Below are 144,179 nucleotides of genomic sequence, written 5' to 3'. Positions count from 1 at the left end.
CAACTTCAATTCTTTCCTTATCCATGACAATGATCTTCTCAACTAAAAAGTGATATTCTTACATAGAAATGGTGAATATTACTTTTTGTATTAGTAAATTTTTGTTTTGGAGTTGTGGTTGTGATTTATTGTTAACTATCTCGTTCTTGTGATTGGGGATCATAAGATACAAAAACAAAAAAAAATGCAATCTCTAATGGAATAAAATTTTTCAACAATGATCTTATCAGCATTTCCACACAAAACAATTTAGCAACTAACCGATGGAATTGTCAACTGCAAATTCTATCAGGAGACTAAAAAATGGCATAATCGCTAATGAAATTTTCCAACAAAAATTTACACTCATTTTTAATGGCTATGGAGTTGCAATGAAAAATAAATCCTTGACAATATACTTTTTTTATGAAGGTTTTCTATCTATAATTCCGTCAACATTGTAAATGCCAACAAAATTTTACCTTAACATCGACAAAATCTTCCATCAGTGTTTTCTAATTTCTAGTAGTATCTTGTGAGGATTTAGAATGTTTATGTGTCTAGAACTGATTTTACCTTACCTAGTGACTCATGAGTGATTTTATATCCATGAACAAAACACCTATGAACCACATCAACCTATATGAAGAATATGAAATTTATATGACCTAGTTTAGGGACAAATAGTTTGCAGTATACTATTAAAAGAGAAAAGATGATGCTAGTTGGTTCATGCAATGGGCATGGACACCTTAATGCCATTATATGGATTTAGTTATGATAAAAATGTCAAATTAACATCTATTGTTGATTACCAAATACAAAGATAACATGAGAGGATTTATGGCCCTTTAAATTTTGGGCTAGTAAGTGTCATGAGGCAATTCGTGCCCTATTCCAAGACTTAGTGAAGATAGGTGTGAGTCTTATAATCCTAGACTCAATGCTAGTACAATTAATTTGGGCTTACATGTAAAGGTGTTAGTCATGGACTGTCAATAAACCATTCAGTTAAAGTTTATCTTAGCTCACATGATCAACATGGATCAAGACTGTACATCTAACAACTAAAGCACTTTTATCATATAGTCAGCTTCACATATAAGTTTTATTATTTTAAGGGGATATCAAGAATTGAATGAGATTATGATTCTTTATCTCCCTCAAATGTCTTTAAATTTATATAAAAAATTAATTAAAACTTTAAATTTATAAAATAATATGGCTAAAGAAGACAATATATTGAGCTTTGATTATTAACAAAAAAAAAAACCTAGTAGCCCTATGTAATTCATTGTGGGTTGTGAGGCAAAACACTATGGATTTGCACAGTGTTTCGCTTTTTTTTTTTCCACTTTGATCATCCAATTTTTTTTTTTATCAATTTCAAAATTTTATGTTAGGTTCATTGGGATTTGGAGTTGATGATTTGTTTTTATTTTCCTTTTATATCATTATAAAAGTCTAAAAAAAAATATTTTGGTATCGGGTCAGTGCTCGATTTTATAAAATAAAATTTAAATTTTATTGTTTTTTTTAAATAAGATAAGAGGACCCAAATTGAAGCAAAGAAATAACGGTAGGCCTTATGTTTTGTTCATTGGGATTTGGGGTTGATATTTTTTTATCTATTTTTATGTGGTAATATAGGTATCGAAAAAACATCTCGGTATCGTTTTGGTGCTTGATTTCATGAAAAAAGATTTGATTTTATTGTTTGAGAAAGAATAAAAGTGAGAGGACCAAAATTAAACTAAAAAAAAAAGGGAGGCCTTTTGGTTTTTTTTAAAAAAAATATGCAACACCTTTTTGCCTATTTAAAAAAAATCCTTTTTGGTCCCTTTAGTTTGAAAGTGCAACTATTTTGTCCAATAGTTTATTTTGCTCATATTTTAGTCCCTGGACTTGAGAGAGAGAGGAGAGATAGTCGCTGGATTACGATAAAAGAGAGAGAAAGTTAACAAATATCCATTTTTATATGGAAAGACTCACTGTTCTTGGTGTCAATGTATTTCATTTGATGATGATAGTTTCATTTAGATCTTTCCTCCTTTTTCTTGCCTAAAAAAATAGATTAGGCCTTGCTTTGTTTTTTTTCCTTTGAGATTGATTTTTATTTTTTCTAATAAATTAAATGCTACTTTAATACTAGATGAGATTTCTAAGGTTTCTAGAATGTTTTTTAGGAGTTTTTGCCTGAAAAAATAGGTGGAAACGAGTTTTCAACCTATAGTGGTCATAATCTAGAAAAAGCAAGCAATGTGCGCCTGCTTTTTTTTTAGAGAGGGTTAAGACGGACGACATGTCGTCTGTCCTATAAAAAGAAAAAAAAATATAGTAAGGCCCAAGTTTGTGGACTTTCTAAGTCCGCACACTTAGGCATTTTCAAAAGCCTAGTCGTGTTGGGTCAATAAGGCTTGCAGATGGCCTTTTTTGCCTCTTTTTTCTTCCTAATTTCATCATATTTTTATTTTGTTTTTATTTTGTGTTTCTTTTGTAAAGACTATTTTTATTATTGATTTTTCTTGCTAAATTTTTTTCCAATTACATATTTAAATATTTGGTTTTTCTTTCTTTCTATAAGATTATTGTTATTTAAATAGATGTCATAGTATTAAGTTAGTGCTCTTTTTTGCAAGTATATTGGTTTTTTTAACTCAGTGGAGTCAATTACTTAGGTTGTTAGCTTGAGTTGGTGCTTGATTTTACATGCAAATATTTTTTTAACATATAATTATATAAAAATAATTTAATAAATAATTATAAAATTCAGTGGAGTTCATAAACTAGTTTGTGGATTTGGCCAGTTATATCTCGAGACCTAGGTTGACCCAGATTGATCCAATATTTCATCATCTTAATACTAAAAACAAATAATGTCATATTCAAATCTATCTAGTTATAGAAAATATTAAATGATGTGGTGTTTTTACTGTACATGCATTGTTCACTTTGTCACATTTTACTGTGGACTCATTGTTCAACTTTTTTTAATTTTTTTTCATTTTGATCCTCAAACTTTTGTTTTGCACGATTCCATTCTTTTTGGACCAAATCAAAGAATAATTGAGTCAAATTTGTTGAATAAGGATAAAATCAAAAGATGGGGAATCAAAGTGGAAAAAGCGCCGCAAATAGATGATGGTTTCAAAGTTCTTGTAAGAAATTCACTTTAGTCCTCAAAGTTCATACATTATACCTATCCGGTCCCTTAATATTTTTTTTAATTTAATTTCGGTACAAAAGCTTATTTTTGTTATTTCTTAATCCATGGTTTAAGAAAGAAGAGAGAGATATCACTGGATTACGACCGTAAAGAGAGAAAAATATTGTTGGCAACGATTCCGACTACCAAAATTATCGATCTTTATGTCAAATGATTCCAGTTGATGAGATGAGTTCAACTTAGTTGTTTTTTTACCTTGAAAGTGTCTAAAAACCACATTTGACTTCGAGAATATTTTTTTTATTTCGGTTGATTTCGGGTTTGGGGATGGTTTTTTGGGTTTTATAGGTCATGGATAGATTTATCAAGGTTTCTATGGTGTTTTCTAGGTGTTTTAGATTAGCAATGAGTTGAGAATGAGTTTTTAGGTAAAAAAAGTTCAGCCTTGATTTTTCGGCCATCACAGTTGCCAGAATTTGTGCAAAATCAGGTGAAGCGTTGTTTGATTTTGTTTCTTTTTCAAAACAAATTGGGACGAACAACATGTTATCTGCCCTAATTATATTTTATATATGTTTTTTTAAATAATATTTTTAATTTATATTTAAATTAATACCCCTTATCTTTAATTTTTTTTATTTTTTTTATTTGGTTTTTTTTTTAAAATAGTGGTTATATTTTAAGTATTTTGTTTGCATTTAATTTTAAAGACATTTTCTAATTGATCTATAATTTTCTTATGTTTTATATAGTTGAAATTTATTTTTAAAAAAAATATTTATTTTTGGATAATATAAGTACAACCTTGTGAGATATTTTTTTTCTTTTTATTTTATTCATTCAATTTTATATGTTTTTATTTTTACTATTATTTGATTAAATAAAAAATAATTTTAATACACAGATTCATTGAATACAATAGGGTAAATGAATCGTGTTATAAGATTAAATATTTTGTTTTACATCCACTTCTTAATTAACTTTTCTAAATACGTATTTGGTTATTGTTATTGATTTTTTTTTATATTTTGACACAGATTATTCTTGATTTATTTAATTAGATATTTTCATAAATATTTTAATTTAAACTTGATATTTCTTACGTAAAAAAACATGTAAAAAAAAAGAGTTCAATTATTCTATTCAAACCTATGGAAATTAATCAAAGTAACACGAGGTAGGAAAAGAAAAAGTCAAAATTCTTGACAAAGAAAATGATATTTGGAGAAATTATAAAAGGAGACTCAAGCATCCAATTGATCACTCCTTTCTATCACGTTGATCATGTAGCTAAGAATGCATAGGACTAATTAGAAAGAAACACGGAAATGTTATTTCAAAGAATAAAACATAATGTATTTTACTCCATATTTTATTTTAACATACATGTTTTTTTTTTTTGAATAAAAATAAATCATATATTCTATTTGGACTAATTATTCACATAATTTGGTTGAAAGATGTATCAAACACTTCAATTTTATTAGAAAATAATATAAAAATATTTATTAAACTTGATTTAATAAATGAATATTTAAAATTGAGATAATTCTTTAAGAAAATCAGTGAGAAATTCAATGTAGTACTTTTCAACCAATAATTACTTTGAAAACGCGTTTTTATTGAGTTGTAGATACAAGTTTTTATTTTTAAAATCTTCTAAATAAATACTGTTGATTTATATATAAATTAATTCGAATATATCTTTTATCATTAATAAAACAAATAAGTAATCAAGGATTAGATAAGGGAAAAAGGTTCTCATTAGACAAGTGGGTAACTGAACCATGTGCGATCATGTGGTGGTTGGCCCCTTGTGGGTCCACTAACCCACTTCTCCAACCCTATCCCTCCTTGACAGGGAATTTTTCTACTCTTTTTCCTTAAAAATAATTATTAATAATAATTTTTTTTAATAAATAAAAAAACAGCTAGCTAGCTAGCTAGGTTGCTTGCCTGCTTTCTTTCTTTAGTATTGCATTCATGGCGCGTGCACCCTCAACTCTTGTTTCTTACAGGCGTAAGAACAAGGCCTGTCTTCTTCTCGGTTCAACACAGTGGGGGCTCCCTGCTGAATTTCGTTTCCAGTAATAAAGCAACAGCCGCAGCATAATCTTTTCATGGCTTTTAGCACACAGTGGAGATGGCGTGAAGCCCACGCCCCTTTATGGAAATTGACATATGGCACACTTCTATCATGAACAAAGATAAACATGCTTAAGGAAATTCCTTAGCTTAGTTGATATATATGTTTTGGTTCGTGTATTTCCATGAAGGTTCAAATCATAGGTAAAGTTAGTGTTTTGAGGGGCAAAAAAAAAAAAAACAAAGATAGCGAGACAGAGAAGCCATGTTTATTTGTATTTTATATCTTGAATGTATGTATTTGAAGGTATAGAAATAGATTTATTTTATATTTATGATGTTTTTAACCAAACAATTTATGTCTATTTTGTTTGTGTTATTTCTATACCGAAATATTATCTAAACATGATTTCAGATAATGATAGAAAAATAATATTTTATGATTACATTAATAGATTGTTTGTTTTTGTATCTGAAACCGTATGTGTTTGGATGCAATTTTAAAATGCATTTGATTTGAAAAGGAATTAAATTCATGTTTTTTTAATGTTTTTTCAATGGTTTTAATATGTCGATATAAAAATAAAAAAATAATACACCATGTGAAGAAAAAAGTTATCCCAAGAGTACTCCTTTTGTTGTCAAGAGCTAGAAGAAAATAATTAATAAAAACCCTTTAGGTTGGGAAAACATAAAGGCTAAAATTCTCTCTAGCCGTCCAAATTCAATCCCTTCCACTCCCCATCTAATATTCCTTCCCTATTAGCTTTATCTCTCTCTCTCTCTCTCTCTCTATCAATCTCATAATTAGCTCTCCATGTCCATGGAAGAAAACCTCCTCTCTCTTTCTTAGGCTTTTTAGAACATTAAGAGCAGATTTGTGTGTCAGGGATGGAAATTTGGCTTTTGTCCTAGCAAGCAAGAGGCCCCGTTTGTGTCAGAAGAAAATCCTAACTTCCAATCTCAAATGCTCATTTGTCCCTCTTTCATCCCCTCCATAAAGTGACTTGTGTCAGAGCTAGTTAGTTAGTACTAGGATTTTACTTATGATTCATGCTATACTACTCCTACTGCTATAGTTTTGAAACAAATTCCCACTACAAAACCCTAATATTCACTTCACAGCTTTCTCTCTTTTATCTTTTCTTGGAACTTGCAACCATGACTTCAAAGCATGTAATAGCTACAAGACACACAAAGTCCATCAAGACCAGGTTTGCCAGTAGATTTCTCAGATCCCTTTTGAGAATGAAAAGGAGTGATAGATTTGGTGGTTCCCAATCAAATGAAGGAGTCAGGAAAAGGAGTACTCATAGAATAAAGATTGCTGCTTATGCATCGATGGCTCGTGCAGTTGGTCCAAGCAGAACTTGGAGCCGAGCCCTTCTTTTCAAGCTTAGAAACCGAGCCAGAATCCAGGGAGTCTTGAGAAAGAGATGCTTCGTTTCAAAGAAGAATAAGAAGAAGAGGGTTATAAGAAATAAGGTGATAATCTCAAGAGAACCAAGTCGTACTGATACTCTTCGAAAGCTTGTTCCTGGAGGAGGTTCCATGGATATTTGCTGTTTGTTGGAAGAAACTGCTCATTACATAAAATGCCTTGCCACTCAGGTTAAGGTGATGCAAAGTATAGCCGATCAATCACTACTCTAAGTGATGATCAGATGAAGAATTGCATGCATGGTGATTAATATTTATTGTTCTTATATACATCAAGATTAAGTAAATATAAAGAATAAAACTACCATGTCATGTATGCACAAGGAAAGGATCCAGTTGCTCAGTTTGTAAAAAGGTTAATTTTCTAGATCTTATGAACATCACAAACATATATAAACATATGAAGATCATTAATATTTATCTGCATCTTGAGGGAAATTGCATGTCAGATCAGGGATTTATAACTCATACCAAATGGTTTTTGTTTGTTGTACATAAATACCTTCTATGTTTGTTTATATACTTTCCTCTCTTCCTCTCTACAATCACTCACAAGCACACACTGCATCTTCACTTCTTTTGATTTCTGTAATAATCTTCTACGGCTTGCGCATCAATGATTATATATAGGTTGATTCCATATAATGTTGCAGGTGAGAACATAATAAGGGTAACCCTGGATATGGGATTAACTTATCAATTCACACCTTCCATTAGAGAATCTGATGAGTGAAAGTTTTAATTCCAGAAGGGTTTTTTTTTTTTAAAAAAAAAAAGGGCAAAGATAACAATACAAATTCCTAAGTGGAAATATGTTCAAAGAGAGTGATTAGGTAATTGCAAGAATTCATGGTGGACACAATTTTTTTCCTTTTTATGTAAACATTTTCAACTATAAATTTTTTTTTTTACAAATGCTGATGGACAAATAACAACAATAACTATATTTCAATACAAAATAGGTTATTTTATTGTAGTTAGGTGCATATATTTAGTCTAAGTACATGTTTAATATCGTGTTACAAATGTTTTTAAATTGTTTTTTATTTAAAATATATATATATATATATATATATATTAGTACATATAAATCATAAAAAAAATAAAAAATATATAAATTTAATATTTTTTTAAAATAAATACATTTTTATAAACACTAAAAACAAAAACCACCGCAATTAAAAGGAAGATCACATCATGTCATGTCCACCAGATGGTTCGAACTACTGGGCCAAAACTAGATTCTTTTATTAATGTGCGAGCAAGGAGCTTGTCCACAGTCCTTGAATTTACTAGCAAGGGATTCCTCATCATCCAAAAAGAGTAATAATCATTAAAGAAACTAAAAAGGAAACATATGGACTCATCAAGTAGTGCGTCGTCAGCGTTACAGATCTAGTCTGTAGTATTTTCAGCTTCTAGCTCATTTGATTATCTTCTTGGTACATAGTAAACAGAGATAATCGGTACAAATATAACATGTTTTTTAATGTATAATGTTCATTAAAAGTATAGAAATTTATGTTGTCTTTGTTTTTTTAACTAAATATATCTTTATTTTTTTTAATATTTACTTCTTCTGTTTAATTTGCAACACTAGTAACCAAACACAGTAAAAAGTGACACGGGGAGATGGGATTTAAAGATGGAAGAGGAGACTCCTTCTCGAAGAACAAAATAAATTTCTAGCTTGTAAATTACTTGGAATATAACTAGAGAATTATACAAGAAAGAGAGTTGTGGTTTTAAACTGTTTTGGTTGTACCAGTTCTCCAAATTTCATTTAATAGATAGATAAGGAGCTTCTTTCATCGGTTATGAAGATTTAAACTCCATGCCAACCACCAATCATGCACTAGGAATACATCATTCTTATGATGAATTTTCGTGTGCCGACATGGATTTTAGTGCTATACTTTCTAGATATATACCGTCCAATATTAAAATATAAAATCCCAAAAAAAAAAAAGGCATGCACGACATGCAACTAGCTATAGCTAGGATTAATTGTGAAGTTTGTCACTCTCGTGATCCATGTCCAAAACCAAACTAATCTTTCTTGTCGACGTTCTAGTTACACAAGCATTATAAACATACAAGTAATGCTAGCTAGAAGCTTAGCAACTATTTACATACATTCATCATGCAGAAGCAATTTTTTAAAATCACGGTGATGTATGTATATATATATATATATATATATATATATATATATGGTTTAATTTATCATTTTCACTTGAGAAGACAATATCTCATTTCCCCTTTTTATATTATATAATCAAACCAAGAAAGGTGGGAGTTTTCTTACATTAAATCGTACGCCCTCGTCCGTGTGAAAAAAATATATCCTTTTCTGATGATCAACATCTTGTTTGTATTAATTCCCTTGCTTACGAAGATTAAACTTGAACATCACATAAAAAGAATGTGGTCCTACAATTTGGCAATGATATTTATTTATTTATGTAATTTGACATCTATTTAAATAATTAACGGATGGAAAAATAGTAAATATTACTTGTTTAAATTTAATTTTTCCATGATTCATATAAAAGAATCTAATATATCTCAAGATCATTATAGTGTTTTTTTTATAATAATCATGAGTATTAATCAAAAGGTAGTCATAAAGATAACCCCTGAAAAGTTGAATGATCATTTATTGGAAAATAAAATGATCGTGCTACAAATAAGATAAGAGAAAATATAAAAAAACATAATAGGTGTCGCATGTATGTAGCGTCGCGGTGAAAACATCCACTCTCATATGGTATTTATTAGGCAAATATGGGGAGACAAGGAATTCTTATCTTTTATTAGTGGAAAAATAGAATGTGAGTCGCCACCTAGTATTTTAGTCACTAGAAACCCTAACTGATCTCAGAGATCGGGTACAAGGACTGGTTACGTAAAGGAAAGGTATTAGAACCCCAAATACGTCTTACCTAAGGTAAACTGCATTGTTTTATTGTCCGATAAAAAACTAAGATCTTGTGCTTTCTAATTGTTGGTCAGTCTAGGGTTGAAAAAAAGTTCTCCTCGGTAAGAAGATTCTTGTCTCATCGGGTAAAGCCTAATCATTCTAACATTAATAAAAAAAACTATTTTTAATATCAAGACTACGCCTTACATATAAGCACGTAATCCTTAATATTAAAAGAAAAAAAATGATTTTTTGAATGTTTTAAAATATTGGCCTAATCCCTATGACTTTAACAAACTAGTTATTAAAGTCAATAATGCATGCTAAAACATGTTTTTTTTGAAAAAAATTTTGTTTGAAAATACGATGTGATTTTTTTTGTTTGAGAGACTTGGCCATATGTATGAAAACAAAATATTTTTTTATATTTTTTAATGTTTCGATGAAAATCGGGTATAAAAATACCAACCAATATTGATCAAAATGCAGTAAAAAATTTGCAGAAAATCACAGATTTTTTAAAATAATTTTTGAAGAAAATTTTCTTTTTTTCTTTTTTTTTCGAACTGGGCCCAGCGCGGCCCATATAGCTGGGCTAAACCCGGCCTGGTCAGTGCGAAGGTAATTAAATAATCTTCGCACTGTTCATGCTCGTTTTGCAGATAGCAAAAACGAGCCCCTGGTTATTAACAAAGTGCAGAATGACGATTCTTTAGCTTTCTTGTGTTTTTTTTTTTTTTTATGGACTAACATGTATCATTTTTAGAGACTAAGAATGGAAATGAACATACCTGGTTTTGGAGAGATGAAGACGATGGTGGTGCTGACCTCCTCTGCTTCGCCGTTCAGTTTGTTTATGTTCCTTTGCTCTTCTGTTCCTATCTCTTTATTAGGCCTGCTTTGCGTCTCCTTCTGTGTTATCTCCTCTCCTTCATCTTCTCTCCCTTATGCTTTCTCACTGTTCTTGTTGAAAGTTAAGCTGGTTACTTGTCTTTAAAGCTTCAGAAGTAAATCCTGAAGTTATAACGAGAAGAATGAAGAATGAAGTAATGGAAGAAGTTTCTGTTAAAAGCAGTTACAGCAGTTAAAGAAAACAGTTATAGCAGTTATAGCAGTTTTTTCTGTTAATTTCTGTTACAAACCGATTCTTACATGTGTAAGAATCGTAGCCCTCAATTGATGAAAGGTTGAGATGAATTGATTCCTAAAATCTAGGATTCTGTTATTAATTACATGTAATGTGTATAAAAGCAGGATTCCTGCATTGGAAAATTAAAAAAGAGAAAAAGAACTACAAGAATTTCTTCTCATCTTCTCTGCAAAACTCTTCTACAAACTCTTCTTTAGAAATCTGAAAATCAAACATGGTATCAGAGCATGTTGAAAACTGATTCCTAAGAGGGGCGTAAACTGTGAAAACAGCTTGATTAAACTGTTGCTTACTCAAAATGGTAGGATCAAGCTCTGCTGGAGGAGATCTAAGAACTCCACAGTTCAATGGCACAAATTATGATTTTTGGGCTGTAAAAATGGAGACAATCCTCATAGCATTTGATCTATGGGACGTAATAGAAGATGGAATACAATCTAAACAATCACCTGAGGTTGCAGATGGATCAGGCAATGAAGAGAGTGAAGCTGAGCAAACTACTTTGCAAACATCCACTACCTCCAGAGAAAACAAAATTAAGAATGCAAAGGCATTAAGCCTCATACAAGGAGCATTAACATATGACCTTTTCCCACGTATAAGAAACGAGAAGACTGCAAAAGGAGCTTGGGACATTTTGAGCAGAGAATTCAGAGGAGATAAAAAGGTTAGAGCTGTGAAACTTCAAGCAATTAGAGCAGATTTTGAATACATGAGAATGTCAGAAGGTGAAAGTTTAGATGGTTATCTAGCAAAATTCTTTGCAACTGTGAATAATCTGAAATCATTAGGAGAAGATGTATCAGAAACCAGAATTGAGCAAAAATTGCTGATGAGTTTAAGTAGAAGATATAAGTCCATCATGTCTATCATTGAAGAGACACGAGACCTTGATGTTCTAAGAGCAGAAGAGGTCATTGCGTCTGTCAAAGTCTATGATAAGAGGGAGGATTTGCATGATGAAAGGGACAAGTTAACAGGAACAGAAAAAGCCTTTAGCAGTTTAAAGGTTGGAAGCAATCAAGTCTACAGCTCACATAAGGGCTTTCAAGGCAGATCTACTCAAAAATGGCAATCACAAGACAGGAGGGGATCAAATTGGACTCCAAACAGAAACCTGAACAGCTATAACAATACAAGCTGGAATAACACTACTGGGGGGAGCAGTCAAACAGGTGTGAAACCACAGTGTCAGGTATGCCAGAAGCATCATTTTGGATTGTGCAGGCACAAAGGAAAACCAAGATGTGGAAGATGCAATCGATTTGGCCATATTGCAAAGGACTATGATAGTCACAGTCACAAACAATTAGCCAACTATGCAAAGGAAGAAGGAGTAACCACAGGAACCATGTTCTATGCTTGTCATTCTGCAAGTCTGCAAGACAGAAATATATGGTTTGTGGACAGTGCCTGCAGCAACCATATGACATCTCAAGAATCTGAACTAATCAACATTGATAGAACTGTAACCTGCAAAGTAAAGATGGGCTCTAGAGACCTTGTGCAAGCAACTGGAAAAGGCACACTTGTGGTGAAGACTCAGCATGGAAAGAGATACATACAAGAGGTGCTGCTTGTTCCAGGATTGGATGAAAACTTATTGAGTGTAGGCCAGATGATGGAGCATGGTTATTATATCTTGTTTGGAGGTAACAAAGCAGTGATATTTGATGATGAAAGCCTCAACAATATTGTAGCAATAGTAACCATGGGAGGAAATCGTTGCTTTCCCCTTTCACTTGAGTCTATGACACCTGCAGCAAGGAAAGCATCAGTGATTGAAGATTCCTGGATATGGCATAGAAGACTGGGACACTTGAACTTTGCTAGCATGAAAAAGATGCAGCAGAAGGAGATGGTATGTGGACTTCCTGTATTGACAGAAGTGGAAGATGTGTGTGCAGGCTGTGCTTCAGGAAAACATCACAGGGAGAAATTTAACAAAGAACAAACGTGGAGAGCAAGCTATCCACTGGAGCTAATACACACAGACTTGTGTGGACCAATGCAGAACGAATCAGTTGGGGGGAACAAATACTTCATCACATTCATTGACGACTACTCAAGAATGTGCTGGGTATACTTCCTCCGAAATAAATCTGAGACACTTAATGTGTTCAAGAAATTTAAAGCTCTTGTTGAACTGCAAAGTGGGTATAAATTGAAGAAGTTGAGGAGTGACAGAGGTGGTGAATATACCTCAAATGAGTTTCAAGAATACTGTGTAAAACAAGGAATGGAGAGGCAGCTGACAATTGCATACTCTCCTCAACAGAATGGAGTTGCAGAGAGGAGAAACAGGATAATCTGTGAGATGGCAAGGTCCATGTTAATAGAGAAAGAAATGCCAGTGAGATTCTGGGCAGAAGCTGTGAGTACAGCCGTTTATCTTCAAAACAGATGTTATACAACATCAGTTATGGAAAAAACACCATTTGAAGCCTTCACAGGAAGAAAGCCAGGAGTCAAGCACCTGAAAGTGTTCGAGTGTTTATGCTACACACATATCCCATCATCCCTAAGGCAGAAATGGGATAGCAAAACTGGAAAAGGAGTCTTTGTTGGATATGGCAGTTGTGAAAAGGGATATAGAGTGTATGATCTGAAATTTGAGAAGATTGTACTCTCAAGAAGTGTGATTTTCAGTGAGGACAAGTCATGGAATTGGGGAAAAAATCAAATGAATCAAATGCAAATGCCTCTCAACCTTGAAGGAGATGAAGCTGAAGGTGAAAATCCTGAAGAACATTCTGCTGCAATTCAACCCGATAATGTTGAATGTTCTTATCCAAACTCTACAGTTGAAGAGTTAGTTGAGAATACTGACAGTGATAACAGTCAACAATCAACACCTAGCTCTACTCCAGTAAAGTTAAAATCCTTGGAAGATATATATGCTAGGTGCCACATGTGCATCATAGAACCTGAGAACTATCAAGAAGCAGCTGGAGATAAAGCCTGGCAGGAGGCTATGAAGGAAGAACTGGAAATGATAGAGAAGAACAACACTTGGGAATTGGTGGAGAGACCGACTGACAAACCTGTTATAGGAGTGAAATGGGTGTACAAAACCAAACTTCATCTTGATGGAACAATACAGAAACACAAGGCTCGACTTGTAGCAAAAGGATATGCACAGAAATCTGGAATTGATTACAATGAAACCTTTGCACCAGTAGCAAGGTTAGACACAATTCGAACTCTTATTGCACTTGCAGCACAAAAGGGGTGGAAGCTGTACCAGTTGGATGTTAAGTCAGCATTCTTAAATGGTGTGCTTGAAGAAGATGTGTATGTAGAGCAGCCTGAGGGGTTTGAAGTAAAGAATGCTGGACACAAAATCTACAAACTCAGGAAGGCTTTATATGGATTAAAGCAGGCACCAAGGGCATGGTACAGTGAGATTGATGCGTACCTCTCCATGTGCAAATTCAAAAGGAGCACAAGTGAAGCTACTTTGTATACAAGGTCTGATCGTGAAGGTAATTTGATCATTGTCTCAATTTATGTTGATGACATTGTATACATTGGTAGTAGTGAGAGGATGCTGAGTGAGTTCAAAAGAGAAATGATGCAGAGATATGAGATGACTGATCTTGGACTTCTTCACCATTTTCTTGGCATGGGAATACTGCAAACCGATCAAGGAGTATTCATTCATCAAAGCAAGTATGCCAAATCCTTGCTTAGCAAGTTTGGACTTGAAGACTGCAAACCAGTCTCTATCCCTTTGGCCACTGGTGAGAAATTAAAGAAGGTGGATGGGAGTGAGTTGGCTGATGAAGGTCTTTACAGAAAAATAGTAGGAAGTTTACTATATTTGACAGCAACAAGACCTGATCTGATGTATGCTACCAGTTTGCTGTCACGGTTCATGAATGGACCTACAAAAATTCATATGGGAGCTGCAAAAAGGGTTCTAAGATATGTGCAAGGAACTCTCAGCTATGGCATTGAATATGTGAGAAACCAGTCAACAACTCTTATTGGATTTTGTGATGCAGATTGGGCAGGAAGTGAAGATGACAGCAGGAGCACCTCTGGTTATGCATTCAGTTTTGGAAGTGGAGCATTCTCTTGGGCTTCTGTGAAACAGAACACAGTAGCATTATCAACTGCAGAAGCTGAGTATGTCTCAGCATCTGAAGCAACAGCTCAGGCAATTTGGCTAAGATTTGTTCTTGATGATTTTGGTGAAATGCAAGCTGAAGCAACACCTTTGTTCTGTGATAACATGTCAGCAATTTCAATGGCCAAGAATCCTGTTTTTCATCAAAGAACAAGACACATAAATAGGAAGTATCATTTCATAAGAGAAGCTCTGCAAGAGGGAGTGATAAATATGAAATTCTGCAGAAGTGAAGAGCAACTTGCAGACATCTTCACGAAAGCATTGCCCAAAGACAGATTCAAGCAACTAAGATTCAAACTTGGAGTTAAACCAGTAAGCAGCTTAGGAGAGGCTGTTGAAAGTTAAGCTGGTTACTTGTCTTTAAAGCTTCAGAAGTAAATCCTGAAGTTATAACGAGAAGAATGAAGAATGAAGTAATGGAAGAAGTTTCTGTTAAAAGCAGTTACAGCAGTTAAAGAAAACAGTTAAAGCAGTTATAGCAGTTTTTTCTGTTAATTTCTATTACAAACCGATTCTTACATGTGTAAGAATTTTAGCCCTCAATTGATGAAAGGTTGAGATGAATTGATTCCTAAAATCTAAGATTCTGTTATTAATTACATGTAATGTGTATAAAAGCAGGATTCCTGCATTGGAAAATTAAAAAAGAGAAAAAGAACTACAAGAATTTCTTCTCATCTTCTCTGCAAAACTCTTCTACAAACTCTTCTTTAGAAATCTGAAAATCAAACAATTCTCACTCTATCTGTTTTTTCTCTCTTACGCTCTCCCTCCCTGCCTTTTTTTTTCTCTTTTCTTTTCCCTCTCATGTTCTCTGTGTTTCCCTTTCCTGTTCCCCCTCTGTTTTTTTCTTTCCCACCCTGTGTTTTCCTTTTTCTTCAGCTCTCTCCTCCTCCCAGTTTGCTCCTTTCTCTGGCTTTTATAGCTAGAGGATACAGACGTTATGGCAGGAACATAGTAACGGCCAGCGTGCATCATGGTGGTGAGGAATATCCGCCGCGAGACATGCCTCCCCTTGATTGCAGCTCCATTGTCTTTGCTGCTAACGCCTCCCCCGTCTTCATTGCCAGCTGTTTGTTTGAAGAAGAAAATGAATAGTTTCAGGGAAACGACACCGTTTTAAATTTCAAATGGATATTTCTGATTTGGTCATTGGATGTTTTTACAATTTTGAAATCAAGCCCCTCGAAAAAATTATAATTGGATCCCTTGATTTTAGCGCCTTTTCCACTTTGGTCCTTAGTTTCAGATTGTTTCAATCAAGTCTCTAATTGGCTATCAAACTTCAATAATTATGCAAGGAAGCCCCTGATTTGACCAAATCAACTCTTCAAAATTATAATTGGACACCAGAACTTTAATTTCTTTCAATAAAAGCCTAAATTGACTTAAAAATCAATTTTTCTTGCAATCAAACCCTCTATAAATTCAATCAAACCTTAGATAAAATTTAATTGAGTCCATAAACATCTGATTTTGGACTTTTCTTCCTCAAATTGAATTTTTCTTGTCAACAGGGCTCTCACCAGTTAAAAATATATTGTCAAATTTTAATTTTTGTATTTTTGAACCTCCTCAACCAATTCCTAGTCATTTTATAGGTGTTTCAGCATCCTTTTCTCGCTCTTATTATTTTTTGGATTCATTCCGAATATTTATTTTTATATGTATTTTTTGTGTGGGAACCCAAAAATGAGTAACAACAATAGTGAAGAGCAATCAAATTAGTTATATATATTTTTTCACATCTGAATATTGTCTTCACTGCGAATGAGATCGTTACCAAAATAGTTGAAATTAGATTCACTATATTTTAGTCAAACTGATAGTTTATGCAAGATTGAAGAGAAATTGGAATCCTAATCCAACTACACCTTGTTAAAAAAAAAACCTATTATTTCTTATGAGTCAAACACTTCATATGATGCTGAAACAAAAGGAGATTCTACGCTCGAGTCTGAAATCTGCCTTTCACTAATGAAGGCTACTGGCAAATCAATAAATCCACAGTTTAAGGGATGTACTAGGATACTCCCCACCATTGTAAGAGTTTTTCCCATAATTGTCAACTACTAGAACAATGGAATAACAAATGATCCAAAGTCTCTTGCTTTACTATACAAAATGGACATTTAGGTTGCTCTACTAGTTATAATCGGCGTCCGAGAAGAAAGTCACTTGTAGAATATTAATTTTGGACTGTCGACCACATAAATGTCTATATTTTGGGTGGAGCCATTTTAAACCATTCATTAGATTTGAAATGTCTATAACCTTTAAAAACATTCTTGTCAATAAAAGAACTACATAATTTGAGTGAGTAGTTGTTATCCTTGTCTAAGCTCTAAATCTTTTGATCCAGTTTATTATGTGGAAGGTGCAATCCTTCTATAATAACATGTAAATGTTTTGCATGTTCCTACTAAAAAATGAATAATTCTTGACGCTAATAAAGCTTCCATGTCCATATCCCAATTAACCACAAGCCCATATCACTTACCTTTCCTTCTTCTTCGCTAGTTAACTTATATAGACACAGGAATTGTAATTTTAAAAGCCTATCTTCCACCAAAAATTTCTCATAAAAGGATGTAGTCTTACCATTTTCCACCTTGAACCTAACATAATTTGTAATTGCATATGATATTTTTTTCCCCCTGTTTAATTACTGACATTATTCCTCTCCATATTTCCAAGAGGTTATTATCAAAGAATGGCAATCCATTCATAGTAATAATTCCTTTCATCTAGAGTTTTCTATATATTAAGCTTAATCGCCATATCCATTTGTAAAGCATTGATTTGTTCTTACCTAACAAAGAACAAATACCCAGACCATCTTTATCCTTCTCTCTAACTATGATACTACTCCATTTAACCTTGTAAATTTTCCCTTGTTTAGAGACACCTATCGATAAAAATCTTCTCTAAATGTTGGTAAGTATCCATGCGACAACTTTTAGCATTAGGAAAACATATATATAATATAATTGAAGGGAATTTAAGACACTCTTGATAAAGCATATTCTTTCAACCATACTAAGCTCTCCATATTGAAAACTTTTTTTTTTTCTGAATATCAAAATAAGTGGTTTCCAAGTAGAGATCCTTTTAGGATTACATCCTATAAGCATCACCAGGTAAGTGAAAGGCAATAAGTCATTACTACAATAAATTGACTCAGATCATTATAGTATAGTTCCCATTCCAAAATGATTAGTTAGGCTTATATGTATTTATATGGCTTTCTCCTTTAATTTTATCTACATGGTCATTAGTGACAAGATAATACAAGAGAAATTCTGAAATGTTTTCTGTATTTTTCACTAAGAGAGTTACAATATATATATACATCAAGAAGTATCAAATCCTTTAATTCTGGGATCTAATCATCATAATCAGATCCTTTTAGTCCTAGGCCTAGACAATAATTGAGGTCTTTAGAGAGAATCAAGGGATATACAGCTATGACAGAAATTTAATAAGAAAAGAAGAATATACTGACAGCTACAAAAGAAAAGAAGAATATACTAACAGCTACAAAAGAAAGACTGACAGCTATTAAAGAAATGCAAGAAGGAAAGGAGATAAAGGAGATATTGACATCCCCCCTCAAATTGATGCGGGTAGGTCTAACAACATCAATTTGCTGCTGAGAAACTGATGGCGTTGGCGTGTTAAGGCTTTTGTAAAGGCATCAGCTATTTGAAGAGCAGTATTGAGATGAGGAAGAGTGATAACACCCCGAGTAAAGGTCTCCCTAATATAATGACAGTCCACCTCTATGTGCTTAGTGCGTTCATGGTAGACCGGATTCGCAGCTATTTGAATAGCACTAGTATTATCACCATGAAGAGGAGTAGGAGCAGTTGGGGGGAACCCAAGTTCAGAAATAAGACCACGTAACCACACAATTTCAGAACAAGCTGCAGACATGGCGCGATACTCGGCTTCTGTAGAAGATTTAGAGACACAATCCTGCTTCTTACACTTCCAAGAAATCAAGGCATCGCCAAGAAAAATGCACCACCCTGTGATAGACTTCCGAGTATCCGGGCAGCCAGCCCAATCTGCATCACTATAGGAAGTCAAGGTAAGAGGAGAATGTTTAGGAAAAAACAACCCACGAGTAGGGGACCCAATTAAGTATCGAATAAGACGACGAACTGCAGCAAGATGAAGATGGCGAGGTGCCTGCATAAATTTGCTAACGATATGGACAGCATAGGAGATATCAGGCCGTGTAATGGTTAGGTAGATAAGACTACCAACAAGTTGCCTATATAAAAAAGGATCAGGCAAAAGGTCGCCTTCATCTTTTCGGTATTTCACATTCACCTCCATTGGTGTATCAACAGCAGTAGCATCCTTTAAACCAGCTAACTCAATGAGATCCTGAATATATTTATGTTGATTTAAGAACAAACCATGATCTCTAGAGTGAACTTCCAGCCCCAAAAAATATGTGAGATGTCCAAGATCTTTCATTTGAAATGTACTATGCAGCATATGTTGAAGCTTGGTGATCAACCCAATGTCATTACCAGTGAGGATAATATCATCAACATAGACTAAGAGAAATACCATACCAGTGGTGGTCTTGTAAAAGAAAAGTGATGAATCATATTGACTTTGTGTGAAGGAGAAGGTGAGTAGAGTGTTGCGAAACTTCTCAAACCAAGCTCTAGGTGCCTGTTTCAACCCATACAAAGAGCGTCTTAGTTTGCAAACTTCATCAGAAGCCGTTGTGGACATACCAGGTGGAAGTTTCATATAAATCTCTTCCTTAAGATCCCCATGCAAGAAGGCATTTGTCACATCCATCTGATATAAAGGCCAAGCTTGAGAGGCTGCAATAGCAAGAAGTGTTCTCACCGTAGTCATCTTAGCAACGGGTGCAAATGTTTCTTCATAGTCGAAGCCATATTCTTGTTTATTGCCAAGAGCAACCAATCGAGCTTTGTATCTATCCAAAGATCCATCAGACTTGAGTTTCACAGTATAAACCCACTTGCTACCAATGGGCTTGACATGTGGAGGACAAGAAATAATGTCCCAAGTATGATTGGCCTTAAGTGCATGAAGTTCAGCCTTCATTGCTTGTTTCCAGCACTCATGTTCTTTAGCCTGTGTATAACAAGTGGGAATGGAAATAGAAGACAGAGTAGTAGACATAGCCACAGGAGTTGAAAAACCATACCTTTCAGGAGGTTTGTGAGGTCTAGAGCTTCTACGAAGAGGAGGGGGATCATAGGAAATGGGCAGAACAAGATCAGATGTTACAGGAAGATGTGAAGGAACCTCAGTGAGACCTGGAGAAGGATCAGAAGTAGGAGTGCGTCTATGAGAAACATAAACAGGGTTAAACCTTTGTACTGGTGTTGGCGACTCAGGAAAACATGGTAAAACAGATAGAGAAGGAAGTACTGAAGGCTGTTGGGTGCAAAAGAAGGGCTGATTTTCAAAAAATATGACATTCCTAGAGACACGAGTTCGACGGGCATGTGGATCATAACAAAGAAATCCTTTTTGGGTGCCAGCATAGCCTAAGAAAGCACACTTGACAGATTGGGCAGTAAGTTTATTTCTCTCATGTGCAGGAAGGTGAACAAAACAAACACAACCAAAAATATGAAGATTGGAATAATTTGGTGCATGTCCAAACAAACGAACGTAGGGAGAATCATTGTTCAAGTGAGGAGATGGTAATCGATTAATCAAATAAACAGCAGTACACAAAGCTTCACGCCAAAAATGAGAAGGAACACATGACTCAAGGAGAAGGGTTCGAACAACATCAAGAAGATGACGATTCTTTCTTTCAGCCACACCATTTTGTTGTGGGGTGAAAGGACAAGAACGTTGTGATATGATCCCATGACTTTGAAGAAAAAATTGAAATTCATTTGACATATATTCACCACCTGAATCAGATTGCAGAATTTTGATTTTGGCAGAAAATTGTGTCTCAACTAAGGCAAGAAGGGCTTTAAACACAGAGAAGACCTCACTTTTAGATCGAAGAAAATATACCCAAGTAAAACGAGTGAAATCATCTATAAATGTAACAAAGTATTTGTAATGTTCATGAGAAATGACAGGTGCAATACCCCATACATCAGTATGTACGATTTCAAAAGTTTTGGTGGTGCGGGTTTTATGCAATGGAAAAGGAAGTGTTTTGCTTTTACCAAGTTTGCAAGATGCACAATCAACAATATCATTATTAGAAGAAGTCGAATTTTTATTTCCTAGTAAACCAGATTTAAACAAGACTCGAAGTACATGAGAATTGGGATGTCCTAAACGTCTATGCCACACCTGATTATCACATTGAACAGCATTACATGCAACATAATTTGACATAGGAGAGGGAGATAGAAGCAAGGGAAATAGGCGTCCCACTTTAGGTCCCTTCGCGATCATCTTCCCGGACACTTGATCCTGCACAAAACAACCAGATTTGGAAAAATGAACATCACAATTGTTGTCAACCAATTGGCCAACAGATATAAGATTAGTGGACAGCTTAGGAGACACAAAGACAGTATTCAGAAGGGCTGAAATATCACCAACAGCTGTGATAGACAAGGGATTACCATCGGCAGTACGAATATGAAGATTGCCTTTATATTTTTTAACATTATTTAAAGGTAAGGCAGTGTTGGTCATGTGATTGGAAGCAGCAGAATCAAAATACCAAGGCTTAGGAACAGAATTTCGGTTACCTGAAAGGCCTAAAGCAGAAAGGGCAGAAACTATCATTTGTTGGACCATTTCAGGGGTAATAGAGGACTGACCAGGACTAGGAGTATTTGAGGAACCAACCGAGACATTATAGGCAGTTTCAGATTTCTTTGGAGGCCGGATGGAGCAGTCTTTGATGATATGCCCTGTTTTCTTACAATAGTTGCAGAATTTTTTAGTACAAGTAGTGGCAATGTGCCCAAATCCTTTGCAGCTATAGCACTGGACATTTGACATATTTCTACCTCCTTTAGACCTCCCTTGAGCAGTGTATGCAACAGGAATTGGAGTAGAAGTTTGAGCTTTCTGCTCCAAAACAGCCTGTGTAATGATCCGTTGTTCTTCCCTGAGAAGTTCTCCTACACAAATATCCAAGAAAGGAATTGGTTGTCTATTCATCAGGTTGGACCTGATTGCTTCAAATTCCCCCCCTTAACTTCATTAAAAACTGATCACGTTTGCTGGTCTCATGCACACTTTGAATAACAATAAGTCCTTCAGGAGGTACACTTGCATACACAATATCTGTGTACTCAGCCCAAAGATTTACAAAGGAAGAATAAAACTCTTGTATTGACATACTGCCTTGACTGAGTTGACCCAACTCGAGTTCCAATTGGAATCTTCGTGCTGTATTGCTTTGGTTGTAAACTTTCTTCAGGTAATCCCACATCTCTCTAGAGGATTTGTAAGGCTTGAGATTGAGAAGCATGGAGTGTTCCATACTTCCAAGGATCCAAGACATAATCTGAGCATCCTTCACCTCCCATTTCACATATTTCTCTTTCTCCTGCTCACTGTCAGGTGCAGGAACTGTCCCAGCAATATGACCCCATAATTCCTTTCCCTTGACAAAAATCTGAAATTGGAAAGCCCAGGCAGAATAGTTCTTTCCAGTAAATCGAACAAGAAAATGTTCAGATCGTTCCAGAGACATGATTTAACTAGAAACAAGAACCAAGAGATCAAGTTCAAGAAAAACAGAATAGAAGAACCAGACAAGGAACTAGATACAAGATGAATTGATTTCAGAGTTTTGGCTCTGATACCATGACAAGATAATACAAGAGAAATTCTGAAATGTTTTCTGTATTTTTCACTAAGAGAGTTACAATATATATATACATCAAGAAGTATCAAATCCTTTAATTCTGGGATCTAATCATCATAATCAGATCCTTTTAGTCCTAGGCCTAGACAATAATTGAGGTCTTTAGAGAGAATCAAGGGATATACAGCTATGACAGAAATTTAATAAGAAAAGAAGAATATACTGACAGCTACAAAAGAAAAGAAGAATATACTAACAGCTACAAAAGAAAGACTGACAGCTATTAAAGAAATGCAAGAAGGAAAGGAGATAAAGGAGATATTGACAATTAGGTCTTTAGCTTATCACTAAGGCATCGATAAGAAGTCTCGTCTATGCGAGGCTAGATAGCAAGTTCTTTCAACAATAATTTAGGGATAAGCTAAGGCAAGAAAACTATTTCTTCTATTTTCCTATTCTGAAATTCTTAAATTTTGACAAGCATCCAAATAGCAAGTTGCACATGATCATTTCCCCTTATATTTTGTAATAGGAGAATGAACTAGATTTTATCGTATGACATACATGATTTGCTATAGCTAGTTAGGGATTTATAAGAAGAATTTCTTATGATGCTCATTCATAAAAATATCTCTTTCAGTTTTTTGTTTCTCTCTTATATTATAAATATTAATAATTATAACTTGAATATCTTAAAAGTTCTCGATTTAAAAAGGGTTCAAATTTGTGCTATCGAAAGTGAATGTAATTATAATTAAAGAACAAGTTGTAGATGTAGACTAATGGCAAGGCAGATTGATGTGTCCTTGAGTAAAGTTTCTAGCTATGATGAAAGTGTCTTAATAATTAGGTTTTATTCCTTGCGTTAATTATAACTAAATTTGATCAGTTTTTCATTGTGGATTGCACTGTTCAAATCTATAGTGAAAGGCAGATGCCTTTTAGATATAAGTTTTTTTTTCTTGCTTTTTTTTTGTTTTTTTCTTTTTAATTAATCCTTTTTTTTTGTTTAATTTAGTTCGTTAATATTAAAAAAATTATTTAGTTATCATACTCTCATGACACAGATTTCAGGTTTGACGGGTTAACCTAATTGATTCGGATTTTTTTTTTTCTTTTTCTTATTTAATTTTTTTCTTCCAATTAAACTTCATGATTGATAATTAAACTTCATGATTTGTTTTTTTTTACTTTTCATTAGATTATCATGATCTCAATAGGGGATTTTACTGTACCCCTCCTCATAAAGCACTATTCATTGGAATAATGCTTTGCTTTGTTTAGTCCTTTTCAATTAATATTTTTTTTGTTTAATTTTATTTTTTAATATTAAATTTTTTTCTATTTAGTTATCACACTTTCATAACGCGGCCTTGCAGCCAGATCCACATCCAAGGCTCTTGGGTCTGGCGTTGCAGCCAGACCTGTTTAAACTTTGGTCATGCAAGTTTAATATTATTATTTGTATTATAAATATTATTATTTTTATTATAATGAATATTGCTAATATAATAATTAATAAATTTGAAAAAAAAAATTAGTAGTTATTAGTATTTTTTTAGCTTTTTTCTCTTTTTTTTTCTTTTTAATTAATCTTTTGTTTGTTTAATTTAGTTTGTAAATATTAAATTTTTTTTCCATTTAGTTATTACACTCTAGTGACACAGATCTCAGGTTTGACGGGTTCATTTGGTTTGGCAGGTTAACCCAGTTGATTCAGATTTTTTTTCTTTTCCTTAATAAGTTTTTTTTCTTCTAATTTTATCTTTTAATATTGATTTAATTGAGAATTAAACTTCATGATTTGTTTTGTTTACTCTTCATTAGATTATCGTGATCTCATGAGAGGATTTTATTGTACCCCTCCTCATAAAGCATTATTCATTGGAATAGTGGTTTGCTTTTTTTTTCTTTTCAATTAATCTTTTTTTTTGTTTAATTTCATTCTTTAATATTAAATTTTTTTCTATTTAGTTATCACACTTTCATGACACTGCCTTATAGCCAAACCAACATCCAAGGCTCTTGGGTCTGATGTTGCAGCCAGACTCAAGGCTCTTGGACTTGATGTTGTAGTCAGACCCACTTAAACTTGGGTCAAACAAGTTTAATACTATTATTAATATTAAAAATATTATTATTTGTATTATAAATATTATTATTTTTATTATAATGAATATTGCTAATATAATAATTAATAAATTTGAAAAAGATATTATTAATATTGAAAAACAACTATAGATTTGATTTAAATAGTAAAATTAAAAATTATAAGAACTTGGGTTAAGCATGTTTAATATTATTATTAATACTAGAAATATTATTATTGTCATTATTATTAATATTATTAATATAATTATTAATAAATATGAAAAAAAATATTATTACTATTGAAAAAACCATAGATTTGATTTGAATGGTAAAATTAAAAATTGTTGTTGTTATTGTTGTTGTTGTTGTTGTTGTTGTTGTTGTTGTTATCGTCATCGTTGTTGTTGTTATTCTTATTATTATTATGATTATTAGTGTTATTCTTATTCTCAATATTTTTATTATTATTAAATTTGAAAAAAAAATGTTATTACTATTGAAGAAAAATCATAAATTTGATATGAAGAGATGAAAAACTATAAAAACTTGGATCAGACAAGTTTAATAATATTATAAATATTATTACTTCTATTATTATTAGGGGAACCAGACCCCAGAAACTTGGGTTTGGCTAGGGCACCAGCAGTAGAGTTCCTTCTTCTTAATCGTCTACACCAGTATGCAACCATGACCAACAGTCGCAGTTCTTCAGCCACCATAAGCGTGCAAGCCGGAAGCAGCAGCAGGGGGGTACCTTCATCTCAACCATACATCACTCCTCCTTTCCTCCTCACCAAAAACACCAGACGCCTCCATCAGCTACCTCTATGCTCTTCCAGCAGCAACCTTTTCTTCCTAATAGGGGCAGTACTGATTTCAACAACACCACGACGGTCACCACCGAGAAGATCATCCTTCAGCAAGCAGTTTTGCACCAGCCATGAACAGCAGCAAGCTGGAAGCTCCAGCAGGCGACTCTCTCTCCTCACCATGCTCCTCTGGACAACATCCATCAGCTTTTTAGTTGTGAGAAGATCTTTTCCACTGTAGTCAGCTTCCTCTCTTCTCCCAGGGACCACAACTCCAACCATCAACAGTGTCAGGCGAGTCCCTTCACCCATCTTGCATTTTAATTAACCTGTTACCATGTAAGTATGCATGAATTATAATTCACGCATGCTTGCACAGTGCGATAGAAACCGGGTTACTGGCTTGGGCTAGTAACCAAGCTGGGTTGGCTGGATCCAACCCAACCCATATGGCTGGGCTCGATCCAGCCCAAAAAAATAATATATATATATATATAATAGTTTTTCTTTTTTTTAATCCAAATTTTATGGATTTATTCACTAGCGTCAGAGTCAGGAATATCATATTGTTTGGGTTGCGTAATATTTACCAACATTAAAGTTGAAAATATTCATAGGTAAATATTCACTAACGCTAAAGTTAGGAATATCATAGGGTAACCATAAATATGGAATAAAGATAAACTCTTAGCAGTTTAAAACAACACCAGTAATGCAGCCTGTCTCAGGTAGGATGCTTAAGGGTGTGATAGTATTTTCTCTTTCGTGTAACCAGTCTCGTACCATAGAATCTCTGTTAATCAATTAGGATTCCTGGTGACCATAATACTAGGTGACGACTCCTTAAACTAGATATTTTCCCCCAAAGAACAAGATATCAGAAATATGTTATTTTTCCATTGTAAATTTTTAATAGGTCACCGTGATGTCCAGATGTGACAGAATGGTGACTCCACAGGGGATTTTAGGACTAAACTTTGTTGTTTGTCTTTTTATTGTTATCTCGTTTATTATACTTGTTTTATTTATTTGATTATCTTTACTACTTTAACATGCATCCCTGTTTATATTGACATGCATCACTTCAAGAGCACACACCTTGAAACTTAGGATATATAGAGAAGTAACAGTACCCCAATGGTTTTAGCCTAGGTAAGACTCGTGAAACTATCCAACTCTTATTTGATTGTTTACTCAATAGTTGTTGGTATGTCAATCTGATATTACTCAAGGCCTCTATCTTCACACTACTTGCAAGCCTCATATCAACTTTTCAAGAATGATCTCTGAGCATGCGAGAGACCTTTTGAAACTAGATAATAACCTACCCCCGTGATGCACTTAGTGACTAGAAGCGACCTGCTAGGTTATAACCTATGTAATCTTACTATGACTAGCCCTATATATAGCCTCTTGAACTCCAAGACCATTAGGTGGAAAATAGTCGTCATATAGGATACAAGAGTCCGAGTTGTTACAATTGATAAAAGGGGACCGACTTGAATTGAAAGCCAAAAAAATTTTATCAAAAGCTTAAACTTAAGCAAGGTTGGACAAGGATCCCCTAGTTGGCATGATGATAACATCATGTCCTTAAAATCCATGAATAAACGACCATTACCACCCCATGAAGGGCGAGTCCACATTGAATCTGTATTTTCCTCGTTGATAGCATCATCACTTGCGCATGATTGTATAATTTTTATTTAGCAGGTTAAAATATAGGTTCCCCATTAAAACGCACCTATAACACTTGACTATGCAAAAGACTAATGAAAAACGAAGAAAGAGCCCAATTGGAAGCCCAACACTGAAAAGAGTTGGAAGGTCTTAGAGAAGAAGTCACGAGGCTTGCTAGTCTACTCGAACAGGCCTTGGGATCTAAATCCAGGAAGCAAAATTTATAGCTCAGCTTGAACCTTTACTCGCAAATCCATAAAATCTGGGGGCAAATGAGGTGTCATTTGAATCTCAACAAGCTACGTATTCCTAATTTGCTCAACCAGCATATCCCACAAAAATGTCATTTACCATTGACTTTACAATGAAGAAATCTTAAAAGGACAAGATGGTAAAAGAAGATGGTCTGGATAAATTGGCTGCCCTAGAGCAAAAGATAAGGGCATTTGAGGGAACTAGCTTACATGACCATATAAAGGCTGCTGAAATGTGTTTGGTGCCCAACGTGATCATTCCCAAAACTTTAGAGTGCCTAAATTCATCAAATACATAAAAACTCAATGCCCTATAACTCATCTCAAAGCATAATGCAACAAAATGGTTGAGGTGATCTATAACGAGAAACTATTGATTCACTTCTTTCAAGATAGCTTGAGTGACGCTGCCCTCACTTGGTATATATGGTTGGACAATACCAAGATAAAAACATGGAAGGACTTAGTTGATGCCTTCATTAGGCAGTATAAGTTCAATATGGATGTGGGCCCTGATAGGTCAAGCTTACAAGCTATGAAAAAGGACAACAAGGAGTCTATGAGAGAATACACCCAAAGGTGGCGTGAGACACTTGTACAAGTTAATCCTTCTTTGTTGGAAAAAGATATGATCAATTTTTTTTCCAACACTTTCAAGGCCCCGTACTTTGAATATCTGGTTAGAAGCTCTGCACACTATTTTTCTAACCTAGTTGTTATAGTTGTTATAGTTGAGAGATTTGAACAAGTCATCCGGTTAGGAAAGATTGTTTACTTGACTGAGGAGAAAAGTTTCACTAGAAAAAGGAAAGAAACTGAGTTTCATAATATTGAAGGTGGCTACAAAGGCGAGAGGAAGAACTACCAAAAAAAAGACACATAGAGATCAATCGTCCTGAAGATGATGTCATAGTGTCATTAGGCCAAAACTGGTCTATGCGTGACCTCAACTGACTATTGAAAATGTGCTCTTGTTAAGGAATTCATAGAAAAGGGACGGTTGGAAGATTCTAGAAATTCCAATTAATGATTGCTAAGTGTTTAGCCCTTTTATGTGTTACATTGCTAGTAATCATAGTTCAAGATGTTAACATAAAGTCTTTGTTATTGAGCCTTTTTTTCTAAAACTTCAATGAAATAATGAGTTTGTCTTTCAATTGCATTTTTTTTCATTTGATTTATAGCCAAATATCCTGAAAGGGGTTTCCTTTAAGAATTCACACATATACTTTTGAAGCCTCGCGAGATCTCATAGACACGATTCATTTCTTTTACCAAAATCTTTTCCCCAGTGGAATTTTGAAAAATAGAATTTGCATTTTGATTTCAAAAATTATTTGATGTTTATTTAAAAACAATATTTTTGACATTCTACTTGTAGAATGGCATATGAATCAAGCAACTCCTTCACTGAGGTGACTAAACTCTAAATCAAAGTGTACGAATTGAAAATGATTCATCACCCTCACACCATGACTCTTGAGCCAGGTGTTTTTAATGTATGCATAATAGTATGTAGTAGATTCGTTGTTCATGGACTCACAAAATGCATCTCTTTGCAAAATCCAAACCATCACACTAGACGATATCAAAGTATATTGATCTTAACTGCTTGCGCTTGAAATGAAAAAAAGGTCATCTTTGTTATCCTTTTCACGTTCTAAAATGAATATATCCCTTGTGGTCTTTTTTTAGCCTAGATAAATTTTCTTTCATGAAAAATCCCGACTAGGATAACACCCCATACTGGAGAGAAGTGAAAATTTCAATGATAAAAAAAAAAGAGGAAAAAGTCGTGAGAAAGCCAAAAGGCAAAAAAGCCTAAAAAACTCAAATGTTATGAGGCATACCTAAATCACAAGAAAAGGTGATGGTCAAAACAAAGTCAATATGCCCCGGCCAAAACAATTAAAAAAAAAGGCAAATTAAAGAAAAGCGGCAAATGAAAAGATGAAAGACACAAAAAGTCGAACTGCTGATAGTGATCCTCAATCTTTGAAACCTTGAAACACTCTTTGAGCCTTATGAATCCTTTTCTTTCATAGCCAAAAACCACGACCTACATTATGTGCCTATAGAAGTCCCTTCTAATCAAGCAAGCAAGTAACCTGGAATAATAAACAATGCTCTCAAAATACAAAGAGTACTTTTTCATAAGAGTCATGACATCAAAAACAAGCTACTCATTATTATTCGTCTGATAAAATGAGTGTTCAAAAGAGAGAAATTTTTCTCAATCAAAACCTCGAGCTTTTTCTCGAGCCCTTCACTTTGAAACCCAAAAAAAAGCAGAAGTTCATCTCATGTTGTACCTTCACTAATAGTAATATCCCCAACACAATAGCAAATCATCTTTTTTCCAAGAAAAAAAATAACTAAGGAGTTGTAAGATTTCAAAAACAAATTGTTTTAAACTCACATGGAAACAATTTTTGTTTTCAAATGCAAGATCAAGATTTCAGATTCATTCTAGACAAATATTCCTTCACCAAACTGAAAAGGAGAGAAATGAGAGAATGGTTACTCAAAACCATTACTTGTTTGAGTCGCTGACAGAGCACACTTAGGGGCAATGATCAGTACAAAGGGGCAACATTGTGTTTAGAAGGATAATTGATCCCTTCTAGATAACCGTAAAAAAAGGGACATTTCCTACAACGAGACAATGGGGATTTTGGTTTACAAAAGGCAGCTTGATCCTTTTAACAAGTGACATCGAATGTTTTTAGCAGTGAAACGGGAGAGTAATGAATGATCCTCTCAAATTATTCAACGAGACAAAAAATATTTAGCAAGTAAATGGGTAATGATAGGCATCATGAAGGCTGAGTTGTGTAACAATTCTAGGAAAAGACTTACATGGGTCAACTCGAGTGGGCTATAAGCCAAATGACTGAGATGACCTAAATCAGAAATAACAACTCCTTACCAATCAAGCAACAAAAAGATTGATAAGAAATGGGGTTCCTATATTTCAAATTAGGTAAATATGCATGCATATCATCTAAACTTTGAAACATTGAACAATGTGTTTTGCAAATTTCACAAGAGAAATCTCTGATAGGATCTATCAAAAAGGGAGGCCATCTCAAAATGACCAAGAATTGAAAATGCTTTTGAAAAAATTTTACTTTTGAGAAATTTTTGACATGGGCAGACCGCCTATGAGAATTAGACCATCTGAAAAATCTTTGTATTTTTTAATTGAGTAGGTCACCCATTACAATAAGAACCTTTGATTTTTAACCTGGGCAGGCCACCCATGAGAATTAAGCCACTCAAAAAATCTTTATATTTTTCAATTGAGAAAGTCATCCATCATAATAAAAACCTTTGATGTTTTCACCATCAAGCAAGTCGCTTGGAACAATTAGACCACCCGTGAAATTCTTCGCATTCTTCACCATCAGGCAAGTCGCCTGAAACAATTAGACAAGTATAAGATGATAGGGGGAATTTTCTTTATATTTATTTTTAGGAAAAATTACCTTAAGCATCCTATGGTTTACTCCAAGGTCAATAAAAAATTTCAAATCATGTCAAATAACTAAACTAACCCCATATATATTATACACATCAACCCAGCAAACAACAAACACAAACCCATTCTCTCTCTCTCTCTCTCTCTCTCTCTCTCCCTGCTTATTGTTTCTTAACAAAAGCTCTCTAGAATTTGTATAAATCCTGGCTTAATTGAACCTAAAGTTCTACAAAATCAAAGTTTAGAAGCTTCGTAGTTGATTCTCTTTGTATCCAGGTGTTTGTTCACGTCATTAAGTTGTGGAGTTTCTCTTATGTGTTGTTGTTATGAGAATATGTCATCTCACTTATTTTCTTGAATCGAGAAATCAATAATTAAGTTAGTTAATAACTATATCTTCTCTATATACAAGCTAAGCTCTAATGTCTTTTCCATCAAGTTCAACTACAATTTGCACTAATGGATATGTTTCTTTTACTAAGTATTCTTAAAAACTTGATCTTTTTCATAAAAAGAAACAAACTTTGAGGTTTGTCAAGGCTTATGTTTCTATTAAGCAGCAAACCTAGGAAGCTAAAGTAGCTCTAATTGGAATTGGCATCAAAAAGTTTTTCTCATCAAATCTGAATTCTAGGTTTTGGCTTGTTTGGTAATGTTTATCTTTTTTTTGTTTAACTTTTGTGTTTTTTTGTTGTTTGAGTGAAATTGGCTTCTAGGTTCTTAAGAGATTCAAGGTTGCTCTTTTCTTGTCAAAGTGCTTCTATAGACTGCCAAGGTGTTCTGCAAATTAATGATCTTTGTACTGAAAGTCATATTATTGAATTTGTTATTGTTGATTTAGATTTTGTCCTGGTAAAAGGAATTCAATTGTGACTTTGCTCATTAATTCAATCAGAGACATTACTTAACTTGATTTTGACTCAATTTCATCTCCTAAGTAGCTTCAATATGAGAAATGTGGTTTTGATTGTGTCTCAATTATTAAATGTATTATATATTCATGTTTTACTTTTAAATCTTTGTATGTTTTGGTTATAGTGATACTAATTGCATTTTTATTATTTTTATGCATAAGGGGTTGTTCAATCATTAAATAAAAAATAATAGCAAACCTATAAATAATTGAAACTTTTTTGTTGACTTCTTTTTGGCACCATTTAAAGTGTTATAAAGATATAAAGTTTAGGATGCTTTATGCAATTTACGAAAGAATGGTTTTTCTTTTTAATCATGTTTAATTAAGGTTGGTGATTTTTTTTATTTGGTTTGATTTTTTTTTATTTTTTGAGTAATTAAAGGATATTTTAGGGGTTAGAAATAGTGTTATTTTTTGTTGAACTTTCTTTTTCAGATCATGGTAGATTTTTATTTAAAAATATTTTAATATAAAAGACATGTTTTTGCCAAACTAAAAAAAAATGAATAAGAAGGAATTTTGACTAAAGAAATACCTTTTTCTCATGAATTTAAATTATTAAAATTCTTGTGAGTATTTATTTTAGTTACTCTAAGTTTTTATTGAAAAAATCATGTTGTAAATAAAAAGACATGTTTCGTCAAAATAAATAAATAAAATACATAAATAAGAAATGAGGATTTTGACTAAAAAAATATATTTTTCCTCCATAATTTAAATTCTTAAACTCTTTTTAAGCTAGTGTTTTTTCAGTTTTTTTCTTTAGTAATTATTTATTTCTTAAATTTTATCTATATTCTTTAATCGAACCCTGAGTCAATTGAGACCCGGTCAAGGCCCATTCAAGAAGAGAATAAGGGAAGAAAAAAAAAGAGGTGCGTTTTTCAATCAGAGTTAGCACGGTTAGAATTACGGGTTAACACGGGTCAATATAGTGTTCCCATTTTTCCATTTCACTTCTTAGATTTTTTTTTTTATGATTTAATACAATGGCAATATGTTATTTCACATGTAAATTAAGGTCAAGTATGGGCTAAAACAACAATGATGACATTAATTATTTTTTTAAATATATCATTATTTGAACAACAAGACAACTAATTCACCCTTGATTGTTAGGTCGAATAAACCATGCTAATTTTTTATTTATTTATTAAGCATACGATGGTCAATTAACTTTATTTGATATATTGGTTATTTGTTTAATTCTCATATTAAATATATTATCACATGCAACACTTTGGATTTTGACATGGCTAGCAGTTAATCGGGGCCCAATGTCATCTGACTGATTCTTTTTGTACACCATTGCTTACTATCATCGCATGGTAAATAAATAAATAAAAGGGATAAAGCCAAATCAAATCCATGAGCAACCCTAAAATTAAAAAAAATTAAAAAAAGTCCTGGCCGATTGGACGCCTACGAAAGTGTTCAATAAAGAAATTTGGTTCGGCAATTTCAAAGAGAGTAGTCACCATCATGGATGATAGGAGAGAACATGTGTATGTATGTATGAAGAACACACCATGGAACAAAAATGATCAAATTAGCTAACGTCAAAGACATCCATCCTAGTCTTTAAATCTGTACCAGGCAAAAATTGCATTATTCTATCATATGGATAATCCTAGGTTTCCCCTGGTTATCCTGAAAAGTTGCACTGCTGTCTGAATTGATTACATGCATGAAATCCATCCTCCCATCACAAGATAAATCAATTTCGATAGTTGGATTGATTTTGGATATATAATTGTATTTAAATTAATTTTTTATATTTTTATAAATTATAAAACCAACCCATTTCATTTACTTTTGGATCCAAAAAGTTTGGATATATCAAATTGAGATAATTTTTTTATGAATATTATATACATTGACGAGTTAAAAATACACATTTAAAAACAAAACTACAACATAAATCATATAACATGACACCTCTAATATTAAATCTAATTTTCATACATTACACACCATCAAATTCTAGTTACCTTCATCTTTTTTCTAGCACTTCCCACCGACAAAAACTTTGAAGTTAAAATAATTTTAAATAAAATAAAAATAAATACTTAACCCACAAACTATTAAATATAAAAACATAATAAATATATAATATAAAAATTAAATCAAACCGATCAAGATTAAAAAATCCTAACCTATCGCCCGTCTTGTGACATTTATTTTATTATTATTCATTATAAATATTCAAATCAGTTTATACGCATCTCAAACTGATTCCCCGTAACAAATATAAGCCTCAACTTTGACATGTTATATCAGATTATATAATTAGAAAATTACAAACGAGCTAGTTTTTTTTTGTTTTTTTAACACCGCTACTCCACCCCTTCCATTTCTTCCCAAGCACAGCACAACGGTTTGAACATCTTGATGGCTCCAAACGGGAACAAAACACCAGGAAAACAAATTAAACGACGACTTTCTCCATCATACATGTCACAAATATATTATGACTGGCAACAAATGTAGGATCACATACACAAGTATAAGTTACGATGGAATATGCCAAGGAAAAATGCAGTGAGACGTTCAGACACTTGTACTAGTGTATCCATGTCACCATATTAACCTGAGATTGCTATTAACAAGAATTCTATGGAGTCGGCTACTTTATGGCACAATTCAGGTGTTTAAAGTGTAATTTCCCTTGCATTTGGCTTCAGGCCAAGCCAGATGAAGCCCTTGATGAAGCATCTTCAGAGCTATAATTCCAGAGGTCCTTCAGCTCTCCTCGCACTAGACCCAATAGGATACAAAGTCCTGATACCAAAGTGAACAGGAGCAAAGCCTTGCGATGAGCACATAAGAAGGTTATTTTGAAGAGAAAAAACCATGATACCTCTGTCCAGAATGAAAATGCAGTCATCCAATTACCTAGAGTGCAAGGAACAAGGTAGAGGAGCGCAGGTTGACCATGCCCATCCATTAGATATAAGCCCAGGTACGTGAGGAAAAGACCTGAAATAGGAAAATCAGTGTCAAGAAGGAGACATAAATATCTTATCCACCCCAACCACTTGACTTAAATATTAAAAACAAATGACATTATTACAGTATTGTTTACAGGTTTATGGATTTCAGTGGCAATTTCTACAATCAGTTGCAGATACAGAAAACACTCTATATGTCAGTGCTTAAATATCAAAGACTTCGGGTGCTTGGCATTGTTGCAAAGACCTGATTTGGACATAGGACTGAAATCTGAATCTGGATACTCAGCACTCACAGGAAATTTCTAGCGGCAAAATACTGGGGTGTCAATTTTGACGAGCACTATTAAATTGGTAAATTAATACTTTTACACCAAGGTATCAACTAACTTGGCTAACAAGTCACTTGGTGACATCCTAAAACACCTATGATTAAAACCTAATTTGTATTTGGAATAATAAAAAGATGGGACAAAAAACAAAAAGGGGAAAGGTTACCCTGTTGTGTAGTGCTTTCATTGATCAAAATAACAATGTATAGAAAGTGTGCCAAAAATGCAACTGAATTAAGATCAAAAAATATTCTGCAAGAATGCTCACCAACTCCATAGCCAATTGTTAACCAAAGAAAATATCCATTTGCTATACCCTTCTTGTTTGCTTTGTCGTATCTGAGACAACAGAAAAAATATGAAACATAAGAGAGCAAAATCATAAATACCATAGAGAATGTCATAACAAAAAATATTAATACTCTATACATTTTTATTTTATTTTTTGCCGTTACTCTGCATGACACAAGATCTACAAGGCCTCAAATGACAATCATACAATGCCTTATTAAAAATGGTACACCTCTCTGGTCACATATTTTGATAAGGATCCCTGCCAAATTTTTTGTCTTCTAACAAATTGCTGTCCAGATGTCAAAAATCAATCTCTTTCAGCATCAGGAATCAAAGGAATAGAGATATTAGAAGAATTAAATAGAACTTGACACATTCTGTATAGAAGATGAAAAAAAGATTTCCTATAGATGTCTAATAAATCTATCCATATATTTTATGAGAGGATTGCATGCCTTTTCACTACTGTATATTTTGTGCCAATGCACAATTTTGCTTGTTTCCACTCATTGAGGATTGTATCTACAGAAGTAAGCTGATTTGAAGTTAGGACACTACCTGAAAGCAAATGATACAAGCAAGCCAGGAAAAAGAATGTCACCAAATCCAATCATGTCATAACCACCCCACTCATCAGCAAATCGAGGAATTCTTAAAAGCATCGGAATAGTTTCCCCGCCACTGTTGTCACCTCGAGCAACCTAAAGAAAGAGAATATAACTTAATACAAAATTCCATCAGTAATAAATTCTACCAAACCCACACCCATTTATGTCCCATTAGAGTTCCCCAAAAACTTCTACTGTGGAGGCAGATGTATTTGTCAATGTTTAATTTTTTTTTAAATAGAAGACCAAAGAGCAAATGGCACAGAACTGAAATAAAATTTGTAATATTTTTACAGAATCAGAAGTGCTTCTTTAATGACTGTCTTCATGTATCTAGGATGCTGTATTGACAAGTAGCATTTTTACAGAATCAGAAGGGATTCTTCAATGAATGTCTATGGGTATCAAAGATGCTGTATTGACTAGGGGGGTGCTGTATTCACTGGTCTTCATTTCTACTCTCTTAACTTGTCTATAATAAGTCACATTAGATGCTGTACTGACAGGTACGCCCATGGACCTTTCACATGTTATGGACTGAAAAGGCACCAGTATGAGAAATTCAAAAACCTATTAACCAAAAGAAACAGCTGAGCAGGAGAAAATATGAGACACAGGGCAACAGCAGTCTCTCTTACATTCCATAGCATTTAGGCACTGGCAACTCCAAGAAAAAGGAAGCGATGGTAGAAAAATGGATGCAGCGTAAGAATTTTAGACAACTGTGTGAAGAACTTGAAGAAAAGAAGGGAGAGGAATGGAGAATTTCTGCAACTGAGTTCTAAAACAGATGAACAGCAAAAACAGGAAAGGAAAGGAAAAGGAGGGCAAATGTAGGGGTGACAGAAAAGAAAATACAAAGGGTTGTGCTTTCCAAGGGCAGATACCTTAGTAGCAAACATTAGCTTATGAATTCACCAAACAAACTTACCTCATCACCAAGATGTTAATCCGCAAACACACACACAACAACACCTAGCTGCAGTAACTACTTTGAAAGAAACTACACATCAGCCTAATATACCAGTCATAAGAGGCACAGAGAGCACATTTGTTACTAGAGTATTATCAGATCTCTGGAGACTGCATGAAATGGACATTGTTACAATTTGAAGGTGATCAGAATAGTCTCTGGTAAATCATCTAAATATCTGTTAATAATTTTTCACCAAGAAAAAAAAACCATCGGCAGTATACAGGATACATCAATCAACAGAAGAAACAAAAATCTGTAGATCATATTCTTATTTGCTATTCCTTTGCCCAAATCAAAATTTTAATTTCCAATTTCAATTCCAGCTTCTCAAGCATGCTGCTGTTGTTCAAGCCAGTACACTCTTGCTTTTTCAATCTCACAGCTTAAGCAAAATTTGATAGGCAGATTACAATTCCTGTAATTACTTTGATATTGATAGGCCTATCAAGAATGATAATACCAAGATTTTTCTTCTCCACAAAGTACAACTCAACTCAATTCAACTAAAACTCAAATCAACAGGACATTTTATCTCCATTTAGTCATGTTTAAGGTCACATACTTTCTAAGCTAATACAGCATCTAATCAATTTTCACCTTTTCAAGTGAAGTCATTTTACATCTACCTTTTTCCTTCTCTTAAGGACATTTAACTACAATCCAAGCACTCTTCCATGCTATGTTGTAACATGACCAAACCATCTCAAACAGTCCTTCCCCAACTCTTCCTTGACAAGATCAAGGCCACCTCCAATTTTAACAAATGGACTCATTCTTATCTAGTCTTTTCTTTTATCACTTCATATTTTCATCTTAGTGACACCAATTACAAAGACATGGTGATTCTCCACTGCCTAACACTCACTGCTATTAAGCAGGGCAGGCATAGACAGAGTCTCGTAGAACTCATCAGCCTAACAGACTTTAGGCTTCTAGTTCTGTTTCTCAATTCAACCAGACTTTGATTCTATGTGTATCATTTCATCCATATTTTCTCCCTTTCATGTATAACGCAAATAACGGTGGATTAAACGACCACCCTCACACATTGCACCTCTACTTCTAAAAATCTTACGACACTTTTTGTGCCCCTAAACTTTGAATAAGAAATTCACAACTGCTGAACTTTTAAACTCTCCATCTTCTTATGTTGGCTCTACAAACAAAGACTTGCCTGCATCTGGTCTCAACGCTTTACATTTTCATATTTCCATCAAAAATATTTTTAAGCACTATAACCACAACTTATTAGTCTTTTTCAATGATGTAAAGTTTCCATGTTTAACCTAAAAGCAAGCAATGCAGTGCGAGTTTGAACAACAAAAACAAAAGTGTAGAATATGTAACATTAATGCTTACCGCAATCATAACACTCTGATGGAATATTATCGGTGACAGAAAGACCCAAAAGATGTCATAAACAAATGCGCAACAAAGAAGTACTGTAGCAACCTGAGTCACCATAGACATATCAGATAGGGACAAAGATAACATCAGGAATGCATGACAAAATAAGAGCTTACGTACCTTGATATTAGGTAATCGAGCCACCTGCAAGACCGTTATCATCAAGCAAATGCCCTGAAAACAAGAAAGTCATTATTTAGTGAAGAGCAGGAAGGTAGACATGATCCAGACAATGTACAAACAGCTTCAACAGGTCATGTATAGAATATATTGCACCAAACCACTAGATACTAAGCATTAAGTGTATATGGGTTCTTTTATTTTCCTTTCAGCACATTCTGGTAGTAAGATGCCTAACACAGCCCGAAGCCATGAAATACAGTGGCTTCAAGGTTTCTGGGCAAGATCCTGTCTGTTTACAATAATAAAAAAGCAAACAACAACAGATTCTAAATCAACTCTGGTGAAAATTAAGAGTAAGATCTAAACTCCACATCATTTTGTTTACATACTCAGGAAAGAAATATTTAAAATAATAACATAATAAGCATAGTCCTGAACAAAAACTTCTGCACATTCTTTATGCAACGAAAATGGACAGAAATGCTTTCTGGATATTTAATTGTGGATATAAATAATCCACAGTATAGACCAGGTACATCAACCAGATATGCAGCTGCAACTTGCACAACAAGACTTGATAGTCTTTCTAGGAGCTTAGTCAAACTTAACAACTGAAGTTATTTCCATATAATAACAACGGGTCAAAAACTAAACTTGTTTGCATGTATTAATAAATGAAACTTACAAGAATATCTTGTCCAGCCCATGAATATGATGCCTGTCGATTTATAGCCCACACAGTGGCAAATACCACACAGCAGATTAATACAAGAAGTGAGAAAAGAGAAGTTTCTCCAAAAAGAGGTAAATTTAGTTTCTTCCGCCCACAGTTTCTGCATATTCTGCTCAAAATATATAAAAAAAATGAGTTATATGAATATAAAGGATAACATAAAAGCCACTAGTTCACAAGATGGGCAGTGCAAGAAAATAATTGTCAGTATACCTTAAAATCACTGTTGTTATGCAATTATGCATCCCCTGAGGAAAAAGAAAATACTTCAATAAGCACAAAGCAGAATTTGTTGCCACTCGTTAAAGATGCTGTCAAAAATTAAATGTAAAAAAATGTGTAGAGATCATTTTTAATACCCCAAAAAAAAGATATTTTATTAACGAAAGAAGGAAAAGAATAATTAAAAGGTACACCATCCTCCCAGATAGCAAAAAGAAACACCTAGTTTAAAATAATAAAGCACTCCAATCCCATTGCATACCTGCTAAAGAAGTGCCTCATTATGTATCTGCTAAATATGAGTAGAATAAATGGCTTTAAGTGAGTTTGTATGCACTTTATGATTAAGATTAAGTAGGGAAAAGGACTTGGCACCATTTTTCCATTTGTTGTTCTTTTTCCTTTTCGGCCAAGTCAGAACCTAGTTTCATTTCGCTTACTTGCACAGAAAGGCATGGAAACAGATCCTTTACGACTGCATCAGCTCCTTTACGACTGGCTTGCAGACTTGTTAAAGAGCCTAACTAGATATTCAAATGTAAGAGACTGTTTAAGAAGGCCAAAACTCACTCCTAAAGGCACGCCTGATGATGGTTATGAAGGATTATTAACATACAGTTTGTGTTATTAAAATATGATGGTGGCCAAAACCTGTTTTCTTTACAAACTGCCCAATATGCTTATGTAAAGATGTCCCACCATATCTACTTTACCCAATCCAGACAGAAAAAGGCCAAAAACTTAAGAAAGGGGAGTCGACACAAGGTACAGAAAGAAACACTTCAATGGACAGAGCCCACATCACTAATGAGCCTATCAAGCAAAGCACAATACAAATGAAATTCTTGGCTTTAACAAAACTTGGTGAAGATCCTGCTGGGCTATTACAATGCTAAGTTGGTAAGCCTACAGAGTCCATTCTTCTTTCCAGCCACTTTTTTAAATCTAATGTATAAATAATAGGTAACTTAGTTCTGGTAGACAAACCAGGGTTTCTAAAATGAAAAGGTACAAGTTATATGTGTCCATTGCAGTATAACATGCATTGCCCACATGTCAGCTAAGTGTCTAGAATCCCAAAAGAGAAGATATGTACATTTCAAAAAGAAGGTAACAATATAAATGTGCCAAGAAAATGGAAAAAGCAATTGTGTATCTTTAAACCATGGGTGGAGAAGTGGAAGTATGATGCAAGGAGTTAAACTGACCATGTACAGCTTCAGATACACCATATCATGTGTTTATGTCTATTATTCTTTTAAAAAATGTACCACTCCCAAACAATAAGGTAAAAATTACAGCTTCTTGAATTTTTCAGTTAGAGCCCATCAAATATAAGTACTTGTTCAACACTTTAATATTAGAATTCCCCAAACGATAAATTTGTACCTCAATACCACCAATGCAGAAGAGTACAATCAGCAGCCAGACAAACCAGCTTGACATGAAGAAGTAGAGTAGCAACAGAAATGCAGAAGCTGTTATCACAAAAACAATTGCACTCTTCACATTAATATCAATGACCTCTTTCTCAGTGTCATCTTTGAATGCTGAGGCGTTGGAAGTTTCCTAGCCAAAGTAAGGAGGGAATATTCAAATACTGCTCAGCTAAGCATAACTAAACAATAACAGGAGAATTTAAAAAAGAAAACAAAAAGGAATATACATGAAAACATACACCTTACACACATGCATGTGTGTGTGTCCAGACATGTAAAGGAGATCAAGAACATAACAATAACAAAGGGCAAGTAAACTTTCATGAAGATTTTGAAACAGGGGGTGGAAATAACCATCTCTCATTATACTCGTAGGTGAATTGTTACAAGTATCTAAGGTGTTCAGGAAAGTTTTGAGAAGTATGTGTGATACCAGTGCTGTCAACATTTTTGCAATTTGTAGTTGAGCCTTTCAATTTCAATTTATCCTGGTCAAGCATCTAAACTATGTAAAAGTTTATAATCAAATTCGTTGTTCCATAACAACCCTCAGTATCTAATCCAACTGACATGTTAGTGGTTAAAGAATATGTGCAGAATATTGTACTTGGTTGGAAACTTTAAAATAATTCAAATACTGAAAAAGAAAAAAGAAAATTAAAGTTGAAAGACTCAAATAGAAAGTGCAAAAAATTAAATAACTAAAAAAGTCTTATAATTTCATTTCCCAAGCTCTTGACCAGCAATAATGCCAGACTAGAACTGTTTGGGAAACCATTTGCAGCGAAAGCCAGCTAACACTGTGCATAGGGCACAAAAAATGAGTATACTAAGAAAGGAGAACTTAGCTTACACCTGAAAAATAATTTGGTTCGGCAAATAGGGAGATTGAGAAACTTGGTTCCACAGATAAATATGGCATACAGAGAGGCAGGCTGGAAGTGTTCTTCTTTGCATAAGTGGAACAGACTAGATGTGATTGGAAACTAAAATAGGATGTTACATAGAGTGATTCCCATTTCATCCAGTAAAGGTCAATTCAACAACAGAACAATAGGAACTTCTTTTTTTCTTGAAGCATCTCTTATGCTTTCCTTCTTTTTTGGATCCACTGAGTCGAAGTATACTCATTGGGTTGTTGCTGACAAATGATATTTTTTATGGAAGCATATCTGACAAGCATAAATGAAAAGATGAAAGACATCTTGAAAGTCCATTCATTCGACAAATCCTAGTTACTTGTTCAGATGAATTATCCATATGCATTTGAAAGTTAATTTCAATGGGTAAACACTATCTTACAGCTTACAGCTCATTATCAAAGTGTCTCAAAAGAATAAGAAAAACAAATTGATATGTATAAAGTAGTTTGATGTAAAAAATATAAGAAATTCTAGAAATCAAGAATGATTGGCAAATACAACTTCCAAAATGTAATAGCAGGTCCCCCGAAATGTGATTCACAATGCTTAGATTCATCCTGGATGACAGAAGAATTTAACATGAATTGATCTGAATAAAAAAAAAACTCTGGGCGGGAATATATAGTCTCCAAATGTCTATCACAACCATTTATTCTCACCTGATAAACAAAGGCTTTCCGAGTCACACTAGTTACAGGTCGATTAACTGCTATAAGTTATTTTTGTAATGATGTCAATGGAGCTAAAAACTCAACATCACAAAGACAGGAAAAAAAAAAGAGAGAAGAGAAACAAAAAAACAGGAAGAAAAATGCCAGCAACTTGAGGGCATACTTGAAGAAAATAAGAGTGCACATTAACCTTTGGTGACAATTCATTATACCGCTCATTGGTCTCCTCTGAAGCAGCTATCTCAGACCAAACTGAAGCACAGACAACTGTTCCGACAGCCATAATCCACAGAAATATCACTGACAAATCCACTGGAGGACGAACAGGTGCATAGAACAGAAGCTCGACTGAAATATGAAATCCACATAAACAATTAGTATACACATTCTGTCTGTGTTGAGTGTGGGCCTGGTGATGGAGGAAGAGAGAAAGAGAGACTACAAGTTGTTATCCAGATTTGAAGGGTACAAAAAAGCTAAAACTTGTGTACTCTCATGCTTGATTCAATTTATTGATTATGCTTCTCTGCAATCATTGACATTAAATATAGAAGAAATAAACATTATTATAGTACTCGTGCAAGGCCTAAACAAGACCTCCTTTATTCCATCTTTTTCTACCTGATTAGTGATCTTCACCCATCACTTCACTTTCCTATCTAACTCATACCTACATGCAGCACAGAGAATCGTGGCTTCTTCTGAACGTGTAATAGTGAAAGAAAAAGGCATATTTATCACAATCATGGCAAAGAACGACAAAACTGTAAAAAATCAATGCTCACCTTTCTGTCCATTCACAATAGATTTGTTCAGAGATTGACCTCCTGACTTTGGAATCAAAACAACAGGGATTGAAATATCTTGAGCAGAAGTGCCCTTTTCACAACCCATCTCAGCAAGCTCTACAAGAATAAATTCAAATACAGACAGAAAACAAAAATGACAATCACTTCAAAAGGAAGAGGATAAATTACCAACTCCCCAGCATTCCAACAACTTAATAAATTACAACCTTCTTCGTCATTTATCACCAACAGGGCTGCTGCACCTCCAGACTGTGCAACTTCAGCCTTCGTTGTGAAGTCACAACCACCGCGCACTGCCATGGCAATAGAACCAGATAGCTACAGAACACAGAAAAAGAAAATCATACCATCCTTTACAATTTATTGACGAAGATAATTCGACGAAACTATGACAACACACAAACCCCTCATAAGTTCATCATACAAAACCTTGTGACACCAAGTACATTTCCTTGGAATTAGTGAGATAAGATAAGCTCAATCAAAAGCAAGATAAAGGACACATAAGCCAGAGAAAGAGTAGTAAGAACCTTGGAGGAAGAAGGCGAACAGCCATTTAATGGATTAGAGAAAACAGCCGTCAATCTGTAACTATTCTTCTCCTCTTTTGGCAGAAAAACCCCAAATCTAGCAGTTATTCCAGCAAAAGTTTCGCCTTCAACACCATGAGCCCAGTTCTTAACCTTGACCTGCAACATTTCAAAATCTTGGGTAAGAAAAAATAAATTCAACACAGAGAATCGGAAAATGTGAAAGAAAATTGATAATAGGAACCAAATTGTAAGGATGATCGCAGCCGGGAAATTTGGGGGAATCGCCGTCGTGAGAAGCTTCCTCGGCGAATGAGAGACCAATCAGAAACAAGAAGCTAAAGAGGAGGACTGCGTGAAGAGAGCAGCTTCTTCTTCTTCTTCTAGAAGGAAAAGCCATGGCTGTTGGATCGAAATGGAGAGAGATATTGAATCAAGAGAGATGGAGAGGGTAAGAGAGCATTTTCTTTCTTTTTTTTCTCTTTTTTTCCTCCCTTTCTCTCGATTGGCGAAGGAAAAAATAATGTAAGTAGAATGTCAGGCAGTTCGCGTGCACACGACACGAGCAGGTAATTTTTTTAATAAAAAAAAGTATTTTAATGTGATTTTAGAACTTCTAAATATTTAATTGGAAATTAAAAGTAAATTATAATAACACTGTTTAGATGTTATAATAGACATAGATTCTTAGGCAGTGGTATTTTGAGAATGTGGTTTTAATTATTTTTTAAAATATTTTGTATTTAAAAATATATTAAAATAATATTTATTTATTTTTTAAAAATTATTTTTGATATCAGTATATTAAAATAATTAAAAAATACTAAAATATTATTAATTTGAGACAAATAAAAAATATTTAAATTTTTTTAAAAATATTTTAAAAATACAAAAACAACCTAAACAATTAATTTTTATATGGATTATCTAGCAAAGATGTTTATTTGGAAAACTCCACCTCCGGATATTTTTTATTTTCTATTTGCGGATTCTATTGAGAAAACTAGTTTTTTTTTATTATTTTTATTGTACCAAAAAAAGGTGTTGTAAAATTATAAAAACTATTAAAAAAAATTTAAGATTCAAAAACAAAAAACTTATTTCGTGTTTTAAAAAAATATTATAGATATCCTCTTTTGTAGCTGAAATGCCTTAGTTGATTAAAACTTACAAAAAGAATATAAAAATGGATAAAATTGTTGTTTAGTGTACGAATAACGTTAATTTACTATTTAATTTCAGTGATTATGAGAAATTTTTTCAACATTCCTTTTCTATTTTTTTATTTTTTAAAATTTTAATGTTTATTAAATAGTAAATGAGGGCATTAAAGATGGTTCTTGTAAATTATTTTGTGTAGTTTTTATAATTTTATGGTATCTTAGGGGTTATTGTAATTAGAGGTGATCATTTTTTGTTTGGTTCGGTTTTTATCAAAAAAAATAATCAAACTGAAATTTTTAAAAAAAAACCGAAACCAGTTCAAACCGACAGGTTTCGGTTCAGTTTGGTTTTTTAGGACAACCGGTTCAAACCGGTTTTGGCCTCGGTTTTTCGGTTTGGCTCGGTTTTTTGCCGGTTTGGCTCTGTTTTTTTTTGTTTCGGTTCCGTTCCGTTTTTTTGGTTTTAGGTTTATAAAACCAAACCTGCCGGTTTTTTCAAAATTTTAATCGGTTTTTTTTCACTGTTCGGTTTTTTCGGTTATTTTTTTTTTATTTTCTCGATTTTTTGGTTTTTTTGCTCACTCCTAATTATAACTAGTCCAAAATATAATATCAATGTCAATACAAGTTTCTGCATGATTTATCATAAATTTCAAATTTTTCATTTTTTTTATATCACATCATCAATAAGTTATAATCAATTAAATTACATAAGAGTTCAATCTCTAGAAAATATATTTATTAAGAAGGATAACCATGAATCTCGATCGAAACTAGTCTTACTCTTTAAAGGGATATGAGGATACCCGGGTAAGAACCAAAAACAAATTAAATTACATAAGGTATTTAAAAAAAATCACCTGTATGGTATCATGGTGTTATAATTGTATCCAAAAAATCTAAATTCTATCCCTTAAGTTATTTATGTTATTTTTAAAAAAGGAAAATAAAGAAGACAGGGTAAGAAAATTCCACGTAACCCAATTCAATGGCATCCTGCATACCCGCAATAGAATCACTAAGATAAAGTGGATGATCAAAATCATTTATAAGATGTTTTAAATCAATTTTTTACCGTAACTAAATTAAATTATAATATTTAATTTCAATTTAAATGATAAATAAATTAATTTAAAAATTATATTCATTTTACATCTAATGTTTCTAAAAACACGAATATATAAGAGTGAAAGGCAAAATTAGTAAACTGTAGGTAACCGATACATCATGAGCTTCAGATAATGCTATATCATTAACAAAACATAATACAATACTTGTTGTGGCCATCACAATCACAAAATGATATTTATCAAAATAATATTTTTTTAAATATTTTATCATTTAATAATTGTATTTTAGTTTTTTTTCAATAATTTATTCTAATATTAATATTTTTAAAAAATTTTAATTTTTGATATTGAATATGTTTGAAGTGGGACTTCATAGTTTTTTTTAATTGTTTTTTATAAAATTATCTTGATTTCGTGGCTTAAGTTGCAGATTTAATATATTAATACAGGTTAACTCCAGTCGTATTTTTTTACCTGCTTTTTTCAAATAATTTTTTTTTCTCATGATTTCATCTTTAAATATTAGATTGGTTGAAAATTGAACTTCGTAATTTCTTTGATTTGTTTTCGTATTTTTCACTAGAATAATTTTGTTTTTCAATTTTACCCTAGAATAACCCAATCTTCTTCTTTTTTATTTAGTTTGTTTTTTCAATTTCTTCAATATAATGTTCTTTTGAGAATTGTGTTTTGTAATTTTTTTATTTTGTTTTCTTCCAGTCTCATGGAGTTAGTGTTTTTTTTCTTAATTTTAATCTTCGATATTAGATATGTTTGAAATTGAATTTCATATATTTTTTATTTGCTTTGTATGAATTTATTATGATCTCGTGATCTAAATCACGAGTTTAATAGGTTAATTTGGGTTGACTTAGGTTATTTTTGGACTGTTTTTATAATTGATTTTTTTTATTTCATCATTCAACAACTGGTTGGTTGAAAATTAAGCTATATAATGTTTTTCAATTTGTTTTTTACAAGGTTATCCTGATTTCATTATTTGAGTCACGTGTTTGGCAGGTTGATCCAAATTGACTCTATTTTTCTATCATTTTTTAATTAAATATTTTTTAATTGGGTTTAGTATTTTTTCTCGAATTCGGGAGTTATCACAATCTCGTGAATATAGTTTTTTTTCGATTTCAACTTTTAAAATTGGATCTATTGGTAATAGAGTTTCGTGGTATTTTTTATTTTATTTTTTATGAAGCTATCTTAGTCTTGTTAACTAATTTGCGGGATTAACATGTTAGCTCGAGTTGACTTAGGTTTTTTTTCCTACTTTTTTTAATTAATTTTTTTTATTTCATCCTTCAAATTTGATGGAAATTAGGCTCTGTTTTTTTGTTTTTTTTTTCATACTATATTGCTATCATTATCTCATAACCCGAGTTGCGAGTTTAACAAGTTAATTTAAGTTAATTTGGTTAGCTTTTCTTGTCATTTTTTAATTTAATATTTGTTTTGATTTCATTGTACAATATTAAAATGGTTATGATTTGGTTTTTATAATTTATTTTAATTTAATTTCTATAAGGTTATTATTGTCTTATGACCCGTGTTATAAAATTGACAAATTAATTTGAGTTGATCTAATATATCATCGTCTTAATATTTCAGAAAAAAAAAATTTAATATACATTATATTTTGAGTTAATGATTAATTTTTCTACTAAATATTTTTTTTATATTAAAAAAATTGATTCAACCCACAACATAACACATGTTATCAACTATAACTAATAAGAAATAATAAAAAAATGAGTTAAAATGCAATATTCAAGGAGAATTAATAAGTATACAAGGTACATTAGGTATTTATTCCTTCTCCAAGATATAACCTAAAAAATATATTTTTATAATGATTTAAAATAAATATAAATACAAAATTAATTAAAAATACTAGAACAACTCAATTCTCTCACTTTAAAATGAATAATTATCGATTTTTTTTTTAAAAGCTATAGCAACTACAATGGTTAATCTCATCGCTACAAATCTCACATGTCCTCATTCAGAGTGTTTAGAAGTATGATTGCAGTTGTGTTTTCAAAATATTTTTTTCTTGGAAATGCATCAAAATAATATATTTTTTATTTTTTAAAAATTATTTTTGACATCAGTGTATCAAAATTATCTAAAAACACTAAAAAAATATTAATTTGAAGTAAAGAAAAAATAAAAAAATTTATATTTTTTCAAAAATATTTTTGAAATGCAAAAACAAACAGAACCGAAAATCTTGAAAGGTATTCATTTATTAATCTGACATGCCATATTCTTTTCCGTTAAAATAAAAAAACATGATATTTTAATTTTCAACTACATTTTTTAAGTATCTTGAAAATAAAAAAAATAACATTAACTTAAACCTTATATTTATCCAATTAATCGAATGAAATTAATTTTAGCTATTCAAGAATCAAAAGATGCTATTTTACTTTAATAATTGGTTTAAAAATATTTGGTTGTATCCAATTTATCGATTTAATTATTCTCAACTCCCCGTATATGTTATGCATTATGAGTTTTATGTTGTTTTTTTAAAAGAAAAAATTAAGATAGAATATATTTGAGATTGTGGTAAAAATTATTTTTGAAAGTATATTTTTATTGATTTAACCATCATCCTAACTCCCCGTATATTTTATGTGTTATGAGTTTTATTTTGTTTTTTTTAAACAAGTAATGATAAAAAAAAAGATAAAATGTGTTTGAGATTATAATAAAAGTTGTTTTTAAAAATATTTTTTATTGATTTAACCATCCTCCTAGCTCCTATATTATGTATTATGAGTTTTTTTTTGGTTATTTTTAAACAAGTAATGATAAAAGAAAAAAAATAAGATATAGCGTGTTTGAAATTATGGTAAAAGTTGTTTTTGAAAGTGTTTTTTTCTTGAAAATATATCAAAATAATATTTTTTTATTATTTAAAATTTATTTTTAATATCACAAATTTTTTTTTAAAAAACTAAAAAAAATTAAATTTGAAGAAAAAATTTTCATTCTTCAAAACGCATTGAACTAAAAAACAAATATAATATAAAAAGATGTTTAAAAATATGATAATAATTCCTTTTCAAAGTATTTTATTTAAAAATATATTAAAATAATATTTTTTTTAAAATTATTTTTGATATAAAAAAAATCATTTTAAATAAAAAAAATTTAAATTTTTATATAACACGGTTTAAAACAACATTTTAAATGGCGGCTTGTACGTGGGGTTTACCTCGTGCTGTCGACTAAAGTTACTGAACAGCCCACAGATGGGCAAAATCCGCGCACCCGGATTTCTCGTAAAAACAAGTTACTTTCAATTTTTTAATTAATTTAATTTAATTTAACATAATAATAAAGATAACGGAAAAGAAGAGCTGCTGCTATTTGTGTTCTCAAAAGTCAGCCACAGGACCGGCAATCGAAGGAGACGAGAGGAGAAGCCAACTCTCACTCGCTTCTTTCTCTGTCTGCGATCGTTGCAGGGGGGAGACGAGAGGCAATGGCCTCTTCCATGAAAATCGTATTCGGACTCCTAGCTTTTGTCACCGCTGGAATGATCGTAGGTATTATTTTATCTATCTAATCTAATCTAATCTACGATCTCTACTATTTTTGAAAGGTTTGATAAATTTTTCTTTTTTCATCAATTATCTGTATAATAAATAGTCTGAGAAAGCTAGAGATCTTGGTTGGGGATTTGCAGGTGCTTTCTTTCAATTAGCATTTATACTAAAGCTGGAAGACTCGTATGGTAATTTTCTTATTTTCTTATTTCCTTATATTTTGTTTTTTAAATGTCAATGGAGCATATCATCATCACGTTTGTGTTATAATTTCTTGATTGCTTTTCGTATGGTTGAGCACTACGAGTATCTAACCTTACCGGTAATTAGCTCAGAAGAAACAGTATGTTTTAACCTAATTGATAATGTGGGAAGGAAGGAGTTGCTATTTAATTCTTACCAGGTTTTTTTATATTGTGTCAGTGAGTGTTGTCCTTTGACTTGAATTTGAGCTATTGAATACCATCAAGGATGGCCATTTCACGTGAACCTGATGGATACCGCCCCAAATTGCCCCGAATGGGTATTAATTTTATAGTCCTGATCGGGTTCGGATAAAACCTGAAGGCTAAAAGTTGGGTTTCAAGTTGGGTATGGATGCTAGTATGCCTGACCCAAAACCCGACCCAAACCCGAAACAAAATAAACAAATAACCTCATAGCTTGAAAAAAAATACATGTATAGCATGCTAATTATGGACTAAATAGTTTTAAATTATAGCATTTGAGTTCAGGTCGGGTTCAGTTATGGGTATCCGATGGGTAGTTGAATCCCGATCAGGTCGGGTTTGGCTGTCAAAAATCCATACTTGTTTGGGTTCAAGTCGGATTTGGATAGTTATTTCAGGTTTGGTTGTGGACAGTACAAAACCTAATTCATGGGTATCCATTGCCATCCCTAACTACCATTGAAATCTGGGAGTGTTGCCGGAATTCTTTATGGTTATGCAGGATAGGAACACGACAAAGGACCATACTGTTGATGCTGGAGCTCTTTGAAAGCAGTTCAGGGGGCTTTTGATTTAAGTTTTAGACTCAATCTAAGGTTTCTTCATGAGCGCCTAATCTACGTGTTCTATAACATCATTATTTCCGTCATGTTTTATAATTTTGATTTTTGCATCGAAAAAATTAAACAGTGACAGTGGTATTACAAATTAGTGGTTGTGGGGAAATATCTTGGCAGGTCTTGAAGTTGGGTTTCTTGTTCCCTTTATACATGACTATTGTCTAAGAACTAGTCTAATATTGTGGTGTATTTTCTTTTGAACTGCTGTATATAGGCACCAAGTTTCCATCATTTAAAAGAGTGCGAAAACTTCAAAGTGATGCCTATCTTCAGTTGCCGAGAGGTTGGTATGGTTCCTATATACATGTTCACTATCATCTAGAATATAGATAGTTACGCCGCACTGGTAGTTTGCATTACTAGGTCCTGCTTTATTTAAATATGTAGAGGCTGTATAGGTCTTCATGGTTATAAACCTCTTGTTCTTAATCCAATTTTGTTTGATAAACATCTAAATCATGTGGTTTTATTTTTATTTTCAGGGATTTCTCATTGGGATAATGACACAGAAGCGGCAGTTTTACGAATTGGATATGTATGTTTGCTATCTGGTCTCCATGATTGCCTTAAACTTTTTTTAAAAAAGGTCAATGTACTTTATACATCTCTCAGTGAGATGGAGAAAAGGAAAGAAAATATAAACATGAAAAAGTGAAGAAAAAAAAAAAACGAAGTATAGTTGTAATGAATTGGAAACATGCTAGCTAGCGTCTTGTAGGGTGGCATCCAATAAAATTGAATGCACTTGGTAGCATGGCAAAATCATGATAATGACCTCTTAGATGGCCCACTTATATTTTACATGGAAAAGTTTTCATGCATTCACTTTTATACAATTTATATTGCTATAGCAATAAGAGGTTTTTATTACAGATTACCACAGGGTCAAATCTTAAGCTTCACCATTGAGTGTCATGTAACATTGCATGGTGCACTTCGTTACTCATAAGGATGGCTGACATATATTGGATTGTGCTTTGTACTGTTTCATCTTTAATGAGATTGCTTGGGACTTCATTTTTGCTGATGTGCTACAAAAGGTTGGAGAGAGACAGGCTATACTTTTTTTTTGTTTATTGTCCTCTTCTTTAAACAAAATCTTTTTTCATTTGCTTTCAAATTGAATTCCATAGCTTATTGTGACAAACTGCTATTTTAATGGTCTATTACTCTCTTTTGCTGTCTGACATGCCACAAGCACTTTCTATTCCAATTAAGGAAAGCTACTATAATTGTGTTTTATTTCTATTCTCATATCAGTTTAACTTGTCAGTGCTTTTCTGTTTGAAATGCATCTACTGTCAGCATATATATGACAGTTTTCCTTTTGATAAGTAACATAGTGATTGATTTCTTTTTCTATGAATATGAAACTTATTTTTTGTTTTAGGTTTTTTTTTCTTTTGAAATTTACACGCCGAGTGGTCAAGTTTAAATTTTCTCAGTTTCTATTGATGTAGGTCAAACCTGAAATTATCAGCTGGTCACCGCGAATTATTGTACTCCATGATTTTTTGAGCTCAGAGGTACACCTATATCCTAACTCATGTTTGTATTGAACTTTTCTTGATTATTATGATGCTGTTTGATATTCTGAATTGAACTCATTCAACAAGGAGTTGAGTTTATGGGGTTAAGTTCCAATAAAATTGAAGTTACTATGAGTCTGACTAATGTGTATACTGGATATGACATTATCAAATATTTAGAGATAATAGATCATGAATTATCTGTTTATGTTAGTAGCATGAGGCTTAATATTTTAAAAAAAAGAGACATGAAAAGATAGGTTTCCAATGAATGTTCAGGCAGTGGGCTAAATTGTGCACTGGCTGTTGGCCATTGGCTTTCCATGTATTTTCTCCTACTATAAACTATTTTTATCGATTTTTCTCAATTGGTGTCATGTAGTGGTTGCATATTTGTGATTGCATAAAAGAACATGCTTGCCTTTCCTTTTGGTGATGGGAGGTGGCGTGTTGTAGGGGATTTCAAGTGATTGCCTTCAAGTAGGATCTCGTTTATTATACAATAATAACCCTTGAGGAGGATTTGGAATGCTTTGCATAGTGGTTCAGGAACATAATTATGACATGAAAGGGGAGTATAACCTTGTAGTTTATATCAAGTATGAGGAGGCAGAGTAATTTTTTTTGCATAGTTGTTAATTGTCATGGCAATAGATACTCAATAAAACTTTCCATTCAGGTAATTTGGCAGTTGTTTTTTCTTTGTTATTTTTTATCATATACTGGCAGTTCTTTACCCTGCTATCAATGAGCCCAAACCTTTTTTTTCTTTTTACCTTTTTGAATAAGAGTCCACAGTAATTTGTGTTGTAATTGTCACTATTGTCTTCTTTGCTTTCTGAAAATAACCTTTGTTTTTCCATGAGAAAACTAGTAGAGCTATAATTGTGCCATCACAACATTTTTATCTGTTCCCACAACTGTCTATTATTTACAGCTACAAATTGCTCTTTTTTTTACTTTATGTAAAAAGGGGTGGAAGGGGTTTCAAATAGTCTAAAAATTGCACAACGCATTTGCTCTTGATAATAGTACTGCCATTGCAGGAATGTGACTATCTTAGAGCCCTAGCTAAACCTCGGCTTCGAATTTCTACTGTGGTGGATGTAAAAACAGGGAAGGTATACCTCTCTTCTTTAACTGACCATGTAATGGTTTATCATTTCTGCTCATTGCTTATATTTTCTATAGACTTTGACACGCCAGATTTCTTCACCTAAAATAAAGGCTTATTCTTTTTGCCAGTTTTGATGTTATCAATTCATTTCCATTATGAAGTTATAGAAAAGCTCTCTTTTTAGTATCTATAGAAGCAAATGTTTTTCGTTGCAACTTATCCACTTTATGTTTCTTTTGAATTTTTTTTTTTGTGAATTGCTGCATGAATTTCTGCTTTCTTCGGTTTCAAGCTCTTCAACTTTGTTGTTTTACGCACTAATTTAGTAAGCCTGCAGAAAATGAGTTTTCCATTTAAACTCTTCATGAGGTTTACAGAAAAAGTAAGGTTTCTTACAAAACTGGGTCGCCTATGATGAAAAAATTGTACAATTTGGATGGACTTCAATTTATAAATGGATATGGATGGGAAACTCAATTGAGAATTTCTATCTTTGGGACCCAATCTGTTGTCTGGGGACTCAATTGAGAAACTCTATGTAGACTTATTGAGGTTTACCCAGTTTTCTAAATTTGATATTACTGTGAGGCTTTAATTATAAATTCAGTATCCCATTGAACCACCCTTTTTTCTTTACAAATTTGTTTGACTTGTTTATTTCAACTGATTTAGCTTCAAATGACAATTTCAACATGTTGCCTCTCTATTTTCAGGGAATAGAAAGCAAGGTAAGGACAAGTTCTGGAATGTTTCTGAGCTCTGAAGAGAAAACGTATCAAGTGGTACAGGTTAGTTTTTTGTCGAACTTGCTTCTCATCTTCTTCATTCTTCTCTGAGATGCTCTAGAAGCTTCAACATACTTTCTAATTCCTTCACCATTGCTTGCATGCCATACTTGTCATTTTGTGGCTGCTTGTGCATGGATGCATGCATGGATCAGCTTGTACCTTGTCTGAAATAAGAAGCCACTTCATGTTTTTTTGCATAACTTTATTTTTAATAACATTGGATTGATTTCTTATTCAATAATAAAAATGAAAACAGAGCATATTGCTAGTTATATAGCTGGAATACTTACCAGTGCTTGTTAACTTGGCATGCATAATCCAACTTTTATTTTGTCTCGAGTCACCAGGCAATTGAAAAAAGGATTTCAGTCTATTCTCAAGTGCCCATTGAAAATGGGGAGCTCATCCAAGTTTTAAGGTGCAGATCTAACTTATTTACTTGCAAGACTTGGTCACAAAATTGTTAGACTAAGGTTTCTTAGTATCAAGGCTAACATCTGCTGCAGCACAGGTATGAAAAGAATCAGTATTACAAGCCCCATCATGACTACTTTTCTGATACTGTAAGCCGTCTAATCTTTTCTTTTATAGTGTCAATATTACATGTACTGTTACTGTTTCAGTTTTCCTTAATTAAGTTGTCTCATAGTATGAAAATCACTCTCTCTCAACATTGTTGATAGTTTAACTTGAAGCGTGGTGGTCAGCGAGTAGCAACAATGCTGATGTACTTAAGTGACAATGTTGAGGGGGGAGAAACATATTTCCCAATGGTAACTACTGTTAAGTCTGATGCTTTATTTTCATTTTATCATCTCATATTTATGGTACTCCTGTTTCGGTTTAAAAAAATGAACTTATTGTATATGGGCATATGAAGAACTTGCTAATGTCAAAGGATTGATTCCATTCAATCTGTTTGTTCTTAAGGATTCAATTAGTAACAAAGTTGTGTCCTAGCAATCTTTTGATTGTATGATTATATCAAGTCTTCTTTCAATGTATTTTAGCATGCAATTTTTTAGTGGTGCAAACCCCTCTCCTCCTTCAGTAGCTTTCTCCATGATTTTCATCCAGAACCCTTTATCTATGTCCCTCATCCAGAATTCCTTTGAGTAGCTTTCTACACTGTTCTCATTCAGATCCCTTATCTTTGCCACCCTCATCTCATCCCAATTACAGAAACCCCTGAGGAGACTTTGTTAGGAATGATTGAATTTGGAACATTTTGAGGCCTTGCTTACAATTGAGAAGTAGAGAAGTCTTTAGATTTCAGAATGTTTGGTTTAAAACCAGGAAATCCTTGTAGATAATTGGTTGCCTAGCAGTCAGCAGATGCCTAGATACCCCATGCAATATTTTTGGACCATGGAATTTAAAACTTCTGGCATTACATGCTTACATCATATGGACAATCCACCTCTGTATTACTTGCAATCTATATCATTGCACGTTAGCACATGTTTTTAATTTTGCAAGTTAGTCATTATTGCAAGCAAGGGATGAATTGATCAATTGAATGCAGTTTAATAACACACTAATCCATTTAACAATTGCAATAAACACTGTTTTTGAGGTAATTTGATAGAAAGAACATGGAGCTTGATGATCTATTAGATTTCCTTCGGCTGCTCTACTTTAGGAAGCATACAAGGAATGTCTTTAAATGATTTTTGCAAGATCTTGATGCCCTTGATTGATTTTGTTTTGATGATAAGTTTTTCTATGATAGGGGATATCTAAGTAGGATGAAACTTGGTGGTACATGGCTTATTTGCTCTAAGAGTCATTGAGTTTGTGTGGAATAAACAAGGGTATTTTTCTTTTTAGTATAAAGATTTCCATCTGTTGCATTGACCGGTTGCAGTTTGTCATGGGGTCTTGGGTCACTCACCCCCCCCTCCCCCTTCTCCCCTGGTAGTATTTAAATCATTGGGATTCATCGTCTTTAGAATGCACAAAGTGCAGTGCCTCAGTTCCCATTGGCTATGGCTAGGATGCTTGTGAGCAAACATAGTATACTTGGGAGTGTCTCAATCTCTCTCCAGAATAAACGCTAAAACTATTGAGATTTTTGGACCATTCCATGTGCATCCATTGTGTTTAGACCGCCATTAGGTGGCATGCAAATTGAAGAACTTGTCAAGATATGCTACTGTATTCAACAGTTAACTTTTTGCTATATCATCCTAACAGGCATTGCTGTTTATACTGTGAAAACTAACAAAATTGCTGTTCATATTGTGATTAGTTGATTACCTGTGCTTCTAACTGCAAATCACATGTTTAAAATTATATCTTGACATGACAGTTACTATGTTTAATTGCTTTATTGTTATAAATGCCATTTTCTACCCATTCTTTATCTGTAATGATCATGAGTTAAAACTTAGCATTGCATGGGTGGTTGCACCTATGAGTGATTGCAGGCTGGTTCAGGTAAATGCAGTTGTGGCGGAAAAGTTGTGGATGGGTTAAGTGTAAAACCTATCAAAGGAAATGCAGTTCTTTTCTGGAGCATGGTCTGTTTCTGAACCCTACTTGTTAAAATTCCGTACTTGCAGAATTTTATACAAAACCTCTCCATTGAGTTTGTGTGTGGAAAATAAGGTTTTCAGGAGTAATAAATTGACGATGTTTGGAAATGTAAAAAGTAAAAACTGTCTTGAGTGGGGCATGTTTTTGCTTCGTTTGTCATTTTTTTTTTGTTCATTAAGAGAATTTAGATCTTCTGAATGGTTTGAAATTCTACTTAGGTTATATTCCCCACCCCCCCTCAAAAATACACACTAAATAATTTATAATCATCTCTCACCAATCATTATTAATAATTTAATTATTTTCTCTCTTAAACACTTCAATGTATGAATAAGCATCCTTAAAAACCAACTTTTACATCCATAAAAATTTCTCTTGTAATAATTCACCCCCATTTTCCTAACCCAATAGCGTATGCGACCTAGAGATGTGCTAGTAGTGATTGGAAGTCCTGCTTAGCATTCTCTTGTTGCGTGTCTCCTATTGCTCCTATCAAAATTTAGCCTCTCCCTGCTATGAAGGGTCTCATTGAAGACATACAGGCTGGACTGAAATCCCAGAAATGCTTAAATGATCCATTCTGAAAGCCTAAAAATCCTTTCTGCCCTGCAATTCCTGGAACATATTTAGTTAATCTCTCTTTAAGAGGGAGACAGGTATTGGTTTTGGGAGGGTTTATTGGCTGTGCGTATCTTTGAGCAATTCATTAAATAAACATGATTGCTATAAAGGTATCCCATGGAGATTTCTCTTTCATTTAGGCTCTCAAATTCTAGGGCAAAAGTTGAATTTTACTTTAGATAGAAATAATTAGATTATTGGCCTTAAATGCTGCAGTGGAAGCTTAGCTGATGTTTTGGTAGATACAGAGCCTGTCTGATGCTAGTTTGTTGTTGTTACTTCATTCAGGGACTAGATGGCCAGTCGGATCCTAGCAGCATACATGGAGGATGTGAGGTTCTGTCAGGGGTGAAGTGGTCAGCTACAAAATGGATGAGGCAAAGAGCTACTTTCTGATTTTATAGTTAACCCTAGCTTAGGTATATTAAAGCAATGCCTCTTTTACATGGGTCGCGTTATATAGATCTGGATACGAAGGATTAGAGAATATGAATTAACCTTAAATTAGATGAAACTGGAAAGTTACTCTAGTTTCTAATCCCCTATCAAGGGCTATTGTGATTTGGACAAAGTTTGATCTCTGGTTTCAGTGGCAAATATTACACCAAAAAATACTGATGTATTTGCATATGATCAGCTCTAAATCCTCCACCTTAGACTCTACTTCAATGGCTCCATGTTAAATAGGAGCGCAAATTAATCAGATACTGGAAATTTTACCCTCTATACTTGCCATTGTATGAACTGTGATTTTTTTTTTTTTTAAAAAATTTAGTCTCCCTTTTTGTTCATTTCCTCTTTTTTTTCTCCCTTCAATTATCTCTTTTTCTTTTTTTTTTTCCATTCAATTTTATTCTCAAAACTTTTTTTAATAGTAGCCTGGGTTGGGGTAATTTTTACACTATTTATTTTAAACCTGATTTAGATAAGAAGTCAAATTAAACGTTTTCTTATATTAATTTTATTCATAAATTTATTTTACTGGTCTGTTGAGTTGTTTAAATCGAGCATTTCGAGCAGAAGAGTTTAGGCCTCCAAACTTCAAAACACAGCAAACGAGACTGCTAGCAGCTGCTTAATGGAGGAAACGGATTAAGGCCTCCAATCTGTTATTGTAAAACAATAGTTTAACAGTCAAAACCCTATCAGAGCTCTTAAATAAATCCATTATTTGTCAATTCAATAGTATGGCAGTAAAGGAAGGTCAAGGAGTTGCACCAGAAACGGATAAAGGGGCAGGATGTCGAGCAGCAAAATCAAACAGTACGATTCTCACCTCTGCAGAAAGAATAAGTTTCAAGACCCACAGGCTCTTCCATGCGCACAGCTGAGCAAACATCCAATAATACAATGGTGTTTTATGTACTATAATATTTTTTTTTCATGCTCTACTACATGTAAAACAGTTTAGATAAGTTTATTTCTATTTGTATACATGTAGACCTATTAATTTGCAAACATTTTAGATCTTATTAACAATAATTTCTTCAAAAAACGATGCAGCCTGACAAGCTTGAAGTCTAAGTTCCCAGAGATTAAGGAAAAATCGTGTCTTCAATTCAGCAAGACTTTCCCATGCGGGCTCAGCAGGGGAGAGATTTTGCCAATAAACAAGAGCCTCCTTTTCTCCCCCTTTCTTACGAGTTCCCAGAATGGCTCGAGGGATAGAGCGAGGTGCGGATGTAGCTGGCGATTCAGGCAGAGGAGGTGAGATTTCCTCTTGATTTCCAATTCTCTTTCTTAGGAGAGACATGGAAAACCAGATGTAATTTGGATTCTGGGGGTAACTCAGATTTATATGCAACTGTGCCAATCTTTGGAAAGGATTTTCCATGGCAAAAACAATTTGGGAGTGAGCTTGAGATTTTTCTGGTGTCCATGGAAAGCTAGCGATATGGGCATGGTTTTATGCAGACAAATTCACCCACTTAGAAATCCCTCTATGTGTGCTTCTCATCGTAATATTTCTTCATCCTCTCCTGCACAATCTTCATGTTAGCTCTGACATCCTTAATCACCGCATTCCTTCCAAATAAAAACTTGTCAACAGAATCCACACGCATGCCATGAACATAGGCAAGTAAAGTGGAAGGCTTACGTCCACAGACAATTTCAAAAAGTGTCTTCTTAGTGGAGGAATGGATGGATGTTGGATTTTTATTTATTTAATAAAAATTAAATATAAAATAGCGTGGATTTGTGCAAGTTTTAAATTCAAATTCAAATGATTTTTACTTAAAAAAACATGTTAGAAAATAATATAAATTATTTAAGATCTTACTTAAAGTTTAAATTTTAAGTTGAATTGATTCTAATAAAAATATATATATATCACCTATTTATCGTGTCCTGTACCATACACAAATCATATCTGGTTGCTTTTAGTGGTTTGAAACTAAACATGTAGATAACATTTTCACAATATAAAAGACAAAAGCATGGATGATAGAAGAAACATGTTTCTTTATATTTTTTATTTTAAAAATATAAAAAATCATTCTAAAATTATTTGAATTTATTTTATATTTTTATCATTGTCTCTTCAATTCAATCAAACATCCCTTTTATTTTATTTATATTTATCTTTCTTTTTATGTCTTGAGACAATAAAAAAATGCAACCATATACATCATTATATAACATGTTCAAAGAGGGCTACGACAGGAACCTAATCAGATTTGAACCCATGAGTTATGGTTTTAAAATCTGATATAGCTAAAAAATTCTGGAAAAAAACAAATTTAAAGGAAAAGGGAAGAAGAAGAAGAAGAAGAAGAAGAAGAAGAAGAAACGAAAGGCATCATTTTACAGTAGGCATTCAAGATAATATTTGACCAAGTGTTCTTGTCTTCCTGAATTGAATCAAACTAGAGTTAGTATTATATATATTTACTATAGTAAAAAGAATTTAAACTTGTGTTATTATATAATAAGAAACATTTTGATTAAAACCCAGCCTGCACTAAATTCTTGGGAGTCCAAAGTGCGGATCCTCACAATATTTGACCTTTTTCAAGTCCTCAGACTCACAGCAAAGAGGGTAGATGAGTCAAATCCCATTATCATTGTGGAATCACCACCACAGCTTCTAGAAGTTGACTTCTAGAACCTTCCAAAATATCAAACGTGGGCTCCTTTTTACGATGAAGTATCAACCTTTCATATATATATATATATATATATATAAACTTAAAGTGATGATAAGAAATTGACTTCTCAGCTCCTTCTTCGGCTGAAATTTTCAGTTTGATTTTGATGGGAAAGAGGCTAAGAATTGCTAATGCGGTATCTTGTTGAATTTTAAGGTTAAGTTATGTTGTATTTTTAAAATAATATTTTTAATTTAAAAAAAAATTATTTTTAACTTTAGCATACAAAACAATTTAAAAATATAAAAAATAAATTTAAATAAAAAATAAATTTTTAAAAAACACGGTTTAAGTTTCCCAACGGACGAGTTTTTATATCTCTATTAGCTTAGTTGATGAAGGGAATTTTGTAGTTGCATTTCACATCAGTTTAGTGCTATGTAGAAATCATGAAAGAAAAAAAAGTAGATATAAAGTTTGAGATTTGCTAGTGATGCTTGCTAGATTCAATCCCAATCAGGCAATCACAGAGGAGGTTTCAAGACCTTGTAAATGAACAAGTGCCTTTTCTTCTTTATGATCATGGCTGAATCGAATGATGATGACACAGAGGAAAAAATTAATAATCTATGAGAAAATAAAAGAACTTTTGATTAGAATTTGACTTAGAATATGCTGCGGATGCAAATAAATATTATAAGACAAAGTAGCTGAAGAAGCATTGATCGTGGATGTCGTTTGATATGACTTAGAATATGTGGCTTAGAATTTTATTTGCTTAATTCACTCAAAGGTAAGTTATTCATTGAAATTTTAAATTTTATTAGTTTAGAAAATAATACTTTCTTGACCATTAGACTACTTCTCTAATGTTGAATTACTTATTCCAAAAATAAATAAATTTGTTAAAAGCTCAACAAATTGGCATCAATCCATCAATATGAACTATAATCAAAACTTAAAATCGCAATATAGTTCTTGTGAAGATTTGTTTTTTGTTTTTCAACGTAATACATCTCTTTGGATTAATATTTAATTCCTGTAATATGCATAGGATCTGATGCTTTTGGTTAGCAACATGCAATAATTTTATACCACGGGGATTGTATTATATATTTTTATATAAAAAGCTAAAAAACATCATTGTTTTACTGTGAATTATAAATAATGTATTGCACAGTATAATTATATAGTATAATTACACCATGCTTTCGGAAAAAAACAACATAGCTAACATTTAAGATGTATTTTTGAATTTTTCATATTTTTTTAATATAATGTAATTACCGAATAGCTCCTGGGGTCAACTTTTTCTTTTTTTTGCCTAAGGTAACGGGGTGTTTTTAGTTTTTTAGCCTTGGTTTTCTTGCAATTATCTCATGGGGTTAAGGGTGTTTTGATCTTTTTACAATTAAAAAAAAAAAGGCTGGCACATGCAAGGGGGAGGCGCTCATGACCTTTGGACGACACTTACGGCTTTTCCTGGTGGCCATTGGTAGCCTCACAGGGCGATATTCAAAGTAGCGCGCTACCCTCTACAAGTTGGGTTGGCTCGTATTAACATCCATGGCACGGAGGAGCTCCAACAATAATTTTTCTCCCCCTTCTTTTCTCTGTCCTCCACCTCAAAAGATGTGTTGGCCTTGCAAAATTGCAAAGTGATCTTCAATCTTTTAATTGTAATGAATTTAATTTATTTATTTTTAATTTCATCCTCTAGCATTTGATTTTTTATGTTTTGTTTATCAAATTTGATCCTTGTTCTTTTGATTTCTATTTATTTTGCTTTTAATCCTTTTCTAATTGGATTTTATTTTTTGATTTAATCCCTAATCATTTGATTTTAATTCTTTTTTTTTAATTTGATACTGATTTTTATGATTTCAATTCCTTTTATTTTGAGTTATATTCTTGATTAATTTTTTTTTGACAATCTCATCCCTCATTGTTTAATTTCATTGAATTTGCATATCATATGTGGTGTTTATTTTTTTTTATCATGTTTTAAAACTCGGCCAGGAAGTTGACCCTAGTCGTGTCCTGAGTCACGGGTTGAGTCGAATAACCGAGGTTACTAGGGTCAATTGGATTTTTTTATTGTGCAGGAAGTAAAAATAACATTATTTTGATAAAAAAAAATAATGGCAAAAAAAAATCAACGGATGTTGACATGATTTTTCCCTAGCTAATTGCTTGATTTTTTTATTTAGCTAAAAAGTAAAAATGGTATTATTTTGATAAAAAATAATGAGAAAAAAAAATCAATTATGATCCTTTTTTTTATTTTGGATTTTGTTTTAGATTTTTTTTCTTCAATTTCATCCATTTTCATTTTCATTTGATTTTGTTTTGTTTTTTATATTAAATATGGTACTTATTCTCTTGATTATTGTTTTTTTTTTAATCATTTTCTTGATTTTCATTTTCTTTTAATTTTATCTCTCAACATTTTATTTCATTTTTTATTTCATATTTAGTGTCATTTTTTTAATTGTTCTTTTTTTTATCCTCTTTTGAATTTGTTTTTTTTCTTTCAATTTTATCCCTCAGCATTTTATTTTATTTTTTAATCCAATTTTAGTTCTCATTTTTTTAATTTTTTTAATCCTTTTTCTGTTTTTTATTTTATTTTCAATTAAGTCTCTCATTATTTTCTTTTATTAGTTTTTATACCAGATTTGATTCTCATTTTTTTTATTACTATTTGTTTTCTTTTTAATTTTTTGATGGTTACGAATATTGTTCAAGATTTTTTTGGGTCTTTTGTATTGTCATCTTGATCTCATAACCAAAGTTGTTGGTTTTGAAGATTAGCTCGATTTAATTTTGGTTTTTTTTTTAATTCTTTTATTTCATCCTTTGACGTTAGGCTATTGGACCTTTAACTTTTAATTTTGTTTTCCTTTTCTTTCCTTTGAGGTTATCCCGGATTGCTGGTTAGTCAAGTTATTCATGTTCACTCAGGTTATCACCATTTAAATATATTCTTTTTATGTTAGAAAACAATTGACCTGCTCTATGACGTAGCAAGGAAAAAAAATAGTACAAAAAGCTAAATTTGCTCAGTGTTCTACTAAAATACTGATTGTAAACAATGCAATCCATAATAAAATATTGATTTTGTTGTCCAAAAACCAAAAAATTAAACATACAATCACGGGTAAAATAATATTTTTACATTTTGTTGTATAGTGTAGTTATACCCATGCCCTTGACAGATAATGTCTAAGGGGTGTTTTCAAAATTTTATATTTTCATGTATAATGTAATTACCGTATAGGTCTTGGGGTTATTGTTTTCTTCCTAAGGTCAAAGGAATTTTTTTTTGTTTTTTAACCTTGGATTTCTTGCAATTATCCATTGAGGTCAAAGGTTTTTTGGTCCTTTTAAATTAAAAAAAAACTCGCTGACGCATGCACATAACACGCCAATAAGTAAACGACACCTACGCCCTTTGGAAAGAGTGTGCGGCACCTCCCGATGATCGTAGGTGGTCTTCTAGAATGGATTCCGAAGCATCGTGTCACCCTCTACTTGGTGGGCCAGCGTGAGTCGGCCTTCATGGCACAAAAGAACTCCTTCGATAATTTTCTCGTCCCCTTCTTTTCTCTCTCCTTCACCTTAAAAGGTGTGTTGACCTTGCAAAATTGCAAAGTGGTCATCAATCTCTTAATTGTATCAAATTTGATTTATTTATTTTTCAATTTCATCCATTGACATTTGCTTTTAATATTTATTTTTTTATCAAATTTGATCTTCATTCTTTTGATTCCTATTTATTTTGCTTTTAATATTTTTTTTGATTGGATTTTATTTTTCAATTTTATCCGTAATTATTTGATTTTAATATCTTTATTTTTGTTGAATTTGATCCTCATTCTTATAATTGCAATTCCTTTTATTTTGAGTTCTTTTATTGATTAATTGTTTTTTGTTTTTGCAATTTCATCACTTATTATTTAATTTTATTGACTTTTCATATCATATTTAGTGCTTATTTTTTTTACCATGCTTTTAAAACCAGGCCTAGGAGTCGACCCCTTTCATGTTTCGGGTCACGAGTTGGGTCGAATGACCAACATTACCAGGATCAATCTGGTTTTTTATTATATAAGAAGTAAAAATGATATTATATTGATAAAAAAAATAATGACAAAAAAATTAACGAGTTTTGACATGGATTTCTCGTAACTAATCGCTTGATTTTTTTATTAAGCTAAAAATAATAATGATATTATTTTAATTAAAAAAATAATAGAAAAAAAACTCAACAAGCTTTGACTTAATGTTCCCCCAAATATTTTTTTTTTTCACTTTCATAAATTCAACAAGTTTTTATAACCCATCAACTCAATAACTTGAATCTCAAATTTTTACAACTTTTTTAAAAACAATTGCTTCACCTGAGATTTTGTTTTTGTGATCTCTCACGACATAAGCTGACAAGGGAATGATGTCCCCAATATCTTAAGTGTTATTTTTATGCATCTTTGTGTTACAAAACTGCCTTTGATGGTTGGCATTTAGCATGAATTTTTTTTACCTTTGGGCCTGGCCGACAGCGTTTTGTTTTAGGAATGCTCATGGTATAGTGGGAAATCTTCCAAGCTTTTATTCTTTGTTAATTCTAGCTTGGCCCATTGTTGAATCGAAAGCCATTTCATGCTTCCTCGTAAAAATGATAGTACAATGTTTAATTTGGAGGTAGGTGGATTAGGTTTAGATAGATGTCCTATTTGTGTTTGAAATTGTGGTGAAATATAATTTTTAAAATGTTTTTAAAAAACATTTGGTATAGTGAAATATTATTTCAGAATCTCAAGTTAGTTTTTAATATAATTGAAAAATGAGATAATATTGCAATTGTTATAGTGAAACGCTATTTAATTTTAGTATTTGTATAATAATTCGAAAAAAAAGTGTAAAAAAAGAAAAGAAAATTAAAAAAGATAAAAGATAAGAACAAAAATAATAGTGTAAATAGACAAGTGTAAAGTGATAAATATTCTATGTATAAAGAATAAAGAATAATATTCTTTTTCCAGAAAAAAAATGTAAAGAAAAGAAAAACTTAAAAAAATATTACAAAAAAACAAGGAAAAAACGGTTATAATAGGTCAAGTGTAAAGAAAAAATCTTAAACAATTTTTTTTGTTATTTTTTTTTATAGATTTGCTATTGTTAGGTGAAAAAAATTAAAAACATTTTATAAATTTGCCATTCCTACAAGGAAAAACCGTTTTCTTTGAATATATGTATAATGTCTCTTGAGTTTAATTTGAATATATGATTTTGGTTTTGAGAGATTACTTATATATTTAATAAGCTTGTGATTTTTTTTAAATAACAAGAATAAATATAACTACTATAATTAAACCTGACTTGACTCAGGTGAAGCCGAGCCTTAGTTGACCCGCCTCCTAGCTCGAGTTGGGTATTAAGAATATTAAACTAAAATGAATTTGCTCAAAACTCAATTTAATTTTAAAAAATAAAAATAACTTTGATATAAATTTTAAAAAATAATTATTTGATATGAGTTAATTTATTCAACCTCTAACTTAAGTTTCACATCGATTTGACTTGAAGTTAGGTTTATTAGCTATGAATACAGCTAACGAAGCTAGCCATTACACTACCAAATAATGCAAATGTCAATAACACTGTTAATTTTATCATAATGAATTTAATCCAAGTCAACAATCGTGCTATGGTGGACATATTCAAATCTTTATAGTTCTTCAATCTTGCTAACATGAACAACACGTTAATGAGTTGAAAATATGGCTCCCTCATGTTAAGAATTATTATTTTTCTACTGATTTTTTTCCATTTTTTTCTTGGATAATTATATTTCCCGCCCTGTAGATTTTGCAATGTTTAATTTAGATTTTTATAATGTGAAATTTTCTAATATCAACTAGTAGCAGATTCAAGATATCAAATTTAAATTACTAAAAGGTGTAGCTTAACTAGTTATATCTTAGATTTACTTTGTAAATATTACTAGTTTGAGTCCCACAAACCTCAGGATCACTGGAGATTTACATGGTCGTTAACTTTATGGCCTGTAGAATTAGTCGAGGTACACTCAAACTATCCTGGATACTCACGTTAATAATAATAAAAAAAGATATCAAATTTGGGAGGCCAAAATAAATTGATCCATATTCATAGCCATCAAAGCGTTTTTATTAGACATGATCAAAATGTATTATGGTTTGAAAGTAGAAAACAAGAGAAAGCATGAAAAAGTGAGAGGTAGACAGGAGAATGAGCAATCCGTTAGGTATTCAATGTTCACGTGCCAAATTAAATTGGAAACACCATAGTTGGAATTAGAAAGTTATAAACAATGTTAAATCTAGTTGTGCGGGTTGACTCGGTTGTCGATCAACCTAGAACATACATTAGGTTAGGTTTTATATTAAATTAAGTGATAATTAATCTGATTAAATTTAATTGATCCTAATATTATCTTGTAATTTGGTTAATTCATTTAAACCCAGATAAATTCAATTGAAATTTTATATTTTAATAAAAACATAATAAAAACCCAGATAAATTCGGTTGTCGATCGACCTAGAACATATGTTAGGTTAAGTTTTATATTAAATTAAGTGATAATTAATCGATTAAATTTAGTTGACCAAATAAGTTAATTTGTAATTTGGTTAATTCATTTAAACCCAAATAAATTCGGTTGGAATTTTATATTTTAATAAAAACATTGCTTCAACTTTTATTTTTTAAAAAAATTTAAACAATATTATTCTGAATTGATAGGTTAACTCATTAAATCTATAATTTGGATTTTATAAATATAGTTTTATATTACAAGGCTTAATGGAATATTAAGGAATAAATAGGAGCTAAAATATAATTTTTGTTTTTTTATTGTAAAGAAATTAGAATGATTGAATTATTATGATGCACGAAGACGATGGACAGAGACTCCACATTTGCGTCATCAGCAGTAAGCAAACTACGAAACATTAATTTAGTAGAAAACTACACAATAAAAGACCATGTCAAGCCATCATTACTGGAATATTTTATGAGTCTACAAGAATATTGCAGTCCGGCGGCATCAGATTTAACGGCCGTCATTTTGACCAATCTAGAGGAATTCTTTTAGGTTAAGAACATGTTTGGAAACGGGATTCAAATTATATTTTTAAAAAATTTAATTTTTTTTATTAAATTTAATATGATTTTTATGTTTTGGATCGTTTTGATGTGCTGATGTCAAAAATGATTTTTAAAAAATAAAAAAAAATCATTGACATACATTTCGGCACAAAAAGTTATTTGAAAAGCAACTTCTACCACACTGCCAAACATTAAAACCCTAGCACGAACAGTATATATAAAGAAATAAATTAATTAACTTATTAACAATATTATTTTTTTAAAAAAAAATTATTAGGTTTATCCAAAATTAAAGGCGGAGTCACGTTAAAGACTATGGTGAGCTATAACCTAGGTCAAGATTTCCTTTATTATACAATATGTTTTAAACTCAAAGCATAGATTGTATGGTTAAGAATGTCTATTTCGTTTATTAACTTTCAAGTTCAAATCTTTAAATTAATTTATTCTCTTACATATAATTAAACAGCTTTCAATGAAGAAAGTGAGTCCTTAAACTCGTATAAAAATAAAAAAAATAAATTCTGTTTCACTTATGAACTTTGTCTAAGAATATTCTTAACGAAAAAAAGTTTTAAATATTTTTTGCGTTTTTATCAACAAAATTAATTGCTTAAAAAAAAAAAGGGGGGACTATGCCCACGCATTCATGTTCCTCTTTAATCATTGCTAATTTACAAGCTTCGAAGTTAAATTCAAACAGTAAATTGAAAATACCCAAAATAGTTTGGAGCAAGGAAATTAAAGGTTAGGCATTTCCATGATCTCAGGTATGGTTTGCATGTCTTGTTTTCAATTTATTTTTGAAATCTTCCCCAAACAATGCAAATGGGGTAAAACCCTACTTATAAGACTTGGCTTGTTTCAAACTTTCGATGTGTTAATCCGGCGACTCGTTAATCTGGGCCAAGTCGGTGAAAAATCTTGATTTTTTTATTTATTAAAACAACAATATTTCAGGGTTTTTTAAGAGTTAAAACCTAGATCAATACAATAAATTTAAGTCAAATCCTCCACCTGTGACATGGATGTTGCGTCAACATGACTTAGTATTATAACTACTAGATAGGTGGTCCGCGTTACGCTGCGGACATATCATTTATTTTTATCGCAGTAAAGATATTGAGACGATGCATATTTATTTTTAAAAGAACAAAATCCAAGGTTATGATCATTGATTCGAGATCCAAAAATATTTAAAAGCAATGAAAAAAAGGGTCGAGCCAAACCTGGTGAACCTGTTGAATTCATAACTCAAGATATGATACCGGGTAACTCAATAGAAAAAAAAAGATAAACAAACAAAGAATACCAATTTCCGAAAAGAAAATTAAAAAAACAAAATTCCTTCAAGTATTGTCTCAAACTAAATGACAGGGATGCAATCAATAAATTTAATTTAATAAAAAACTAATATATGGCCAACCATATATTTCATTGGAGAAAAAAAATCAAAACAATGCAAACCTTGTAAACCCAGGTTAAACTTTCAAACTCGCAATCCATTAAATTCTTGACTCGACTTAACTTAGGAGCTCAACACCCAAAAAATTAAATATTAGATGATGAAATCAATCAATTCAATTCAATTCAAAAACAAAATTCTTTTAGAAAATCTAAATTTAACAAAGACAAAAAAAAAGAAGCAAGGCAACCTATGTTATTTTAAAATTGACTACAAAAATCTCATAGAAAGTAAATAAAAAATAACATAATGGTAAAGGATAGAAAAAGAAGCTTTTAAAACAGCAAAAAAACCATGGAAACCCAAGTCCGTGTCAAACTTTGTAAATAAAACTCAATCTCTTAAATCTATAAACTGTTAAATTCTAGATCCGGACTCAACTAAGAAGCCTAACACCCGTCCAATTAGATGTTGGAGTACAAAAAAAAAATCAATCTAAAAAAATCTTGCAAGGACAAAGAAATACAATAATAAAAAAAGATTAGATTTAACATGGAAAAAACAAAAGAATGATGAAATTTCCAAAAAAAAAAACAATTGCAAAAACCATATAAACAAATAGTAATAAAAAAAAATATGAACCAAATCTATGGGTGAAAATATCTATTGGGAGTGAAATTAAAAAATATTAATTTAATAAAGTACTCTTAATAAAAAAATTGCAATAAAGAGAACACCAGTGAAGTTGGAAAAACCTCTTAATTCCATAAATTATTTTAAATTTTAAAATTTTTAATGAAGAGAATAAGGATGAAATCTTAAGTATAACAAATCCTAGGGAATGATTTTATTTTTTTAAAGGCTAGCAAAAAAATCAAGTAGGAGAGAAGAAAAAAAAAAAGACTACATGCATCACTCTGGCCACCATTGAGCTAGATGTGCCGCTTATTCGTGGAGGAGACGCTGAGATGCTTGACCATCCCACACTTGGGATAACCCCGCATCCATGAAGGTGGAAAAAATAACAACACTCAAGGATCAATAATTTAATAGCAAAAGATAAAACCGAATAAAAAATCAATTTAAAAAAACCGAGTTAACTTATGTTAACCCAGCTAACTTGTGACCCGAGATATAAGATGAGGATAACCTCATAAAAAATAAAGCTAAACAAATCACAAAGCTCATAGCTCAATAAGTCAATGTCAAATGAAAAAAATAAAATAAAATTCTAAAAAGGATTTTAAAAAAATATCAAACTCAAACCAGGTAAATCATTGAAACTGGTGGAATGGATCATGAGAATGAGACAACCCTGTAAAAGACAAAAATAATTACAAAGCAAAATCCTCAATTATAATTTTTTTTACAAAATAAACAAAGAGAACCAAATCTTGCATAAAAAATAATTGAAAGAAACTAACCAGGGATTAAATTGAAAATAAAATAAATGAAGAAAAGGATAGAAAAAGAGTAATAAAAAAAATAAGGATCAAAATTTGAAAAAAATGAATTAAAATTCTAAAGGACAAAATAAAAAAAATAAAAAAAATGCAAAGGATAAAAAAATAGCAATCAAAAGAATGAGGATCATATTGGGTATAAAAAATCAAATTAAATTAAATGCGAAGAGGGATGAAATTGAAAAAAAATAAACTTCAAGAAGCATAAAAATCAAAGCAAATAGAAATTAAAAGAATGAGGATCAAATCCAAAACAAATACAAAATGGATGACACAACAAAATTTTTAAAGGCCTGGCACAAAAACCAAGGCCCAGGAGAGAGAAACGAAGGGCAGGAGAAAAAAGCTCATCGTCACCAAACCGCCGCTCGCCTTGGCAAACACGCCACCTCAATTGCCGCGCACATACTTATGCATCGGATGAGACGAAGGACTTTGATGCGCTGATGCATGCGTCAATATATTTTATTGATTTATTAATATTTTAATAAGAGTAATTACAAAAAAAAAGCCCAATGGCATACCATTATTAGAAAACAACCATGGCGCAAAGAAAAAAATGCCCTCTGAAGTTATTCTTAAAATCTGAAAAGTCAAAGGTTAATTATGTAATTTTCCTGTACAAAAAGAATGCAAAGACAAATAAACCCCTCTCTGCAAGGTCATTTTTCTGAGCAACCAAGGGTATAAGCGTTATTTTACTATGTAAATAAAAAGAAAATGATGAAAAAAACCCTTAACAAAAGACCATCTTTTTTTTTTTTTTTTCAAGGATAAAAAAGTATTTTTTCTGTGTATTTTTAAAGTTGAACAATAAAATTATCCTGAATAATCCATAAATAACTTTTAAATTCCTTTAAAAAGATAATTTTACACTCAATGTCAAAGAAATGGTTAAAAACAATGAAGAACAAAATCATTATTATTACCCTGCTTGAATAGTTGAATCTACAATAATTCTCTTCATATGGTACAAGAAAATAGCGAGCACTTTTGGTTTTTTTTAATGGGTAAAACCAGCTATTCGGACTTTGACAAGAAAAAACCTGCAAGACAGTCCTTCCTTCTGAAGAGGAAAAAGGCAAAAAGAAAAGAATGGCCCTCCCTGTTTTTTTAAGCCGTACTTCTTTTAAACAAGCTCCATGACACAAGCATGGAAACGTGAACATTGATTGACTATAGTTTCCAGAAGGAATACTTGATACTGTAATGATGATTGGATGATGACGCAAAGTTTTTGTCAAAATCTGACAATGATAAAATAAAAAAATTGAAAAACCCATTAAACTAAAAAATTAAAAAAAATTATTTTTTTTTATGTTCACACGGCTCACACGGCTAACCCTGCTCACACGGCTAGCTAGACTTGGGGTAATTCATGTGTAGTCTCGTGACCTTACCCAATTTGCATAAATTCAGTTCATGATGATGACCATCAAGTAGGATATCTTTTTGACATTAATTAAATGCGAAATCAGAACCTCGTCATAAATACTCAATTTGACTAGAGATCTAGGCATGTGGGAGCTCTGCTGTTCCCTTTTTATCAAGGCGTTTGAAGCCACCTGACCGCCACCTTGCGTCCAACACAGCTGGCTGCCCTCCTGGCTTCTAACCGAGGATCCGTATGGGGTCCCGAGCTGATTTTCTAAGAGAAAAGGAGTGATTAGTTAAATACATGGGAGAAGTCAAGGCTCCTTGTTGTTCTTCAACAAAGCAAACGCCATGCTTAGGGATGATAGATGTCATTTGGATTTGGTTAGGTTAAAAGAGGAAGATTCTCATTTCTGCCATGAAAAAGGAAGGATGGTGCTGTTTTCTGAGATGGGAAACTTGGATTCCAACCACAAAATCCAAAACAGAGCTCTCATGGTTTGTTGGTTCAGATACGAGACATGGGGAAACAGTTCCGAGGTTGCCAACCAAAGTAGAAAACAGGCGGTAAATGTGATCAGCCATCAACCATAAAACGACATCAGCCCTTGTCCTATCTTTTCTCATTAGGAGGAAGATTCCATGACAGAGTTCTTATAATTATCGTAAATATCCAGGAAACTTGAATATATCATTAGCTAAATTCCTTCTATCGTAAATGATCTCTGTGCCTGTGCATGCACTCTACTGTGGGGGAGAAGATGGTACTAATTAAAGTTGTATAAGTTTATATATATATATATATATATATCATAAATTTTATTAATCAAGAATGCATGCACTTGATATAATAAACCTAAATATTTATCAACCGATAAATTATATAAAGAGTTGTGAATATGAAAGTTGATTAGATTGTTTGTTATTTAATTTGAATTTATTAATTTATAAATAAGTTGATTTCACACTATTGATTTGAAAAGGATGAAATTCAAAGCATTTTAATTTCTACATCACCCTCACCCTCATCACCCTCATCATCTTATTTTTTTAAAGATTTCTAAAAAAAAAATAGTGATTTTTTAAAATATTAATTTTTTTATTTGAAATTTAATAGGTATTTTAAATACAATATTGTTATGTAAATGAGGTGTCGCAATTGTATTAACTCTAGCTTTATTTTTCATAACTGGCCAAGTCCAATGAAAAATTCATTTTCTTGAATTATATGATTTTGAATGTATGAAAAATCCCACTATTTACTTTAAAAAAATAGAATTCATTTTCTTGAATTATATGATTTCGAATGCATGAAAAATCCCATTATTTACTTTAAAAAAATATAATTGATTTTCTTGGATTATATGCTGACATTTTTTTATTTAATATTAAAATGTAGTTTTAACTTGCTTTTAGACAATCTTGTGGCATCATAAAGTATAAATATTTAAGCAATGATGAAAATAATTTCAGAAAGCCTATCCTCTCTCTCTCTCTCTCTCTCTCTCTCTCTCATATTAATAGCAACAAGTTTCATTAATTAATTAATGTAATATAATATAAATCAGATTGATTTGACCAAACGGTGGAGGTGTGAAGTGTGAATGCATATTCGACCAAACGATGATGCATCTTGATTCTTGACTCTGAGGAGATTTTTTTATGGAAGAAATTAATTTTATTATATCAAATTGATGTAAATAATATCTAATCTTGACATCATTCAAATAATAATAAAAATCTTCGAAACATGTTATAAAAAAATAAAATGTCATCTTCTAAGTAACCTTCAAATTATTTTTCAAATAAATTTTGGGATTATATTAAGAGAAGACGTTGTAAGTAGTTTTTTTTCATATATATATATATATATATATATTGTAATAAATCTTGATTTATATATTTTTTATTAAATGATATAAATATAATGATTTATATTAAGAAAATTGACGTAACATATATGTTATCCTTGCATCATTTAAATAACAATAAAAATACATAAAAGTCCAAACATGTTATAAAAAAATAAATTTGATAAAATATTTTAAAATATTAGTAAATATCAGATCTTATCATGGAAAACGAGAAAATAATAAAAAAATCTCATCCATACAAAAAAAAAAAAAAAAAAGTAGTGAATAAAATAGAAAGGAGAGAAGTGGATTTTTAAAAAGAAAAAGAAAATTCTTAGAAAGCAGCAAAGTGCAGCAAAATGCAAAGAAGCAGGCCATCATCATGATGACAAGAGCTTGACATCATCATCATGATTGGTCTAAGGTGAGAAAATAAAAGGATATCCCCACGCCTCCAGCTTCCTTTGGGGCACTTACACCAACCACCTCCGACAAAACAAAAACGTGTTGGTAAATTCATTTTAGTCCCTGGATTTGAAAAATATCACAATCCAACCCTTTATGCTTGAAAACCTATAACCTAATTCCTCAACTATTGTCCATCTTATTGCATTAAACTCGGTTCAATAAATAACTCGTCGATTCAGAGTCTTATCTAGGATGAATTTTGTTTTAAACTGATTTAGATGTTAATCTAATCAAATCTAATCAACCCAGTCAAAACTAGATTAAATCTTTTTTTTTAAGAAAACTTTTTGTCTAAAGTGATTTTTTTTTATTAAAAACAAAATAATTTTACTTTGGGATTGACCCACACAGTTATGATAACTATGATTTTAACAAAATAATGGTGAGGTCAACCGTAGTTAAATGATACTAAATTATGGTTTTTAAATTAAAATACTAAGCTATAATCACGTATAAAATACAAGGAGTAAAGAGTAGCTGCATTTTTTTAAATATTTATTTCTGTGTTTTTTGCGTGTCCAAGCTCTCAAAGGCAAACAAAGCCACCTGCTCTTGCTATATATATGTCTGCCGAGGAGGTTCTGATTTCTAAAGGAAGCCCAGAACTAAATCCAAAGACAAGAACAAGAAAACGCAGACTTATTTTCTTTGAGTATTTTTTATTGCTCGTAGTATATGAGAGCTTCTATATATCGAAACTTTCTTTTCAGATTACATCCAACAACTACTGCCAAGGCTAGTAAGATTACCAACCATACCAGGAATATCATGTCTGAATCAGATCAATCCACTGGTTTCAGCACACCCAGATTGGTGACCAAGAAGGTCCTGGCCAAGCTCCAACATGAAGGTGAGGGTGCTGTCGTTAGGAGAAGCATTGGAAGGTACTTCTTGAATCATGCATGGCTTCTTGTGCTCTTGATTTCTTGATTTGTTCCAGTTCTGGTTTTCTGATTTCTTGATGCATTTCCTGGTTCTCTTGTTTTGGCATATTGATTCTCAGGAGTGAGCTGAAGTTCTTGGATCCTTTTCTCATGTTGGATGATTTTTCAGGTTAGTTTTATATCAATGTCTAGCTGGTTTAAGAAATATTGTATGGTATTGATATTGTAAGGTATTTTGGTGGTGGTTGTTGTTGCAGTGTCCCCCCCTGCTGGATTTCCTGATCATCCTCACAGAGGTTCTTGAATTATTCCCATCATTATCAATGTTTTATTTTATTTATTTGGGTTTTTGTATGCTTATTAGATTTTGTATGGTAATTTGGAAATCTTATTTACTTCTGTTTCTTTTTCTAATATGGATTGCAGGTTTTGAAACTGTTACATACATGCTGCAGGTAATGTTTTTTTTTTTTTTTGGTACAAAACCAATTTGCAAATCAGATTTTTGGAGGATTGGATCAATTTTAAGAAACTAATGTTTGATTATTGTGGGTATCAGGGAGGCATCACTCATCAGGATTTTGCAGGACACAAGGGTACAATCCATACCGGAGATGTGCAGGTAAAGGAATTCAGATGGGGGCAATGAATCGGAGCCTTTTACATCTTTGACTTTCTTCTTCTTTGTTTCATTTGATTCTTAGCTTGTTTTTTTCCCGTTCGTCGTGCAGTGGATGACGGCAGGAAGAGGTATCATCCACTCAGAAATGCCTGCTGGAGAAGGTGAGCAGAAGGGTCTGCAGCTGTGGATAAATCTATCTTCCCAGGACAAAATGTGAGGAATTTCTACTTTTACTTTATCTCTCTCTCTTTCTTTTCCCCTGTTTTTCTAAGGTTATAAGGGCAAGACTGGAACCTGACTCCTGGTGTCCTAACCCTTTATGACTCATCTGCTAGTTACTAATTCTCAATCAAATTCTCCTATGTTTCAAAAACTTATGGCCTGCATACAAAATTTCCTCTTTGCAACACCGAATTCTATGTTTCTAGTTTCTAAAATATTCATGAGAATTTAGCTGCGCCTTCATTTTTATTGTGTGTGTGTCTGTCAATGTCCCATTGTCCCAGGTTAATTCTTATAATTCTATAAAAAATGTCTACTTTCCTTGACCCTTAAGATAGGCCAGCTTTCCCCCACCAACAAGCAATTTGAACTTTTCAAAATATTTCCAAAGTTCATCTTGAAAAAAACAGAATGTTCATTCAGAATTTGTCTTCTATATTCTCCAGGCAGAATTAACAGTAATCTAAAAACCTATTTTGCAGGATTGAACCAGGGTATCAAGAACTTTTAAGCGATGACATAAAAACAGCAGAGAAAGATGGGGTTGAAGTGAGAATTATAGCAGGGAAATCAATGGGAGTGCAGTCTCCAGTTTATACCAGGACACCAACAATGTATCTGGATTTCACTCTGAAACCTAGAGCTCAAATGAATCAAGGTATTCCAGAATCATGGAATGGGTTTGTGTATATTATTGAAGGTGAAGGGGTCTTTGGCAAGCCAGCTTCTTCGTCTGTAACTGCTCATCATGTCCTGGTTTTAGGTCCTGGAGATGGTTTAAGTGTGTGGAACAGGTCTTCTAAGCCACTGCGATTTGTGCTGATTGCCGGACAGCCGATTAACGAGCCTGTGGTTCAGTATGGACCTTTTGTGATGAACACACAGGCAGAAATTGATCAGACCATTGAGGACTACCACTATAGCAAAAATGGGTTTGAAATGGCCAAGTATTGGAGATCCCAATGAGTGGTTTAGAAGCTTTCTGCAAACCATGAAAGCACATTACGACTGTTAAAAGCAAAAAAGTAAGAAGAAATAAAAGACACATCACCTTCATCTGTCTCTATCTTTCAACATCTGCCTTCACACACAGCAATCCCACATAGAAGCTGAAAAGGACGTTTTCTTTTCTCATTGGAGCAAAAATGATTCTAGAAGGTTGAAAAGTGCAGCTGGAGAAGCTGAGATGATTATCACTAAAGTCATGATGGGTCGGCTTATCTTAGTTGATCTCCTTATTATTAGTCTTTTACTTGAATTTTCCCCTTTTAATCACACTTTATAGTGGTAGGTTGATCACTTGAGGGTTTTTTTTTTATATATATATTTTTATTCGTTCTTCTATATTATTTGATGATTTCTCTTCCCTTTCTGTGTGTTATAAACTTACAATTATTAGAAGTGGTGGTAGGGTTCAGTTTTTCTTGTGCTTGGGTTCCCAACTAACCCATACACAGGCGAGCCTCCCACTAGCAAGCTAGTTGCCCCACATATTAGGAAGCAAACACAAGATCTTGGGTTTGGTTGGATGGGTTGGCCGACAGTTGTTGGATAACGTGGTCAAGTTATGAGGTTGATATTTGGTTGCCAGGCAACCAAAGAAGTTCACAGTTGTCTTGAGACCACCTTGTAATGCTCTCGAGGCATTGACAAGGAGCAGAAACCAAAGTCAATTCTCTCAGTTCCCGAGCCATGTGATCTCACATCCTGATTCTTGTCTCTAAATAGACAAAAAAACGAGCAAGGTCTGCCATCGTAAGGCAAATGAATGAGAAAAGTTTGGGCACAAGTTAGTTATGATCACTTGGATATGGAGGAGGAACAACAGTTGCAAGACCCTTATCACCCTGCCTCCCCTGCTCAAACAGTCACAATCAAAATCGAATTTGAAAACCCAAGTCACAACCTTAACCTGCTAAGCGTAGGCAAAAATGGTTTGCCTTAACAAATATACACATATGGTTTCTTGGGTAGATACTGGCTGGCTGGCCATCTGAGCCAGGGGCCACACCCTTCAACAGAACAACTACAAGTAATACATAATTGCGTAGTTAAAAGGGACTTAAAAAAGGAAAACAAGAAAAGAAAGACGAAAGAAAGAGGGAGATGAGAGAAGATGAAGTGAGGGCATGATGAATATTCCAGGACATTTTAAAAGAAACAAAATAGGGTTCAATAAGCAAATGGATGCATCCCTGTGGCTCCTCTGATGAGAAAGGATGCAGGTGCTGGTAAATAGAAGGAAACAATTTTAAAAGCTACGTGTAACATTTCCACTAAAGATTACAAGTACACAAAGGAATATGACCGTCCACTTTATCTTGTGCAATTACATGATTCTGCTATCAAAAGCACAGAAAAACTTGATCCTTTCTTTTACCTTGAATTAAACAATTTCATTGCTATAAATATCAACTTATTTTGCAATTAATAAAGCCCTGAAGTCATAATAATTAAATAAAACAAACCGACCACCCAACCAAATTGAATCAACATGCCAACCATGTCAAATCCTGTAACTTGTACACTTGCAAGACATGAGACGAACGGAGATCACCTGGAGCAGCAGGAAAAGTAGCCTTGGGCTTGCTTGGAGTCACTCCCATTGTTAACAAGGGTTACCCTATTCAGAGATAATTCAGCTTTGTATGTATCAGAATTCAAGACCTTCCTGCTCACGTTGTTATATATCTCTCGAATAACAATCTCAAAAGCCTTTTTAACATTTGTTGAGTCAAGGGCAGATGTCTCCATGAAGAACAACCCTTCAGCTTCGGCAAGGCTTTTGCCCTCCTCCACACTAACATCCCTGATGTTCTCCAAATCACACTTGTTCCCAACCAGCATCATTGCTACAGTTGTATCAGAATGGGCTGCAGAAATGTTTCAGTTAAGCTCAAAAGGTGATTTTAAACTGATAGGCAATTATGAAAATCCAAGGCCATGATCAGGAAGAAAGCGATCCCTTGGAAGCAAACAGATAGGCTAGATATACATGCAAAGGATAAAGAATACAGATGAATCTTGAGACATCTAGAAAACGATAAAAATCAGTATCATAAACTCTTTGCAATTTCTAGCCAATCCCAGGCCAAGCTAAAAACTGCATTTTGTTGCCATTTAAAGAGAACTCTTGATAATAAAAGATACCAGAGTGCTCAACATGTACAATGATAGGGGAACTGCACCGCATTGAAACTGCTTATAAAATCAAAATTTAGAAAACGCAGACATTGAGAATCTGGGATGAGTAAATTGTTTCTCATGCAACTATTCCTCTCCAGTTAGAAGCTCGATGCTCAAAGCACTGCGTCTTTATTCATCATGTTGAAGGATGAATAAGGCATGATATGAACTCTAGCATGCTTGGGAACACATGCTATTTCTATATTCCACTCTAATGCAGAGCAGATGTGATGCACAAGGAGTAGGGCTATTCATCCCAAAATATCCATCCAGAATTGGGTTTCTGAACAATGTCAGCCACTTGATAATTGGTGTTGTATGGGAGTCATCAGTTAGGTCCATCCCGTTAATGGTTGATTTTGTTCAGGAAACTCATTTGAGATGAATATTTCAGGATGGATAGCAAAACTCTAAAATATGGACACCTACAATTTTTTATTAACATAATGGAATCAAGTTCATCTAATCACCAAATCTTATGGCTGCGGTACTTAAACATTTCATACTCATGATGCTCCCTATGGAAGTACAAAGAGAAATGACATCTTCAACAAACAATGAAGTTGCAAACACTCTTGTAGTCTTAATTGACAAAACATTTTGTATAATACAGAATTGTACCATTGCAAGTGCTTGTGCTATTTTGTGGTAGATTTTATGATTTGTAGCATGATTCATAATCAAATTTGTGAACATAACATCACATGTAGACATGATGATTTTGGCCATACTCACAAGTCAGGAGTTAAGGAAGAATTAGGCCTCTTGACGGTAGACAAAGGTACCGTGTTTGAACTTAGTCTATTTAAAAGTTCTTTGGTACCAAAAAACTGGTTGCGCTCCCCATCCCAACCCTTTCTGTATATGATTATTCTTTTCTGTCAGTTGAATAGTTTTCCAAAGAGGCAGGGATTTACCTATTCCAGCAGGATTCTAACTCTCATCACTAAATACTCTTTGAGCTGTCACTTATCCAGTATAATCCGTTGTTGCTTTCAGGTTTAGGCCATTACTGTGGACATAGGCATAAGAATTGATTTGTCCTGATGTGTTGGATAGCAATTCCCAAAGGATTAATTAATCATTATCTGATGATACTCCACACGTTATAACTTTTAACTACTCCAATAAGACCCACTAATACCAGATTATCAAGGCTATAATATCGTAATCAACTTGTGGTGCATGGTATTTTTATGATGGAAGCAGCCAGCACGCAAGCAGTGATAAAGAATTACTCAATTCACATTCTATTAAACCATCCATTAAGTTTTGATATACTTCACTATATGTCCTACACATAAGCTAATTTACATCCCTATCTGAACCTTTATCTCTGTAAAAGGAGAGCTATATTGTCTTAAGCTTAGAGATGAAAGATGAAACAATAAAGTACAAACACATCTGCATGACCAAAATAACAACCACCAATGTAAAACATTAAAACTATGTAAAGCACCCAAACAAACTTACATGTTCTCTGCACAACCTAACCACATGTATTGAAAATAAGACTGAAATATAGAAACGACATGCAAATTGCTGCTGACCTGAAAGATCAAATTTTTTTACATGACCTGCATCAGTTAAATACATGTCTGGCTCAGTTGACTTCATTAATTATTGTCTTCAATAGATTCTCCTACCTTTTCTCAAACAGGAAATTACTGTTTGTTGATGAAAAAACTTCAGGCCAGAGACAACAAAGTTTGTTTTCAAAAGATGTGCATCTTATGGATGCACAGGTGAGAAAGAGTGATGGGACTGAAATAGTAGGAGAGGGAATCAGGAAAGATAGACCAAAAATATTTGGGTCAAAGCAATAAAAGATATAATTTAGTGTCAATGAGTTTACATAAAATTTGGCTCAAACAGAACTAAATGATGAACATACTGTCAGAATTTTCTAGGTGATACCTTCAAAGAAAGCTGCCTGAAATGATAAAGCCAATTGTACTTTCCTGTGTAGTTAGACAGCCTTTGGGAATCATTAGATATGCTTTTAGATTTTGGTTGTTTGGCTCTAGTTCTTGTTATTCATTGTTAATTATTTCCTCTTACATACTGCTGCTAGGCTCTATATTCTTGTACGACACTAGCTGGCTTAGCTGTATTCTAATATTATTTCAATAAAAAAGAGAGATGATAAATTGTAATCAAACCCAATGAGCTCTTTGGTGGACTCTGCACTTAAACTCTTGGTAAACTCCAGTATGCTTTTATCATTTGCTTTGGTTTAAAATCAGCTTAAAATTTACTTTAATCCCAGCATACATATACGCCAAGATCAACAAGCTATCTGAAGTTGATCCTTAGTTGTAACAATATATATATTTTCCTCAAAAAGGAAAACATAGATCAATAATACCCTCTAAACCTTCTATTTTCAGATTTATCATTATATTTTTTTTCTTTTTTTTTTGTGTGGTATTTTGCATTGTGGGGCCATTAATTGAACTTTAATGCGTCTTGCAATCTGCACAGAGCCTTAACTTCTACCAATTTTTGCTTTCAAAATTTCTGATTCCCAAGTAAATATGGAATCAAGTCCACCTTTCTCATTAAGACATTAACAATAGATAGAAGAACTAATCAATTCCTGAAATAAGATTAACTGAGCAAAAAGAAAGAGCACTACAACATCAATTTAGATGTCAACAAAAATGCTAATCAGGGACTTTTTAGGATTGTTGGGACAAATGTATATTCTAAGATCAGCCAATTACACTGCTAATGCAAGATGTTAGTTATCATGTGCAAACACAAAAACAAATATATAATGTGTGCAATCACGAATGAGGTATGTGATCAGGAGCTGATTTGCATTATCTGTGAAGCATTCCCCCCCCCCCCCCGCTAAAATACAAGCTAACTAGGCATGGAAATTCATATCGATGAAATCACATTGACTCAACCTGAAAATCATAATGAGCTGCTTTAATCTTTAAGCGTTTAAAGTTTATACTTGTAACCCTGCCTTCCAAAAGAAAAGAAAGAAAATTATCATCATCAGAATATGAGATCTTGCACTTCCAAATCACTAGTTGGCCTAACAAGGACAAAATTTTCCAATTTTAGCAACATAATAGGAAAATAATAACCCCCAAGAAGTTCATGCCACGCCAATACCATCCATAGAATATGCAACTTCGAAAAAAAAAGAACAATATAAAGATATGGCAACAACTTATAAGCTCAAAAACAACCATATTTAGTGACTTTTCTAAAGGAGATCAATTTATAGCTTTCTTCCAACTCAAGTCTCATTGAAAAATCCATCATTCCAACCTCAGATCTAACTACAACTGACCAAAAGATCAACCTTTTTACCCCCACAAAGTGCATTTCAGCCAAATCCACCAAAACCCCAAAACAAAACAACAAAAACAAAAATGGGCTGTCATCAAATTCACAAAAAAAGGGGAGGGGTGAAAAACGTTACTTACTTTTAAGCTCATCAAGCCATCGACCGACACTATCAAAAGTAGTACGGCGACTAATGTCATAAACAATGAGAGCACCGACAGCACCTCTATAGTAAGCAGAAGTGACAGCCCTGAACCTCTCTTGGCCAGCAGTGTCCCAAATCTGAGCCTTAACTTCTTTGCCATCAATTTCCATGCTCTGGGTCTGAAACTCCACTCCTATCGTGGCCTTTGAATGTAAATTGAACTCATTTCTTGCATATCGAGAAAGCAGATTTGATTTTCCTACTGCTGAATCCCCTATGATCACGATCTTGAACAGGTACTCCTCTCCCCCTTCTTCGTCCGATGACATGCTTGCCGTTTTGATAATTCTCTGCTTGCTGGAGATGGATGTGGCTTGAGAGATATAGAGAGAGAGAGAGAGAGAGAGAGAGGGAAAGAGTGGTGGAGGGGTATGAATGTGTGTTTTCAGCCCAAGCTAAGCTGGCACAGACATACTGCGCATGTAGTGGACTCATCATATCATTTATTCATATTTTTTTAAGGGAACTTTTTTTTTTTTCATGCTTTTTCTCACTATTACAAAACCGGACTGTATCGCCCGATAAGTTAACCCGAAATCTTTTTAAATTAGAACTTGATTTTGATGAGATTTCAGAAGTTTACTAATTAATTAATTTCTTTTTAAAAGGATATTTTTTCCAAAACAATATTGTTTTTTCATTTAAAAAATAAGTTTTAAAGGCATTGGAAAATGGAGGACTGTAATTAAAAAAATTATTATAAAAAATAAAATGTAATATTATGTTGATAGAAAGTCCTATGAAATAGAGATCTCCCTTTTCTATGGTTTTATGATTGGGAGAATTAGAGCCAATATCATTCAAATCTCACACTTTATCAAATAGACAACCATTAATCATTAGATTTAAAAAATCTTGCTGTACAAAATAGTGATCTTCTTCTTCTTTTTTTATTATAATGGAAAAAGTATAGTCAATAAGATTCAAATTTTAGATTTTTATATATATATAAAATTATCAAATACATTACCTAAAAAACTAAATGGCGTAGATGTTTTACTGGAATCCAATCCATACTAAAATATATCTTGGGCTATAGTAAAATTAACTTTGCACCCTTTGGTTCAAAAAATTAAGCTTTTTTTGTGACGTGTGGCAGCTAATAGTAATTGAATTGTCACAAGTTTTCGTATGCTTTTTTTCCGTCTTCTCTCTCTCCTGACAGGTAACATATATCATTGTCCTTTTTGTTTTTTACTTTTCAATTTTAGTCATAATTCTATTAATTTCTTATTTCATTCCTTTTCCATTTATAGATTTTTTTTATTCTTTTCAATTTAGTCCCTCAATTTTAATTTCTCATATGTTTGATTTTTCATTTTGGTCCTTATTTTTTATAATTTCTAATTTTTTCCTTGGCACTTTTGTTGAAGTTTTTTTTTTCAATTTCATCATTTAATCAATTTTTTTATTGTTTTATTTTTTTTAGTTTGACCCTCATTCTTTTGATTTTTTTTGTTTTATTAAAGCTATTTTTCAATTCAATTAAACCCTCCAACTGAAAATTTTTATCCCTCTAATTAATATTTTTTCTCACCTTCATTTTTTTCGATCCTTTTGTGTAATTAATTTTTTCCTGATTTTATCTTTGAACATTTAATTTGTTGGGAATTTGGCTTTGTACGTTCTTATTGTTCCGCCATAGTTTTGTTATTATTGATTTTGTGATTATTTTTAAGTTTTTTCTATGGGTTTATCCTAATATCATGATTTAGATTACGATTTTTGCATATTTTTTTAATATAAGTTTTTTTAGTTGTTTTGTTTCTATTTTATTTTTCAAGGTATTATTCTAATTCATCTATAATATATATTTTTTTAAAATGAAGTTTATTTTTTATAATAAAAAATATTCATTTTAAAATTATATTGCAGATGTGTTCGGCCTTGCGTAATATTTTTTTATGGCATAAGTTTATTCAGTTGATTTCATTTGTGTTTATTTTTTAAGTCATGAGTTTTTTAGAGTATAAATTTATCTTTTATTTATTTAAATAAATAAGTTCTGTAAACACAATCAAATACATGTTTCATTATATATTATAAAATATCTTGATCTTACTTATATAGGCTTTTTAATTTACATTTTGATTTTTTATGTAAAAAATCACATTAAAACAACATGCATATTTGATATTTTATATATAAAAAAAATTTTATAATCTTAAATGGCAAGTAACTACTAAATTAAGTATTTATAAATATTTTTAAAAAGATAAATCGAGACATTGATAGATTTGTTTTATATTTTTCTATTATTTTCTCAAGAGGCATTCTTGATTTCCATTTGCTTTCTTCTTTTGATCTCACTCTTTATGATTCTATTTTTTGTTCTTTAGAAATCAGTTTTCCAAATTTTTATCATGCGTACCAAGGTTATATCTTCTTTTTTTTTATTAAAAAATACTCTTAGTTATTTTCTGTTTTTCAAATGCTATTTTCCAAATTTATATATATATATATATAAAAACTCTTATTTATGGTTTTCTGATTGTGGGGATTATTGGGCACCCACTTGGGAGCTTTGCTTTTGAGTATTGACATTATTGGTCATGATTATACCATACATGGTGGCTAGCGTTTGTCAAGGTGGCTAGCGACTTAACCAAGGTTAGATTTTAGAATTTAAAATCTAAAGCATGCTTATTGCTAGTATGATTTTAGATTGTTTTGATATAATAATAATAATAAAAATAATTTTTAAAATATAAAAAATTATTATTTTAATATATTTTTAAATACAAAACACTTTAAAAGATAATAATTACCACACTTACAAACACCAGACAACACCAAACACTCTGTTGACTCACTCATTGATACATTAGTTGACCAGGCAAATCTACTATCCAAATCTTGGACCATCCCGACAAGATTTGATAACTATGCTCTCAATTCTCAAATACCAAGAAAACAAAAAAGGGGAAATTAAACAGCATTTTTACATGCATCATTTCTGATTAAACTACAAGTCAACAATATCACTCCACTATATACAGTTTTGGGTTTGATTCCCTAACGTTACGGTTGTTAACCGAAATTTGGTAAGATAACTTTAGCCTGCCTGAGTCCCTGCCTTCAGATTCCTTGAATCAAAAACTTTTTTCACATTTATGTCGGGTCAACGTTCATCCCATTTCAGCCGAACATCATGGTGCTCTAATAGACAATCTAACTTTCGGTTGCCTTGCCGTGAAGTGATGATTTTTCACACACAGAGCAAAGAATTGCCCATCGCTCCAGGCTCCCATTTTTCACACAATCATGGGGTTGATTTTTCGCATCCACAGGTACAATTTTCCATTTCTTTGTGGAGTTTCTGTATGAGATGGACAAGCAATATCAAGTGAAGATTAGGGGAAGACCAGCAATAAGTAAAACAACCATTTGCCATTGCGATTTAGCCATCATTTCTATCTGATCATGGTGTAAATGTTTCACTCACCTCCACCTCATTTTGAAGGCCTTTGATATGCTGCACTGCGAAATCCAGCATGTCTGCATAACTTGTTTGCTGCAAGTTGTTGAGAAAATCAGCATACAACACATTCTTCATAATTTACTGTATTTGGAATCCTGGAAAATGTTTTGCAAGTTTTTTTCTTCTTTTGTGTGAGTTGAAAAGGTATCATGTAATTGGTGTTTGATTATTTCTTCAATTATTTGACTATCACAACAACAAATTTATTTGACTATCTCCATGCCTCCAAACCAACATATTTATCCCTTTCGTATTTATTCTTTTTGTTGTGTGAAACTAACCAAACACAACTTAAAGGATCCCCTGTAGTTAAAACTTAGGATTTCCACTACCAGGTCTCGAGTTTGAGTCCTCAAAGATATTGGAAACGGATTCAGAAATTTGGATAGGCTTCCCCAATGGCATAGGCCCATCGGACAAAAATCAAAAAGAAAAGAAAAGAAAAACCCCCCGTGGCCATGATCAATATACTTCACAAAATATAACTGATTGATCAAGTTAATGTCATCATGGAATCTTTAACTGGCCTTAACCAGTCAGGCCATCCATGCCAGCACAAGGCAGGGTTGTGTGTGAGTGCATTATCTCTCAATGAATTTAGTGAAGGAACTTTATGACAAATACCAATACTCAAAGAAGATTCCATGATGTGTGAAGAAAAGAATACCACATTATTACCTTATCCATGTTCGGAACGAGATCTTGTAGTTTCTTCAGTTTCCCACTTATTCTGGTTCTTCTCTCCTGGTTTAAATAAAAAAAAGAAGAAGACGATTATAGATCCACAACAAAATTCAAACACCAGCAAAGCATAGCCTGCACCAGTGAATGACTGCAAATCTCATGGTAAAAGAATTTTCTAAGCTGCTATTTATGAACAAATTCTAATGAACAACAAAAGAGAATCGCCAGGATTGTACATCCCTTCATCCTTTACGCATAGTCCATCTTCTCATTATGCTGGTTTTATTAAAGGGAATGCAAAGAAGATGGACCCACATCTTTGCAGATTGATCAAATGAGATATTGGTCTTGTTCTTTTTGGTGAAACCACAGTGTGAGTATTGGCAAACTTGAATGGGTAAAGGACAAGCAGGAGTATGCATGCAGCATGTAGATCAGTCCCTTTATTCTTAATACATTGCATTTTGCAGGAGAGGTATTAAAAGTCTTCCAACGTATATATATGAGGTTAAAAAAATAAATAAAGAGAAAGAGATCATTTCTTTGAGAGAGAGAGAACAGGAGAAGAAGAGAGGAAGAAGGGAAAGGAAAGAAGTGAAAGTTGGAGATAAGGGTTTCTAAGGTAATATCTTGATGTTTTCATGCTTGATTATAGTGGTTAAGTTTGATTTTAAGATGTTAGAGATTTGAAGTTTGTGTTTTGAGTTAAATTGGTTGATTTTTGTTATGGGTTTGTGAGAAACATGTTAGAATTTTTTATGAATTGTAAATTTTTGGAAGACTGGTAGATTGGGATTTTGAAATCCTGATCAATCGGCTGACCGATTGACCGAGCAGTGGGATTTGATCAGTTCTTTTAAGTTCGGTCAGTTTGGTACATGTTCAGGATTGATCGGATGAAACTATTTCGATTTTATAATTACGTTTTGGTCTCTAATATTAGAATTGTAATCGTTTATGTTATTTACTTCAAGTTGTTTTTTAGTATTTTCTCTATTCATTATAGGTTCTACTGGCATTATCCTAGCGATCCTTATCAGTCTTCTGTTTTTCAGGTGAGTAAGATAATTTTAAATATGCATGTAATATAAATAATTTATGCATGTTGATTATATGATGAGTATGAATGACATTCTTGAATATATATATATGGTGATTTATTTTCGAGTACTCATTAGTTTCTTGAATTTGTATTCATTCTGTTGAATTAAATTCTATTCGATATGACATTTAGTTGCTTTAATAATTATATGAATATATATTATGTTCTGATATCAGAATATTTATTAGAAACTCCATACTAACAGAGAGTAATTAGTCTATATGCACATGGTTTTCTGTATACTTAGCTGGTGAGATAGGTACTAGTCTATAGCGACCGATCATCCCAAAGTGACCGGGGCCACAAACCTCATCTGTTATGAGAACCTTAGAGTTTCATTTGTCATTTGTTATATGACATGTATTTCACTACCATATGCTCTCTCTCTCTCTCTCTCTCTCTCTCTATATATATATATATATATATATATATATATATATATTAGTTTATTCTTCTATTGTATCTATGATGTATTTTAAATGTTATTCCCTCCCTGAGTTGGTTGAACTCACCTCTTCTTTTTAATATTATTTTCAAGTTAGTTTCTATTAGCAGATTGACTTTGTTGAGAGTTCCTGCTTCTTCGTTTTTGATTGGTATGCCTTACTTGTTTCCACGAGACTTTCCTTTATCTTGTTTTGATGCTTTAAAGTGCTCCACTATTACACTGTTTTATTTAAAATTTGGTTTTTTATATTGTAATAAGTATTATGAAGTATTATTTGAATTTATTGGTTTTGAAGAATATTTGAAAATTTATAAAATGTTGCGAAAAGTTATATAATTTGTTTTATAAGAAGTATGTTTGAAGCTTAGCGTACGTGGGGTGTTCTCATGGCACCACCTGCTTTGCCGATGATGGACCCGGAATTCGGGTTGTGACAACCCTACTTCGTATTTTAAGTCATGAAACAACCTTGCCGGTGCCTAGCCAAAAACCACCTTGAGACATGCAAAATTATCTTCACTTTCTAGGTGTTTGCTCTTCCTTGTCATCACTCAGCAAGACAAACATCACACAATGCAATTGGATGTTCTGAATTTTCTTTCCAATTTTGTCACCGAATCTGGTGTTTCATTTTGAGAAAACTATCTATGTATCAATCCCTTGTGCGTAATGGAGCAAGAACATGCCAGACATGAGTTACTGCATAGTTCCAAAACAACACCTAACTTTTTGGACAACTGTAACATTAACAAATAAATAGACTTCACAATAAACACTGTTTATGTTCAACAATAATCCATGCACTTTATGCTATGTAAGCTATATCATGTATTAATTAGATATCTAGACAAGTAAGTTCGATCGATTCTGCTAGTGTGCATCTGAAAATATTTACTCCAATAACAAGGTATTGTTTCTGGAATATCTATGTTCATATATATGAAATCAAGGTATTCGCATGTAAGAGCAGGTCAGGACTGTATTGAAAAAGCTCACTTCAATTCACCATGTGATGGCCTAATTTGCAAAGTGGACTCAAATTACAAATAATGCAATGGCAAGAAGGCAATCTTTATGCAACTTCTATAATTCCTCTCCTAAAAAGTTAATAAACTTTACTAACCCTTTCAGCAATGCTTCTTGGATGAGTGGCAAAGCCACGCTTAGCACGGATTTTGCAAGGAACAGAGTCTTCAGGAACATGTAGCAGCTTCTCCACTGTTTCTATCTCAAGACTTGTCTGAGGCAGGCTAAACTGAATGAAAAATGACTTAGATACATATACTAGATGGAGAAATAATAATAATAATAATAATAAAAAATACTGCAAAATATAACTTTAAGCATATTATACCAGCCAAGAGAGAATTGCCTATTTAAAAAAAATATGCGAGCTCAAATAAGTTTTGTTACATGAATGTCAGGCTAAGAGTGTAGCACACCAGACTATGATTTGAGCAAACAAGTATCCGTGTGAAATATGCCATGTGCGTGCACCAGTTTGCTCTCGGCAAAATAAAAATTTGTTTGAGTAGGATGTTTGCAACTATGTAATTGTATGTACTTACAATTACCCTTGGCTTGTATGTATACAAGTAACCAGAAAACGCAGGGGTGTGGTATGGACATGCAAATGCATGTGTTTTTAAGGCCAGGGAACACCAAGTTATCCACATTTCCATGACTTTCCTGACATACAAGTCTTCAGAAAATAACTTTAGTACCTGAGTTTCTAAGCCATTGAAACAGCTATAAATGTCTCCATCTCCATTCCTAGCTTGTTTCGAGGGGGGTCCAGAGAATACAATGGAATTTGGATTGTCCCAAGATTCCATACCAAAGCCAGCAGCAGAATAAGAATGAGTGCAGTTCTGGTGGTTATTGTCAGAGCCAATGCCTTCAACAACATTCTCACTAACTTCAGATATCTGAGAAAGAGACTCTTGCCTAGTAAAGCTCAACTGAGGCTTCAACCTTGATACCGAGTGGCCACCACCAGGGCCACTGTGAGCGTTATAGCCTCCAGATTCCCTTGTAATTGAGAAACCACCTATTTAGATTGGAAAAAAAAAAGAGATGATATTTAAAACCAAAGATATACAATTCAAGACAGGTTCTCTAAGCCTCAATCCTAAAGAGAAGAATAACAGTATAACACAGGCGTCACTTCCAGAGGCTCCAGAGGTATGAATAGAGTTCTTTAGACGGTATAACCTGCTTGAAAATTAAGTGGGACTACTGTAATTTAAGCGTATAATCTTAGGAACATTTGTACAAAAATTCTTCATTCGGTTAATTATTTCTGCATTTCTGCAACAAAATTCGAAAATCAACAACAGTTTCAGGTTTAGGAATACATTTTCACATGTGCTATTATCACGTTCCTTCTTTATGCACAAGAGGCAAACATTTCCATCATGGCTCTCACTTCTGGAACTGAGATCTTGCAAATGGAAGGCAAGATCATTTGATTAAAACAACTTTTATAGTTTGAAGATACAACATTGCAACATTTAATGTCTGATCAGCTCCATTACACTTGATTTCCTTATCTAGTCCCTTTTCTTTTCTAATGAATCGGTTATTAGTAAGATAAACAAGCAATTGAAACTGTGAAGTTCCGTACAGAAGCACCTAAAGGGAACACAGTCAGCCGTTGTAATCCATAGGCACATTGTAGAAGATGTTTTTGCAGCCCATGCTTCCACCGAAGATATAAGTAGTTTAGAAGTGTTATATATTTCACAAATCTATATATCATATCAATAAATAAACTCTTAGTGTATGTTCCAGACCTGATTCTTAATCTCCACAGACAGCGTGAATGATTTCAGGGAGAGTATCCATTCATAAACTTCGGTTTTTCTATTCATCCATTATGATTTCCAACTACAATTTCTAGCCTCTAAATTAAGCTTTTCTCTATGATGTGCCTCAAGATGGAAATAGGCAAATCCTAACACTGATTACGTACAGATCACACCCTACAACATAATTCCTGAAGTCCACTTTTACATGCAGTCCAAAAACCTGTGGGGAGTAAGGTTTGGTACACAGAAAAGTAGCTGTCTTCTTTTTCTCTTCTTTGTTTATCATTCAAAAAAGAAAGCATCCGTCTCATTTATGACCAAGACCATATCTTATTCAACTCCATGTCTTTCCTGGTATTTGATAATGTTCTGTCTTCAAAACAGAACCGAGTCATTGTCAGTCAGTACAATCCGTCCTAGTTGCTGCCTGGTAACATGAAATTTGATGTTTCATTTCACTCCCTTGTTGTTTTCTTTTCATTAAAGAACAAATAAATAGCGCATGGAGCTAGCTGCCTTCTAAAGTAATAGGCAGGAACATAACTATAAATCTCCAACAATTCTACCTCAAATAACTAATACAACCTTGTTTTTTCCCAACTTCAGATTAGTCCTCAACTGTCTACCAATTCCTCAATCGAGTACACAAGATATCATTTTTTTCAATTCCATCTCCAAAGTATTAGACATTCCTCAATCGAGTCCCCCATCTATGTCCACCAATTTTTTCGTCCACATTACTCATGCTATACAATAAAACGACACCATTTCGAGAATAAAGATTCCGTCAAAAAAGGTAGAATATCTTAAACAGAAGACGCAATTGAAAAAACGCGTGATCTTTGGAGACCCAATTGAGAAAATCAATAGTTTATGGAACTACATCGCGAATCAATTCATAGTCGGGGACTAATTTGAGGTTTTCCCTGATTTTCTTTAACGTAACCTATAGCTAATATGCTACACTACAAACTATACTCTAAGAATGTATACATTTTGTAGAACGTTTTGTGAGATATTATGCATAAATATAATCAAGGGGAGTCAGCATTCAACCCATGTCTTGGTGTATGCACAGCAATAAACAAGAACATGCATCAAGAGTGGTCACCAGTGGTGTAATAAAGAAGCCTAATCTTGGTATATGCATGATAAATAAGCAAAAGGAAACAGAGTCTCTCAACCTTGCATGCTTATTAATGCTAAGACTTCCCTCCCCCCCCACCCAATCAAATGAATCCAAGAACTAATTGAATAACTTATCATCCATAAGCTACCAACATGGCATAGACACCCAACCACTCTCCATGCCTGCAAAGTGTACATGTGAACATTATTGTAAGCAGAACAATTCCTAGACCTTCAGCACATCAAACTAAAGGGTAGTTTTGTCAGTGAGATACATTGCTATTTACATTTTTGTCAATGCTTATTTACCAGACCACTTGTTCATAAAGAAAATAAGAGATATGAAGTGAGTGGAAGGACACGGAAGCCATTGCAACTCTGGGATCTATCCACCTAAACCAAAGATTCTTCTCACTTCTGTCCTTGTTTTTCAAGGGAAAAAAAACAAATAGTAGATCCCAAAATCAAGAATTTATCAAGTCTTTTCCAGCTAATTAATCCAGAGAAGAAAATGACTAACAATACAGTTTTTTTTTTCAAAACAATATATATTTACCATTTTCAGTGGCGAGATGGCTTAGAAATCCAGCAGGTGAGCTCCTCTGCCGCACCAAAGATCCAGCACCATGTGCTACCTCATTAAAGCCGTACGACCTCTGCAAACTGCCGCTACTGCCACCACTTTTGGGTGCTTTTGGATCGCAGCTGGAAGGGTTGACTTTGCAAGTTGACTCTGAGGTTACCGAGGGCGAGTCACCAGAGAAGTATTGTCGACTGCCCACAAGGGAAGTCGATCCAAGGCCAGAGAGTTCACGGTCAACCCCGATGACTGAATCAACAGCTCTGGTTAAAAAAGACCCTGGGGCTGAGCCATACCTGGTCAGCCCACTTGGGACCGTAGGTTTTTGTGGCGACGAGGATGACGACGACGGCTGTTGATACATGATACGTGCTGGTTTTTGCCAGACAACTACTGTACAAGCTGCTGCAGAAAGAAACTATCGCAGTTAAAGACTTATAGAGAGAGGGAGAGGAGAAGCTAGTATGGGAAAGGAAAGTTCGATATGGAAGAAGGAGATTGCTGGATGGGGAAATGTCGAATGAGTAATTTCTTGCGTTAGCCTGTGCCTGAGCTTTAATTGTTTTGTAATATAGTGAAGTGTATACAGACAATCTACTTTATCGAACATGTGGGGGAGAACCTTTCTTCTTTTTCTTTCTTTTTTTAATTGGCCAAGTTGCTAGTATATTATATTATAAGTCACCTAGAGATTATTTTCTTTCTGCCAACCTTTTTTTTTTTTTATCTTTTATAATTGATTCCTTTTTTTTTTCTCTGATACCCCAATGAGAATTTTCAATTTTTTCTATTTTTGGTCATATATATATACATGTGGATTTTTTGCTTTATTTTCTTGTTTTTTTTATAAAGATATTTATTTTATTAAATTAAAATTGAGGAAAAATAATTAAGGACTATTTTACAAGTGGACATATAGTTGACTCTTTTTTCTTCTTCAAATCCACTAGTAGCTATCCTATTTTGATCTTTCACGTGATATTTTATTAGTAATATGTGTAAAACTTTCATTGTTGCATGAAGACCAATACAGGGGCAAATTACACAAGAAAATAAGAAAAATAAACAAGATCAATATAACAATATATTATATCTGCCTAGATTGATGGTTTACGCTACATTGTGATTTAGATCATTTTTATTTTTAACAAGGGTTAAATAAGTTCATTTTATTCAACTATATGATAGCAAAAACATGTAACCATGTAAATAAATTGAATTAAACAAAAAAACATTGATCATGATGGCCTCTAAAAAAAAAACGTATGCCAATATTCTGAAAAATAATTTTATAATCTTACTTGATAACAAAGTTAAAATTTAACAAAATAATATCTAAAATACATTTTTAATTGATCTAAGAATATATAAAAAAACATCAATCAATAAAATATTAAAGGATAAAATTAAAAAAAATATATTCAATTAAAAAAAAATAAAAAACATCCTCAGTCAACTTCTTACAAACCAAACAAATCTTTACCTCTAATTTCAAAAGAAAAAAAAAATAATTTAAAAAAATGAATAATTATAAATACAAATTAATTATACATGTTGTACAATTTGATATATGTCAGAGAACCTTCTAAACCCGAAAACTTGATCAATTCAAGGAAAGAAATCTAATCAACATATAACCTAAAAGTTGTTTATGAAGGTAAATTTGTATATTTAAAAAATTATATTCTCGATCAAAGAAATAGAAAGAATCCAACAACTTAAATTTATTAAAAGCATGTAAAAAAAGGTAGAAAAAAGATAACATGGATATTCCTATATAACAATGCAAGTGACAAATACCATATTGTAGACATCAAAATTTTACATGCACAATTCAATGTCCAAATAATTTGTAGTTTAATACGTTGGATTTTAGTTTAATATCCTCTTAATTAAGGGTATTTCAGGTTCATTTTGATTTTCCTATTCATCCTATTATTTGATTTACTATTCATTTTATTATAGTAACTTTGTAGCTTTCTTAAGATTTTCTTGATGAAGAAGTCTTTCTTATAAATTTCATGTCATCTTAGAAGTTTTTTTTATAAAGTGTTCAAAAAATATAGCTCAAGTACAATAGTAGTGTTCCTAACTCCATATGATGAGGTCATACCATTCTCCTTTACATTGATAAAATAATGTTCAAATAGCATAAAAGAGTATTGAGCGTTGATCATTGGTTTAGAAATAACACTAGAGATGGAAATTTACTGGCTATATGTTTATAAAGGCCTAAAGTTTTTTTACTAATCAACTTTTAGAAAAGTATGATATTCAAAAGATAAATCTTATTCCATATAAAAAAATATGTTTCTCAATTGATGCTATGTAAGCATTGAGCATGTCCTAAGAATCCAAAATCAATAAATCGATGCATTGACAAACCTAGCAATAGTGTTAGCATATTTTAAGCATGAGGTAACCTTTATACTAATATACCAAAAATGAACAATCCCGCAACTCTATTTGGAAAATACTATAAGCAATAATATTTTTATTGCTCAGTTGATAAGGAAGAATTAAGCCAATCAATAATTGATTACCTAGAGTTCGGAAGATTACAAGATGATCAACGATATAAGACAAATATTTACAGATGAGCATCTTAGTTTATCTACTATAAATAAATTCTTTATAGGTAATTATTTAATGGTGTTCTTCTTAGATGCTTGGATGGAGAAAAAACATCTCAAATTCTATAATAGGCTTATTTTGAAGTTTATCATGCATATGGATTTAGGTCTAAACTTTATTTTTGCATTAAAAAAAGGGGTATTATTTGCCAAGCATGGTAAATGATTGTATGGACTTTGCAATAAGGTGTCATGCCCGCTAATTTCACATTAACTTTATTCACTGACCATTAAATCCTTTATATTTTTAGATTGCATCTTGGCTTTTGGATGATCGAAGTCTTATAATGTTGGTCTTATAACTAAAATCTATAGTCAGATATTCATACATCCTGGTAACAATTGACTACTTTTTCAAATAAGTAGAAGCAATACCTTTGAAAGAAGTAAAGAAAAAAATGCTTTTATATATGTGTATGTGTGTGTGTGACACTTGCTGCTATTTTTTAGGCAACTTTAAATGCATAAACATGAATGAAATCCTTATTTCAAGAAAACATGAATAAAAAAAGCTAAAAAAATAATAAGCAATGAGTTTCAAATCAATGTCTAAATAACTGAATAGATATTCTTTATATATATATATAAACCCTTGCAAGCCTTTTGTATTATAATAAACACTTTGAAAAACATTTTTATGACACAAGACTCCATTTTCCTTTCGGAAGCATCAAATCATGGCTTTGAAATAAATTTATACTCTTATGATAAATGAGGGTTTAGTGTAAATAACTCACATAGACACCAAAAATTGAGCCAGTCTATTTGACAAATCTTATTAGAATTATTTTCTTGTGTAATTAAAGAAAAAGCTTGAAATAAGTATAGACAAGTCTTAGGCAAAGAGAATTTATTTTTAACATATGAAAACTCCTTAAAACTACTGATAAACTCTTTATAATATTCTCCTATGATAGATAGGTTATTAATGTTGTGTATTTCCTAAAATGAAATCCCTATTTCTCTTTAAGAACTTAAGAATATATTCTTACCAAGACACTAATATTCAAATAGTGCTTGGCAAATATTTTTTGGGCGATGATAATTAAAATCACCTAAGTGATTGTATATATCAATCCATTATTGTTTCTTTTCAAAAAAATATTGTAGCTTTTTAAATACCAATCTGAAGATCCTTCAAGATACTAGATTCCACTTTGCAAGTCAAGTTTGATGCTCTATTTGACCTTTCTCTTGTCAATCAAGTCTCTAATATAAGCCTACAGAACTTTTATGATCATTATTATAATGTGGAGAAAAGCATAGAGAAGATCGATGTTTTATAATAATCGCATCATCAGAAGCCATTTGTTTTATAAGGCCAATTCAAATACAAAATTTAGTAGCATATACTTTGGTGTTTATACTTCGTTGTTCCAAAATAATTAGAAAAGTTACTTTTAAGGGTGCTTCAAATTAAGGCCTAAACTAATTAGTTCTTAGGGGAGGTGATGTGAGGGTGAAAGATATAAATATCAATAGATGTTAATTTGGTCAAATTTTTATGAGCTTTTTAGTGAAAAACATTAACAAGTTATTGTCTTACTTTCACTAAAAAACAAGAATGATGATATAGGTCATAGGGTAAAAAAAAAGGGTACAAAGCCTTTATTTTTAATTCAAGAGTTTAGATTAGATCTCAAACTCGTTTAAGAATATGAGGTGAGCTTGATTGCTTGACGAATGAGTTTTGCCAAGTAAAGAGTCTTTAGACTTGAAAAAAAGGCCCAAACATGAAAAGAGAACATAAAGTATCAAAATTCAAGAAGGGAAGACAAAGCTTGCCTATCGATCTAATGGATTTACAGTTAATGGTACAAGAAAATGAGAAATAAAAATAATTTTTTATTAAAAAAACAAAAAAATTGGTCATCTAGGCCAAGCCCGGGCGACCAATTGGTCACCTTTTTGACAACCATCCTAATTTTCTTTACCTCTCTATGATTTTTCTTTCATCTTTGCCTTTTTATTCCGTATTTATACATTTATTTTATCTTTTATGTGCTGATAATTTTAATATAGCACACATAAAGTTTTGTACACAAACTTTTTACAGACAAGCACTATTTTTTATCATCAATAACTGCATTTCTACTACGGCCCCTAACCACATAAAATAAATGAACTCCATTAAAAAGACATGACACACCAACTTTTCTTCCAATCTTGTGCATTTATTAGACATATAATTAATGGAACAACATCACACCAACTAATGAGCCGCTTTGTTAGCCAATGACACAATTTTTTCTATATAAAGAAAAGTTCAAACTAGATGTATAAATACACCTAGACTTATAAGTAGGAAGGGGACCAACTTTGGAGCCACATACTCACCATAACAAAGCCACATAAATTCTCACACAGAGCCATACCAACTATACTCAGATATGCTGCACATTATGTACTTTTATTTTTTCTTTTTTTTCTAAGCATTATATTCTCTTTCATATATATATATTTATTGATTTAAGTTTCAAAGTGTCCCACTTGGAATGAGGGATTGGTTTACGGGAGAAACCTAGGCCAATACTCCACAAATAATCTATCTTTTAAGTTTTTCAATTAAATAGTAATGTTTCTCGAAGAAAATCTTTATGTAGTCTCCATGTAAACACCCAAAAAAAGAAAGAAGTAAAGCCAGAAATGACTCCACCATCGCTACTAATTTTTGAATTGACAGCGACACAGTTTTCGCTACTAATTTTTGAATCGGCAGCAACTCAGTCTAAGTAAAGGTTTAGGGAAACAAACCAGACTGCCTTAAGGAGTTAAGAGAAAGGGGAAAACTGGTCTTGGGATAACCAGAATGGGAAGAAAGAATAAATTTAAATCAGCACCGAAACACCTCACCTCTTTAAGAGGGGGTATACATACAAGAAGGAGAGAGAAGGTGACCCTTCCTCTTCCCAAAGATATATCTATAATAGCTGCATGTCCAACTGTACGCTTCCCTTTCTTCCTCTTTCCTAACAGAAATTAAACCTAAGCTCCAGTTGTAGTTGTCTCCTTAGGCATGAGAAAGAGAAGTGACAACTTGGAGGAGGAAAGAGCCTAGACCTCCTCTCAGGACCAGCTGTAGCCATTGTTGCAGCATAACCACTCCTTTTCAAGGAAAAAAACTGAACACAACCAGCCTGCATGCAGTCTTCCTTGAGAGTTGAGTGAGACATGAGCTAAGTAAAGATGAGAAAAACCAAAAATAAGGGAGAAGGAAGAACCTAGAGGGCTGGCTGGATATCAGGTGAGAGAAGGAAAAAACTGGACTAAGAGAGAAGAACATACCACTAAACCCTTCCTAAAACTATTGTGAATCGTGAGGTATGAACCACAACCCTTCTCCACCGTTCTTGTAATTTTGAGACAAAAAAGAAAGGAAGATGAAAACCCCAACTAAATGACCTAGGAATTTCCAACAACTGTTAAGGAAAATTGACTAGGCAGAAGGATGGAATTAGGGCTGGGTATGGGTCCTAATTCCAGATATATTAATAAAGGAATTGGATAGTTTTGGATACACAAATTGAAGGGGAGGGCCGACTATAGAAAGAGTTAAACTGAATGCAATATAAAGTGATGAAAAAACATGGATTGTGACTATGTGGAACCTTATACCCTATTAGAATCAAAATTGGAAGTATATTGGTGTTAATGATGTGAAATTCTGCTTGTGTTTGATGAAATGACATGATAATACGTTAAGATGATGTTATGTGTAGAATTAAGTTGTCTTTAAACCTTGAAGAGCATTCTAGAACAAAAAAAACAGAAACCATATTATGTTGATGCCCAATTCCATTGTGTGATTGATGAAATTGCATGCTTATGTGCCATGTGAATTAAATTGTAACTGCAGCAGAAACGAGACTCCCTCTAGTAATTTTTTGGTTCATTGATGTGTTGAATGTGTGTGTGTGTGATTATGAATCGAGAAAGTGAGCATGTAATTATAAACTATATTAGTATAAAGCCATAATGCAATTGCGAATGCATGAATATATGTAGTAGCTATGCTAAATGCCGATGTTGGAATGAATGAATTGAAAAACCTTGCTAAATGAACTTGTGTTGATGCTGTTTGATGATAAATGATGAGTGGAGTGTGATTCGAGGAGTCCTATGTCCATCTCGAGCGAGAAGCATGAGTAGAGGGAAGCCTAACGTAAGCCTTACGCTTGGCCGAAAGGAAGTAATGAAACCAGAAACGATTCCATCGCCATTGCTGATTTCTGAATCGACAACGACATGGGTTGCGTTGATGATTTTTAAGTCGGCAGTGACTCAGTTTTCGTCAACAATTTATGTGTCTGCCGAATTGTAGTGTCTGCAATGAATTAGCTTTCACTATCGAATTATGGTGTCTACATCAAATCACTTTTTACTACGAATATTATATTGTCTGTAGCGAATCAACGTTCACTGTCGAAACTGTGTTGTCTGCAGCGAACTAGCGTTCGCTGCCGAATTGTGTTATCTATAATGAATTAGCTTTTACTGCCGAATTAGCTTTCGCTGCTGAATTATGTAGGCTATAACGAATCAGTTTTCACTGATGAATTGTATATCACCAACGAATTAGTTTCTCTGCCGAATTCTATATGTCACCAGCGAATCAGTTTCGCTGCCAAATTCTGTAAGTAACTAGCGAATCAGTTTTCGCTGACGAATTGTATGTCACTAGTGAATCAGTTTCGCTGTCGAATTTTATAGGCCACCAGCGAATTAGTTTCGCTGCCGAATTCTATATCTAACTAACGAATAAGTTTTCGCTGACGTAGTGTATGTCATTAGCGAATCAATTTCGCTGCTGAATTTTGTATGTCCCCAGCGAATCAGTTTCGCTGTCGAATTCTATATAACTAGCGAATCAGTTTCGTTGCCGAATTCTGTGTAACCAGCGAATCGGTTTTTGCCGCCAAATTCTGAATGTAACCAACGAATCAATTTTCGCTGATGAATTGTATGTCACCAGGGATCCAATTTTTGCTGACAACTTTCTATGGCAGTAGCAGCTTAGCCGCTGATGAATTTCATGTCAGAAATGACTTAATGCTTGTAACGATTTCATTGTATAATTGTATAATGTGTGGAACACTGGAATGTGAACATGTGCATTTTGAAATAAGTATGGCGATAAGTTATGTGTTTACCGAATGTAAATGTGCTGATTTATGATAATTTGATGTATCAGGTGGTGCGACCGGAATCGAACCTTCGACCAGATGAGTACACTACGGGAGGAATAAGTAGGTGATTTCCACCCCCTTCTAGCGTAATGTTAGTTTCTGAAGTGAATTTATTATGAAGGATATATTGTTGTGCTATATGAAATGCTAAACTGTCACGAATGGTATGGGTATTACAAAGGATCTATTGTTGTATTATACTGAATGTTAATTATCATGAATGGTTGTATGAGTATTACGAAAGATCTACCGTTGCATTATATTGAATGTTAATTATTACGAATAAAAAATAAATCATCATATATGATATTCAAGAATGTCATTCATACTCATCATATAATCATCATGCTTAAATTATTTATATTACATGCATATTTAAAATTATCTCACTCAAGCGAAAAGTAAAAGACTAATGAGGATCGCTAAAAGTAACGCTAGAAGAACCTATAATGAATACAAAAAATACTAACAAAAAACTTGAATTAAATAACATAAATGATTATAACTCTAAGATTAGAGGCCAAAATGTAATTATAAAATCGAAACAGATCCACCTGATTGATCTCGAATATGTACCAAACTGATCAAACTTAATAGATCAAGCCCTAGTACTCGATCGATCGGTCGACCAAAATCGATCAATTATTCAACCGAAACCATCCTGACCAATCAGTCGTTTGGTTGATCAGGATTTTGATCAGGATTTTAAAATCCTGATCTGTCAGTCCTCTAAAATTTTACAAATCCTAAAAAATTCTAACATGTTCCTCACAAACCTGTAACTAAAATCAATCAATTGAACTCAAAACACAAACTTCAAATCTCTAACATCTTAAAATCAAACTTAACCACTATAATCAAACATAAAAATATCAAGATATTACCTTAGACCCTTATCTCCAACTTTCACTTCTTCTTTCCTTTTCCTTCTTCCTCTCTTCTTCTCCGGTTCTCTCTCTCTCAAAGAAATGAATCTCTTTCATCTTTTTTTTTTTTTAACCTCATATATATACATTGGAAGACTTTTAATACCTCTCCTGCTAAATGCAATGTATTAAGAATAAAGGGACTGATCTACATGCTGCGCTGCATACTCCTGCTTGTCCTTTACCCCTTCAAGCTTGCCAATACCACACTTTGGTTTCACCAAAAAGAACGAGACTGATATCTCATTTGATCAATATGCAAAGATGTGGGTCCATCTTCTTTGCATTCCCTTTAATAAAACCAACATAATGAGAAGATGGGCTATGCGTAAAGGATTATGAAGGGATGTACAATCCTGACGATTCTCTCGTTGTTCATTAGAATTTGTTCATATATACTAGCTTAGAAAATTCTTTTACCATGAGATTTGCAGTCATTCCCTGGTGCAGGCTATGCTTTGCTGGTGTTTGAATTTCGTTGTGGATCTATAATCATCTTCTGTTTTTTTTATTTAAACCAGGAGAGAAGAACCAGAATAAGTGGGAAACTGAAGAAACTACAAGATCTCGTTCCGAACATGGATAAGGTAATAATGTGGTTTTCTTTTCTTCACACATCATGGAATCTTCTTTGAGTATTGGTATTTGTCATAAAGTTCCTTCACTAAATTCGTTGAGAGATAATGCACACACACAACCCTACCTTGTGCTGGCATGGATGGCCTGACTGGTTAAGGCCAGTTAAAGATTCCATGATGACATTAACTTGATCAATCATTTATATTTTGTGAAGTATATTGATCATAGCCACGGGGGTTTTTCTTTTATTTTCTTTTTGGATTTTTGTCCAATGGGCCTATGCCATAGGGGAAGCCTATCCAAATCAATGGGCATTTTGGATAGATGATGACTTGATCAACATAGGGCAGCTTCTTGCTCAATTATTCTAAGCATGTGGTGGACTGCTCCTGCTAAGTCATCTACTGATGTAAGTTGGCATCCTTCTTCGAGCTGCATTAAGAATGTTCCAAATTTAGTCGAGAACTGATTCATTTTGGTAGAACAGGCAAAGAGACATGCATTTCTAAACTTAGGAAACCCCGAAAATACTTGAAAGTATCCTCAACCTGCCCATTCTACCCCATACGACAATAATTGAAGACCATTGCTTATGAAATGGCTACAGATTTCCTCGCCATCAATTTCATTACTGCGGGGTCATTTGCTATAGTTCATGCTTACAGAATGAAATACACGACCCATCAATGATCAATGTAACATGTTCAATAATATTTAATCAATGGAAGTGACTGCATTTTTCTGAACATGATATAAAATCTCCTTTGAATAAAAATGCTATATACTGATAGAGATGGCACCCAAAGGGACAAAAAGAATATATTAGTAGGATTCGAATTTTCTTATTCTTTTATGCAAGGGCCCAGAAATAAAGTGAATAAATAATCAAACACCAATTACATGATACCTTTTCAACTCACACATCCGAAGAAAAAACTTGCAAAACATTTTCCAGGATTCCAAATATAGTAAATTATGAAGAATGTGTTGTATGCTGATTTTCTCAACAACTTGCAGCAAACAAGTTATGCAGACATGCTGGATTTCGCACTGCAGCATATCAAAGGCCTTCCAAATGAGGTGGAGGTGAGTGAGACATTTACATCATGATCAGATATAAATGATGGCTAAATAGCAATGGCAAATGGTTGTATTACTTATTGCTGGTCTTCCCCTAATCTTCACTTGATATTGCTTGTCCATCTCTTACAGAAACTCCACAAAGAAATGGAAAATTGTACCTGTGGATGCGAAAAATCAACCCCATGATTGTGTGAAAAATGGGGGCCTGGAGCGATGGGCAATTCTTTGCTCTTCGTGTGAAAAATCATCACTTCACGGCAAGGCAACCGAAAGTTAGATGGTCTATTAGAGCACCATGATGTTCGGCTGAAATGGGATGAACGTTTGACACGACATAAATTCGTGAAAAAAGTTTTTGATTCAAGGAATTTGAAGGCAGGCTAAAGTTATCTTACCAAATTTCGGTTAACAACTGTAACGTTAGGGAATCAAACCCAAAACTGTATATAGTGAAGTGATATTGTTGACTTGTAGTTAATCAGAAATGATGCATGTAAAAATGCTGTTTAATTTCCCCATTTGTTTTCTTGGTATTTGAGAATTGAAAACATGGTTATCAAATCTTGTCCGAGATGGTCCAATATTTGGACCGTAGTCGGTCGATGAGTGAGTGTGATAATATTTGTTTTTAAAATAATTTTTATTTAAAAATATATTAAAATAATATAAATTTTATTTTTTTAAAATTATTTTAAATTTCAACAGACCATACAAATTTAAAATATAAAAAACAATTAAGATCAAACCTAATTGATTTTTTAATAAAAACTACATGGTTTCAATTTTTTTTTTATAAAAAATACAAAAAGTTTGAACATGAAAAAAATAATTAACCTAACTAAACTCTGCTAAATTATTTATTGAACTTCTAAACTCATAACCTTGGTCAAGTTGCAAGACATATATGATATAATCATGACCAATAATGTTAAAACTCAAAACCAAACTCAAAACCACAGCTAACATGTGGTGTGCCCTAATAATCCCCATAATAAAAAAAAAACCATAAATAGGAGCTTTTTTTTGTTTTATAAATTTTGAAAATAGCATTTGAAAAATAAAAAATAACTAGGAGTATTAAAAAAAGTAAGATAAAACTTGGTATGTATAAGGGATCTATTGTTGTATTGTATTGAACATTAACTATCATGAATGGTTGGATGAGTAATACGAATGGTCTACTGTTGTGTTATATTGAATGCTAAACTGTTATGAAATATTTGTTTGTGTATTACAAATGATCTATTATCGTGTTTATTGAACGTTAAACTATTATGGAATGTCTGTACGGGTATTACGAAGGGTCTACTATTATGTTATAATAAATATCAAATTATTATGAATTGTTTGAATAAGCATTTCAAAGGATATATTATCATGTTATAGTGATTTCATAAACCGTCTCTGGAACGTTTGATTGGTTAATGATTAACTTTAGTTAATGGCATCCTAGAAGGATGATCAGGTTGCGTTTTATGATTAGCTACGGCTAATGGCATCCGAGACGGATGACCGAGTTGTGATTGATGATTAGCTTTGGCTAATGGCATCTTAAGCGAATGACCGAGATTGATAAATGATTAGCTTCGACTAATAGCATCCTAAGTGGATGACCGAGATGAATAAACGATTGGCTTCGGCTAATGACGTCCTAAGAGGATAGCCGGATTTGGGAGTTACGAGTTAGTTTTAAGAATTGATGCATTCATATGTACTATGTTTTGTATATACCAAGTATATGAAAGAACTACGATTGTTATGCTTTAAACAGAGAATAACGTTAGTTCGGTTAATGATATTCGAGATGGATGACCGGGTTTGAGTATTGTAATTAGCCTTTGTAATTGACGAATTATTAAGGATGATATTTACAAAAGTAAGGAGAAATGAAAAAATTATGCTTTTTTGATCCATGAATGAAATGTAATGTTAATATTGTTTTATTATGTTTTTTTAAATTGCCTATAATGATTGAAATTATCTTGTGCTGTAACAGGGACATCATGCCAACATGGTGCGTAAGAAAATCTGTTTCACGGCTCACACATTTTGAAAAGAACTATATATTCGCATGTTATGGGTGATATGAGTTTTGTATGAACAGACGTGTTAATCACTCAATTAGTCGTCTGGCCCCTTTTGTAAAGACTTGTAATGAAAAATTGAAATGGAACACGGATATGTATGTGCAAACATATAGATTTGATGTGTATAAATATACGTATGTAGTATTCTTCTTATGAGGATGTTATGTTGTGAAATTACATGAGGTCAAGATAACAAAAGTATTAGTTATGTAACTTGCCGTTCAACACTTTTGTATGAACTCATGATGATAACGAGACTAAAACATGAATGCGAATTTATGAGTATGTCAATATGATGTAATGTAAACCTATGAGTATGAAAATATAATATTATGGGCATGTGTATTGAGAATCCATTTTATAGGAATGTTGATTTACGTTATCGTACATGGATTGTGCCTTGTTAATGAATAGAATGCAATTATAAATATGCAGAATGATATGATGAAAAACATCCAGAACCTGATGATTTATAAAAAAAAATAAAAATTGCATCAATTTTGGACTTGAAAAAGTCGGGTTGTTATACTCCATGTCTCCCCTGAAAATCTCTATGAACTCCAACGAAAGTCTTCATGACTAACATCTCCATGAAAAATCTACATGGTCTATATCATCAAATCTCTATGACTATATAAAAATCTTAGTGTTCCAAAACATGTCTCCATAAAAATCTTTGGTACTCTTTAAAAAATATTTCCATGTCTCTATTATGTCTCTGTCTTCCAAATATATATGTTTAAAAAACTGGAAGGAAGGGGAGGGGGGCAATGATGGTATAAGAAAATAAAAAATAAAAAAATAAGTTATTTATAATTTTTTTTAAATATAATAGCTAGAGCCAGACGACTAGTTAAGGTCGCCCAGGCCTAGCTCGAGTGACCAAGCATCCTGAGGCGACCACTTGGGTGACCTTGGTCGCCTTTTTTTGGGCAAGCAATATGGCCGCTCCTTTTTTAGGTGATTGATTGATAGTCCTTTTAACGACTAACCAGATTTTCTTCCTTTCTTTGTGATTTTTCTTCCATCCTTTTTTTTCTTTCATATTTATACGTTTATTTTATCTTTCCGAACTTATAATTTTGATGTAGCACACATAATTCTTTGCATGCATAAACTTTTTACAAACAAGCACAATTTTCTATCACTAATAAATACATTTATGCTATACCTACCAACCACATAAAATAAATAAACTCTATCACAAAGACTTGGCAAACCAACTTCCCCTCTAATCTTGTGCCCATGCTAGACACAAAATCTATGGAACAACATCACATCAACCAATGAGTTACTTGGTTGGCCAATGACACAATTCCTCCTCCATGAAAAAAAAGTTCAAGCTAAGTGTATAAATACGCCCAAACTCACAAGTAGGAAGAAGATTAATTTCATAGCCACATACTTACCACAACAAAGCCACATGAATTCTCCATACAACATCAAAATACTCACATTATGAAATTTTATTTTGCTTTCAATGCATTCCTTCCACACACACACACACACACACACACACACACCAATGTAAGCATAAAAAAAATCCATGAGAGACTGGTTTACATAAGCAACCAGTGTATCCTATCTTTACCATAATGTGATTTGATGGCATTAATTTCCTTTTTTTTTTTGGCCGATGTTTAGGTGCTAGATTTCTTGTATTCCTCAACATGGCACCATGTTAATCCATCATAAGTATAGCAAAAAAAAAGAGACGATTATACAATTGTAAAAAAAATGACAACAAATGGTAAATAACCTATGTTTAAGTAGTGTTTATAAATGAAATCAAGAGCTTAAATCTTCTCTATTGTAGTTCATAATTGGTGTTATTTTTATATCCTAACACATGAACATAACTACTCTTCAAAAGTTCTTAAACTTCGTCCGAACATGGGTGTGGTGCATCTAAATAAAAGGATGGTGTAATGTAGGTACAATGTTTCAAGATGTCGGAGTGTGTGTGTAATAATCCATATATCCTTTTATTTTTATTCAAAAAAGAAAGAAAGAATGTTTACATTAATTATAAACATCGATGAAAATATAGGTCTTTTGTTAACAAAAATATGGGTACTATTTAGTCATTTGCTAGCCCTACATGATGCGGCCCTAAGGTCCACAAAAGAAAGCCTATACAATATACAAAAATGATAGGGAAGCCTCGAAAAACTTGGGTGCAAGAATGATAGAGAAGCCTGGAAAACTTGGGTTGAGCCCTACAATCTAAATTAAACTTAGGTTAATAATTAATTTGTGGTTTGGAAGGGTGCCTTTGTCATTCTAACACAAGCATGCTTTTCTCTTCTTCTTTTTTCCCGATTTGCCATAATTAAATTATATAAAGTCGTATAGTGAAAAAAGAGAGAAAAAAACACCTTAAGTGTGCATCTTATGGAGAATATAATAGCTAAACTAGCATGGCCTCTTGTCAAAAACCCTCTACTTGACAATGCTGTGAGGTTAATTTGTTCCATTGTTTGCTTGACTCTAAGGACGTTGATGGCTTTGAAATGTCTTGTGATGATCGCAAAATATAAAGCAAGAGTGCAGTGTTATATCATAACCTATGTGTTTAGTTAATTTCCTCGTCAAGAAAAAAAAAAATATGGGCGGCTCTATAGTATCAAATTTGAGGTTCATGGGTAGGTGTTTTCATTGGTGGAGGATGAGTTCTACATTGAATAAAAATGTAAAAATATAGAAGTTGTCCGTATTTTAATTTTGAAAAATTGAAACTCACAATAATTATACAAATGAAGGTTATTTCTTCTTTCATTTAGTAATATAGTTTGAATATATTAAACTTATATAATCCCAATAAAAAACTAACTCCATAATAATTTTATTTAAGTTAATTGGTCTAATAGATTGTACGCATAATTAAGCACATGCATGACTTCCTAGCCTACTTGCATTCAATTTTATGAATATTTGGTCAATGTTAAATAATTATTTTAATTTAAAAATTTAAATTATTAGATGATACCCTAAAAATTATTTTATATTACCATCTAACACATATATATTAATCTAAGAATTTAAATTATTAGACAATGTTCAAGAAATTTTATATTACCTATATAATTACATAATAAGTTATTATAAATATGTACCAACTCTATCAACAAAAGAAAAAAGAAAAAAGAAAAAAGAAAAAAGAAAAAAGAAAAAGAAGTTTGTTAATATCCAAAATGGACTTATATGTTGAAGATTACGTATTTGTCATTAATGTAGCTTGAGTAAATCTCCAAGAACTTCATCGTTGGGTAATTCCAATGTTTCTGGAGACAGAAAATAGAATATTCAGTAACTATAAAAACAATAAACAAATCTTTTTAAATCAACAATAGGATTCTGAAGATTAAAACCCCAGTTTGCGGTGCTACAAGCAGAATCATTGATCTTATGTTGATTATCCAATTTTTTAACAGATGAAACTTGACCAAAGACTAACAACATACAAGAACACTATCACAGAATGAACTTCCATGACAAAATTAAGACACAGCAAGGTTCTTATCATCATTGAGAGACATCAAGCAAGCCTCCCAAATCTTACAAGATCCATCGTGACTGATCCCCAGAACAATCGAAGAACCATTCTCTATTAAAATGCTCTAATTTTACCGGCATAGAATGAACTCTAATAAGGGTTTTGTACGCTATTAAAATATTTTTATACAGGGGTATTTTATTCATTCTTTTATTATTATTATTATTATTTTGAATTGATGTTGACGGAGTATTTTAAAATTTAGTTTATGAGAAATTAGTATGCAGCGTGTTCCTATGCTAGAAAAACAGGAGATTTTTAGTAAAATTTCCTATATTCAACTTTTAATTAGAATAGGAAGCGGATAGGATTCAAATTTATAATTATTTGATCTTGGACATTTATGCATCATGATAGAAAACTATCTATCTCAATTAATGATATATATATTCTTTTATATTACTTATTAAACATAGATATACTTTTATATTACTTATTAAACATATTAATGATTATACAAGTTGAAATCTTATCACCATTATTTTTCTAATTAAAACTAAATTATCATCTGTTAATAACTGTTTAATATAACTTTTATGCTCAAAGAAAAAGGAATGTATTAATTTAACTATATTATTTTTCAAATACTTTTCAAAAGCTGCGTCATTCTCCTAAGATTTTTACCATATCATGTTATTTTTCAAAAACAAAAATCTGATGCTAGACATTCCCACGATTTTGTGTTAAAGTCGTAGTTAGCTGCGGGCAACGTTGGTCAGATTGGAATGCCTGCAGAGGAAAATGTAACTTTTACCAAAGGTCTAATAAAACAAGAAGTTACATGTGTTTCTTGCCTAAGCTACACAGTTCCATGCTTGAGCTATGGATTTCTCTTACATCTATATATGTTGTGGAAACGACAACCTACTTGTAATCTTCATTGCTGAAGACAAGCTTCCTGTTGCACTACCATTTGCTTCTACTTTAGGAGGCAATGCCGATATCTTAATCCATAAAGAAAAAGATCAGCACTCTTCTTTTTGTCAAAAGAGTAATAATAAACAAATATTTTAAAAAATTAAAAAAAGTATAACACTAAGATTATGGCTGCGTACCCCCCTCCACCATGCAATATTTTAAGCGTCTACACACCAATCTCTTGCAGATCCAAGATTTGACAGAGCAAAAAGGTATATTTCAGTGTGCTATTCTAGCTCAAATATTACATTCCATTTGAGGCTATAATAAATACATATAAAGAAAAATGCCTACATGCTGCATGTGATCAGGAAGTACACTGAGTCGTCTTAACAACGAGTTAACATCTTCATATATTATATTATATAATTAACAAGTGTCAAAACGATAGAAATTTTCTCAGTAAACTGTTTTCTAAAGTCTAAACAGGCCCCCCAAATCAACATGGAAGCTCTCGTTTATTTAATTAATCCAGTAAGTGGCAATAATTTATTGGGTTCATGGTCGTAATTAAATTAGTTATTTAATTACCAAGTTGTGTATAGTTAATGCTTTCCAAGCATGCATATGTTTACATTTACAATTATTTGACCTTCTAATATATATATATATATATATATATATATATATATATATATATAGAGAGAGAGAGAGAGAGAGAGAGAGAGAGAGAGAGAGCCACTACTTGAACAGTGCTAATATTAATGCAGCATTTTGATTGCTGATGAGGCTACAAGAAATTATGGCACAAATCTTAACAGGTTCTCATAATAAATTCTCCACTATAAAGTCAAGTCAAGCGAAGAGAAATTAAGGGTTGAAGCTCAAGTTCATCGTAAAGAAAAAGTTAACTTGATATCGTCAATGTATTTACATATGCAAAGTTGGGAGATATAAATTCTCTTACGCAAATAGCTTCAATGTGTTTCTCACAATAAATCTTCTTGCGATTTGGTTTGCGTACATACGTCTTTAAATATGATGCTTAGCTGACCTAGCAAATAAAATTCTCAAATCCATTTAGGAAAGTAATCCATAATAAAAAAGAAAAATAACGAATCTAATTTGAACATTAAAACAATTTTAATGGTAAAAGATGAATTGTTGTTTCACAAACCCTAAAATAATAGATAAGTTGATGCGGACCAACCCAGAAATACTAGCAAGGACCCATTATTTTTTCAAGATAAAGACATTTAAAGAAGCATTGGTTTTAAAAGTTTCGATCAAGTCAGAATTGAAAGATCCATTAGAGTATCAGAAGAAGGTTCTAATTAATACATCTTATCCATGTGCAAGAGAGATCAAATACAACTTTATTTGAGCCATGAGTTGAGTACAACAAAGAAAACAAAAGAATCATACTACAACTTGAAAATAACATAGGTGACTACCTTTCTCTTTTGTTTCTAGGATTAATGGGCTACATGGAAGGCTATAAATAAGCCTTTAATTAGTTCTGTAATATTTTATTTCCTTCTTTTTTTCTCATGACAGAATATGGATTTAATATTAGGGGTTTTTTTTTATTTTGTTAGCTATAACTCAAAACTTGTTTGAACTTAATTAATACTTTGTTTTTAGCTAGGATTTAGGATTTGTTTGGATCAGGTTATGAGCTTTTTAGTTAAGGGTTTTTGGGTCAGTTTTAAGTGGATCTCATATAAGTCTACATAAGGGGTCCATTAGAGTTAATTTTTTAAGAACTATTTAAACTCATGTAACTAAAATTTCATCAGCCATTGATAAATATTACTTTTGAATTTTTCAGTTTTAATGTGTGAAAATGATTTTTGCATTTTTCAGTTCTTGGACGAACTGAATCTGACTTACCGAAGATTAACTGGCTTCGTGTCGTCATTCTACTTATTCTAATAGTGTTGGTTCCTTGGGGTAAGTTTTCATTGTGTCACACTCCTATCAGATCTATTTTGGCTTTCCGGGATCATATCTCAATCTTGATTGTAGGTAGCGTGACCATCTAATTACAAAGTTCGCATCAAAAATTGAAGATATAGAATTATTATTTGATAAATTATAAATGTTAAAAAACCTTACACAAACAACTAATATTTATCATATTAAATAAAATCCTCAAACCAAATTAGGAAATATTGAACTCTTAAATAGTAAGCAAAATAAAAAATATAACGAAACAACAACTCTTGTGTCTAATTTGAATAATATGGGATTGAAAGCAACCTCAATTGTAAAAAATAGGATTTCATTAAATTGAAGAGAGAGAATTTTTATTTGATAAATCAAAGCTAATAATTTTCAAATTAAATAAAACTTTCAAACATAATTAGGAAATGAACCTCTAATAAATTATATTGTGAAACAACAATTTTCGAGCCTAATTTAGGCCTGAAAACGGTATCAATTGCAAGAGAAAAACTAGGGTTTTGCAGCTTAAATTTAAACATTTACATATGTAATTTTTTTTAAAGAAAAAAATATATAAGAGAGAGATAAATTAATTAATTTATTTAATTTTTATTGAAAAGGTGCATACCTTTGTATTAAGTCGTTGAGCTGGTTAAATACCAGATATTCTTCATCTTTGCTGTCTGTTTGACAACAAGAAGAAATTAAATATATAAATAAAACAACAGCATAAAAAAATTAATATATTAATGAGAGAAAACGACAGCTCCTCTGTATGGTGTGATTACAATTATTTTGTCCAAAGCCAACAAATGAACAGTGTCATGGACATATTTTGTTGCAAAAAATAAAAATAAAAATAAAAAAACAATAAATTATGATTATAATAATTGGTTCAATTAATTCGCAGCTGACCCAGAGTGCAAATATTTCAAAGACTTTGTAAGGCTATGGAAGTGGCTGCAAGCTACAAATCAAGGAGTTGTTGCTGTTGTTGTTATTATTATTATTATTATTATTATTTATTATTATTATTATTATTTTTGTTGGTTGTTGTCCTCAAACCCTCCCCACTATAAATTTCTAGATATTTCTTTAATTTAAATATTATAACGTTATATCCAACTGGGTCCTTAAATTACTTGAATACTAACAAGTAGTATCAACTGTCAACATAGAGTGCAATTCTGGATTTATTAGGATATTATATTGCTGCGTAGAGCATATTAATTTAAGTTATATGTGTGTTTTTCGCTTCATAAAAGTATTTTTAAATAAAAAATATATTAAAATAATATTTTTTTAGATTTGTTTTTGATTTTTTTATATCAACACATGAACACAAAAAATATCTTAAAAAGTATCAATTTAATATTTTTTCAAACAAAAAATAATTTAAAAAACACTTTATAAAACATAAAATATTACAATGTCAAATGTGCAGTATATCTAGGTGTAAATGCTTGGTCACCGTATATTCAAGGTCTATCCTATATCAATTTATATATTAATTAAAAATAGTTTAGCATTTATTCAAAAAACCTTGAAATTTTTTAAAATAATTTCTCACAATAGATTTTCATATATTTACCATAGCTATTAAACCTGAACTAGCTCAATAAATTGACCCGGTAACTCATCGATTTAGAGTCTAGTTCATATCGAGTTTTCTTTTAAATCGTTTTAGATATTGACGTAATCAAACTCGAGTAACTCAACAAATCAACCCATCACTTGATTAACATAACCAAATCTAGATAAGACCCGACAAAATTAATTATATTATTATTATTATTATTTTATCTAAAACAACATCGTTTTAGATATAAGAAAAATATGATAGCACATTCTTGAATTTTTTATCTTAGCATCGCTCGTTTATCTTGAAATATGAAGAAGGAGTAACCTAACTTTTCTTGTTCCAATACTTCTCCAAGAACAACGGAAATTAAGCAATAATGGAGAGATCATAACCGTGAGCTTTGACTTTCACGTGTTTCATACGTTAAAAGTTGTGGTCGGTTGCGCTAGATGCTTGACAGAATTGCGTTTCTGGCCGCGTTTCGTGTCTCTTCCCCTTGCCAAGAGTAAAACTTGGTCAGATATCGCCACGGTGACCAGATAATTCGCAACATATTGGATTACAGCATGTTTGTTTTAATATTAAAAAAAATGTGTTTCTTTAAAGTTATTTTTTTATTTTAAATTAATTTTTTAGATTATTTTAACTGGTATTAAAAATAAATTTTAAAAAATAAAAAAATATATTATTTTAATTTATTTCTAAATAAAAATTTCTCTAAAAATCAACTTACTAGAATAAGTTTTATTTCAAATGATTTTTAATATTAATTTAATGAAATTTGAGTAATCTAATAGATTGATACAGTTAAATATATCTTAAATTTTATCAAAAAAAAATTAAAAAATTAAAAATAAAAATAAAAAACGATGTAGTAAGAAAATGTCAAGATCATCTCCGAGACAGCTCTTTGATGGGTCATTTTCCAGCAAAAAAAAAGAAAAAAAGTCACCGAAATACAAGAAAATGTTGAATGGCATAGGCAAAGGGCAGGCTACGTTGACCCTCAAAATAATATATGTGGCCCTTTGACTGTTGTTTGTCCTGCTAGTACCGTCCACAATAATTTGGGCGAGGCAACACCCATCATTATTGTCCTTCGTAAGAGTCAACTAGCCACTCAATCTAAAATTCGTCACCCACGAGATCTTAGAAAATAAATTTATACCACGCTCTTGAGTATGTAAAAGCTGGTTACATGTGTGTTTACAAGTGTTATATTGATTATTTTTTAAAATATTTTTAATTTAAATATATTTTTTATAATTATTTTTTGATATCGGTATATTAAAATGATATGAAAATACCAAAAAAATATTAATCTCAAGCGAAGAAAAAAATATTTTTTTTAAACTATTTAATAAGTCCTTTTAAAGCGAAAAAATAAACAAGACCTGAGTATGGCTAATTACATAACCACTCTAAGAATATCTTTGTTTTTATTTTTGTTTTTGTGGTTGTGGTTTGAAAAAAATTAATTTTTAAAAAGTATTTTTTTTTATTGTGGTGTATTTGATTTAAATAGGTGTTTAGTTAAAACTCTGACTGAAAATGCTTTTAAAAAAACAAGTAATAAGTGTTTGTTGAATTACTAAAAATGATAACTAATTTATATATCAACTTGCATTGTATTTAAAAACACATTGTGATAACAACAATTAAAAAAAAAGAAACTTATTTATCTAAATCGGAATTTAAAGATGGTTTCATAGAAATTATGTGGTTGGAGGAAGATTTGGAAAACTAGTTTGAGGGATGCCAAGCCAACAATTTTGGGGACAAGAAGATGATAGGAAGAGAGAACAAAAAAAAGAAGATAGATGGGATACCTGGATGGATATGAAGGTGGAGACAATTGAGAGGTGTTTTGGGAAGTATGAAAACAGCCAGGTATTTTTTTCTCTTGATAGATCTCAGTTAGGAAGAATTATCTCACAAACAAACTCTCTAATGAAGATTGTTTGATAGAAAAAAGTAATGGATAATAGATTTGTGAAAATTATTTGATGAAAGATATGTTAGATCTGGAAAAAAAGATGAAAGATTGGAATGAATGAAAAAAGGTACAATGGAAATGAACAAAAGATGGCAAGGATGGAAAGGATGGAGGTATTTTGGGAAGTATAAAAACCAATAGGTCTTTTTGGAATTGGAGGTTGTTGGTGGATAAGATCTGAGTTATAAACCTAGTTAACAATGTTTTTTTTCATAACTTGTGGTTAAAACGCAATAAATTATGAGTCTCACGAGTTCTAAATGGTGTTTCAAGTTTAACCAAACAACATTAAATTGTGATTTGTCTTAAAAGCAGAAGCAACCACAAAAACAGACACACTCTAAATAAACTTAAGGTTTTTTTATATAGTATTTTACTGTTTATATGAATAATAAAACATATTAATATATTTTTTTAATCATTTGCAGGTTTGAGCGACTTGTTACCATTATTTTTAAACGAATGATCTATCATCTATGTATTTTGTTTTTCAAAAAAATAAAGAAGGCCATGCATGCGGGTCTGGCCTCTAGGCCCACATGTGCCTGACCTTTTTTTTTAGTTCTTTTCTTTTTTCTTTGACACTTTGAAAAGACTTACCAGATTCACTCTCTAAGTTTTGACATGGTTCTGAAGTATTATTATGAATTTTTGACATGATTTTTAAATACTATTATAATTTTTTATTTCTGAAAGTGAAGTGTTAATTGATAAAGCATAATTTAGTGATTAGGGGATAAAGGTTTAAAACTGTGGTTGAAGGATATAGTTTTAATGATGTGTAGCAGGTATATAAAAATTATTTAAATCAATATTCTTAGGTGTGTCATTGTTAGCTTAAAAAAAAAACCTTTACAATACTATCAAACAGGCTCATAATCAATAAAATAAAAAGAAAAAATTATCCAATAATCTTTAAATAAACGTTCTTTATTTTTCCAGCTTCCATACATCATTAGGCGTGTCATTGTTTTACTCGTTATGCTTTAATTCCAATAAAATGTGATCCTTTTCCACCCAAAAAAAATAATGAAAATAATGGTTTAAATCTTGATATATATAACGCTAAATTAAGTATCAACAAAAAAATGATTTTTCTTAAATCTTGATATATATGCTCCAGAGGAAAAGATGAAGGAAAATATTTTTTATTTTTTTTGGTGAAAACTGAAAATTAATTTCTTTTGGAAATTTTAATTATTTCCAAGATAATATTCAATGAAAATAATATTTTGTTTTTGTTTAAAAATTAAAAAAATACATATTATTACTTTCAATTTCGAAAATAATTTTAAAATAAATATATATTAGAAATTGAAAAATACCCTCAAAATTACTTTCAAAATTTGCTTCCCCTCTAAAAACAAATAAATAAAAAAAGACACTAAAAGGAACGTTTTTACATGTAAGTATTAAATCATTTAGTAGTTTAAGCTAGGGGTGTGTAAAAAAACCGGAAAACCGAATAAACCGATAAAACCAAAAAAAAATTAACCGAAAAAACCAAACCGAGAAAAAAAACCGATTAAACCGATTAGAATAGTTAGAAAAAATCCCGGTTCGGTTTGATTTTCGGTTTTATAATGCAAGAACCGGTTAACCCGGACCGAACCGAACCGGTTCAAAAAAAGTCTATAAATAGAAAAATCCCCCCCAGTAACCCTAGCCACTAGCAGCCCCCTCTCCCACTCCCTCTCCCTCTTTCTCTCCCTCGCCCTCCCCCTAGACTTAGAAGCAGCCCCTCTCGCCTCTCCCTCTCCCTAGACTTAGAAGCAGCCCCCTCTCGCCTCTTGATCCTAAGATGAATTCGGGTGTAAAGGATCTTGCTAGGCTTGGGTGCGAGAGGATGTTGATCTTTGTAGCTGAGGAAGACTATTTGACTGTTGCAGCTAAGAATTATTATGAGAAGTTGAAAAGGAGTAGATGGAAGAGAACTATTGAACTTGTCGAGAATGAAAAGGAAGACCATTGCTTCCATTTGCTTCTGGGTATTCTTTAAAATGCAGGGAAGATAAGATTTATCTGTATAAGAAGATTTGGGGTTTTGATTTTAAAAAATCAGGTTTGGATTTTTGGCATTTAGGTATTTGAAAAATATAGGAAAAACCATGTTTATTTTGCAAGAAATTTAGGGTTTTGATTTATAGCAGAGTTTTGGATTTGGGATGTTGATTTTATTTTTATTTTTTAATTGAAATCAGTTGTGTTGATTTTTGGCTTTTGGTTATTTGTAGTTTGCACAATGCAGGGAAAACAATATTTGTGAAAAGACTACTGGCGAGTTCGAGAAGAAATATGAGCGTATAGGTTTTCTCGGTTTTTTGAAATCAAGAACCGAACCGGACTGGACCGAAACTGGTCGATTTGACTCGGTTTCGGTTTTTTTTTTTAAAAACCGGTTTGGTTGTTTTTTATAGGTAAAAACTGAACCAAACCGAATGATCACCCCTAGTTTAAGCTTGGGACATATAAATTATTTTTTGATTAAAAAGTAATATAAAATACAAACTTCACCATACAATTTAATTTTTTAGGTTAAGATAATTCTTTGATATTATCATAAAAAAAATAGTTCTTCAATATGATATCAAAATTTTAAAAACAGAAAAGTTATGAATTCAAATCTCATTATCTATATTCTTCCTCATTAAAATAATAAAAATTAAAAAGACAACATGTTTGTACGACTTTAAAACTCTAAAAACGTTTGAGCCAAGGTGATATATTAACAAATATATATATAATTTATATATATATTAATCATCCATTAAATCTCACCCACTCCCCTCCTTAGTGCACGATCGGAATCACACAAGTACCAAATTAGGATGAGGATGGTGGACAAATGAGAAAGTGCACTATCGTTGCTTATGTGAAGCATGTTTATATTTTTGGAATATTGAAGTGAAAAGTAGAGATTAGCGTATAGAATTAGACCATAACAATGCCTAAGGTGCTTTCTTTAATAGGGTAATATATAATAAATAATTAGCACGTTAACTCAACTATCATGAGTAAAACACATTAGCTTCATGAAAAATATGCCAAAAGTCCAGTCAACAGTAGTGTGCAAACTCAGAAATTGACCCTCAAATCTTCATTGTACTCGCAAAAAAAGCCATAGCATTAATTTGTTTTCTGGTTCTTAACTCGGTTTTGGTTTGCTACCTCACTCGTAACTCAATTCTTGTTCATTAGGGCTAAGTTCCCCGAAACCTCGAATGATGCTGACAATATCTTGTGCCTTGTGGTCTTACAATTTAAGGTGTTCAAATTTGTTATAAATGCATGAAAAAACAGCTATCATATGAACATTTGAAATTATTTAACCATTGGTATCTAGAATCCGTACAGTCTACCTAATATCTAGAATCCTAAGGTTGAACGATTCTTTAAAAAATAGTCAAAATCTAAGGTGATTTTGCTCTCTTACATTATAAGCTGAAGTTTGCAAGGTTAATATTTCAACATCCAACTCACATAATTCTCCTAATTGTTGGAAGATTTTATGGCATTCATAGTAGAAAAACAACTACCAAATAATTACACCATAGTAGAAAAACAATTATATCTAGATACACAGGAAAAAAAAGATGAGAATTGTATATATGCTCCTAGACTATGGAATAGTTTTTTCTCAAAGTTATTAAATCATAACCCAACTTAATACCTGAGTTATAAGTTGAGCAGGTTAATCTATTTAATCAAGGTCAATTTAAAAATACGTGTTTTCAATGTTTTTTTTTTTTTTTAAAAAAATCAACTTGGATTTTAATCAAATCTCGAGTTAACCCGTCGAGTCGATTGGATTACACTGGGTTAACTCTCATCCTATTTAATTTGAGACCTGACTTAAGCTAGAGGTTGAGTCAGCGAACCAGTTAGCTGACCCACCGAATAAAGCTAAATTTAATAACAATACACACACACTAACTAACTATTTGACTTGCGTATCACTGCGTGTCATAAATTTTTCTTTAAAAATACCCTGGGTATGCAGGCTATTCTTTTAAGAAATTCAAAGTATAAATTAAAAAACTCATGCAAGTATCTGATCAAATAAATCCATAATCATTTATGTAAATAAACAAACAAAAAGTTGTTAACAATAACCAAAAGAAAAACAAGAAAAATTAAGAGATAGATATAAGTCAAGATATTTGATCTTATAAAATGAGATAGTTACTCATTTGTATCTACTGAATTTGTTTATTAAAATCAATAAAAAATAATAGAAACATAAATACATTAAATAAAATAAAAGGAAAAAAAACATTATGCAAGGCCAAACATATAATAAATACTATTTCATAATAAATATTATTTTTATAAAATAAAGCTCACCTATATAAAATAAAAGGAATTATTCAAAAATTAAATACAAACAAAATTATTATTTTAAAAAATATTTATTCAAAAAAGGTATGCAAAACCCATGGCCTAAATTATGATAATAGAATAAATTGATAGAAAAAAAATTAAAGATAACCACAAAATCTTCAAAGGCCAAAGGATGAAACCAGAGAAAAAAACCATAAAAAAATATGATTAAAAGAATGAGGGAGAAAATTGAAATAAAAAATAAATTAGAGGGCAAAAAAAATTTCATTTAGAGGGTTAATTTAAAAGAAACTTTAACAAAAGAAAAATTAAATCAAAAGAGTGAGGGCTAAATTGAAAACAAAAAATAAAACAACATAAACTTTGATTGAATGATGAAATTAAAAACCAACAAAACTTTAACTGTAACATCCCCAATATTTGGGTACAAATCCTTTTATAATAAATCCGCAAATAATATAATGTTTGTTAATTGGTCGCAAAATGGTTGATCGGTTTATTTGGAAACTCAATCGATCGACCGGATATACTAAGACCTTGTTCTTAAGTTTTAATCAGTTTCTATCTTTGGTATTACGTAAAACTAACAATATTTTTACTGAAATTTTAGTAGAGTTTCCTTTATATTTAAGAAGTTTCAAGTGTCGACATCAATCAAACAAACTAAAATAAGAAACACTTCATAACCACAGATCATACAAAACCCATCAATTTATTCCTGATCTAGTCATCCTCGATCTCGATATCATTAATCCATAATACCACTAAGAACTATTAATCTTCACATTATCAGTAATATTACTAAACATCGTGCTATTTATTTTGTTTTTTCATTAACTTTTTTCTTCAATTTCATCCCTCATCATTTGGTTTCATTTAATTTTTATATCAAATTTGGTCTTCATTTTTTTAATTGCTATTTGTTTTTTTAATCATTTTCTTATTTGAATTTTATTTTTAATTTCATCCATTGGCATTTGATTTCAACTTATTTTCATATGAAATTTAGTCCCCATTATTTTTATTGCTACTTCTTTTGTTTTGGATTCATTTTTTATTGCATTTTAAAAATTTCATCCCTTAATATTTTGTTAAGTTTTCTTCGTTATGTTTTAGGTTTTGTCTTTTATAGGGTTAGTCTCGGGCTCATGACTAGGGTCACGAGTTTTAAAGGTGAACACGTGTTGACTTTGATATTTTTTAGATCAGTTTTTTAAATTGATTTTTTTTTCAATTTCATCATTCAATATTTGATTTATTATGAATTGGTCTTCCTGATTTTTTTTAACTTTTCTTTTTGGAGTTATTCCAATCTTGTGCCCATGGTCATGGGGTTAGTCGGTTTACCCAAGATGACTTGAATTTTTTTTCATTGTTTTTTTTTCAATTAATCTTTTTTTATTTTTGCCCTTCAACATTGAATTCTTCGATAATTTAGCTTCATAATTTTATTTAGTTCGCTTTCGATGGAGTTACTTTAGTATCACAACCAGGTTGCATATTTGACATGCTAACCTAGATGGGCTCGATTAGGTTTTTTTTTTTTTACCTTTTTTACTTGTCAATTTTTTTGTCAATTTATTTATTGTTGTTGCATTTGATTTTGTATTATTTAAATTAATCAAGTTTATTAAACTCAATCAAGTCAATGATTCAATTATTGAATTTTTATTTTTTTATCTTTTTGAAATATTTGTATCATTTAACATTTTTTTATATTAAAAAAAATGTAAGTCGATCTCGGCATATCACAACTACTTATCTAAGTCATAACTAATTGTCCCCTTTCCGATACTTCTCACAAATTTTTATTTTTCCTTTCAAACCTTATATTTTCTTTTCCTTAGAAATTCAAAACAAAATTTAGCAATAGAGAGCTTATTTAAAGGAATTCCAAAAACTTTTCAGGTCCCAATCCATCTAACCAATATGAATACAGTTATGATTGATGTGATTGGTTTCTAAACAACTAGGTCGGTGGTATTTATTTAATTTAATTTTTTTTTTTTTTTTTTTTTTTTATGGTGAGTACACAGCTGGTACTCTTCCGGGCATTCAACAGGCGAGTAGTAGCTCCTCGAATTGCTTGTTTGCTTCCCATCTTTGACGAACAAGGCACGATCCGAAGGTAATTCGCATTACAGTAAATGACTTTAGTAAAAGAAGAGAAATTTGATACAATTTAGTAAAAGAAGAGAAATTCGGACTCGAAATCTCTTTAAAATAAAAGAAAACGCACATTAATACCAGTTAAGTTATAATTTAATTATTAATGGTAGTCATTGATATGTTACCTAATTTTTCATTACAAGTAGAGTAATTTTTTTTAAAAAAGTCAAGCCATTTAAAGCATTTATTACTACTTTAATTATAGCATGAAGCAATTAAACTTAAAGTGATTTTCTTCACACTAGTGGATTAAGATCACCATCTTCAAAATCCAACGAAAATGATGTGCCGACCAAGCAATTCAATCCAAATATTCATCCAAGATCATACTTATGAAGAAGAGAAATGATTGAGCTTCAAATAAAGGACGAATTAATCACCACAAACAGTTTGGTTGAGAGCCATCAGAAGAAGGAAGGATCAGAGGAAGAACATCCCAAATCAACATGAAACCTTGATCACATTGTGTATGGACATTATATATATGTTTATGAGCTTCTAGTCTATATATATATATTAATTAACCAAGAAATTATTAACTTATGGTCTCAGATCATGATATTCAGGGCTTAACCTGATATCAATGAGTAAAGAAGTGTGAAAATTAGAAATGTTTGAAGTGATTCTAGAAACTAATTACCTTGGATCCAACAATATTATATGAACAAATTAAAGAAAAGGTTAGTTTGATTCTTTATTCAAGCAAAGCTTATTTTAAAGCTACAAAATCTTTGCCCTAAAATACTAATACTGAATCTAATTCTTAATTTACAGAACATTAAGCTCCTCTACCTATAAAAGAATATACAAGGCGAAGGAGTTCATCAACCCTAAGATTGTATCATCCTTCAAGAATTCAGTTCTTTGAGACTGAACCAAGTTTACAACATTGCTTGCAGCATTTTTCAAGGGCTCCATGTTAATATTTTGAGCCCTACTTAATATCGATTCCCTTGCTCGATTGAAAAGATTTTCTTCATCCTTTTGAACCTGATCTCTCTTTAGACATTTGAGTAAGCTGATATAGGATCCCAAGTCATGAACACATGAAGGGTTTTGCATGTTGAAGAAGTCTAGTGCTATTTCAACACCCACATGTTCATAACATGAACAGCTCCATGGAAACTCATATCTCCCTCCAAAAACCCTAAGGTTTTCGTTGAGAAGAACCCCTGGTAACTTTGTGATGGGATCATTAACATTTGCAATTCTCAAAACTTTTACCCCTAATTCCTCACATCTCTCCTTGAAGCTGGAGTTTCCTACTCTTGGCCCTCCAAATGAAAAAACCGTTACTGGCACGTCCAGTTTCGGGTCGAGCCTATTCAATCCAAGCTCGGCAATATCATAAGCAAGGAGAAGAGCCAATGAACTTCCCATACTATGCCCTGCCAAGGAAATGCTAAGTTCCTCACCTTTGTACCTGTTTAAGAGCCTTGATACTTCGGATAGAAGCTGTTCGCGGCAACTTCCTAGTCCGAACTTGTTATCACTTTCATTTGAAGTGTACAAACTCAAAAAACCAGACTCTACTTTCACTTCTGGGCGTGGATTATTGGGGTCTAGCCTTGCCGGGGTCAGTGAGCTCATGAGATTTGATATCCACTCCGGGTTTGTTACTGTTCCTCGAAATGTAATGACTATGTCTCTCCTCCCAAGTCTCCTAACCGCATCATCTGAAGATACAGCAACATATCCAATCCAACGCCCGCAAGAGGGTTCATTTTGGATCGGAATGTTGACATCCGGAGTGGCGTATATGTACTTGGTGACTTCGTAATCGGAATTTCCCATTCCAACCTCTCTAAACAAGTTCTTCTTCCCGTACTTGCAAGTCAAATATCTTTTGGATTTAGGGTTGAGGTCAAAGGCCTCATAACAAGCGGTGACAAACTCCCCATATCGAATTATCTCTTGCCGGAGAAAAGGGTGCAAGGGTTCGACAAGGCCGTCCCAGTTGTTGCATCCTTGAACCTCTCTCCACATGTGAGCCAAACTAGAACTGCTAGTGCTAGAACTAGTCTTGGCTAATTCTGTTGACATGGCTGGTGTTATAAAAGAAGAAACATGCGACTGTGATCTAAAAGCAGTGGTGTCAGCCCTCTTCTTGGGCAAACAAAGCTGCCCAGAAGAATGAGACCGGGGTACCATGCTCCCTGAATATGCAACATGATTCATACTTGGAATGTTTGGCATCAAAACTTTAGAAGCCATTATGGGGAGAGAGTACTTTGAGAAAGAAATTAAAGGAGGGATCACAGAGGCCTTCTTAGCTATGGAGATTGTGGTCATGAAGAGAGTAAGAGAAGTGGGATTATATAAAGAGAGGACACAGATAGACAGTCACAGAAGGAAATTAATGGAAAAAGAAAGGAAAGTAAAAGGACATGTTTGGCGAGTATTTGACTGAGAATCATCTTTTCAAAATTCCAAGCTTTTGTTTTAGTTTATGTGGTCGGTTGTTTAATTTCACACAGTCATGTTTCCTAACACTATATGTTTGGGTACATGGTCATGTGAAAACGTAGATGTACTGAGAAAGGGTCCAGAGAATTTTGTTACGATTTTTTTTAAAAAAAAATTAATAATCTTTTAACCATATCACATCTATGTTAATTTTCCTTTTTTTTTTTCTTTCAAGAAACCTAAACTCACCCAGTTTTTTTTAGATAGATGATGTTTAATAAAAAATTAAAATTTAAAAAATTATTATTATTTCAATATTAAATATCACCTTAAAGCACATGGTCGTGTGAAAACGTCAATGTGACGTGTTTGAGAGTGTGGTTGTGGTTGCTTTTCAAAGTATTTTTTACTTGGAAATGTATCAAAATAATATTTTTTATTTTTTAAAAATTATTTTTAACATCAGCACATCAAAATCATCTAAAAACACTAAAAAAATATTAATTTAAAGAAAAAAAAATTTAATTTCTTTTTAAAATACTTTCAAAACATGGTTGCAGTTGTTTTTAAAAGTACTTTTTACTTAGAAATGTATTAAAATAATGTTTTTTTTATTTTTTAAAAAATTATTTTTAAAATTAGTATATTAAAATGATTTAAAAATATCAGAAAAATATTAATTTGAAGAAAAAAAATTAATTTTTTTTATATACTTTTAAAACACAGAATAATCATGAATGAATAAATATACTTGGAAAATAAAAAAGGTTTACTTCCAAACCTCAACAGCAATTTCTTTGGAGAGAAAATTTGTACAAAATGGAGTTTCTCTTCTTTTGCAAAATCTTTCACAATCAGGAGTCCTTTCAATCAGTCGTCTTTTGCAAAATTCAAGGATGTCAATCAGTATTTATGTTTATAATTCGGTTCCAGGTGGAAGGAACATTTTCCTCATTGCCGATTTAAAGGAAATTTTATGTGATCTGAGAATTTGTTTTTTTATGCCGTCATTTGTTTTAGTGTTATTTTAATTATTAGAATTAAAAAGATATTTTGTAGTATGAATATTTTATAAATGTTATTAAATTAATTTAGAAAGTCAAAGAAAAAGAAAAAATCATTATCTTTTAAAGATTAATATGGGTTATATATATATATATATATATTTCAGTCTTATATATCATAAAATGATCTCGAAATAAATTATTAATTATTTTTCACTGAAATTTAATCACTTCTGTTTCCAGCACCGGATCCACAAAGACCAATCCGACCTGCCCCTTGCTCTTGTTCGCTCTCCGATATGGCATTGTCGAAGAATTAGTTTTTTTAATTAGTTAAAACATTTAAGTTATTTGATGAATTTTAATAAATGATTTTTATATTATTTTTAATGTAAATTTTTAAATAAAAATATTTTTCTCTTTTAAATTTGTATAAAGACACCTGCATGCTTAATTTTATAAATTTAATTAGAAAGAATAAAAAAAATATTAATTAAGATAACCTTAAACTCTTGATCACTTGATTATTAGAACTTTAATTTAATTCAAAAACTTTTATATATATATATATATAACATAACTAAAAACTTGCTCGGATAATGTAATGAAATGTGTCCATATCAAGGAGTTATTTGGGAACGTGATCCAAACAATGTTTTATAAAAGAAATTATAAATTAATTTTTTTATATTTTTGAATCGTTTTAATGTGTTGATATCAAAAATAATTTTTTTAAAATAATAGTAAAAATATTATTTTAATATATTTCCAAACAAAAACTATTTTAAAAAACAACCGTTATCACACTCTCGATCAGCCACCCACCGTATCTTTGAACAAACAGCCATCACTACGACTACTTACCGTCACTATTATTAATTAAATGATCACGTAAAGTTTTAATCCAGAGCCTAAACGTTTTAAATATTGCAGGTGCATGGAGCTTGTACACGAAAGACCCGTATCGTCTTCTTTTTATATATATATATATGTAAAGTTGTCGTCTAGGTTTTAGCCACGAGCTTCTACCTATTTGTTATAGGAGACAATAGAGAATACCAGGGAAAGGAAAGGTATTGTTCCACTAATCTTGTTTCCCTGCTATGCATATTTGTTTTCTGCTGACTTTCAGAATAATTTGGAGTCTCTTCTTAATTTCTTTTTGAGATGTATCCCATAACAAGTTAAAAATAAAAATAAAAATAAAATATCATTTTTTCTGTATTTTATTAAGGAATAATCTCAATTTAACTTGTATAATTCCATTACTAGTTTGCGTTTAATATTTAACTTCAATTGAAGAGAATATTAGAGGTAATTAATTAATGAAATATGAATTTCTAACAATTACCAGCCCCCCCGAGTCCTGCATTGATTTTAATTGTAAGCATATATAGCTCATTAAATGCTTTATTTAATTTTTATTATTATTAAGATTTGAATAATTATTTATATTCGAGGCATGATTTTGAGAAGTTGAGAGTCAACACGGAGACGAAATCATAAACCTTGAAGGCTTTACTCGTTTGGAGGAACATGGGGACTGGAAGCTAGGGCAAAGGCTTTCCTACACCGAGAGAGTTACTCCAAACTTGAACGCCGAGGCAAACCTATAAATGCCATATTGCTCAGTTTTCAATGAGATAGAGAGCAAGGGTTTGATATACATTTTTTTTATTATTCTTATGGCGTCTATTTTCTCTGCTTTTTTTTTTTTTTCAAAGTGGAAGATAGCAATTTTTTCAAGTAATACAAAACATTGTTATAGACTAGATCTGATATTGATCTATTATTTAGTTTTTTTAACCTTTTTGTTCAAATTAACCTCCCATTATAGGCTATGATTTTTAGAGTTTTTACAGAGTTCAAGCATATATTTATAAAACTTCCGTGGTATTTTGATCTCATCCCTCTGTTTTTTTAGTTTTTGTATATACCCTCCTTTGTATTAATTAGAAGCAGATAGACTTACGCATATTATTTTTTGTCAAGTGCGTTTTGATAGAGGGAGTTTTGCTGTAAATGGGACAAATGCAGTATATTTTTGTTGTGGTGGTGAGTTTGTGTTTTTTATTGACAAATTGAATATAATGTTATATTGATGAGTTTTAAAATCCAAGATGCTTAGTAATAATGTTGATGCATTAGATAATTCGTTGATCTCTTAGTTCAAACAATCTGGTGTATTCTTTCTAATCAAGGAATCTAGTGACTTGATATAGAAAGCTTAGGGGGTAGGTAATTAATAGGAGATGATGTCTGGTAAGCTAATGTGACTGGTAACTATGGTAGTAGTAGTTTGTGCCCGGTAAGTCATGTGGTTTGTAAGTGATGCCTGGTAAAAGATCCCTTTTGATAGACGTGGGGACTCTCTAATAATAAAATCATTAATTATGTAGAGAGAGAAATTATAATGATATTTTAAAGAGGTAAACACTAAAAAATATATATGCTGAAAATATTAAGAATGAAGAGATTGTCAACCTTGAGTTTGAAGGAATTATGATGTATTTATATCTTATGATTTTTGTTCTTTTATGGAGAGGAGTGACTAAAGTGCAATTTCACCCTTGTGATATTTTGAGTTATATTATACTCAAAATAATATGTATATGATCAGTGAAAAATACTGAGGGACCCGTGTTAGGTTCAGGAGAAATTTTCAAGGGAGCGTTGGGCTTGAGCAAGGTGTCCGAGCCCATTAGAGATGAAAAATAGATCCAAGGGTGCTGCCTGGATCCAAGTATGTCAGGCTTGGGTTGCACACCCCCCCACCCAAGGGAGTGTTAAGGTGCATGCTCAGCACCTTGCGTGCTGGGCAGCACACCCAACAAGGTGCTGAGGTGCATGCCAAGCACTAGCTGGGCGTGACACGCCCAGCAAGGCAAGACAAGGCATGTCATGCCCATGCTGGGCATGACAATAAGCCCAATATAGGCGTACACCCAGTGCATGGAATTAGGATCTTGCCCAAGCCCATATCCTTAAGAGCAAGACTCGGGCTCCTTGGGTGTTTTCTTCGATCTTTTATAGGTTTTTGGGTCCATTTCAGGGGGCGTTTTGCTCCACTTAATTTTGGATTCATCAGTAGTCCCTCAAGTCTTTGTGGTATTAATCCACAAAGACTAGTAAAAATATTTGGTTACTATGATGATTTCATCTAATTTCCTTCTTATAAGAAGAGGGGTTGAAACCACGGGTAAGTAGCTAAGGGGAACCCATGGAGGGTGAACCTTCACTCAGATAAATTTCTAAGAGGCTGAGGGGAGCCTAAAAAGGGTGACCCATCCATGACAACACCCATACTTAATTTTTTTTTTGCTAAAGAGCTGAGAGGAACCAATGGATGGTAAGCCTATACTTAGAAAAATTTCTAAGAGGTTGGGGGAAACCCAAGAAGGGTAAGTCTATACTTAGAAAGATTTTTAAGAGGTTGAGAGAAACCTAAGAAGGGTGACCCATGATGATGCCTATACTTAAAAAAGTTTCTAAAGAGGCTTAGGGGAATCCAAAGAGGGTGATTATATTACATCGGGGAAACCAAGTTCATCCCTTAGAGAGTAGTCGGACTAGAGTATGGAAAGTATGTGACCTACCTAGGATGACATAGGGACTTGGAAGCCCATAGAAAGTTAATAGCCTCCATAACGATGACGTGAGGCTTGAAAGCCTCCCGCTGAAGAGTGATGCTAGTTCAAGGCTGTATTGGAGAGGCAGGAGATCTAAGATAAACCCTTGATGAATTGGTGAGAGGCCCTTAGATATAACCTAAAGAAAAGGGATCCCAAATCAACCCTTGACAAGTTTGTGAGAGGCTTTTAGGCATCATCTAAAGAATGTGCCAATCCGAGACTGCACTGAAAATCTACACATAATTATGTTCTAACATAATTAATTTTTATCTATAAGAAACAGAATCACTCATGGATTTGTAATTAATAGATTGGCAATTAAGCCACTCTCAAAGGACACAACAAGCTAGCGAAAGTTGAGTTTGAAGCGACCTCTCTTTTTTTTATAACAAATTCGATTATTCCATTGATGATCACACATGAAATAAATTGTTGTTGCTTGACGGTGACATTTGCTTACTATGAAATGATTCCATTGTAAATCTAACGGGGATAGTCGTATCTCATGAATGATCATTTTCTCCCGTGAAAAAAACAACTCCTAGCAAAACCTGAAGGAAGACAAGTTAAGAATGATCCTAATTGTAAAGTTTTTTCCTTTTTTTTTTTCCTTATGAACAAACTAGTTTCTCTATTAGAGATTGAAAATTAGTGTGTGTTTAGTATTATGATACTTTTTAAAAATAATTTTTTACTTGAAAATATATCAAAATATTTTTTTTTTCAGATTTTCTTTTAATTTTTAAGATCAGTACATCAAAACTATAAAAAAAACACTAGAAAATATTAATTTAATGTTTTTCAAATGAAACACACTATTAAACAAACCTAATTGATTTTATCTAGAGAATTTGTGAAAGGTCTTTAGGCATCATTTAAAGAATGTGTTCGTTCAAGACTCTACTAGAGATCTGTAAATAGCTTATATATTTCAAAGATACAATATTTTTATTTCAAAAATAAATTTATATTTCCTCTAATGATTGTGCATCCTAAGGTGATCCAAATGCCAAGCATGAGGGAAATTTTTCAAAACATGTTATGAAGTTGGTAGGTGTTCGCCTTGGCTTCCCTAATAACCTTGAATGGGTGATCCCATTTTGATTCAAGGGGATAGTAAATTCTTAGGATACACCAAGTGCTCATAGGTTGGTTCTTCATGGTTCTTTATTGAGCTTTCATTTATATTAGGAGAATGATTTCGTTTGGAAAATCTATATTAGTTATCCATGTAATGATTAGGGGACCAATGTCTTAGCAAATCATCCTCTTTCACTCGTATATGATTTTTCATGACTTGCTTCACCTTAAGCAATCCTTTTCGGGTAAGGCATAAAGTTTTCTCTAGAGGGTATGTTTCCTTAACCCTCTTATCAAGGCCTCTAACGTTTCTAACTCAAGTATTTTTTCCATCTGAGCATCTTCTTATTGAATCTTTTCAAATATACCCGAGTAGACTCACCCTCTTATTAGGTAACGCTAAATAGTTTTGTAGATCTTTTCTTGGTGGGTATGATAGTGTTGAAGCACGCCACTAGCTTAGTGCAGAGGTCACTAAACCCTTCTGTCATAACCCAATTTTTGACAACATAAAATAAAAAAAAAATAAAAAATGAAATGAATGAAAAATTGAGGTTTGGATCAAGACAACACAAATTGAAAGCTTTTAGGGGTTAATTATCTTGGTTTTATGACTTTGAAAGTTAATTTTAAAAGAAATCGAAAGAATTAACAGGTATGGGATTTCAATTAAACTTTAATTTGGTTTAATTAATGATATCGAGAGATCGATTGAAAAACAAATAAATTTGAAGATTTAATTAAGCTTAGATTTAGTTTAATTAATGAAATCATTGGCATAATTGAATAAATATTAAATTTCTGAGCTATTTAAGGTCGAAATTACAAGTGATTAAGGTCCAGGGACCATCTTGTAAAAGACACTGCATTTCTGCCCAGGGGCTAGATTAAGGGTTTTTGAAACTTGAAAGACCAGATTGAAAAACGGCTGCCCAGTCCAGAAACGGCGCCGTTTTTCATTTCTAGCCATCGTCTTCTTCCTCTTGAAATAAAGGAAACAACCTACAAAGAAAAAAAGAAATCCTGCCTAGGTAGACAGCTCAACACAAGTAGGGACATATTGATTTTGGTCTGCTAATGTCCCCAATCCAATTAGGCCCCCCCTCCGAACACGCCGCTGGAGTTCGAGTCCAAGCCCTATTGGCTGGGCTAAACCCAGCCCCATAAAAAAAAAAAAAGAGTGGGCCGGATCTGGGTTAAGGCCCAGCTGGCCCAAATTATGTTTATTAAGTGTGTGTTTGGCAAAACACACCCTTATGCCTTGACTATAATTATTATGCCTTTTCTAATTTGATATTTGGCCAAACGAGCTCCTTTTTTATATCAAAAAATTCCAAAAATATTTGGGGATCTTTGTTGATTTATTTGTGGGCCCCTCGCACTTTGATTTATTTTTTTTCTTTGCGTTTTGTATTTTTTTAGGTTATGCGCTCAATATGTGGCCTATTATTGTTAAATGCAAATATATCGTACAATGTTTTTTATTTTTATTTTCGTCTAAAAAGAGCAATTAATAATAAAGGATAAACAAGAAAAAAAATGGTATAGAAAATTTCTTCTTCAAATTTATTTTTTTGCAAAAATATTCACTGACACCAGAGTCAGGAGTATCGTATTTCTTGGATTTGTGTGATATTTATCAACGCTAGAGTTGGAAATATTCGTAGGAATTGTTCACTGATATTAGAGTCAAGAACATGAAAGGAAGAATAAAAAAAAAGGAAAAAGGAGAACAAATTCTTAGCAATTTTAGACAAAACCAGCAATCCAGCCTGCCTTAGGTGGGACGCTTAGGGGGTGATAACATCTTCCCTTTTGCGTAACCAGTCCCGTATCATAGAATCTCTGTTGACTAGTTAGGGTTTCTAGTGACCATAATATTAAGTGGCGACTCCTTGAACAAGACCTTTTCCCTTAAAAAGAACAAGATGTCAGATATCTATTCTTTTTCCATATCGAGATTAATTTTTAATTGGTTGTTGCGATGTCCGGGTGTGACACCTTCAATGAAGCTTAACTCCAAATTATTGTACCAAGCATATGTCTTATAAGGTTGTAGGGAGGATTTTGCATATTGAGTCAATATCCTGGATAACCAACTATAAGCTCCTACGTACATCCTGTACATGCTCTCTTAGGTCAGTCAGACCATCATAATTGTCCAGACTCATGTTTATGGAAATGTAGTCCTTGGAAAGTCGAATGTTCAATACTCGTTTGGACAAGGGAGAACACCTTCACTGATGAGGGCTATAGTCATTATCCTAGGTATGCTCATGTATAGACCTTATCTTAGTCCTTTTATGTTAGGCTCTTGGGTGTCTAGGGAGTTTGGCATGGAACAACAATTATAATAACTAGTGTCCATCTCATGGTAACTAAAAGGAAGATTTTTAAGGTACTAGATCTATACATGGGTATCGCAATGATGCAAGTGACCCCATGATGGACTCTCAAGATTGTCCTTATGTTTAGTTTTCTTTGGGTAGTGTAATTGTCTATGGGCACTTGGTGCGACCAGTAGCCGTGGTATTGAGGTGTGGTGTGTTATCGAAGGTGTCAGGATTCGTCGGGATGGAAAGGTTTGATTTTGACATTGGGTTGCCAACACATTCTAAGTGAGGAGTTGCACTTGACTAGTGAGCTGTTGAAAGTTTGGTTGGGTAGATGTGTTCGTGATAACGAGTAAATTTATCTTACATCATGACACATAGGTATCTTGTTTGTGTGTTATGGAATGGTCTGGAAATATCAAAGACAAGGTTTAGAAACTGATGGTTTTTTTATCAGTTTCCCACAGACGACTCCAATTGATGAATTCTAAAATTTAAGATGGATAGGAATGAGGTTTATGTGTTGGATAATTGACTGATATTTTAGTTCAAGCAATCTGACACATTCTTTCTAGTCAAGGTATCTAGTGACTTGACATGGAAAGCCTAGAGGATTGACAACTGGTAATAGTTAATGTCTGTTAAGTCAGGGTGACCAGTAGCTATGGTAGTAGCAGGTGGTGCATGGTAAGCTAGATAATCGGTAGCTGTGGTAGTAGTAAGTGGTGCCTGATAAGTTAGGAGATTGTTACTTGGAAAAGGTTTCATTTGATGGACGTGCTGACTCTCTAATGGTAAAGTCAGTAACTTATTAGAGTGAGAAAGAGTAAAGATATTTTAGAGAGATAAACTCTGAAAATATTTATGCTGAAATATTAAGAATAAAGAGATTGTAAACCTTGAGTTTGAAGGATTCATGGGGTATTTATAGCTCATGAGTCTTGTCCTTTTGTAGAGAAGAGAGGCTAAAGTGTAACTTTTCTCCTGTGATATTTTGAGTTGTATTATATTCAAAATAATACGTATAGGATCAGTGAAAAATACTGAAGGACCTAGTGGGGCCCCTGAAGAATTCTTAAGGGAGTGTTGGGCTTGGGCAAGGTGTTCGAACCCATTAAAGATGAAAAATAGGTTCAGGCATGCTATCTGGACACAAACATGTTGGGCTCGGGGTGCGTGCCCAAGTGCGTTGGGCTCGGGGGTGTGCCCCAGCCCAAGGGGGTGCTAGGGTGCATGCCCAACACTAGCTGGGTGTGTCTAGCCCAGCAAGGCTGGGTATGTTATGCCCAGTACGGGGGCGTTCACCCATGCTTGGTGTGTGGGCTTAGGATCTTGCTTGAGCCCATGCTCCTTAGATATTTTCTTTGCTTTTATAGGTTTCTTTTGTTCTATGTGGGGATTTGTTTGCCCCATTTATTTTTTGATTCATCATATGTGTTCAAAAAAGTTAGATTATTCTATTTATATGTACTTTTATTATATCTCATTGCAGCAGTGCATGTAATGCCTACTATAAGCTATCACAAACTAGCATTTATAATAAAAAAAATGATTTATAAATAATTTTTTGATATTGAAGTTCCAAATAAATTAATGTGTCAATCTATAAATAGTAAAATATTGTTTTCAATAAAAATAGGCTTTTTAGGTCAAAATTAGTCCGGATTAATTTTCTGGTCATCTCAAGTAGTCGGAGCTATATCAATAAGTGATGTGTCATCTATTACAACAAATAATACGTTGTCTTTTTTTTTTTCAAAGAAAAAAAACAATGGACAACCGACGTGTTATCAGCCCATTCCAAAGAAAGAGAAAAAGGGAGAGCTAAGTGTGTGAGACTGACCTTGCAAGTCTATACATGCCTGATCTTCTTTTTTATATTAATAACATGTTGGCCCACTTAGGGATTAATATCATTCAATTTTTATTTTTATTTTTATGTTTTAAATAAAACTATATAATATTTTTATTTTTTATTAATATATTTGTTTTATAATATTTGCAAGCGTTTTTTTAATTACCTTTCATGATTTTTTATAGCATTGTTTTATAAATAGTTTTGATATTTTTTGTTGATTTTTTTTGTTGTATAATTAAATAAAAAGTAGATTCTATAAAAAAAAAAAACTATTAGAACCAACCGGATTCGTGACTTGGGTTGTAGGTTTAGTGAGTTACCCAGGTTAACATGAGTTGATCTAAATCTTTTTGTAAGTCATAGTACTTCTTAATAATTTTAGTAAAAATGTTCCTTTTTGTAACATATATTTTTAAGTTTAGTATGTGGTTTTCACATCATATTATATAAAAACATTTTGAGGCGACATAATTTATATTTAATCTAATATTTATGCTGTAAAGTAGTCTTAAAAAACATTGCAACTTATTTTTGTTTAAAGTTTATAATATTTGTTTCTTAGACTAAATATCTAAATGTATTTATCTTTCCTTTTCTTTTCTCTTACAAATTCAGAAATTTATTTAAAAGTTTATTTTTAAAATTCTTAGATCTATTTCACCGACTTCAAAATTGAACAAAAAGAATTTTGACTAACTTCTTATTAGAGGAGCAAGACAGAACAAAATTGAGTTATTAATTACTTTTTAATGGATACATTGGGATTAAGGTTTTATGCAATTTTGACTAGGCCTTTAAATGCTCTCACTTGTTTATGTTCATACGATCACGAGTCATAACTTGGGCCTAAGGCACCTTGGTAGCCTAAGCCTTAAGACATACACTCTATGTTAGGCTTGGGAGAGACTTGGTGGCCCAATACTTTACAGGCATACAACAATCAATTTAGACTCGGAGAAACCTTGATGGCGTAACACACCTTAAGAAGCTTGCAACCTCGAATGGTTGAGATGCCATTTAGATTATGCAAACCCTAGGCATGTCTTTCATATCTAAACACATCATATTCTAGTGAAACTTGGTCTACCCGTCACTAATCAAAGAGACAAAATGCACATTCATTAAAAAAAAAAAAGCACACCCTAGAACACATATCAACCTAAGAATTGGCCTAACACTTATCATCAATTGTACAGAACCTATAATATAGACAAATTTTGTATTGATCTGTTGTCATTACTAGATCTTTATCCCTAAGTAGTCTAAAATTATAGTTGACAAATACATTGACCATTTTACCCTTATATGGATACATCTATGTAGGTTTGAGGTTATATAAACAACCTTGAACCCCAAAGTAAGATTATCTTCTTTCTCTTATTCAATCCTAAACATTTCTTTATAACTAAAGTTACACAATCATAACCTTCCAAGGTCTTTCTCTCTAACCTAAATTGACTTAAACATTGAAAAGTTCTTGAACCCATAAAAGATTATTTTATAGGTTTTATAGTTGTCCAAGTCCAATTTCATCATACTTTCAACCTTTCATAGCCTTGGAGAAGCCACAAGTTATACCATATTATACTGAATAGATATCTGTGTTATGATCTAAGTCTAAGTCTTGAAAAACAAAACAGATAAAATTTGCCCCCATCAGATCTAAAAAATCCATAGTAGAGGTTTTAATAACCTTATTAGTGGAACCATCTATGAGGATTCTTTGAACAAAAAACCACACTTTTTATTATATTTTAAAATTTAAGGTTTTTTTTTCCATGACTAATAATTAAGAAACATTAAGGGTTGCAAAATTCATTAATCTTTCAATCACTAATGCTCAACCAATTCTTATATATCTCTAGTAATGAGCTCAATAAGTGAAGATGTTAATTGAAGCCCTTGTACAACCCCAAATGGTAAGGGTCTTTCTATTAGCGAGTCATGTCCTAGACATGAGTCTACTAAAGATTTTATCTCTACTAAATGAATTTGGATTGTTATAGTGACTTAACAGACCCTCAAGAGCAAAGTAAAATTTGCATAATAGTTTAGATTTGATCATGCAAAATACCAATCCTATGTGTAAAACCATGCCTATAATATTTGTCACAATGAGAAGAAAAGGTAATTTACTAGTCTATCGCCCTCCTTTGAAATGAGATAGCCTTTCAAAGGATTAGCCCAAACTTAGGACAATAACTTAAACCTTAACTTTGTCATTAGATTAGAAGACCTTTCCTTAAAGCTCATTTCTCGATTCAGCACCAATATCCAATAATTGTTTTTACAAAACTCTTTGACATCTTTTAGAAAGAGGATGAGAGTATTAGAGCTTACCTTAACAAGTTGAATGAAGAGATGTTGAAGGTAAATAACTTATTAGAGCTGATTATATTGAGGGCCTTAATCAATATGGTCAATGATCAAGCCTTATATAGAGAGTTATATACACTTCTAGAAAACAAACTCTTAAAATCAAGCAAGTGATGAAAAATTACATTTGGATTGAGGAAATAAGTGTGATTAGGAAATTTTTCCACAAGTGAAAGGGTAAATGGCCTAAGAAACGTTAGTCTCCCAACAGCCCTTAGACACATAATAGAGACTCAAAAAGGTTCTTTCATAATCATCTTATCTTTCTAGAACTTTAAATGACACAATTAAATACCATTCAAATAGAAGTCTACATAGCGATCCAAAAAAAAGTAGAACAAGTGCTCCACCCTAATTATATGGTGGATTTCCCCGGCCCTTAAGGTACACATATTTTTATGCCATGCACATCACAAAAACTAAGGGGCAAACTGATGGACCCTAGGTTTTATACACCTCTAATCAGGTTTATAAATGCTCTCATGTTTTCGGTTTTATAATGAATGGAATTTCAAATGTTACTGTGGATCTCTATGCTGACCTGAGTAAGATAAGCCTAGACTAAACCTATATGACCATAAGTCACAGTTTAGGCCAGGGCATGCACTCTCCAGGGAAGACTTGGTGTCCTAATACTTTCTAAGGCATATAAATCTTGATTTAGGCTTGAAAGGGCTTTGGTGGCCCAATGTTTTATATGGCATACGAACCTTGATTTAGGCTAAAAAAAGCTTTGGTGTCCTAACCCTAAAGGACAATCTCGAATTGGATAAGATACCACTCAAAATATGCAAACCTATGGTATATCCTTCACACTCGTACATATCATTTTTTTTGAAAAACTTGATCTTCTCACCACCAATAAAGAGGATAAAATGCACATGTATTAAATGAGAGCATGCTCTCTAGACACATATCACTCCAGGGATTGGTCCAATACTCGTCATCAACTAGATATAGTTTATACAATCTAAAATAAGGGTAGTTTTTGTAGTGGCCTGTTGTCAATACTAGGCTTTTGTCCCTAAATAATCTAAGACTATAGGTGACATGTATATTTACCACTTTAACTTTGTATAAATATACTCATATGAGTTTAAGGCTATATAAAAAAATCTTGAACCCTAGATAAAATCATCTCCTTCCTATTGTTCAACCCTAAACACTACTTTGTAACTAAACACCCACACTCATAATCTTAGAAGGCCTTTCTATCTAATCTAAACTGACTTAGACATTATAGAGTTTCCGAACTCACAAGAGAACTTGTTTTGTAGGTCTTGTAATTGTCCAAGCCCAACTCCCTAATCCTTTCAACCTTCTTCAATCTTAAAAGATTATTCATGGTAGAAGTTTTCAATAACCTTATAAGGATACAAACAACCTTGTTGAGAAATTGTATGCAAAACACTATTAGTAAGTATAAGAGTTGTAATTTATTTATTTGTAAGGAATATATATATATTTTCTACCCATACCTAAGAAATGATGAAAAGAATAAAGTACTTAAGTCCATACATTATGTTGCAACTTGCATGCCAGGATTTCAAGATATGAGTTAATGCCAAGAATAAACTAGAAATCTTGCTTAATACCAATTTTGAACATAAAAAGGTTGATTTTGATGGCAATGAGTTCCATTCGATGAGGGAAGTTTAGTTTGGGTTTTCTTTGCCTTTCACCTTGTGTGAGATGGTAAATCTGAGCTAGAGAAGTTTTTTTGATTTTGGATCAGTTTTGGTTTTGTGGGTTATTTAAGGGTATTGATGGGTTTGTCAAGTTGTATATGATATTTTCTAGGTGTTTTGGGTTCAAAATGGGTTGGAAATCGAGTTTTTTTTTTTTTTTTGCAAAAACAAAAACCTTGGCTCAAATTCTTAATGACCTTCCAATCACTTCGTTATTTTTTTAAAAAAAAATTAAGAGACAAACAACATATCATCTATCCCTTAATAAACAAAAGAAAATAAAATTAGTCCAAATATGTAGATTTAGGCTGAAAAACCCAACTCCTGAGCCACTTAGACTAGACCCGAGTACTTGAGTCTCTCTTCTTCTTTTTATCATTGTGTGCCATAAATATGGGCATTGAGATTTTTATGTAAAAAATATGGGTAAGCTTGCATTTTGTTTTTCCATGAATATAGGCAAGCTCATGATTAGAGATTTTTATATCTTTTTTTGTTTTAAATATTTAGCTCGGAACATAGTGCTGATAAATAGCTAGTAAGGTCTAAATTAAGAACATGTTTGGGAACGCGGTGCAAACCACGTTCCCAAAAAATTAATTTTGTTTTTTGCTAAAATTTAATATAGTTTGTATGTTTTGGATTGTTTTGATGTGCTGATGTCAAAAATAATTTTTAAAAAATAAAAAAACATCATTGGTATGCATTTCAGCATAAAAAGTTATTTAAAAAACAATCGCTACCACACTGCCAAATACCTTTTAAATAATACAAAGTTATTAGTATGTAAAGCTAACGCTACGCTAGCTTCTCCAAACTCTAGCACATTTACTTAAATATAACTTTAAAGAAAAAAAAAACCAAGGCTATTGTGTTTAGGTAGGATAATCAACGGAAGAAAGTACAAAAAAGATTTATTCTCGAAAGATAAATGGTTAGTAAGTTAAATGATTTTTTTTAAAATCAATAAATTTGTATTCTAAAAAAATATAAACATTCAATACCATCTTGAATGTCCAATTCTTTTTTTAGTTTTTTTTTTATAATAAGTTCTTAAATGTCTAAATATTCTTCTCATTTATAAAATAGTTTATAATCATAATGATTTTTCTAAATTACAGTCATTGTAAATATTTCTACCTTTATAATTGTAATTATATATGTAGTGAATAAGCTTAATTACAGTTAGCATAATGAGGTGCTCTAACCATATTCTTTTTAACAATTACCAAGAACAAAACTGTACAATTATTACTCTTTTATTTTCTAAACAAAAATCCAAAAAAAAAATATCATAGGCTAAAAGGGGAAAAAAATCATAGATAAAAATAGATTACAATATTCTAAAACTTGGTGAAACGTTTTTTAAAAAATAAAGAAAAAGATAAATACAAAATTCTCAAATATACTTGTACAAGATTATAGAAAATATAAAGTATGAACTTCTTTGAAAGAGAAACATGAAGCTGGATTTATTTGTTATAAATGTTTTATATAACTTAAAGATTGTGGAACTCGGTGGAAACCACGTTTTCAAAAAAATTAAAAATTGTTTTTTTATTAAAAATTATTTTTTTTGTGTTTTGGATTGTTTTGATGTACTGATCTCAAAAATAATTTTTAAAAAATAAAAAAAATATCATTTTGATGTATTTCGACACAAAAAACACTTTAAAAAGCAACCGCAACCACCCTCTCAAATATACTTTTAATAGTTGTTTTGTTTAATGAATAAAAAGGTAATTCAAAATGTTATTCATCTAGCAAGAATGATTCAATGTTTATCATTTATTGACCAAATTTAAATTATTTAATTAGGAATGAGAATTTAGCTTGGAATAATAGATATCCATCCCGACTCATTTAATAATAATAATAAAAAAAAAATTTACTCAACTCACTGGGAAACAAAAGAGGAAAATATATTTAAGAACCTAGATGAAAATATTAAAATAATTTATGATATAATTTTTATATTTTTATAAATATTCATTTTCAAAAAAGATCCATAAAATACTTATAAATAAAGTAATATGATTTTTTTTTCATAAAATTGAGATATAAATATAAAATTAGAAGGAAAAAACACGTTTTTTCACGTATATATCTAAGTTATTAGTATATTAATATACGGTAAAATAAAAAATATTTAAAAAAACAATTTCATATCATCAAAATCCATGAGCAAATAAAGGCACGGTCCATAATATATTGGTAACCCGAAACAGGGAGGAGAGTTCCTCTTCTACCCCGGCTTAGAAAAGGACTTGTCGAGGCGGAGCTTCCTGGACGCACACGTAATTCTTAGTCATCAAGTGAGCTTTGTCCTTGTAATAATCAACCGTGATTAGTTATTGGCTCTCCACGTGGGCCGGTGGTCTCCTTATCTTATATTCCTATGCTCTGGCAACCATCACGTGTTACTCACACCATGCTGCTCTCCCAGTTAAGCGACGGCGTGAGATTAATGATTGTTTTTTTTAATTTTTTAATATTAATATATTTAAATAATTTAAAATTATAAAAAATTAATTTAAAATAAAAAATTAATAAAAAATACAAAAATAAACGCATTATAATTCTAACAAGTACGAGCTCAGGTTGAAAGCTCATGTCATGAGATGCAGAGAACCATGCTTAAAAAATAAAATTAATAATTTTATACTTTAAATTTCAAAAATGAACATAAATAAGTAAAATATTGAAAGAAAAAGAAACGTGGCTAATCTTGTGACCATTAAAGGTTTAAGGCATCGTTTGAGAGTGTAATTGGACCATATTCTTTTTAAAATTTTATTTAAAAAAAACTTTAAAGTAATCTAATCTTGTGACCATTAAAGATTTAATGCATCGTTTGAGAGTGTAATTGGACCATATTCTTTTTAAAATTTTATTTAAAAAAAAACTTTAAAGTAATATTTTTTAGTATTTTTTATTATTTTCATGTGTTGATATAAAAATTATATATATATATGGGTTTTGCTTGTGTTACATGTTGATTTACCGAGTTGATTTAGTTTAATTGGATCAATTTTCAAGTTGATTTAGTGCAAGTTCTGAATTGATAAATAACTAGATTGACTTATCATGTTAGATTGAGTTTAATAATACTATAAAAAATATTATTTTGATGTATTTTTAAATAAAAAAATACTTTAAAAAATAACATCTACTACACACCCAATCATGCACTTATATCTAGTTTGTTTTTGCATTTTAAAAATATTTTTGAAAAAATAATTCTTTGCTTCAAATTAAATTTTTAATATTTTCAGATCGTTTTAATGTGCAAATATCAAAAATAAATTTTAAAAATTAAAAAATATTATTTTAATATATTTTTTTAAATATAAAATATTTTTTAAAAAAACTAATAACCTCCTAAAATATTCCAACCGTGCATTGGATGGATGTGGTGAAGGAGCACGAAAAGCAAATGTTAAAGTATAGAAGCACTTAGGACGGTCGACAGAGGGTTAAATTCCAACAAGACAACACGTCTGATGATTCGGTCATGTACTTGTTGTAGCCCTGGTCGCACTACAAACCGTACACTGTTAGGGCAAATTTTGATCTTCAGAAACCCCAAAAGCCATACCGTGTCATTTATCAAATCATGTCCTGTTCGCAAAAGGGCAGACTTCCACGGCTTCATGGGGGCCTCCTCCTCACCTTGTGGCTGTCTCTGGTCTTCCAGTTCTCACCGTCAGAAGCACAGTGCTCTTTACTTTTCCAGAACCAAAAAAAGTCTCAAGCATTGATCTCAAGCAACCAGACAATTGAAGACTTGGATTCACATTTGTATGTACCTCTCCTCCTCCTCCAACCAAAATATGTAATATAGGCTTTTACCTCGTAGCATTTCCAGGGTGTTCTAAGCTTCTATCATTTATGTATGTTATTCTTTTTAATTGTGAAGATTAAAATTTTTTTTCAATTCATAACCTGACCTATCAGAGTCGTAGCGAAAACGAGTTTTTATAGGGCAATTGTCACTACTTATGAATTCAAATCTAGTTGATTTATCCATGACCAGGATGAAGTTTGGGTGAAACTAAGTAGAGATATACTATTTGTTTTTGTATTTCAAAAACTTTTTTTTGTTAATTTTTTATATTTTTAAATTATTTTAATGTCAATGAATATTACTTTGAATTGTTATTGAATATTCTCGGAATGATTCTAAGTGACATTGGAGGATAGGGATGTGACTAAAATATGCAAGGAGACGAGCAAGCATTAAACATCTATGCCCCATATCTCGACCACTAAGGAAACATCCATGCTCGCCTCTTAGTTTTTCCATACTGTGACTCCATAGTTGACTGGTCACTCGAGAAGAGGAAAAACAAGCTTCAAACTTTTTTGTTTCTGAAACCCGAAGACGAAAAGAAGAATCAAGAAATTGCTCACAATCAATGAGTTTGGACTCGACCTGGTAAATAATGAAATCATCCAATTGAAATCATAGAATTGAGGATAAATTATTATACCAATTATATGGTGACCCTTTTGTGTTTGTTAATGGATCCCACCCAAAACATAGGTGGTCACCTCATTTGAAGGTTGATTCGGGAAAAGATCTAGATCATTAAATTATGTTTTTATTAAAATAATATAGTTTCATTTCTTTTTTAAAAATTAAAAAAAATTGATATTAACTTATCAGAATTTTAAACGAGTCGAGTTAACTGAATTTTACTGTATTAATATTTTTTCTAGTTTAACTAGAAATTCAACTCGGGTAATACTTTTGATCTCATATTTTTCTTTTTTTCTTTCTAACCAAATCTTGAACAAATAAACACCCGGGCCATATAGGTTAAACCAGCAAACCCTAATCCATCCTAAACTACCCTTCCACAAGACAATACAAACAACGAAGTTAACAGAACAGAACAGCTAGTTGAAAGTAAGGGATATAAAAAACATGGCAGTTGTCGTCTTTTAGATAGTCATGTGAACCACCTGAACTGATCAATGTTATTTAGACTAAAACAGCTGAAAGATGAGCTTTAAAAGCATAGCAATGTCAAGGAGGCTCTACATCTCATTATGATCTTCAATCTTTCAGAACTGACAACATTTGAATCATTGTCTCAATTAATTTGAGATTTGTCCAAAAGCAATTAATGGCGTGATGTTTCCATGAATATCTTAATGGACATGACAAGGATCCAGAGACACAATATCAACTCCAAAGCATCAGTAAAACAGATCCCTTACATTACTAGTTACAACGTAAGACATGCACCAGAGCTTCGTATGTGGTGGGGTGCATGCATCAATGAATACATACATGATGCAACCTATTTCTATTGCACATGGAAACAGCGAAAGAGTAAAGAAACAAAGAGAGATGTGGAGAGCGCAGCTGGAATTGTTATCTAGTGACAATCTTGCACTGCAGAACACTTTTTTCCTAGCAATGATGCTATGCGAAGTATGAACAACCAAATTTTACAAGAACTTCAGACAAATTGATGAGAGAGATAGTTTTTCATTGTCAGAACAAGCCATCAAAGTTTCAAGACACCACTTAGCACTTGTCCATCTATATTTAACAGCTTTTACAATTTTCTTGTTTTAAATCATTTGTAGAGTGGCTACAATGTCAACAGTTTGAGTTTTGGAAGTTCGAATGTCAAACATCTTCTGTACAATTTAACTGTGGGGATGCTCCGCTAGCAAAGAATGGTTGGAGATTGTTATACGTTTACAGTTTTCTGTTGAATGACTGCAGCTTGATCATGAAAATTGGAATGATGAGCAACCTCTGCTGTAAAATTTAAACATGCTACTGCTCCTATCCTTTTCCAAGTCTGGGGTCTGCTTCATGCAGACTCACTTGTAGATCTTGGTTATATCTTTCTTTCCTTTAGTCTTACTCCACTAGATATCAGACATGCAGCTCCAAGCCAGAATGGCAGAAGAAAAAATGAATGCATGTAACTCACACGATTTGAGATACGTCAAGCAGGCCTTTGTCATTTTGAGATTCCAACACC

The 144,179-nt window shown here is 32.3% G+C and overlaps 8 protein-coding genes across 11 annotated transcripts in view; 3 read left to right on the top strand and 5 right to left on the bottom strand.

The window, feature by feature from the left end:
- The first annotated feature begins 5,896 nt into the window (after positions 1 to 5,896).
- On the top strand, positions 5,897 to 7,090 carry LOC7489923 (transcription factor IBH1). Its single transcript, XM_024594712.2, has one exon. It carries the CDS (start codon positions 6,284 to 6,286, stop codon positions 6,881 to 6,883), a length of 600 nt encoding a protein of 199 aa, XP_024450480.1. The 5' UTR covers positions 5,897 to 6,283; the 3' UTR covers positions 6,884 to 7,090.
- A 27,257-nt stretch (positions 7,091 to 34,347) lies between these two features.
- Positions 34,348 to 44,461, bottom strand: LOC7466183 (signal peptide peptidase-like 3). Of its 2 annotated transcripts, none has more exons than XM_024595471.2 (14): positions 44,170 to 44,461; positions 43,926 to 44,084; positions 43,602 to 43,713; positions 43,372 to 43,491; positions 42,750 to 42,934; positions 40,943 to 41,122; positions 39,545 to 39,579; positions 39,284 to 39,440; positions 38,596 to 38,649; positions 38,428 to 38,520; positions 36,043 to 36,185; positions 35,459 to 35,529; positions 34,803 to 34,886; positions 34,348 to 34,688 (listed from the first exon to the last, which is right to left on the bottom strand). In XM_024595471.2, the coding sequence occupies exons 1-14, from the start codon at positions 44,323 to 44,325 to the stop codon at positions 34,588 to 34,590; spliced, it is 1,650 nt and encodes a 549-aa protein (XP_024451239.2). In that variant the 5' UTR covers positions 44,326 to 44,461; the 3' UTR covers positions 34,348 to 34,587. The 2 variants fall into 2 exon arrangements, with proteins under 2 accessions (XP_024451239.2, XP_002301641.2); XM_002301605.4 differs by having other exon boundaries at positions 42,777 to 42,934; positions 44,170 to 44,459.
- A 5,052-nt stretch (positions 44,462 to 49,513) lies between these two features.
- Positions 49,514 to 58,019, top strand: LOC7489921 (prolyl 4-hydroxylase 1). 2 transcript variants are annotated; one of them, XM_002302853.4, is made up of 12 exons: positions 49,514 to 49,727; positions 49,868 to 49,915; positions 51,011 to 51,079; positions 51,279 to 51,331; positions 52,257 to 52,322; positions 53,372 to 53,446; positions 54,156 to 54,230; positions 54,578 to 54,648; positions 54,742 to 54,793; positions 54,914 to 55,003; positions 56,660 to 56,752; positions 57,678 to 58,019. In XM_002302853.4, exons 1-12 carry the CDS (start codon positions 49,664 to 49,666, stop codon positions 57,783 to 57,785), a joined length of 864 nt encoding a protein of 287 aa, XP_002302889.1. In that variant the 5' UTR covers positions 49,514 to 49,663; the 3' UTR covers positions 57,786 to 58,019. The 2 variants fall into 2 exon arrangements, with proteins under 2 accessions (XP_002302889.1, XP_024451392.1); XM_024595624.2 differs by lacking the exon at positions 51,011 to 51,079 and having other exon boundaries at positions 49,515 to 49,727.
- A 16,730-nt stretch (positions 58,020 to 74,749) lies between these two features.
- LOC7489920 (pirin-like protein) lies at positions 74,750 to 77,220 on the top strand. 2 transcript variants are annotated; one of them, XM_002302852.4, is made up of 7 exons: positions 74,751 to 75,077; positions 75,197 to 75,246; positions 75,335 to 75,373; positions 75,504 to 75,532; positions 75,637 to 75,699; positions 75,809 to 75,912; positions 76,404 to 77,220. In XM_002302852.4, exons 1-7 carry the CDS (start codon positions 74,869 to 74,871, stop codon positions 76,885 to 76,887), a joined length of 978 nt encoding a protein of 325 aa, XP_002302888.4. In that variant the 5' UTR covers positions 74,751 to 74,868; the 3' UTR covers positions 76,888 to 77,220. The 2 variants fall into 2 exon arrangements, with proteins under 2 accessions (XP_024451326.2, XP_002302888.4); XM_024595558.2 differs by lacking the exon at positions 75,335 to 75,373 and having other exon boundaries at positions 74,750 to 75,077.
- A 950-nt stretch (positions 77,221 to 78,170) lies between these two features.
- LOC7489919 (ras-related protein RABA5d) lies at positions 78,171 to 83,038 on the bottom strand. The gene is made up of 2 exons (XM_002301603.4): positions 82,554 to 83,038; positions 78,171 to 78,794 (listed from the first exon to the last, which is right to left on the bottom strand). The coding sequence occupies exons 1-2, from the start codon at positions 82,885 to 82,887 to the stop codon at positions 78,475 to 78,477; spliced, it is 654 nt and encodes a 217-aa protein (XP_002301639.3). The 5' UTR covers positions 82,888 to 83,038; the 3' UTR covers positions 78,171 to 78,474.
- Positions 83,039 to 85,315: 2,277 nt separating this feature from the next.
- Positions 85,316 to 93,424, bottom strand: LOC7481937 (transcription factor bHLH128). Its single transcript, XM_024595557.2, has 6 exons — positions 92,828 to 93,424; positions 90,058 to 90,383; positions 89,457 to 89,588; positions 86,778 to 86,843; positions 86,064 to 86,132; positions 85,316 to 85,937 (listed from the first exon to the last, which is right to left on the bottom strand). Exons 1-6 carry the CDS (start codon positions 93,213 to 93,215, stop codon positions 85,881 to 85,883), a joined length of 1,038 nt encoding a protein of 345 aa, XP_024451325.1. The 5' UTR covers positions 93,216 to 93,424; the 3' UTR covers positions 85,316 to 85,880.
- A 29,039-nt stretch (positions 93,425 to 122,463) lies between these two features.
- LOC7489917 (galactolipase DONGLE, chloroplastic) lies at positions 122,464 to 124,080 on the bottom strand. The gene has a single exon (XM_002301601.4). It carries the CDS (start codon positions 124,006 to 124,008, stop codon positions 122,587 to 122,589), a length of 1,422 nt encoding a protein of 473 aa, XP_002301637.3. The 5' UTR covers positions 124,009 to 124,080; the 3' UTR covers positions 122,464 to 122,586.
- Positions 124,081 to 143,651: 19,571 nt separating this feature from the next.
- Positions 143,652 to 144,179, bottom strand: part of LOC7489916 (uncharacterized) — a 10,577-nt gene continuing 10,049 nt past the window's right edge. Inside the window, exon 15 of the mRNA XM_052450815.1 lies at positions 143,652 to 144,179. This exon is cut by the window's right edge and continues 21 nt beyond it. The gene's annotated coding sequence lies outside the window, so the exon portion shown is untranslated.

This window comes from Populus trichocarpa, chromosome 2 (assembly GCF_000002775.5).
Source record: "Populus trichocarpa isolate Nisqually-1 chromosome 2, P.trichocarpa_v4.1, whole genome shotgun sequence".
Lineage (NCBI taxonomy): Eukaryota > Viridiplantae > Streptophyta > Magnoliopsida > Malpighiales > Salicaceae > Populus > Populus trichocarpa.
The sequence above is the reverse complement of the archived record's forward strand: the minus strand, read 5'-3'. Positions and strand labels throughout refer to the sequence as shown.

Coding starts and splice junctions, on each gene's coding strand:
- LOC7489923 (XM_024594712.2), top strand. CDS start 6,284: ATGCTATACTACTCCTACTGCTATAGTTTTGAAACAAATTCCCACTAC.
- LOC7466183 (XM_024595471.2), bottom strand. CDS start 44,325: ATGGCTTTTCCTTCTAGAAGAAGAAGAAGAAGCTGCTCTCTTCACGCA. Junction 39,441..39,544: donor ATAACAACAGTGATTTTAAG/GTATACTGACAA, acceptor TATTTTGAGCAG/AATATGCAGAAACTGTGGGC. Junction 34,887..35,458: donor AACAATTGGCTATGGAGTTG/GTGAGCATTCTT, acceptor TTCCTATTTCAG/GTCTTTTCCTCACGTACCTG.
- LOC7489921 (XM_002302853.4), top strand. CDS start 49,664: ATGGCCTCTTCCATGAAAATCGTATTCGGACTCCTAGCTTTTGTCACC. Junction 54,794..54,913: donor ATGACTACTTTTCTGATACT/GTAAGCCGTCTA, acceptor CATTGTTGATAG/TTTAACTTGAAGCGTGGTGG. Junction 56,753..57,677: donor CAGTTCTTTTCTGGAGCATG/GTCTGTTTCTGA, acceptor TACTTCATTCAG/GGACTAGATGGCCAGTCGGA.
- LOC7489920 (XM_002302852.4), top strand. CDS start 74,869: ATGAGAGCTTCTATATATCGAAACTTTCTTTTCAGATTACATCCAACA. Junction 75,247..75,334: donor CATGTTGGATGATTTTTCAG/GTTAGTTTTATA, acceptor TTGTTGTTGCAG/TGTCCCCCCCTGCTGGATTT. Junction 75,700..75,808: donor TCCATACCGGAGATGTGCAG/GTAAAGGAATTC, acceptor TTCGTCGTGCAG/TGGATGACGGCAGGAAGAGG.
- LOC7489919 (XM_002301603.4), bottom strand. CDS start 82,887: ATGTCATCGGACGAAGAAGGGGGAGAGGAGTACCTGTTCAAGATCGTG. Junction 78,795..82,553: donor ATGGCTTGATGAGCTTAAAA/GTAAGTAACGTT, acceptor ACATTTCTGCAG/CCCATTCTGATACAACTGTA.
- LOC7481937 (XM_024595557.2), bottom strand. CDS start 93,215: ATGTATCAACAGCCGTCGTCGTCATCCTCGTCGCCACAAAAACCTACG. Junction 86,844..89,456: donor CAAGAAGCATTGCTGAAAGG/GTTAGTAAAGTT, acceptor TATTTAAACCAG/GAGAGAAGAACCAGAATAAG. Junction 85,938..86,063: donor GCCTTCAAAATGAGGTGGAG/GTGAGTGAAACA, acceptor CATCTCATACAG/AAACTCCACAAAGAAATGGA.
- LOC7489917 (XM_002301601.4), bottom strand. CDS start 124,008: ATGGCTTCTAAAGTTTTGATGCCAAACATTCCAAGTATGAATCATGTT.